The 144,179-nt window shown below is 44.0% G+C and overlaps 1 protein-coding gene across 2 annotated transcripts; it reads left to right on the forward strand.

Moving 5' to 3' along the window:
* Positions 1-31,722: 31,722 nt before the first annotated feature.
* On the forward strand, positions 31,723-117,078 carry CIST1 (colon, intestine and stomach enriched 1). 2 transcript variants are annotated; one of them, XM_073600680.1, is made up of 8 exons: positions 31,723-31,899; positions 86,791-86,856; positions 90,731-90,811; positions 99,682-99,801; positions 102,945-103,031; positions 108,836-108,853; positions 108,948-109,102; positions 116,794-117,078. In XM_073600680.1, exons 1-8 carry the CDS (start codon positions 31,833-31,835, stop codon positions 116,839-116,841), a joined length of 642 nt encoding a protein of 213 aa, XP_073456781.1. In that variant the 5' UTR covers positions 31,723-31,832; the 3' UTR covers positions 116,842-117,078. The 2 variants fall into 2 exon arrangements, with proteins under 2 accessions (XP_073456781.1, XP_073456863.1); XM_073600762.1 differs by lacking the exon at positions 31,723-31,899 and adding an exon at positions 59,870-59,989.
* The last annotated feature ends 27,101 nt before the right edge of the window (positions 117,079-144,179 follow it).

A 144,179-nucleotide genomic window follows, 5' to 3' on the forward strand; every position in this document is an offset into this window, starting at 1 on the left:
ACCTACAACTCTGTCTCCTCCTCTCCATTGCCCCTTTCTGTGGGGGTCCCCCAAGGCTCAGTTCTTGGACCCCTTCTCTTCTCTATCTACACCACCTCCCTTGGTCACCTAATAACTGCCCACGGCTTCCAATACCACTTATACGCTGATGACACCCAAATCTATCTGTCTACTCCTCACCTCACTCCTTCAGTCTCCTCTCGCATTACTAACTTACTAACTGACATATCAGCATGGATGTCGCACCACTTCCTTCAACTAAATCTCTCTAAAACTGAGCTATTAATATTCCCCCCTGCCCGTGCCCCCCTCCATGACTTTTCCATCAAAATCAACAATGCAACCATCAGTCCCTCCCCTCACGCCAGGGTACTAGGTGTAATCCTAGACTCCGACTTGTCATTTCAGCCTCAAATCCAATCATTGTCAAAAGTTTGTAGAATTCACCTCCATAACATCTCTAAAATTCGCCCTTTTTTAACAAATGAAACCACCAAGCTCCTCATTCACTCCCTTGTTATCTCTCGCCTTGACTATTGCAACTCCCTTCTCATTGGCCTACCGCTCCATAGGCTATCCCCTCTTCAGTCTATCATGAATGCTGCTGCCAGACTTATCCACCTTACCAACCGCTCAGTGTCTGCCAACCCTCTACTTCAATCCCTACACTGGCTCCCAATCACCCAGCGAATTAAATTCAAAATTCTAACCACAACATACAAAGCCATTCACAACTCTGCCCCAAGCTACATCACTAATCTTGTCTCCAAATATCACCCAAATCGTCCTCTCCGCTCTTCTCAAGACCTCCTGCTTTCAAGCTCTCTCATCTCCTCCTCCCATGCTCGTCTCCAGGATTTCTCCAGAGCCTCTCCCATCCTCTGGAACTCGCTACCTCCATCTATCCGGCTATCCCCTACTCTTGCTACCTTCAGGCAATCCCTGAAAACTCATCTCTTCAGGAAAGCCTATCACGTCTCCAACTAATCTCCTACCACTTCCACAAGCTCATTCCCCACAGTTACAACCTTTTGTACCACCTGCCCCACCCTATTAGATTGTAAGCTCTTCTGAGCAGGGCCCTCTTAATCCTATTGTATTGTATTGTATTATATTATAACTGTATTGTCTCCCTTTTATATTGTAAACCGCTGCGTAAACTGTTGGCGCTATATAAATCCTGAATAATAATAATAATAATAAGGAGCTCTATGTGAGTACAGAGCTGAGGGAGACAGAGCACTGACACCAGCACTGAGAGAGACAGAGCACTGACACCAGCACTGAGAGAGACAGAGCACTGACACCAGCACTGAGAGAGACAGAGCACTGACACCAGCACTGAGAGAGACAGAGCACTGACACCAGCACTAAGAGAGACAGAGCACTGACACCAGCACTGAGAGAGACAGAGCACTGACACCAGCACTGAGAGAGACAGAGCACTGACACCAGCGTTGAGAGAGACATAGCACTGACACCAGCGTTGAGAGAGACTATACTGACAACAGCACAGAGAGAGTGTATACTGACACCAGCACAGAGAGACATAGCGCTGACACCAGCACAGAGAGAGACTATACTGACAACAGCACAGAGAGACAGAGCACTGACACCAGCACTGAGAGAGTGTATACTGACACCAGCACAGAGAGACATAGCGCTGACACCAGCACTGAGAGAGACAGAGCAATGACACCAGCACTGAGAGTATACTGACACAGCACAGAGAGACAGAGCACTGACACCAGCACTGAGAGAGTGTATACTGACACCAGCACAGGGAGACAGAGCACTGACAGCAGCACTGAGAGGGTGTATACTGACACCAGCACAGAGAGAGACAGAGCACTGTCACCAGCACTGAGAGAGACAGAGCACTGACACCAGCACTGAGAGAGACAGAGCACTGACACCAGCACTGAGAGAGACAGAGAACTGACACCAGCGTTGAGAGAGACATAGCACTGACACCAGCGTTGAGAGAGACTATACTGACAACAGCACAGAGAGACAGAGCACTGACAACAGCACAGAGAGAGTGTATACTGACACCAGCACAGAGAGACATAGCGCTGACACCAGCACAGAGAGAGACTATACTGACAACAGCACAGAGAGACAGAGCACTGACACCAGCACTGAGAGAGTGTATGCTGACACCAGCACATAGAGACATAGCGCTGACACCAGCACTGAGAGAGACAGAGCAATGACACCAGCACTGAGAGTATACTGACACAGCACAGAGAGACAGAGCACTGACACCAGCACTGAGAGAGTGTATACTGACACCAGCACAGAGAGACAGAGCACTGACAGCAGCACTGAGAGGGTGTATACTGACACCAGCACAGAGAGAGACAGAGCACTGACACCAGCACTGAGAGAGACAGAGCACTGACACCAGCACAGAGAGAGACAGAGCACTGACACCAGCACTGAGAGAGACAGAGCACTGACACCAGCACTGAGAGAGACAGAGCACTGACACCAGCACTGAGAGAGACAGAGCACAGAGAGAGTGTACAATGACACCAGCACAGAGAGACAGAGCACTGACACCAGCACTGAGAGAGACAGCACTGACACCAACACAGAGAAAGTGTACAATGACACCAGCACAGAGAGACAGAGCACTGATGCCAGCACTGAGAGAGAGAGAGGTTACTGAGAGCAACAATGAGATAGAGCACACTGACACCAGCTTCGAGACACACTGCACTGAGATAGAGTACCCTGACACCAGCACTGAGAGCATGCCAGCACTGACACCAGCTTTGAACTAGAGGACACTGACACAGTACTCTTATACATGCATTTCATTTTTATTGCTTTAATTATTTTTTCCCATATGGACGTGAGTGGGGCCTCATGTCTAAGTTATGCCTAAGGCCTCACAAAGCCTAGAACCGCTTCTGCCCTGTGGTGCCCTATTATGTGAGCCACCTGTAGGTCTATCCCTTCCCTGCATCCCCCTTCCCCTATCACCCCTGCCTCCACTATTCTGGCGCTGGGGGGTTGGGTAACAAGTGGGAATGCATGGTGTAGACTGTGCCTCCAGATTCTCCTGTCTCATCCTAATCTGTGGGGTAGTGGAAGGATCAGGACTAATATTAGTAACCGGCAGCGAGAAATTTATTTTGCCATGAATAAATCAAATCATTTTTAAAATCACCCATATCCCTATGGAACTTTAGCTTTTTCTTTTATGTATCCTTATCCACATTATCTATTTTGTTTATTTATATTATTATTAAAATCTCATTATTGTTGGGTATCTTTAATGGGATCTAATTTGACATATAATTCATTAATTTTATTCTCTAATTTTATTATATTATTATTATTATTATTATTATTATACGCAATTTATATAGTGCCAACAGTTTAATTCAATCGTTTTCTTTTGTTTCCGTTTAAGTATCAACTCTTGTAATTTAAAACCCATTCCATCAAAAAAGTTTTGGTGGGTAGACCATATACATCCGAACTGGAAAGGATTGAATCTAGTACGTGAGATACCTAAGAGACTCGATGGATATTTCTTATGAACACGTTGACACCTAGTGGACTGTTTTATTAGTGATTTTTAACTCAAACGAGTGTCATTTCATAATGCTTGTAGGGTAGATGAACTAATACAGAGCCCAGGATAAATATAACTCAATTAGTGATTTAATTGTGATTAGTTTCAATATATCATATTGTAATGCAGATCACATATTTTTAGGGGTAGTTAGGTTACAGGATAGTGAGGGAGTCCAGCCTTGATGAAAGCCTAGTCTTTTATATGTAATATTGCACCATTAATAACTTTATTAGTTTATGCATATATACATTTTTTTAAATATAAATGTTAAATTTGATGTTTTTTATGAACAATTTATTCATAATTAAGCCATTGTCGAATTAATTGTTGTATAAACGTATCAGTTTATCGATGGATTTTTAGTGAATGCTGTTTTATTTGTATGTATTTCATCAGATTAAGCTGAATGATGCACCGTGCATAAATATGAAGAACATCATAGCTGAAGGGGCATCGGCAAGTTTGCGGTCTTGGTCTTCTGTCCTATGTTCCGGACAAGCACTGTGTTGGACCCGATGAGCCGGCCTCTTTGGCTTTTTGATACTGACAGCTATGCTATGTTAGCCAGATGGTGGAAGTTCAGGTGGTGTTGGCTACCGGGGTATACATGGGGTTAATAGCTTGCATTAGGTCAGTATATAAGATTGGCACGTTGCGTTGTTAGGCCACACCCTCAGATGATATTGACGACAAAACGTGTCAGCGTTGGGCCAAACGACTGCCAGTTGTGACGTCAGCACGCAGATCGGACACGGCTTTTGCCATTGCAAGAAAGCAGAGCAGCGTGCCGTAGGTTGGTTTTTACCCATCTGGATGTATGCTGATTTCATTTGTTGAATGCGGATATGAAATTTGTTTAGAGTAAATGCAAGTTCTAAAATGGGGGGGGTGGTTTAATTTGATAAAGTTGTTAACTGGAATTACGCTATGGATCTTTTTTCTTTTGCTTTGGAATGAGATCCATCCCCTGGTCTGCAATTGAGTATGAGGTGAAATCCATTCAGAGTGAATATCCATGATTGGCGTTGATGCTTAATTCCCAGCATTGTCTGGTAAGAGTTTAATCACAAGGGGGTCTATCCATTCCCCCCTTCATCTCACGTGTGGAGCTGTTGGTGGCATGTCATCACTGCAAATGTGTTGAACGAGATCTACTTTATATCTGGCTGGACTTTCACTATATATACAGTTGGGATTAATCATAAAATTGCAAATTACAACAGACTTTTTTGCACTTTATATGATAGAGCACATCTGTACTAAGCATATTGTGTTAATTCATATGTAGCGCTGCCTTGTTTGTTTCGTTTTATGTATGCATCACTACCCCTGTAGCAGCCACTATAAAGATACCCAGGGTTCCTTTTTCCAACAGTTGCCCCGCAGCCAGGCACATGGTCACAGTCACTCTTCAGCTCAATGAACAGTCCATGGGTTTTCTTTTTGGTGTTTTTATTTTTGGGCAACTTGGATGGGGTTATGGAATTGAGTGGGATACTCCAAAAACTATGTACGAATAGGACACTTATCTTCTAGAGAACTATGAGCCTGTAGCAAACTTGAGGAGATTACTCTTCCTGTGGTGAACAGTCCAAGTTAAGTCCTTTCACAGGGAATTAAATAGACTAAGCTGTTCACTAAGTGTCTACTGACACTATGCCCCCTTTACACACACATTAACAGAGCGGCCTCTGACCCACGACAGAAATGACCTTAGCCCAAAGTCCTTAGGATCTCTCTTTCTAGTCTGTACTAACAAAAGGTCCTTGGAAAATTGGTTGCCTCCTTTCAATATGCGTAGGTCTGCGGGTGCACGTAGGACTGCGGGTGCACGTAGGTCTGGGGGTGCCTGTGTATTGTCTTGTTGAGTACCTGTGTATTGTCTTGTTGAATATTAGCGTCAAGAAGCTAGTTGTTATTGCTAGGTAATTGTTAGGTAATTGGGACAGGGTATTAGTAGTAGTATTAGTGTCAGGAAGATAGTTGTTGTTAGGTAATTGTTAGGTAATTGGGACAGGGTATAATCCCCATCCTCATTAAATTTAATAGGTACGATGCCCGGCGGGTGTGGAGAGGCGACTCGTTTTACATCTTGCGGCATGTTCCTTGATCATCCGATCGAGGGTGGATATTGCTGTGCAAAATGTAAGCGCATTGTTTTACTGGAAGCTCAGGTTCTGAATCTGGGGAAGCAACTGTCAGCACTGAGAAGTCCCTCCATACTAAAGGAGAGCCAGGAACGTACATGGCAGGTGTCGGCAGGGGCCAGCACAGAGGCGGGTGGAGACAAAGAGGTGCAGGCACCAGGAAAGAGTAGATGGGTGGCAGTCAGGAAGGGTAGAGGGTAGAGTGACAGGGAGGCCGATCCAGGGCTGGAGCATCCCAATAAGTACGCTCCATTGAGTGACATTGGAGAAACTAGTCAGGGACCAGCACTGCTGGAGCTGAGGGACTCTCCTAGCTGCCGGGGGAAGAGTGGGGGGGGGAGCGAAGGGAAAGGAAAGACAGATTCTGGTGGTAGGGGACTCAATTCTTAGGCAGACAGAGAGGGCAATCTGTAACAAAAACCTGAAGCATCAAACTCTATGTTGTCTACCGGGCGCTCGGGTTCGGCACATCTCGGATCTGGTAGACAGATTACTGGGAGGGGCTGGGAAAGATCCAGCTGTCATGGTGCACGTTGGCACCAATGACAAAGTCAGAGGCAGATGGAGTGTCCTAAAGAACGATTTTAGGGACTTGGGAGCTAAATTGAGGAAAAGGACGTCCAAGGTAGTATTCTCAGGAATACTACTGGTACATCGAGCCACACCAGAAAGGCAGAGGGAGATTAGGGAAGTGAACAAGTGGCTGAAGAGCTGGTGTAGTACAGAGGGGTTTGGGTTCCTGGAGGACTGGGCCGACTTCTCAGTCGATAACCAGTACTATAGAAGGGATGGACTGCACCTAAATGAGGAGGGTGCAGATCAGATGGGAATGAAGATGTCCAAAAAGTTAGAGAGGTTTTTAAACTAGGCAATGGGGGGGGGGGGGGGGGTCCAGAGGTAGAGATAGTCAGCGTGGAACATATTCGAGAGGGTAGTATTGGGGGCATTAGTAGTAGGTTGACCAAAGCACATAAACCCAAGGTAAGTATAGTAGCAAGTCCTAGTTGCAGTCTCGGAACATCCAATAAGAGGATAATATGCGACCGGTCTAAACTACGTGGCATGTTCACCAATGCCAGGAGCCTGGCGGACAAGATGGGTGAACTAGAGATACTGTTGTACGAGGGGGATTTGGATTTTGTGGGAATTTCAGAGACCTGGTTCAACAGCTCTCATGATTGGCTGGCAACCATTCAAGGGTATACCCTTTATCGCAAGGATAGAGAGGGTAAAAAAGGGGGAGGGGTATGCCTATATATTAAGAATAATGTACAAGTTAATGTGAGAGATGACATCACTAAGGGAGCTAGGGAGGAGTTGGAATCCTTATGGGTAGAGCTCCAAAGGGATGAAGCTAAGGGGAAAATAATACTGGGAGAATTTGGATTAGCAGCAAGAATGGGAAGTGTTATCATAATGGGGGAATTTAATTATCCAGACATAGGCTGGGCAGAGGGAACCACAAATTCTTCTAAGGCCCGCCAGTTCCTAAATGTCTTGCAGGACAATTTTATGGGTCAGATGGTAGACGCACCAGAGCGTTACTGGATCTACTGATTACCAACAATACAGACTTGATCACGGATGTGGAAATACAGGGCAATTTAGGTAACAGTGATCACAGGTCAATTGGCTTCAGTATAAATCACACAAATAGGCGACATAAGGGGAATACAAAGACGCTGAATTTCAAAAGAGCCACCTTCCCTAAACTACAAACTTTTCTAGAAGGCATAAATTGGGATAAAATCTTAGGAACAAAGAACACGGAGGAGAGATGGGTTTGCTTTAAGAGCATATTAAATAAGGGCATTAGCCAATGCATCCCATTGGGTAATAAATTTAAAAGATCGAACAAAACTCCTGGATGGCTTAACTCCAATGTAAAAATGCATATAAAAGCAAAGGAGAAGGCCTTCAAAAAATACAAGGTTGAGGAATCATCATCAGCATTCAGACTTGAAAGACACATAGCGGAGGAGAGCAAAAAAAATCCCAAGAAACTATTTAAGTATGTAAACAGTAAAAAAGGGAGGACAGACCATATTGGCCCCATAAAGAATGAGGAAGGACATCTGGTTACAAAGGATGGGGAGATGGCGAAGGTATTGAATTTATTGAATTCAAGAAGAAGAATTGCCACTAGTCATGTGTTTAGCCACCTTTTTTGTGCTAGTTGCTCATACTATTTATGCACTTTAGTTAGCACCACATATTTCTTATAACTATTGAATTTATTCTTCTCCTCAGTCTTCACGAGGGAATCAGGGGGTGCTTCAGTAACCAAAACTGCAGTGTTTATCCTCATGACACATCACAGGAAGCACCTCCATGGTTAAAAAAGGACAAAATTAAAATTAGACTTGGGAAACCTAACATTAATAAGTCACCGGGACCAGATGGCTTGCACCCGAGGGTACTTGGGGAACTCAATCAAGTAATTGCCAGACCAGATTGTTCCTAATGTTCCTAATTTTTACTGACAGCCTACTGACTGGAATGGTACCAGCTGATTGGAGAAAAGACAATGTAGCACCAATATTTAAAAAGGGCCCAAAATACATCCCTGGGAATTACAGACCAGTTAGCCTAACATCAATACTATGTAAACTATTGGAGGGAATGATAAGGGACTATATACAAGATTTTAGTAATGAGAACGGTATAATTGGCAGTAATCAGCATGGATTCATGAAGAATCATTCTTGCCAATCCAATCTATTAATCTATGGAGGAGGTGAGTTGCCATCTAGAAAAAGGAATGCCCATAGACCTGGTGTATCTGGATTTTGCGAAAGCATTTGACACAGTTCCCAATAAACATTTACTGTACAAAATAAGGTCCGTTGGCATGGACCATAGGGTGAGTACATGGATTGAAAACTGGCTACAAGGGCTAGTTCAGAAGGTGGTGATAAATGGGGAGTACTCGGAATGGTCAGGGGTAGGTAGTGGGGTCCCCCAGGGTTCTGTGCTGGGACCAATCCTGTTTAATTTGTTCATAAACGACCTGGAGGATGGGGTAAACGGTTCAATCTCTGTATTTGCGGATGATACTAAGCTAAGCAGGGCAATAACTTCTCCGCAGGATGTGGAAACCTTGCAAAAAGATCTAAACAAATTAATGGGGTGGGCAACTACATGGCAAATGAGGTTAAATGTAGAAAAATGTAAAATAATGTATTTGGGTAGCAAAAATATGAATGCAATCTATACACTGGGGGGAGAACCTCTGAGGGAATCTAGGATGGAAAAGGACCTGGGGGTCCTAGTAGATGATAGGCTCACAATGGCATGCAATGCCAAGCTGTTGCTAACAAAGCAAACAGAATATTGGCATGCATTAAAAGGGGGATTAATTCCAGAGATAAAACGATAATTCTCCCGCTCTACAAGACTCTGATCTTGACCGGCTGCACCTAGAGTATGCTGTCCAGTTCTGGGCACCAGTCCTCAGGAAGGATGTACTGGAAATGGAGCGAGTACAAAGAATGGCAACAAAGCTAAAGAAGGGTCTGGAGGATATTAGTTATGAGGAAAGGTTGCGAGCACTGAACTTATTCTCTCTGGAGAAGAGACGCTTGAGAGGGGATATGATTTCAATATACAAATACCATACTGGTGACTCCACAATAGAGATAAAACTTTTGCAGAAGGGAGTTTAACAAAACTACTTACATTTAGAAGAAAAGAGGTTTAACCTTAAACTACAGTGGGGCAAAAAAGTATTTAGTCAGCCACCAATTGTGCAAGTTCTCCCACTTAAAAAGATGAGAGAGGCCTGTAATTGTCATCATAGGTATACCTCAACTATGAGAGACAAAATGTGGAAACAAATCCAGACAATCACATTGTCTGATTTTTTAAATAATTTTTTTGCAAATTATGGTGGAAAATAAGTATTTGGTCACCTACAAACAAGCAAGATTTCTGGCTGTCACAGACCTGTATCTTCTTCTTTAAGAGGCTCCTCTGTCCTCCACTCATTACCTGTATTAATGGCACCTGTTTGAACTTGTTATCAGTATAAAAGACACCTGTCCACAACCTCAAACAGTCACACTCCAAACTCCTCTATGGTGAAGACCAAAGAGCTGTTAACGGACACCAGAAACAAAATTGTAGACCTGCACCAGGCTGGGAAGACTAAATCTGCAACAGGCAAGCAGCTTGGTGTGAAGAAATCAACAGTGGGAGCAATAATTAGAAAATGGAAGACATACAAGACCACTGATAATCTCCCTCGATCTGGGGCTCCATGCAAGATCTCACCCCGTGGGGTCAAAATGATCATAAGAAGGGTGAGCAAAAATCCCAGAACCACACCGGGGGAACCTAGTGAATGACCTGCAGAGAGCTGGGACCAACGTAACAAACGCTACCATCAGTAACACAGTACGCCGCCAGGGACTCAGATCCTGCAGTGCCAGAGGTGTCCCCCTGCTTAAGCCAGTACATGTCCGGGCCCATCTGAGGTTTGCTAGAGAGCATTTGGATGATCCAGAAGAGGATTGGAAGAATGTCATATGGTCATATGAAACCAAAGTAGAACTGTTTGGTAGAAACACAACTCGTCCTGTTTGGAGGAGAGAGAATGCTGAGTTGCAAGCCAAGAATACCATACCTACTGTGAAGCATGGGGGTGGCAACATCATGCTTTGGAGCTGTTTCTCTGCAAAGGGAACAGGACGACTGATCCGTGTACATGAAAGAATGAATGGGGCCATGTATCGTGAGATTTTGAGTGCAAACCTCCTCCCATCAGCAAGGGCATTGAAGATGAAACGTGGCTGGGTCTTTCAGCATGACAATGATCCCAAACACACCGCCCGGGCAACGAAGGAGTGGCTTCGTAAGAAGCATTTCAAGGTCCTGGAGTGGCCTAGCCAGTCTCTGGATCTCAACCCCATAGAAAACCTTTGGAGGGAGTTGAAAGCCTGTGCTGCCCAGCGACAGCCCCAAAACATCACTGCTCTAGAGGAGATCTGCATGGAGGAATGGGCCAACATACCAGCAACAGTGTGTGACAACCTTCTGAAGACTTACAGAAAACGTTTGACCTCTGTCATTGCCAACAAAGGATATATAACAAAGTATTGAGATGAACTTTTGATATTGACAAAATACTTATTTTCCACCATAATTTGCAAATAAATTCTTTCAAAACTCAGACAATGTGATTGTCTGGATTTGTTTCCACATTTTGTCTCTCATAGTTGAGGTATACCTATGATGACAATTACAGGCCTCTCATCTTTTTAAGTGGCAGAACTTGCACAATTGGTGGCTGACTAAATACTCTTTTGCCCCACTGTACGTAGAGGGTTCTTTACTGTAAGAGCGGCAAGGATATGGAATTCCCTTCCACAGGCGGTGGTCTCAGCGGGGGGCATCTATAGTTTCAAGAAACTATTAGATAAGCACCTCAACGACCGCAACATACAGGGATATACAATGTAATACTGACATATAATCACACACATAGGTTGGACTTGATGGACTTGTGTCTTTTTTCGACCTCACCTATTATGTAACTATGTAATATCCATGCGACACTTTCACCCTGTGATACCAGACTAGATCCTCAGATGACAATCCCTCAGTCAGCTTTCTACAGCTTCCAGTGAAGCAGGCTGTGTTAATTGTAACAGCAGATTTAAATACACCTAACAAATCCAAGTCAAACTCCAGCTCATGCTTTGTAATAAGTTAAAAGAACTTGTTTTTTTCCCCCTTTTAGGATAGAAGGTTTTACATGAATAAATAAAAGTTAATCTTTGTAAGCATCTTTGTAAGCACCCCTGCCAGTGTTAAATGGTTTGTCTCTTCCCTGTAAACTGATAGATCTGGAAGAAAGCTTGTTCATGTGCAAAACAGACTTACTGGCTGGATCACCAGATGAAAATAGAAGTAAGCAAGTCTTGGAAAAAAGAAAACGAATGCAGCCATCGCATCATCTAATAAGCAGCATATATAATAAGTATTTTCTTTTAAGTTTCATTCTTCTTTAAAGTGTTATGGTACCTGCAGTGTGATTCACTAAAGAAAATCAGACCCCTGTACTGAATTGCATGGAGGAGCATTTGAGGGTGCAGGTCTCTGAGCCACAAAAAGGACCATGTACATGTGGGTACACTGGGTAAAAAACAAGCCTATTCCGTCCCTACGCGTGATGTCACCGATCATGTGACATCCCCTGAAGAAGTCACGTGATCGGTGACATCACGCGTAGGGACGGAATAGGCTTGTTCATACTGCTGGAAGCATTACGAGCTTGCTGCTCATAGGAGATAGGCATTTGATCTGTATACTGCTTAATGTGAGTACTTTTTACCTATGTTTTTGAATAAAGCGACCCCCCTGTTCAAAACATACTTCACTATATGGTATCTTTGTCCTGCATATCCACTTTCTTATATACATCTGAGTTGTGGAGGAGGAGCTAGGACCCGCACTGGTCTTGGACCCCAGCTAGGACCATAGCTATATACATCCAGCTGCCATAAGGATCTTGGAACGCTGGCAAGCGTGGACATAGGGACGTGATTGAGGCTCAAGATCCTGCGCTTTTAGCGACTATCTCTGCGGTTGACCTAGCACCGCTAGGTAAGGGGCCATTACCCACACTAGTGTATGTTCCACGAAGAGGACACAGAGTGTATTGCATCCCAAAACACCTCACTGCTGTTTTTTTGAGCACTGTTGTCTGTGCACTTCTATAAGACTTTTTTTTTTTTTTTGCACATTTTTTTGCTGGATTACTGGCATGTCATTTATTACCTTTGGACATCTAGCACTCTTAATCACTGTATTGAGGCATTTTAATACCAATTTTGGCCACTATTCACTGCAATATTGATTTATAATATTTATTTATTCACTTTATGCTTTGTTCGAATTTGTCTGAATAATTACACTCAGGTCACCTGAGCACTAGCACTTTATTATATGGTTTTTTGCACTATTGATTATATATATGCATTGTATGATTTTTAGATATATTTACGTTGTACTGTTCACAACCAGTTTATTTACATCACTTCCCTGGATTATTATTACATTTTAGCATTTTTACACTTCACAAGGTTTTTAGCAACCAACACCAACCAATGCGATTTTTCTCTGCGACTTTGTTATTTTTATTTATTTATGCGATTCTATGTGTAGATATATTTACGTTGTACTGTTCACAACCAGTTTATTTACATCACTTCCCTGGATTATTAATAAATTTTAGCATTTTTACACTTCACAAGGTTTTTAGCAACCAACACCAACCTTTGCGATTTTTTTTTTTCTGCGACCTTGTTATTTTAATTTATTTATGCGATTCTATGTACTGTTGGGTATTAGCACATAGGAAATGACCACATACGGAGATCTATAGCACTCTTTTCTGATTAGCGCAGCACCCCTCCCTCTTCTACTAGTCCCTTGGAGAGTGATGCACCAACATGGTAGACATCTTGACCACAAAGTACTGCAATGCTTTGATCCTTCCTGGAGATGACAGTCCTGATACTGCTCCCATAAGGTCCCACCACAGCTCCTGGTACCACCTGCAGAAAGATAAAAAGTTCCATGGCTGACCTCAGACAAGCTCCTAAAGGCACATCAGGAATTTATTCCCATTGATGGGGCATTGTTTACTTCAACTGACACCGGGGCATTTTCTATCCCCACTGGCCATTGTCTGGTTCCCCTAAAGCATTGGTTCTGTCCTCAGGAACCACTAACAGGACAGGTTTGCAAGATAACTTAAATACATCACAGGTTATATAATTTGCTGCTCAGTGTGATTGGAGTATTCTAGTCTGCATCTCCTCAAGGTAATACTTAAAATCTGGCCTGTTAGTGGGTCCTGAGGACAAGGGTTGAGAACCACTGCTCTAAAGCCTGAAGGACAGTAAACTGGCCCTTTGTTTAGAAAGTTTGGAGACCCATGCTATATTTACACATACACACATTCCCCGTGTAGTATGATATTTATGTCTAAATTATTGTTGTGACAGTAGGGGGAGCTCAAACATTACTTCTAGGAAGTCTTCAGAACTTTGTATTTTTAGTAAGAACGCTTGTTTCTCATTCAGCTATGAGGCTAGGTTCACACTTGCCCACAGTTTGTGGGCTGGTTGTGGGTGCAGGAATCGCACCTGTTTCCGCAAACGCAGCCAAATCACGATGCTCTTACGAGGCACTTGGGGGCTGCCATTCATTCTTAGCCCCACACATCTCAGCCCACAGCACATTTGCGGGTGTGGGAACCACAGGGAAATCGCATAGTCAAAAAGACCATGAGGTTTCCCTGCAGCCACGTTTTTTAACTAGTTTCCTACTGGGTCAATTATGTGAAGATCATCATTTACACCAATTACTAAGAACCTCCATACGTTATATATATTTTTTAAGCAAAGGCCCTAGAGAATAAAATTGTGGGAGTTGCAATTTATGCCATACGGTATTTGCTCAGCAATTTTTCAATTGCAGTTTTAAAAAGAAAAAAGAACAATTTAATGTATTTTAATGCAAAAAAATCCCACAATATATAACTACATTTTTTTGTTAAAATATAAAAGATGATGTTATGCTGAGTAAATGGATACCTAATAGGGATGAGGTTCGAGTTCGAGTCGAACTCATGTTCGACTCGAACATCGGCTGTTCGCCAGTGCGCCGAACAGCGAACAATTTGGGGTGTTCGCGGCAAATTCGAAAGCCGCGGAACACCCTTTAAAAGTCTATGGGAGAAATCAAAAGTGCTAATTTTAAAGGCTTATATGCATGGTATTGTCATAAAAAGTGTTTAGGGACCTGGGTCCTGCCCCAGGGGACATGGATCAATGCAAAAAAAGTTTTAAAAACGGCCGTTTTTTCAGGAGCAGTGATTTTAATAATGCTTAAAGTGAAACAATAAAAGTATAATATTCCTTTAAATTTTGTACCTGGGGGGTGTCTATAGTATGCCTGTAAAGGGGCGCATGTTTCCTGTGTTTAGAACAGTCTGACAGCAAAATGACATTTCAAAGGAAAAAAAGTAATTTAAAACTACTCGCAGCTATCAATGAATTGTCGGTCCGACAATACACATAAAAGTTCATTGATAAAAACGGCATGGGATTTCCCCACAGGGGAACCCCGAACCAAAATTTAACAAAAAAATGGCCTGGGGGGTCCCCCTAAATTCCATACCAGGCCCTTCAGGTCTGGTATGGATATTAAGGGAACCCCGCGCCAAAATTAAAAAAAAAAATGGCGTGGGGGTCCCCCTCAAAATCCATACCAGACCCTTCAGGTCTGGTATGGATTTTAAGGGAACCCTGTGCCAAAATTTTTTAAAAAATGGTGTGGGGTCAGCCCAAAAATCCATACCAGACCCTTATCCGAGCACGCAACCTGGCAGGCCGCAGGAAAAGAGGGGGGGACAAGAGCGCGGCCCCCCCTCCTGAACCATACCAGGCCACATGCCCTCAACATTGGGAGGGTGCTTTGGGGTCCAGTGCCTCATCCCCACAACCCTTGCCAGGTGGTTGTGGGGGTCTGTGGGCGGGGGGGCTTATCGGAATCTGGAAGCCCGCTTTAATAAGGGGACCCCCAGATCCCACCCTCCCCGTGTGAAATGGTAATGGGGTACAAAAGTACCCCTACCATTTCACAAAAAAAGTGTAAAAAATGTTAGAAATGACAAGAGACAGTTTTTGACAATTCCTTTATCTACAGCCTTCTTCTTTGCATCTTCTTTCTTCTATCTTATTTCTTCTATCTTCCTTCGGTTTCTTCCTCCATCTTTTTCTTCCTCCGATCCTCTGCTTCTTGCTCCGGTGTTCTCGTCCGGCATCTTCCTCCGCAGGGTCTTCTTCCCTTCTTCGTTCTCGGGCCGCTCCGCATCCATGATGGGAGGCTCCCGCTGTGTGACGCTTCTCGTCTTCTGACACTTCTTAAATAACGGAGGGCGGGGTCACCCCCTCTGACACACGGGGACTTGATGGGGACTTCCCTGTGGCATTACCCGTGATGTCATTAATAGCCGCGAGTAGTTTTAAATTACTTTTTTCCTTTGAAATGTCATTTTGCTGTCAGACTAAACATGGGAAACATGCGCCCCTTTACAGGCATACTATAGACACCCCCCAGGTACGAAATTGAAAGGAATATTACACTTTTATTGTTTCACTTTAAGCATTATTAAAATCACCGCTCCCGAAAAAACAGCCGTTTTTAAAACTTTTTTTTGCATTGATCCATGTCCCCTGGGGCAGGACCCAGGTCCCCAAACACTTTTTATGACAATAACTTGCATATAAGCTTTTAAAATTAGCACTTTTGATTATTCATGTTCGAGTCCCATAGACTTTAACGGTGTTCGCGAGTTCGAACAAATTTTTTGCCTGTTCGCATGTTCTAGTGCGAACCGAACAGGGGGGTGTTCGGCTCATCCCTAATACCTAACATGTCATGTTTTAAAATTGCGCTCGCTTGTGGAATGGCGCCATACGAAGGTACTTCAAAATATCTATAGGCAACGCTTGAAATTTTTTTACTGGTTACCAGGCTAGAGAGGTCTAGAGCTAAAATTATTGCTCTCGCTATAACATTTGCGGCGATACCTCACATGTGAGCCGAATTACAGCTACAGCGAGGGCATCTATTGATGGGGGGGCGCCCAATTTTAGTCTTGCCTAGGGCAGCACAAAACCAAAATACATCACTGATGACAGGTCCTCTTTATGGAGACATCTGGGGGCTATAAGATCCCAAATCTCTTCTCTACCTTGGAATGCATGAGCTCAAAAAAAAAAAAAAATCATCGGATCCCGGGCTCTCTTGTGTGAGAGGCGCTGGGGGGCAGACTGAGAGGTAGGGACGTCCCCTCCCACTGCCTGTAAAAGTAATCCAGCGGCTAATCAGCCACTTTTACAAAAAAGAAAATCGCTGGCTGGAAAAAAAGATAACAGGATGATGCCTGTAGTTGCATCATCCCGTTATAACCACTTCAACCCAAGTACTTCCATTGACGTCCTACTGGTGGGAAGTGGTTAAAAAGGTGCATGATCTTTTTCCTGCAGGAAACGCAAGCACAGCAGCTCATTTCACACATATGTGTTTACTACGTTTGCGGTGCGTTTTTAATATGACACGTGGCTCAAAAAATGCACCAAAAACACACCATGGGTGCATTTTTGATGGGTTTTTGCTGCGTTTTCCATTGATTTTAATGGGGGGTGCGTTTTTTGTGCAAATTATTTACCGTACCAAAAATGCAGCAAGCAGGATTTTTAAAAACGCACCTGTCCCTTGACAGATCAGTGTGAGGCGTTCCATTGGAATACATGGTCGCCCGTTTTTTGTCTTCCCCTTTTATTAACACAAAAGTGGGAGCTCACGGAGGATGATACAAGGAGGCACAAAAACACAGTAAGAAACTATTTAATGAAAAAAGATTACAGAGCACTATGACCCCTTTCACACTGAGGTGCTTTGCAGGCGCTACAGCACTAAAAATAACACCTGCAAAGCGCCCTGAAAGAGCCGCTGGTGTGTCTCCAATGTGAAAGCCCCGAGGGCTTTCACACTGGAGCAGTGCGCTGGCAGGACGCTAAAAAAAGTCCTTCTAGCAGCATCTTTGGAGCGTTGAAGGAGCGATGTATACACCGCTTCTTCACCGCTCCTACCTATTGAAATCAATGGGGCAGTGCGGCTATACCGCCAGCAAAGCGCTACTGCAGCAGGGCTTTGAGGTGGATTTAACCCTTTCCCGGCCGCTAGCAGGGAGGTAAAACCGCCCCGCGAGTGGCCGAATACCGCCGCTAAAACGACGGTAAAGCACCGCTAAAAATAGCGCCGTTTTCTAGGCTTAGATCCCTTTCACACAGAGGTGTGAAACCTATTTCCATTAAAATCAATGAATGCTTTCACACTGGCACAGTGAGCTGGTAGGGCAGTGAAAAAAACACCCCTCTTCATTGAAATGAATGATAAGCTCTTCAGAAACGCCTGAAAAGTTCTTAAAAAACGCCTGAAAAGCTCTTCAAAAGCGCTCAGTGTTTTACTGACAGTTTAGAAGTGCCTCAGTGTGAAAGGGGTCTTAGGCCCTTTTCACACTGGGGCGGTGTCAGCGGTAAAGCGCCGCTATTGTTAGCGGCGCTTTACCGTCGGTATTCGGCCGCTAGCGGGGCGGTTTTACCCCCCGCTAGCGGCCGAGAAAGAGTTAAAAACCACCGCAAAGCGCCTCTGCAGAGGCGCTTTGCCGGTGGTATAGCCGCGCTGTCCCATTGATTTCAATGGGCAGGATCGGTGAAGGAGCGGTATACACTCCGCTCCTTCACCGCTCCGAAGATGCTGCTAGCATGACTTTTTTTACCGCCCTGCTAGCGCACCGCTCCAGTGTGAAAGCCCTCGGGGCTTTCACACTGGAGAGACAACAGCGGCTGTTTCAGGTCAGTTTGCTGGCGCTATTATTAGCGCAATAGCGCCTGCAAACCGCCCCAGTGTGAAAGGGGCCTTAAGGCCCCTTTCACACTTGTGCGGGGGCGGTGGCGACGGTAAAGCACCTCTATTTTTAGGGGTGCTTTACCGTCGTATTTGCAGGGGTATTCAGCCGCTAGCGGGGCGCTTTTAACCCAAGCTAGCGGCCGCAAAAGGGTTAAAACCACTCGGGGCTTTCACACTGAAGAGACAGGAGCGGCTCTTTCAGGGCGCTTTGCAGGCGCTATTTTTAGCGATGTAGCGCCTGCAAAGCGCCCCACTGTGAAAGGGGTCTCAGAAGGAGCTCCATTCGGCCGCTAGCAAGGCGCTTTACCCCCCCCCGCTAGCGGCTGAGAAAGGGTTAAAGCCACCGCAAAGCGCTGCTGCAGCAGCGCTATGCCAGCGGTATAGCAGCGCTGCCCCATTGATTTCAATGGGCAGGAGCAGTTTAGGAGTGGTGTCCTTCACCGCTCCAAAGATGCTGCTAGCAGGACTTTTTTTAGCGTCCTGCCAGCGCACCGCTCCAGTGTGAAAGCCCTCTGGGATTTCACATTGGAGAGACAGCAGCAGCTCTTTCAGGGCGCTTTGCAGGCGCTATTTTTAGCGCTGTAGACCCCTTTCACACTGGGGCGGTGGGTGCGTTGGCGGTAAAACGCCGCTATTTTTAGTGGCACTTTATCCTCAATTTTGCGGCGCTATTCGGCCACTAGTGGGGCACTTTTACCCCCCCCGCTAGCAGGCGTGAAAGGGATAAAACCACCGCAAAGTGCTGCTGCAGCAGAGCTATGCCGGCAGTATAGCCACGCTGCCGAAGCGTTGTATACACCGCTCCTTCACCGCTCCAAAAATGCTGCTAGCAGGACTTTTTTTAGCGTTCTGCCAGCACACTGCTCTAGTGTGAATGCCCTCGGGGCTTTCACATTGGAGAGACAGCAGCGGCTCTTTCAGGGCGCTTTGCAGGTGCTATTTTTAGCTGTATAGCGCCTGCAAAGCACGTCAGTGTGAAAGGGGTCTTAGAGCCCCTTTCACACTGAGCCGCCCCGGGCGTCGGTGGTAAAACGCAGCTATTTTTTTACCGTCGTTTTTGCGGCGCTAATCGGTCACTTTTAACCCCCACTAGAGGCCGAAAAAGGGTTAAAACCGCCCGCAAAGCGCTGCTACAGTAGCGCTTTGCCAGACGTTCGGTGGCGCTGCCCATTGATTTCAATAGGCAGGGGCGCTTTAGGAGCAGTAAGTTCACCGCTCCTAATGCGCTCCAAAGAAGCTGCTGGCAGGACTTTTTCTGACGCCCTGCCAGTGCACTGCTCCAGTGTGAAAGCCCTCGGGCTTTCACGCTGGAGTGAATGGAGCTGCTGTTTCAGGGCGCTTTGCAGGCGCTATTTTTAACGCTATAGCGCCTGCAAAGCGCCTCAGTGTGAAAGGGGTCTAAGGCTACTTTCACACTGAGGCGCTTCACAGGTTCTATAGCGCTAAAAAAAGCGCCTGTAAAGCGCCTCTCCTGTCACTCCGGTGTGAAAGCCTGAGTGCTTTCACGCTGGAGCAGGGTGCTTGCAGGACAATAAAAAAAAGTCCTGGAAGCAGCATCTTTGCAGCGCTTTAGGAATGGAGTATACACTTTTAACCCTTTTTCGGCCGATAGCGGGGGTTAAAAGTGCCCCGCTGGTGGCCGAAAAGTGCTGCTAAAACGACGGTAAAGCTAAAAAAGCGCCGACGCCCCCAACGCCCCAGTGTGAAAGTGCCCTAAAAGTCAGCAGCTACAAATTCTGTAGCTGCTGACTTTTAATATTAGGACACCTACCTATCCAGGGATTCAGCATTGTCCTCACCCAAGCCTATTTTTCAATCAGCTACTAGGTGCTGGCGCCACCATTTTGACTAAGGGAAACTGGCAGTGAAGCCTTGCGGCTTCAAAACCAGTCAGCGCCCATCAGTGCCAACTAGCAGTGCCCATCAGTGCCACCTCATCAGTGCCCATCAGTGCAGCTTATCAGTGCCGCCTCATCAGTGCCCATCAGTGCAGCCTCATCACTACACATCAGTGCAGCCACATCAGTACACATCAGTACAGCCTCATCAGTGCCCATCAGTGCAGCCTCGTCAGCGCACATCAGTTAGGAAGGAAAACGACTTAAAATGTTATAACAGAAACTAGGAAAAATGTTTTGTTTTTCAAAATGTTTGGTCTTTTTTAGTTTATTTAGCAAACAATAAAATGTACACATTTATATTTATAAGGAGGTTTTGAGAATTTTTTTTTTACTTTATTGGTTTATGTATTTTGTATTATGCCACATTTTTTCACATATAATTGTTATATATGGTTTAGTATCTGATTTATATTAGATAAGCGCTGCACATTATTTTAATTTTATTTTGTCATTTTATGAAGTGCAGCAGTAATAAAGCAGCTAGGAGTGAGGGGGAATAGACATCAGCTGTGTGGACACAATATCATTTTTAAAATTTTTACTTCCATTGAACCCAAAGTGTGTCTTATGATGATGCCAGCTGTCATAATCGAAATTCTCTTTCCTTTGCCCCCCTCTCATACCCTGCAGCTGTAATCTATTGGTGTTCTGGTGGTTAATAGAGCAAAAGGACCTGCCACAGGCACTTGTCAAGCGTGCTGCCTATACCCGCCCTTTGTGCCCCATCTTCCATTCATAGAAGCTGTACTATAAATTCCATTAATGAAAAGCCATGTATGAATGGAGAACTGACGAATGAAAGAAAGGTCCACCTCCTCCAATCTTAGCAGACTTTTTATTGATGCAACCTATAGTACAACATCTATGAATGGAGGCGTTTGGCCGAAAGCACAGGCATAGTCGTCGCTCTTGACGAGTGTCTGTCACAGGTCCCTTGGTTCTATTACCACTGTGGCATTAGAGGACTACGGCTGTGAGGTATGGCAGAAGGCAGAGGGTTTCAACTTTGACAGCTGGCACCAGAACAAGGGACATTGTTCATTTTCATTTCTTAACTGCAAGAAGCAGGAAGAAATTTAAGGGGAGGGATTTTCCTGAATGAAAAAGGTGAATTTATACCATTTGAGATGCTTAGACGATACCTAAGAATTACAAATCTTTTTAATTTTTTGACAGATAATTGACTATATAGATACGATAGAAGAGGAGTGTCTTAATAGTCAGGCCAGGTTAAAGTGAGACTAAACTTTGGTTTAAAGAAATATAATTCTATTCAAGTATGTATTCATAAATACAATAAAAAGTACCATTCTTTTTTTTCTTTTGGCTGCATTCATTCTCCACAGTCCCACTGTATGTAGGAACATAGCCACCCTCTCTTGCTCACTTATGGGGTGGACTATGGGATGTGTAGTGTGCATAGAGTAGGGTACATGACCACAACTAACATGCACTGCTCGATCCAGGCAAATGGAGGACATTGCAAGATGGCAGAAAAACACAAGAAACAATTTCATGAAAAATTGATTACAGGGCCATTAAGTAGTGGATATGTATGGATTATTTTTGAAGAAGAAGGATATTGTTTGGTGAAGGGGTCTTTAATTAAAATTTACAAAGGTCCAGTTGGTAACCTTTTCTCCCGACGGAGGTCCAAATCTCAAGATGGTGCTGTAACACTACACAGCCCCCTTTAACATCACAGTTTCCCCTGTTCATCGGTGTCTTCAGCCTACTCTTCATAGCATCCTCTTTACATCACTGTCTTCAGTCCCCTTCACCTTACAACCCCCCCTTTAACATCACAGCTTCCCCCCTTTTCATCAGTATCCACAGCCCCCCTTTACATCACAGACCCCCTTCACATCACAGTCCCACTCCCCTTTACATCAGAGTCCCGCCTTTAAAGCAGTCAAACAGTGTCCTGTGTTCCCCTTCACATCACAGTGTCCCCCTTTACACATCACCGTGCCCCCTTTACATATCACAATGCCCTCTTTAATCATCACTGTGCCCCTTTACACATCACAATGCCCATATTACACATCACCATGCCCCCTTTACACATCACAATGCCCATATTACACATCACCGTGCCCCCATTACACAGCACCATGCTTTTTGCAGTCATAGTCCCCCTCTCCTCATTTACATCACAGTCCTCCTTTCATTTACACTCTCTCCTGCACAGTCCTACCAGGGCAGAGGCACATAGCAGCTGGGTGTTCTCTCTGGAGTCTCCTGTCTGGGTGCCACTATCATACTCACAGCAGGTGGGGGCAGAAGGGCCTGCAGATCGGGACAGAGAGCTGCCCAACTTATTATGCTACAAAGTACTACGTTTTGATAGGAGAAATGTATCCACGCTGTTTGATAGGATGGTCCAAATCGAAAGCGCTGGTTGGCTGTCTGCAAGCGCTGATCAGTAAAATTCTGGCGAGGTTGGAGGGAGTTCTTCCAGTCATTATAGAAAGACATAGCAGGGGAGATCCCTGCATCCACAGTGAATGTATTGATGCAGGGATCTTTGAGGTTTTTTTGTTCAACCTGTTGGTTGAGCAACAAAACAAAAAAAACTGTTTGTACTCCGCTTAAATCACTTGTTTCATTGTAGAAGAGTCAAAAAGATGTGGAAAAGAAGTGTGGAATGGGTAAGAGATCTGTCGAAGAGATGTGTCAAGTTGACATTTTGAATGATCATTTTTTGCCACGTCGCAGGGAAATAGATGGTAACTTGTTATTCTTGATCATATATTGTGTCATGCAGGAAGAGATTCAATGGGAGATAAGAACTTGAAATGCTTTTAAAACTTTTCTAACCACCCTACGAAATACTTAAAAGAGAAGTATGGGCAAAGCTTTTTTTGGCCACACTTCCCTTTCGGATCACAGGAGTGCACTTACTTTTGCTCTCCTGTGACCCAGAATCAGCTATTGCTCCTTGTGAGCAGACGTGGCATAGCTACTCCAGGCTCTGGAAGGATCCTGACAATATTGTCAAGATCCACCAAGCTGCCTGATTGACAGCTGACTCCAGCTCTCAGCATGTGGCTGATGGCCAGGGCCAGCTGCGGCCTCCCCTTCTCCAGCCCAGTGCTCCAGTGAGTGCTGGAGGAGCGAAGTGGAGAGCGGTGACTGACAGCCACTGCTCTGCACTCCAAGCTGACTGAGAACTGAGCAGTCTTGGTGCCACAGTGGGACAGCTGCAGCATCACTCCGCAGCTGCAGCATAGAGATGAGTATGGGTGTTTATTTTTTTTAGACCCCATACTTCTCCTTTAACTGCTTCAATTATTTTGAATAGGAGTGAGTCACAAGCAGTTAGTCAGTTACGAGTTTCGGACATCCACCAAATGCTGCAACATGAAAACCATTGGCATTTGTACTGGCAAAATTATGCACTATTGTGTGTACCGAGGCTATGCGTGAGTTGGAATTAAACTCTTTTTATTACAAGTTACAAATCCTTTAAATTACAGGTTTTGAAAATGCCTAAGGCCTTGTTTACATTCACATTGCTACCTACTCTCCAGATGGGAATGGATTGCAGGTGGTACTTCCCATTGAACGCAACAGTGGGCAGTGGCAGCTAGTGCTCAAAATGTTTTGGGGGGGGGGGGGCGCAAACAAACTGAAAAATTCTGAAAAATACTTTTAGAAAAAACATCAATTGCAGCCTCACTGTGCCTATTAAATGAAGCCACTGTGCCCAGCAAATACAGCCACTGTGCCCAGCAAATGCAGCCACTGCGTCCAGCAAATGCAGCCACTGTGTCCAGCAAATGCAGCCACTGTGTCCATCAAATGCAGCCACTGTGCCCATCAAATGCAGTCGTCTGTGCCCATCAAAGGCAGCCGTCTGTGCCCATCAAATGCAGCAACTGTGTCTATCAAATGCAGCAACTGTGCCCATCAAATGCAGCAACTGTGCCCATCAAATACAGCCACTTTGCCATCAAATGCAGCCCCTGTGCCCATCATATGCAGCCACTGTGCCCAGCATATGCAGCTACTGTGCCCACCAAATACAGCCACTGTGCCCACCAAATACAGTCACTGTGCCCATCATATGCAGCCACTGTGCCCACCAAATACAGTTACTGTGCCCACCATATGCAGCCACTGTGCCCATCAAATGCAGCCAATGTGCCCAGCATATGCAGCCACTGTGCCCAGCATATGCAGCCATTGTGCCCAGCATATGCAGCCACTGTGCCCACCAAATGCAGCCACTGTGCCCACCAAATACAGTCACTGTGCCCATCATGTGCAGCTACTGTGCCCACCAAATACAGCCACTGTGCCCATCATGTGCAGCCACTGTGCCCACCAAATACAGTCAGTGTGCCCATCATATGCAGCCACTGTGCACAGCATATGTAGCCACTGTGCCCAGCAAATACAGTCACTGTGCCCAGCATATGCAGCCACTGTGCCCACCGCCCCCCCCCCCCCCCCCCACTCGCGGGGCTCATCCCTCTGGCAGCACCCCCAAACCCCCCCCCCCCGCACGGCTTTGACAGACCTCCTGGCACTTACCGCTAGGCAGCATCTCCTCTCCAAGTGCACCAGAGCGGCGACCTCCACTCCAGCGCGTGTCTCCTCCACTCCTCTTTCTAAGCGCCGGGCATCCAATAGGGTGGCTTGGTGCTTTGGCCAATCAGGAAGCAGGTCTAATGCCCTGCCTCCTGATTGGCAGGGAGGAAGGTTACTGTGAAAATAGCAAAAATGTATTTGCTATTGTCACACAATTGGGTGGGATCAGGGTGCACTCTCTGCGCCCCGAGCCCACCCTATTTTGAAACCTATTAGAGCATCTGCTCTAATCAGGTGCTTCAAAAAGTTCCACCCCCTCCCACCCCCGCAATAGGAATCCATGCGTCTGGCGTCCTGAAAGGGGTTGGGCGCATGAAACACAATGCACGGGCCACCACTGACAGTGAGGATAATTTTTGCCACACCCCGATGCACAACATTGCAGCCACAGAATATTTACACTCTCCCTTTGCCACCTTTGCAGCTTAAGACACAGCTGTAGTTAGGAAAAGAACATTTATTCATGTTATACATGTTCTGCTGAATTTTAAGTAAAAGTTATTTCAGCCGCTTTGAGCCTGGTCAGAAATTATTCGAGTGGTGCATGTTGGCTTTTGGTGTATTCCTAAAGAACCTGGGTCTGTTAAAGCACTATGGGGTTTGCGTAACACCACTACATAATATGAACTCTCAAGGCAAAGAAGAGGGGGTAGTTGCTATGGGTAACCGAAAAGGAAGAACAGCTACAGCAACCAGTTTTTTTGGCGTGGTACCTAGATATGTGACAGGTTCTTCCAGTGGCGGCTAATGGGAATTTTTTTGGGGGGGCGGCAAACAGTATGCCACCCCATACTGTTTGCCTCCCCCCCAAAAAATTTTCCCACTGGAAGAACCTGAATCTATCCATTACCATATAGGGGGTGGCCTGGAGAGAGGGGGCGGCACCCGGGCGCCCCTAATGGATTGGATTCTTCGGTAGTGAGGGAGTCGGTGCCCTGACTCCCTCCCTAGCTGTCCGTCTCCTCCGGACAACGGGAGCAGACTAGTGTTACGTTGATCTAAGGCCTGATTACTAGGTACGGGAAGGAAAGCGTTAACTTAGGTCATGCATGGGACCCGCACTATTTGTCCGGCTCTATTCTGTTACTGGGAGTGAGGTGGCGGCGGTACGCTGGACTGGTGGAGGAGGCATTGGCTCTGCATGTCCCTCCAAATGCAACACATACATCAGTTACAAGTAGGGCTGCGGAAATTAACGATTAATTCTTTGATTAATCGTTAATTTTTTTGATCGATAGGCTGCCTGCCCTGGGGCCACTTTGGGCCAAGCTGTGGCTGCAGCACAGCGCTCCGCTCCCTCCTCCTCCTCCTCCACTATATGTCATACACAGTCTGCGGGCATCTCCCGCTGTGTGTCTAAGAGCTGAGTGTGAAAACTTTGGCCGCGCTGTGAGAAAAGTCCCGTTCTTCTAGATCAGCTCGTGTGATAGACGCAGTGTTCTGTCTATCACACAATCTGATCTAGGAGGAGGGCGGGACTTTTCTCACAGCGCGGCCAAAGTTTTCACACTCAGCTCCGAGACACAGCGGGAGATGCCCGCAGACTGTGTAATCCAGGCACAGGCACTGACTACAGTGAGGCTGCGATTATGGGCACGGTGAGACTGCATTATGGGCACAGTGAGGCTGCCATTATAGGCACGGTGAGGCTGCGATTATGGGCACGGTGAGACAGCATTATGGGCACGGTGAGGCTGCGATTATAGGCACGGTGAGGCTGCAATTATGGGCACGGTGAGACAGCATTATGGGCAGGGTGAGGCTGCGATTATAGGCACGGTGAGGCTGCAATTATGGGCACGGTGAGACAGCATTATGGGCATGGTGAGGCTGCGATTATGGGCACGGTAAGGCTGAGATTATGGGTACGGTGAGACAGCATTATGGGCATGGTGAGGCTGCGATTATGGGCACAGTAAGGCTGAGATTATGGGTATGGTGAGGCTGAGTTTATGACGTGTGACGTCCTAGCCATGCCCCGCTATGTTCGGCTTCGGCCGTTGCCATAACAACGGTGCTAAATCTTAATCAGTAACAGCCCTAGTTACAAGTGTATAGTTACAGGGAAGAAACATCTTATGGAGGAACTCCAGGCATTGGTGGGCATGCCTTTGGGCGAGGTGTTACCCCATGTACAGGGGTGCAGCTAGACCCCGCCCACAGGCCTGTTGGTGCTAAAATGAAATTGTAGTGCAACTAGCTAATTATTACTCAACATCAAGTGAGGACCTTAACAATTTTTTTAGGCAACTTTCTTCTGCTTCTGACTGCTTTTAGCCCTGTTGGCATTTTATGCAAAAAAAAGTCCTTCTCCAGTCAAATGTACCTGTTTTTTTTCCCTAGCAAAGGTTCCTGCTGTGGTGGCTTCCCATGTCGTGTGGGCAACAATAGCTTGTCTAGCAGCCTTTCAAAGGACCAATTCGAAGTGATTGAGTTCAAACTTTGGAATTGAGACATGAATCTGAGTTCAACCCAAATTTGTATATCAGCACTATTCATAAACAAAAATCTTCTCCCATTGACTTCAGTGCAAAATTAAAAAGTATAGAATATAAAAAATGTAAGTCAATTTTAATTTTGTCACATTCGCTTATACGGTGGGTATAGAAAAGAGTCACCCCCTTTAAAATAATCACATTTTGTTGCTTTGCAGCTTTTAATGAAGACAAGCACAGTTTTTGTTTTATCCAGCCGTATTTACCTAGTGCAACTTATAACATTCAAGTGAAAGATTAAACACCAGCATGTCAGAATTTTTTTTTTTTTTTCTTAATTCAAAAACACAATAACTGAGTTGGAAAAAAGGATCGCCTCTTGTGTCAGCATTTTGTTGAACCACCTTTTGCTTTAAAGGGGTTGTAAATCCTCAAGGTTTTTCACCTTTTTGCATTCCATGCATTAAGGTGGAAAAGCTCCTGTGATGCAGCAGCCCCCCAGAGCCCCCCTTTTATTTACCTAAACCCGGTCTTTCCAGTGACGGGGATGAGCACATCAGCTCCAGCCAGTGTATCTGGTCCTGATTGGATAGATTGATAGCGGCGCAGCCATTGGGTCCCACTTCTGTCAATCAAATCCAATGACGCGGGAGCGGGGCCGAGTCCTGCTGTCTGTGTCAATGGACGCAGCGGCAGGACTCAGGAGCGCGCCTGCACAAGTGCCCCCGAGGGAGAGCGTCTCTCCAATGGGGCACTCGAGAATAGGAGAAGCCAGAAGCGCTGCTGAGGGACTCTAGAAGAGGAGGATCGGAGCCACTCTGTGCAAAACCAACTACACAGAGGAGGTAAGTATGACATTTTTTTTTTTTTAAACACGAACATTTACATATCCTTTAATTACATCCTTTAGTCTCTTGGTTAAGAGTTAAGTGCAGGAGAAGAGAAAGTGATAGTCTGCAAGCAAGTGTTGTGCAGGAGGAGTTTGAAGAAGTGTCATGTATAAAGAGCATAGGCGTGCACACAGGGTGTGCCAGATGTGCCTGGGCACACCCTAATCACCCTGTGCAATGCAGATTTCCCCTGCTTAACCCCCATGGAAGCTGAGGCTACAGAGAAAGGGACTGGGAAATTTCTGTCCTCAGTCCCTTTCTCTGCTATTTCACCAATACCCCTCAATGGGGCTCCTAACACATTGTAAAAAAAAGAATATTTTTTGTTTTTAATATTTTATTTTGTTATTTTGTTACAATTTTTTTAAAATAGATTTTTCATAATTCTTTTTTTATGAAAAAAATATTTAAAAAAAAATAACAAAATAAAATAATCAAAACAAAAAACTGACACCAACACCACCCACTGCTCTACTGCGCATGTGTGTTTGAACTTTGGGGTGCACACCCTAATGCAATCGGCTGCGCACACCTATGATAAAGAGTGTACATAGTTCTGTCCCAAATTGACTGTTCTGTAATTCTACTGGGCATCCCATATATTCCCATCCCTATCCAATTTCAAATCCCTCAATAAAAATACAAAAACCAAGCATGTGGACTGTTCATTGATGCAAGGTGATTGGGAAGTGAATACTGGGCTGGGCAGGGTGACAGGTGGACCACAACTTTCAGCAGCCCCTACTGGTGATTCTGTTTTTGTTTTTTTTACATGGTGTTATAGCTTTCACTTGGATGTTATAGGTTGCGTAAATACAGTTGGATAAAATAAAAACTGACAACAAAATGTGATAATTTTATCACATGAGATTATTTTCCACACCCACTGTAAATATATGTTACCACAAGCTGCATGGGCTTATATACTGAAGTCCCATATCTTCAGACACTGGCAATGTTGCCTGCAATGAATTAATATTTCACTAACTGATTTAGTTGCCTGGAATGTCTCATACAGTGGGGACGGAAAGTATTCAGACCCCCTTAAATTTTTCACTCTTTGTTATGCCCCGTACACACGGTCGGACTTTGTTCGGAAATTCCGACAACAAAATCCTAGGATTTTTTCCGACGGATGTTGGCTCAAACTTGTCTTGCATACACACGGTCACACAAAGTTGTCGGAAAATCCGATCGTTCTGAACGCGGTGACGTAAAACACGTACGTCGGGACTATAAACGGGGCAGTGGCCAATAGCTTTCATCTCTTTATTTATTCTGAGCATGCGTGGCACTTTGTCCGTCGGATTTGTGTACACACGATCGGAATTTCCGACAACGGATTTTGTTGTCGGAAAATTTTATCTCCTGCTCTCCAACTTTGTGTGTCGGAAAATCCGATGGAAAATGTCCGATGGAGCCCACACGGTCGGAATTTCCGACAACACGCTCCGATCGGACATTTTCCATCGGAAAATCCGACCGTGTGTACGGGGCATTATACTGCAGCCATTTGCTAAAATCATTTAAGTTCATTTTTTTCCCTGATTAATATACACACAGCACCCCATATTGACAGAAAAACACAGAATTGTTGACATTTTTGCAGATTTATTAAAAAAGAAAAACTGAAATATCACATGGTCCTAAGTATTCAGACTATTTGCTCAGTATTTAGTAGAAGCACTCTTTTGATCTAATACAGCCATGAGTCTTTTTGGGAAAGATGCAACAAGTTTTTCACACCTGGATTTGGGGATCCTCTGCCATTCCTCCTTGCAGATCCTCTCCAGTTCTGTCAGGTTGGATGGTAAACGTTGGTGGACAGCCATTTTTAGGTCTCTCCAGAGATGCTCAATTGGGTTTAAGTCAGGGCTCTGGCTGGGCCATTCAAGAACAGTCACAGAGTTGTTGTGAAGCCACTTCTTCCTTATTTTAGCTGTGTGCTTAGGGTCATTGTCTTGTTGGAAGGTAAACCTCTCATTTGCTCTGACATGCACTGTGAGCTGTAAGGTCTTATATAGACAGGTGTGTGGCTTTCCTAATCAAGTCCAATCAGTATAATCAAACACAGCTGGACTCAAATGAAGGTGATGGCGATCCTTGGCACCCCAGATGTTTTGGAACTACATTTCCCATGATGCTCATGCACTCTGCAGTGTAGTTGAGCATCATGGGAAATGTAGTTCCAAAACATCTGGGGTGCCAAGGTTCGCCGTCACTGGTGTAGAACCATCTCAAGGATGATCAGAAGAAATGGACAGCACCTGAGTTAAATATATGAATGTCACAGCAAAGGGTCTGAATACTTAGGACCATGTGATATTTCAGTTTTTCTTTTTTTAACCGCTTCAGATCCACGCTATTGCCAAATGACGGCAACAGCGTGGACCTACATTGCCGGGACTACGTCTATTGATGTTGTCCCATGCACGAGCGATCATCTGCCCCCTGCCAGTGACACCTGGCAATAGGCAGCAGTGCCGCCTACCAGTGCCCACCAGCGTCACCCATCAGTGCCCACAGTGCCACCCATCAGTGCCACCCATAAGCACCCACAGTGCCACCCATCAGTGCCCACATCAGTGCCACAACAACAGTGCTGCACATCAGTGCCACCTATCAGTGCCCATCAGTGTCACCTACCAGTGCCCATAAGTGCCCATCAGTGCCACCCATCAGTGCCCCCCATCAGTGCCACCCATCAGTGCCCCCCATCAGTGGTACCTATCAGTGCCCATCAGTGCCACCTATCCGTGCCACCCATCAGCGCCCATCAGTGGCCATCAGTGCTGCCTTATCTGTGCCCTTCAGTACCGCCTTATCTGTCCCCTTCAGTGCTGCCTTAACTGTGCCTATCAGTGCCGCCTTAACCGTGCCTATCAGTGCCGCCTTAACTGTGCCTATCAGTGCCGCCTTAACTGTGCCTATCCGTGCCCATCAGTGCAGCCTATCAGTGCCCACCAGTGCCGCCTCATCAGCACATATCAATAAAGGAGAAAAATTACCTGTTTGCAAAATTTTATAACAAACTATGAAACGTGATTTTTTTTTTTGTCAAAATGTTCCATCTTTTTTAGTTTGTTTAGCAAAAAATAAAAATCCCAGCTGTGATTAAATACCACCAAAAGAAAGCTCTATTTGTGGGAAAAAAATGATAAAAATTTCATTTGGGTACAGTGTTGTATGACCGCGCAATTGTCATTCAAAGTGCGTCAGCGCTGAAAGCTGAAAATTGGTCTGGGCAGGAGGGGGGTTTAAGTGCCCAGTAAGCAAATGGTTAATAAATCTGCAAAAATGTCAACAATTCTGTGTTTTCTTGTCAATATGGGGTGCTGTGTGTACATTGAGGAAAAAAATGAACTTAAACGATTTTAGCAAATGGCTGCAATATAACAAAGAGTGAAAAATTTAAGGGGGTCTGAATACTTTCCGTCCCCACTGTATATACTATATCTGCTAAAGATACACATAAAGTCCTAGAGATTTTTTCAGCATTTTGTTGATTTTTTAAGCAGAGCAAAGTCAATAAAAAGTTAAACTAATGTAAACGAATTTCCACAGTAAAAAAAAAAAAAAACAGCTGTCTTCATATTTACATGGACATTTCTATTCTTTTTTTTTTTTTTCCTCGCATGATGCAACTACTGTGTACTTTACAAAGAGTTAAGAGTAGGTTTTACCTATTCTCAGATTACACCTGTTCATATCCTTGCCACTAGGATACACAGACGTGGTGAGAAGGTATTTGTCAAGCAGGTTTTGGACTAAACCTTTCTACCATGGCGGAACCCCACTATCTCTACTCGTTATTACTTCTAGTTCTGCTGAGTGTCCCATTTGTTCGAGGTAACAAGTGTGTGTGTGTGTGTGTGTTGTACAATCTGTGATACAGATTGCATCAAGTATATAGAATATGTAGCACTTCGCAGAATATGGATTCGCACAGTTATTTGTACACATTAGATGACATTTGCTAGAAAAAAAAAAAAAGGAACTCTTGCCTAGCTGTACCTGGGTTTGGAAAGAATGTAGCATAGATGTATATCTGTACTAGAAACAGAATGTAGAATAAAGTAGGTCTATAAAAAAAATGTTGCTTCTACAGGAGTTTTGTGTTTTGCCTGTAGAAGCAGTTCAATGTTATCCTATGTGTCCATGTACTGTACATTAGAACAATTAAAGGCATATTTTATGTTCAGCGTTTAGAGGCAGAAAATAACAGTGAATGCTCCTAGGCTCCTCTAAAAGCTTCTAAGATCTACTAAATTCCTTTACAAAAATGGTCTATATGCACGTTTTTTTTTTCTGCCATGGGAACTGGCGTTTTTTTTTTAACCCAGTGTGCATGGACCTACGAGTACAAGTACAAGTAATCAATTGTGCATTGTTTCCTGCTCGGTTTTTCAATGCCTTGACATTTGTTATCAATTAGCTAACCATAAAGTTATCATGTGGGGTGTTTGGCCAAAACCTCAACTCATGATTTTTGAATGGGTCCACACTATCCTAATATTTCAGCCAGGAGCACAAGCAACACCCAAAAAAATTACATACATAGTAGTTACATACGTAGGTCATAAGGTTTAATAAAGACAACCATCCATCCAGTTCAACCTGAGTATGTCTGTGTGTGTTTATGTCAGTACCATTTTCTATATTCTTGTATAGGTGCATCTCATAAAATTAGAATATCATCAAGAAGTTAATTTATTTCAGTAATTCAATTCAAAAAGTGAAACTCATATATTATATTGATTGATTTATTATACACAAAGTGATATATTTTAATCACTTGCCGACCGCCGCACGCAGATATACATCCCTACTTTGGGGACGGATATCGTTGTTATGGCAGCAGCTAGCTGTCATAACCCTGGTATCCCCGTGTTCGGCCGGCGGTCAGCTATGAGATGAAAGTGGTCTCTGTGGTGGATTTGCTGCAAGATCACTTTTATCGGTGGCGGGAGAGGGCCCCTCCCTCCGGCCTCGATCCGGTGCCCTCCGCCGCTTACCGGAGCCGTCAGCAGCGGCGGAGGTGATCGCATCCTCTCACTTGCTGTGCATGGAGATGAGTGAGGTTAAGATGGGTCCCACCTGTCTCCATGACACTGCAGGGCGGAAGCGACGTCAAAATGTCACTTCCGCCCATAAGTCTTAAGGGCACATTTTTTCAATGTTATTTTTTCAAATGACAATTTTTTTTTTTTTTTTAATTATTGCATTTAAGTCCAAATATGAGATCTGAGGACTTTTTGACCCCAGATCTCATATTTAAGAGGACCTGTCATGCTTTTTTCTATTACAAGGGATGTTTACATTCCTTGTAATAGGAATAAAAGTGACCCAATTTTTTTTTAAAAAAACAGTGTAAAAATAAATAAAATCAAGCATAATAAATAAGAAATTTTTTTTTTTGATAATAAATAAGAAAGTTTGAGCGGGCGCAATTTTGAGGCGTGACATGTTGGGTATCAATTTACTCAGCGTAACATTATCTTTCACAATATAAAAAAAAATTGGGCTAACTTTACTGTTGTCTTATTTGTTTATTCAAAAAAGTTAATTTTTTCCCAAAAAAGTGCGCTTGCAAGACCGCTGCGCAAATATGGTGTGAAAAAAAGTATCGCAATAGCGGCCATTTTATTTTCTAGGGTGTTGGAAAAAAATATATAATGTTTGGGGGTTCTAAATAATTTTCTAGCAAAAAAAAAACTGTTTTAAACATGTAAACACCAAAATCTCAAAACGAGGCTGGTCTTTAAGTGGTTAAGCATTTCTTTCTTTTATTTTGATGATTATGGCTTACAGCTAGTGAAAACCCAAAATTTTGTATCTCAGAAAAATAGAATATTACACCATGGAAAAAAATAATTTTTAATACAGAGATGCTGGCTTACTGAAAAGTATGTTCATGTACAGTATTGTATGCACTAAATACTTGGTTGGGGTTCCTTTTGCATGAATTACTGCATCATAACTGAATTGAATTACTGCATGCGGCGTGGCATGGAGGCGATCAGCCTGTGGCACTGCTGAGGTGTTATGGAAGCCCAGGTTTCTTTGATAGTGGCTTTCAGCTCATCTGCATTATTGGTTCTGGTGTCTATAATCTTCCTCTTGACAATACCCCACAGATTCTCTATGGGGTATTGTCAGGCCAGTTAGCTGGCCAATCAAGCACAGTGATACCATGGCCATTAAACCAGGTATTGGTACTTTTGGCAGGTGCCAAGTCCTGCTGGAAATTTTTTTGATAAAAACACAGCGGACCAACACCAGCAGATGACATGGCTCCCCAAATCATCACTTACTATGGAAACTTTACACTGGACCTCATGCAACTTGGATTCTGTGCCTCTCCACTCTTCCACCAGACTCTGGGACTTTAATTTCCAAATAAAATTCAAAATTGTCCACAGTCCGTGATGACTTGGGGGGCAATATCATCTGCTGGTGTTGGTCTATGCTGTTTTATCAAGTTCAAGGTCAGCTCAGCCCTCTCCCAGGAAATTCTAGAGTACTTCATGCTTCCCTCTGCTGACCAGCTTTATGAAGATACTGATTTCACTTTCCAGCAAGACTTGGCATCTGCCCACACTGCCAAAAATAACAATACCTGGTTTAATGATCATGGTATCACTGTGCTTGATTGGCCAGCAAACTCGCCTGACCTAAACCCCATAGGGAATCTGTGGGGTATTGTGAAGAGGAAGATGAGACACCAGACCCACCAATGCAGACAAGCTGAAGGCTGCTATCAAAGAAACCTGGGCTTCCATAACACCTGGAGAAGAGACGCTTGAGAGGGGATATGATTTCAATTTACAAATACTGTACTGGTGACCCCACAATAGGGATAAAACTTTTTCGCAGAAGAGAGTTTAATAAGACTCGTGGCCACTCATTACAATTAGAAGAAAAGAGGTTTAACCTTAAACTACGTAGAGGGTTCTTTACTGTAAGAGCGGCAAGGATGTGGAATTCCCTTCCACAGGCGGTGGTCTCAGCAGGGAGCATTGATAGCTTCAAGAAACTATTAGATAATCACCTGAATGACCGCAATATACGGGGATATGTAATGTAATACATAATCACACACATAGGTTGGACTTGATGGACTTGTGTCTTTTTTCAACCTCACCTACTATGTAACTATGTAACTATGTAACCTCAGCAGTGCCATAGGCTTATCGTCTCCATGCCACACTGCATTTATGCAGTTATTCATGCAAAAGGAGCCCTGACCAAGTATTGAGTGCATACTATACTGTACATGGACATACTTTTCAGTAAGCTAACATTTCTGTATTAATAGTCCTTTCTTTATTGACCTTATGTAATATTCTAGTTTTTGGAGATACTGAATTTTGGGTTTTCACTAGCTGTAAGTCATAATCATCAAAATTAAAAGAAATAAATGCTTGAAATATATTACTCTATGTGTAAAGCATCTATATACAGTAAAATATATGAGTTTCACTTTTTAAATTGAATTACTGAAATAAATGTACTTTTTGATGATATTCTAATTTTATGAGATGCACCTGTATATTAAATTCGCCATGAAACACATCTAAAAGTTTTTTTAAATTTATCTACATTCCCAGCTGACACCACCAACCGTGGAAGAGAGTTCCACATCCTTACTGCTCTAACAGTAACACATTGGGGTTAATTTACTAAAGCTGGACAGTGTAAAATCAGGCTCACTTCTGCATAGAAACTAATCAGCGTCCAGGTTTTATTGCCAAAGCTTAGCTGAACACAGGGCCGGTGCTACCACTAGGTGAACTAGGCAGCCGCCTAGGGTGCACTGCTGTCTAGGGCGCAGCCACGGTTGCTGGTTCATACTGTTTGACCTTGACCTACAGTAGTCCCTGTCGTATTTTAATTTTTTTTATGCCTGGGTCTTTGAGGTCATGCAGACAGGTTGCCCCACACACCCTGTTGGCTCCAATGTCTGGAGCTCAGTATGCCACCACACTGCCCTCTTTAAGATGGCAACAACAGTCATTGGTTCTGTAACAAAATGTCCCACACTCCGCTTGAGGGCTTTCGTCATATACCGCTTCCTCCCAGTCTGAATATAGATATCAGATTATCCAACCACTGACAACAGCAAACAAGGCAATACTCGTTTAGTTGCTGAACATGAACTTTTTTATTTGAGATGACACACAAATATATACAGCATGCTGACAATACAAACTGTAACCAGAAACCTAATTAACATAAGCTAGTTTACTAATCATTTACCCAGATTTGGTGACTCAGAGATATGACCTTTCAGGGTAGACTTGCCATCTTCTAGCTCACTGACTATACAATACACATTATCATAAATATCAACACAAAACTCTTTTACACAATAGCAGGGTTAATTAGCACAAACAACAATGGGTGAAAGACTCTTAGAAGCCATACTAGACTAAAGCCTCATACACACGATCGGATTTTCCGACGGGAAATGTGCGATGACAGGCTGTTGGCGGAAAATCCGACCGTTTGTATGCTCCATCAGACAATTGTTGTCAGATTTTCTGCGGACAAATGTTGGATAGCAGGTTTTAAAATTTTCCACGGACAAATGTCCGTTGTCGGATTTTCCGAGCGTGTGTAAAGTACAAAGTCCAAACTACAAACACGCATGCTCGGGGGGCGTGTCCAAGATGGCAACCTAGGAGGACATGTGAATCGGAGCTCTGCTGGCTGTTGAATAATTATCCTGATTCCTGGCTAACTTTACACTTGGCTACTAACCCAAATACTCCAGATGCCATACAAAACGCGGTGGAAGGCGGAAAAACTTAGTTTCCCACAGTTACCGGACGATACAGGTCTAAATACAGACCTCCACGTGGCGGACTTTCCCAGGCTGCTCTCCAACATGGCGTCGCAGACTGAAGTTGACGATCCGGCGGAGATGCCACAGCTTGGGTTCCCGGAGGTAATGGCTGCGATTGCCTCCTGTCAAGCTGCCTTGACGAACAAGATCGAAGCAGTGCAGCTAGATGTGGGCTTGATCCGACAAGACCTGGACAAGCTTCGCTCACGAGTGACGGAGGTGGAACAGCGAGTGGGTCTGATGGAGGATGCTGTTACAGACCATACAGCATCCATCCGCATGTTACAAACAAAAGTCCGGGCCTTGGAATATAAAGTGGACGACACGGAAAACAGAAACAGGAGGAACAATCTCCGGATTGTGGGTATGCCGGAGGGGGCAGAAGGGAAGAACCCCACGGTCTTTGTGGAAGAATTATTGAGGTCACTACTACTGCTCAGTTTTCCCCCTTCTTTACTGTGGAGCGTGCCCATCGAATCCCTCCTGCTCTCGGACCACCAGGATCCAACCCCCGCACCCTGATCTTCCGGATGCTAAATTTCAGAGATCGGGATGAGATTCTCTGGGAAGCTGGTGAGCCTAAGTTCCAGAATACAAACCTGCTATTCTTTCCGGATTACTCTGTCGAGACTCAAAAATTGCGCAGATCTTTTGACCAGTTTAAAGTGTCGCTGCGGGCGCGGAATATCAAATATAGTATTCTAATCCCGACCCGGCTGAGAGTCCAGGATGGCGAGACGGTGCGTTTTTTCACCTCCCCTCGGGAAGCTGCCACCTGGCTGGAAGCTCTACCGGCCCGCCGTTAAATGGATCGCTACCTGAACTCCCCCCCTCAGCGGCATGCAGGGCTTGCTCCTGACTCTGGAGGTACTCTTTTGTTACTACAGCTCTCCGGCCACGGCCTTGTGGGGTCCCTGCGGAAACTTTTATCAGGTAAACCCATATTTATACTGGAGATACAGCTGTCTTAGTGTTTGATTGTACGTGTGACAAGTGGAATCCTGTTATTGATTGCTGGACTATGTTGTGTGGGATGGCTGCTGTCTGCTCTTGCCTGCCATGAGGTTCCTGCAACCATGGGCTTCGACGCTGTAAGCAGTCTGGATGGGATCTGCAGGGAACTAAACAAGGCGGAAACACTAGCTTATATTTCACCCTGTGCGGTGCAATGGACTGCCATTGCAATGGTTTGATAGCAAGGTTCAATAGTTGAATGGCCATCCTGGATACACTGCTTGCTGCCGCTTATGTGGTGACAATGATGCCTGCCTGAATGGGTGATAATGTCAGAGGTAAATCTTATAGGCTGATTCATATATACATTTTTTCAAATCGCTTTGCTCTGCTGACTGCCAGTGGCTCCAGGAGGTATGGATACTAAAAGAATGGATATGCAGTCTCCTCAGACGGAGAGGGCTCCTAGATTGCTTTGATGGACTTCTGCCACATACTTCCGATATAGAACAGCAACCATTATGAGGCATGAATGAGACTAAATCTGGTAATGGAGCACTGACCGGTACTGTTCTTAAGGAAAGGTTCAGGAGCTTTGATCACAAGCCGAGGGGGAAGTAAAGGTTTAATGTTGTTTGCAATTAAGTTTTGTGCCCCTGAATTGCCCAGGAGAAAGATATATGCTTATGCCATTACACCAGCATCTCTGTTGTCATGCTGGACAACACCTCTTGCTAAAAGTTCACGCCCCCTACTAAGTTGTGACAGTTGGGGTTTTAGGGTTTATATGCATCACCAGTTTTAGTGGAGATGTGGGAGGGGGGGTATGTTATCTGCCATTGCAGATATTGGGGAAATGTATATGTTCTGTTTAGGTTTGGAGTCGCTTTGCAAATGATGGGGGCCTGTTGCCTCTTATGTACACAATTTTTTCCTGCAGATGTACCTTCTTGCTTGATAAATCTCACATTAAGTACTGTTCAGTTGGTGGATGGAGTGGAGGAAATGTATTGTGAGGATCTCTTTTCTGTGTGGTCAAACTGGGCGGTGGTTGGGACTTGTGGATCGGGATCACTTCTCTCTTGCCAATTGCCATATGGCTAATATATCCATTATCTCATGGAATGTCAGAGGGCTGAATTCAGCCATTAAAAGGTCTCTTGTTTTTAAATTTTTACAGAAGTCCATACCACATATATGCATTCTATAGGAGACACACTTAATTGGCTCAAAAATCCTTGGTCTCAAGAAGGCCTGGGTAGGAGCACATTACCACTCTACATACTTAAATTATGCCAGGGGCGTGAGTGTGTTGATCCGCAGGTCCCTCCCATTTCAGGTTCTTGATGTACGAACAGATCCTGAGGGACGATATGTGATTATCCATATGACAGTGTATGCAAAGCAACTGGTGCTAGTGGGCCTGTACCTTCCACCTCCTGCGAGGGCACAACTTCTCTATGATATTATGCAAATTGTCATGGGGTACTATACTCAGGAGGTTTTTCTTTTTGGAGACTTTAATTTGGTGCCCTCTCAGGAGATGGACAGACTGCTTTCTGGGGTCCGCATCTCGTCGGAGTTACAAAATTGGGCGACCACGTTTGTGCTGACTGATGCCTGGAGGCATTTCCACCCACATGATAGAGAATGCACATGTCACTCTGCCTCTTATAGAGCCCTTTCCCGAATAGATCTGATATACGTATCCACAGGAGCACTATGCTGGACAAGGGAAGTTAGGCACATGCCAAGGGGAATATCAGATCATGCTCCCCTCAGCCTTACCATTTCCCTGGATAGATCCCCTAGCCCAAGGTTATGGCAGCTTTCCAGGTTTTGGGCAATGGACGACAGGATTCAGGAGGCAATGTCGGAAGCCATTTGTAATTTTTGGTTAAGAAACAGAGAATCTGCCCATCCCTCAACCTTATGGGACACATTTAAGGCCTGGATCAGGGGGCAATATATCTCTCGTATATCCTCATTACAGAGAGAGGCTTCTCAGTCCTTGGAGTTGTTGGAGGGGGAGGCTGGGAGATGCGAGGCGGCATACATTGAGTCCCCAACTGTCCCTAACCATCAAGACTGGCAAAGGGCCCTAAGGGAACTTTCCTTATATAATGTAGATCAAACCAAAAAATCTATGCTTTACTCTACACAAAGGATATTCGAATATGGCAATAAAAATGGGAGGCTGTTGGCCTGGCTAACACGGGGTCCGGTGGGGTCCACACATATTGCAAGTGTTCGCAATGACCAGGGCGAATTACTGACCTCTCTGGAGGATGTTAACGATAGATTTTGCTCTTTTTTTAAAGAGTTATACACTTCTAGGGTCAATAATACCCCATCTGAACTGCTGGAATACCTTAATAATATCCCCTTCCCCACTCTATCTGAAGCACATAGAACGATGCTGGATGGGGACATCTCCCTAGAGGAGGTACAAACTGCTATAGGGGGCCTCCAGAGTGGAAAGACCCCGGGAGTGGATGGACTGCCTACGGAGTTTTACTCCCAGAATGCTGAGCTCCTTGCACCGAGACTGGCATCCCTCTTCTCTCGACTTGCTGGCGAGGATAATTTGCCCGAGTCTATGGAGTCATGGAGTCTATGGTCATTGTTCTGATCCCTAAACCCGGTAAGGATCTCTAGGAGTGTGCGTCGTATAGGCCCATTTCATTACTCAATGTGGACGCAAAAATTTTGGCCAAGATCCTAGCCACACGTCTATCGTCGGTTATATCGACAGTGGTCCATGTTGACCAAACTGGGTTCATGCCAGGAAAGGGCACGGATATCAATATACGACATCTTTTTCTCAACTTGTCCATAACACATGACAATACTGGAAATAGGGTGATCGCCTCTCTTGACGCTGAGAAGGCGTTTGAGTCTGTGGAGTGGGAATATCTCATGGGTGTGCTGCAACAATTTGGTTTCGGACCTGGATTTCTCCATTGGCTCCAGTTGCTATATCAGGCACCAAGGGCTAGGGTGAGGACGAATGATAGGATCTCTGATCCCTTCCCACTCCACAGGGGCACTCGTCAAGGTTATCCATTGTCACCTAGTTTATTTGCCCTCACTGTAGAACCCCTGGCGATATTGGTAAGGGAATCTGTGGAGGTTAAGGGATTGCAGTTGGGTAAACTTGAAGAGAAAATATCCCTTTATGCGGACGACGCACTGCTCTATTTAAATGATGCAGGGCCTTCCTTGACAGCCACCTTGGACCTTTTTGACAAATTCGGTACCCTGTCAGGGATCCGTATAAATTGGTCAAAATTGGTCCTCTTTCCCCTGGATAATCGGGCTTCTGATACAGCTGGTAATCTACCTCTGACATGGGTATCGGAATTCAAATATATTGGGATTAGGGTGGCCAGGGATGTTGCACAGTATTAAAGTCTTAACATACTCCCTCTACTCCGCCTTTTTAAAGAGAGATGTCAGTCCTGGTCTGGTCTTCCCCTAAATCTCCTTGGGTGAATAAACATTTTGAAAATGATGCTATTACCCAAGTTTAACTACCTCTTCCGAAACTCTGGATACCGGTATTCTTCTTTCGGGAGGTGGACAAATGTGTCATATCCTTTATCTGAAACGGCTCTGTTCCACGCTTGGCCAAATCCACATTGCAATTGCCCATACAGTTGGAAGGGCTTGCTCTTCCCAATTTAAGGACCTATTATTGGGCTGCAATGCTCGTAACAACCTACTGGTGGTTAGTAGGGAGCCGTTCTAATGCTGCGGTGTGTGTAGAGGCGGCTCGATTTGGATCTATGCAGGCACTACAAAATTTAGTATACAGAGGGATAAAAGCCTATGAGGACATACCTGCCCCAACAAAGGCAATGGTTCTAGTGTGGAACGCGGCTAGACGTGGTTTTTCTCTTGAGGGGAGATGGGCACCGGTCCAGCCTCTTTGGGGAAATCCTAATCTACCTCATTTTCGGACAATCCCTGATCCCCAGTTATGGGCAGGATTTGGCATAAAAACACTGAAAGATATCATACCCAATGGTTCATTGATGTCCTTTGCTCAAATGTCCAGGACATATGAGCTTCCGGGATGGATGTACTTCCGGTATGCCCAGTTAAGACATGCGGTCAGGGCACAGTTCCCTGTGCCCCCACTCCTTCAGCTAGAACCATTAGAGGAGCTATTATCCTGTTGCGACTTAGAGAAGCCTCTCTCTACCTTATATTATACCCTACTACCCAAGGATACACCCAAAATGGATAGGTTGTGGAATACATGGAGGTCAGATATCCCCGCCCTGGACAGGGAGGATTGGGAGAACTGCTTGGAGCAAGGCCCCAAATTGGTAATCTCGGCCGGAGACAAATTGACACAAATAAAATTCCTACATAGAATTTATTTTACTCCGGTGAGACTCTCCAGGATGTATCCTGATAGGGACCCATTGTCGGACGCAGATGGGTACCTATCTACATATGTTTTGGGACTGCCCCGTGCTATGGACCTTTTGGATGGGGGTGTTTGACCATCTAAATGTCCGGATGGACTTGTCTGTCCCCAGAACACCGGAGCTGGCCCTGTTGTGAATACATGAGGATGAGCAAAAATCACATCATAGCAAGATTCTAATATCGTTACTCCTCTACTATGCCAAAAAAGAAATTCTCTGTAAGTGGACTTCTGCCAGCCCTCCCTCTATCTCATCCTGGAAAAATAAAATTAATGCTGCATTGCCTCTGTATAAGTTGACGTACATTAGTCGGGGTTGTCCCTGAAAGTTATATAAGGTCTGGCTGCCATGGACTACTTAACAGGGAGGTGGTTGTACTAGATATCGGTTGTTCTTTAAGGAATTCTGTGACCATTGCAGGGACCGAATAATCTTCCCCTCGCTATTTGTCTCTTCCTTCCCTCCTCATGTGCGTCTCCCCCCCCACCCTCTTAGGCTTCTCCTCCTACCCTAACTGGTCTGATACATTAATGTGACATTCCCTTATTGCATCCAGTTTATTTTATTTTCTCTCTCAAGTCAATGTGAGATAGATAACAAGTATAATAAGACTGTGTTTGAAGATTCATTTGTAAAATACTGACACTGTACCAATTGTATACTTTTGTATTTTTGTACTGTGAATTTCTCTTTAATAAAGCACTCCTGATTGTTAAAAAACAAACACGCATGCTCAGAAGTGGTCGGTCTTGTAAACTAGCGTTTGTAATGGAGAATTAACATTCGAGAAGTGGCAAATTATGAAATCTCGAAATGCAGTGCACATTCTCTTCTTCTTTAATGGGATAATAATGAAGCTGCTTTGCTAGTGATACTGATAGAGTTATTGCAAACACATTTTCAAAGGCTTTTTTTTTTCTAGTGATATCAAGAATAATATTATTACTTTTTTTTTTTTTTATTTGGGCAAGTTACCACAACACTATTATCTCGTAGTTTTTAAGATCAAAGGTACAACTATGTTAGTGTCCCTTGTCAATTTTACATTGTATTTTTTTAAATGTAACTACCAATAAGTATTATTGTACACAATTTTTTTATTGTGCATTAAAGAAAGAAAACAAATAAAATTAGACATGCTATCTGCCAATAGAACTTAACCAAAAAGTGCATTCTATACATCCAAAAATATTGAAAATATACCAAATCAAATCATTATTATTCAAACAAAAAATAAAATAAAAGCGTTATGCATGTGTCCTGCTTCTTATTATAGGGGGTCAACAATGCCAAGAGTTGGTGAAAGCAGGGGTCCGTCATCCGGAGATAATTCCGAAAAACATCCGGATTATTCTCCTGGAGCTCCCGTGGCAATTGCATATGACATAATTGGTCACGATTAATAAAGCAACCAATTTTTGTGGTTGGTACAACCCTTTGTTCCTTTCCCTGGATGGTGCAGTTGGACTGGTAAACCTATTACAGCCTTGTGTTCATTCAGGGGACTTTATTTAATCTCCTATATTTCTTGACAGGTATAACATTGCTGACGGGGGGCTGGGGGGTGCAAGTACTTAGCTGGTCTTGCCTAGGGTGCAAAACAGTCTAGCACCGGTCCTGGCTAAAGAAGCTAAGGTTAGAAGCTGATTGGTTTCCATGCAGAAGTGAGCCTGATTTTGCATTTTCCAACTTTAGTAAATAAACCCAATTGACTCTGTGGGGTTTATTTACTAAAGCTAAATAGGCTGTTTTTTTTGCAAGGGAAATTGTACTTTGCAAGGAAATTTGCCCCAGAGCTTAGTGGATGAGGTGAACTTCTGCTGGCTTCCAGTTTCCAGCCATGTGCAAGGAAAAATGCTCTTTTTTTTTATTTCCTTGCACATGACTAGAGCTCTGGAGAAAATTCCTTTGCAAAGTGCAACCTCCCTTACTTTTAGTAAATCAACCGCTGTGTACTTAAAACATGCACAATCCTTACTTGCATAAAGCTAGAATGTGTGCAAAACACTAGATGGGCCTCATATTAATCACACAAATGAAAGTGACAAACCCTTATTTAACCATCTAATTTGCACCATACAGAACAACTATACTGGCACCCGATGACTTGTTTAAAAAGCAACTCCACTTTTGTTGAGAAAAAAAAACATTCCTCTCTGGGTGACCTGTGTACATTGCAGGGATTTTAATAAACTTTGCTCCAGATTCCTACCTCCTTATCAGCTGCTGCACCTGCAGGGCTCTAATGAGGAAAATTGCAGGGTGTGCATCCCTTTAGATGTGATTTCCTATTGGGAGTATCTCACCAAAAATTAAATTTTTGTTGCAGGAGTTGCCTGAAATCTGACTTGTATCTTAGTGCAGTCTTCTGGGAAAATCAGTGAGCCAATCACATAAGCAGGAAATTATGTTTCTGGGGGGCGTTCTGTACACATTCTGTGTACAGAACACCTCCAGGTGGCCTTATTTTATTGCATTTTACAGAAAATTACAGAGCTGCAGTTTGAAAAGGAAAGGTACTTTTTTAAAAAACATTCAATTACAATATGACTTGTGTCACAACTGTATATGCTATACTATTATTTTTTTTTATTTGTTCTTTTTTCCCACGAATTTGGAGTTACCCATTAAGCAGAAAGTAGTGTAGCATTGTGTGCTGCATTTACAGTAGTAAAAAGTTGTTACAGCTTCTAGTGCTAATAATATTACCTAAAACTAGCTTTACGGGAGTAACTACTGGGTGAGTCAGGGTTGGAACCTGATATAATCACGATTTCATACAGATAAAACATGCAACTGTTGTTTGTTTTATTAAAAACTTTCCTATACAGCCAAGAACATTTTAAAGCACTACCAAACCATCAAAGCTTTGAAATATTAAACCATTGAACTTTCAGTTCAAATGAACTAAAAACATTCCAGACATGACACTGACATTCAGACATTTTTAAAATGTTTTGATAGTTCCAATTTTAAAACGTATTCCCAGTAATCTGTTAGGATCTAGAAATATAGCTGTTTTACATGTTGTACGTGTTGATGTAGTTCATGTGAATGTTGAGGGACAACTTCTGTACCACCTACAGCAGTACTATATATGTAAAAGTTTTAGGAGGTTATAACCACACACACGTAGTTTTAGGTTTAGGGCTCATTCGACGGGCCGCCACTGGGCAACAGGGTTCAGGGATCAGGCGTGAGAAGGATTGTTTTACATGTGGTAGAGATTTCATGTTGTATGTTTGTTTTTGTACTCAAAGAGCTTGTAAGCGTAAAGCGTGTCCTCATTCTGTGTTCTGGATCCTGCTGTTTGTTTATCTACAGCTTGACTTCTGTCATTGTGTGGCTCAGCATAGCATGAATTACAGCTCATTTACAGACTACAGATTTGCTTGTGGTCTCAATATTTCACTTCAGTTACCTATCTGCATGTCAGCTGACACCACCAATAAGATCCCATTCACACCTAAGCGTTTTTTTTGTTTTTTTTTTTTAGTTTAAAGCTCCAATATGCTTACCTTTCAAAATCCTGTGCTTTTCAATTGCCACCCTGACCTGCGCATTGTATCGCTTAAGCTTGTAGCTCTAAAAAAGTTGAGTGACAAGCTTCTGTTTATCTTTTTTTCCCCCAAATGATGACTACAATAGGAATGGCTGAGATATGAGTAAAAAGCATAAAAAAAACATGTGTTTTCCCCCCTAGTAAACAGCTTTCCATTGGCCAAAATTAATTAAAAAAAGTAAGGAAAGCAAAAATGCCTGCAAAAACTCTCAAAAAACGCTTTTACAAAAGTTTAGAAAAAGCCTGTAAAAATGACCAGAGTGAACCCAGCCTCAGGTATGAGCTGGTATGAGACACAACTGTCATCCTATTTTGCCCTGCAACATCAGTCCTACATCGGTCCTACTTCGGTCCTACTTCCATCCGATTTGAATGAAAAAGATAAGATTTTGCTTCCGACTTTGAGATAGTACGACTTGTCTTTTGGCGAGTCAAAACAATCCCAGTGTGACATAAATTCCTTTTAGGCCCCTTTCACACTTGTACGACTTGTCCCACGATTTGGGACTACAAAGTAGCATGACAAGTCATTCCCCATGATTTCAAATGACAGCCATTCATATTAGTATGACTTCAAGTTGTACCGACTTCAAAGTAGTCCCTGTACTACTTTGGTCCGACTTTGACCCTACTTCATCCCATTGAGTATCACTGAAGTCAGATCAAAGTCTGATCGCTATATTAACGGAACCCGACTTTGGCATGCGACTTGTGCTCTGATGATCTTGAAGGGAAACTCCACAGCAAATGAAAAAAAAAACACCTTGGGTTCCCCCTCCAAGAGCATTCCAGGCCCTCTGAAAGACTTTTTACAATTTTTGACGAGTCAGTTACATGTCTTTTTTTGCCCATTTTGCCTGAGGAAAAGACTCTGCCTAATAATTATGCACACCTTGACCTCCTTAGGCAACACTCTCCCTCATTACACAAATAAACATTACCTGTTATGCTTAAATCCGATAAGCATTCAAGTATATAAAGCTTGGAGTTGGACAATATGCATAAAAAATAAGATTTAGTCAAAATACTTACTTGCCTAATAATTGTGCACACAGTGTAGGTAAAGACTTTAATTCTTTCTAAATATAGTTATGTATAATATATATACATTGACTTTGTGCTAATCTAGTGGTATGCCAGTAATTAAAGAGTTTCTAAAATTTAGAAACAATGGTTTTGAAATAACAGAGCCAAGCTTACAGAGTATGGCAGTCATGGGTATGTAATATAGACTACAGCAGTGTTTCCCTTTTTTTTTTTTGTCAAGGTACCCTTTAACATTGTGCACAATCTTGAGGCACCCCATTCTGAAATGTAAAAAATGAAACTAATCATTTTTTATAATGCAGCAACATCAATACATCGAGGGCATCCAACCTAAGAGGTAATTTATTCTTATGCAGCGTACACACGACCGGACTTTCTGGGAAACTAGGTCCGACGGTCTTCCCGACGGACTTCCGGCGGACTTCTGACGGACTTTCTGAACGGACGGACTTGCCTACACACGACCGGACTTTCCGGCAGGCTAGGTCTTCCTGACGGACTTCCGACGGAGTTACGGCGGACTTTCCGAATGAACGGACTTACCCACACACGGACAAGTTCGTTCATTTTGAACTTGACTCGATTACGACGGGACTAAAAAAGGAAGTCAATCTCGCTGCTTTTATCGGCGAGATTAACACCTTGCAAGCCCCGTCGCGGGGCATACCAGGCCCTTAGGTCTGGTATGGATTTTAAGGGGAACCCCCTACGCCGAAAAAATGGCGTGGGGTCCCCCCAAAATCCATACCAGACCCCTATCCGAACACGCAACCCGGCCGGTCAGGAAAGGGGGTGGAGACAAGCGAGCGCCCCCCCCCTCCTGAACCGTACCAGGCCGCATGCCCTCAACATAGGGGGTGTGGGTGCTTTGGGGGGCCCTGCGGCCCCCCCTCCCCCAAAGCACCTTGTCCCCATGTTGATGAGGATAAGGGCCTCTTCCCGACAACCCTGGCCGTTGGTTGTCGGGGTCTGCGGGCGGGGGGATTATCGGAATCCGGGAGCCCCCTTTAATAAGGGGGCCCCCAGATCCCGGCCCCCCACCCTATGTGAATGAGTATGGGGTACATCGTACCCATACCCATTCACCTAGGGAAAAAGTGTCACTAAAAAAACACACTACACAGGTTTTTAAAGTGATTTATTAGACAGCTCCGGGGGTCTTCTTCCGACTTCGTGGGTCTTCTACCGACTTCGGGGGTCCCTCCAGCCTCTTCTCCTGGCATCCGGTTCTTTGCCGCTCTCTCCGGCCTCTTCTCCTGGTGTTTGACCTCTTCTCCCGGTGTCCGGTTCTTCTGCCGGCTCCTCCGCTATCTTCTGCCACTCTTTTGCTAGCGGTGGTCCGGACTTCTGCGTCACCTTCTTCCCTCTTCTCTTCTTCCGATGTTGACACGATGCTCTATCCGGCTGTAATGCTGTCTGAGCGCCATTCAGTGTGGTGCAGAGAAATGCGGACATGCTGCATTTTTCTGCACTGCAACACTCTGTACTGGGCACAAAGAAAACAATTGTGCCCAACAGAGACCTGCGTTTATGCTTTTCAGAAAAATGCAGGTCACCACACAATCTCTTACATGAGTTCTGTTAAGTCCTGAGCCGTCCTGCCCCTCAATTTCTTCCTCCTGTATCTGCTGGTTCTGGGGTGTCATAAGGGGGGGGTCACCACGTGATGTTGACCCTGCCCCCTTATGCCGTCACAGTCCCAGCATGCCCAAGGACTGTGACGGCATAAGGGGGCGGGGTCACCGCCTATATAAGTCATAGCGGAGCACTCAGACAGCATTACAGTTGGAGAGAGCGTCGTGTCAACATCGGAAGAGAGAAGAGGGAAGAAGACGACGCAGAAGTCCGGACCACAACTAGCAAAAGAGCGGCAGAAGATAGCGGAGGAGCCGTCAGAAGATCCGGACAACGAAGAAGGTCAAGAAGAGGTCAAGAAGAGGTCAAACACCGGGAGAAGAGGCCGGAGAGAGCCCCCCGCCTGCAGACCCCGACAACCAACGGCCAGGGTTGTCGGGAAGAGGCCCTTGTCCTCATCAACATGGGGACAAGGTGCTTTGGGGGGGCGCTGGGCGCCCCCTCCCCTAAAGCACCCGCACCCCCCATGTTGAGGGCATGCGGCCTGGTATGGTTCATGAGGGGGGGGTGCTCGCTCGTCCCCACCCCCTTTCCTGACCGGCCGCGCTGCGTGCTCGGATAGGGGTCTGGTATGTATTTTGGGGGGATCCCACGCCTTTTTTTCGGCGTAGGGGGTTCCCCTTAAAATCCATACCAGACCTAAGGGACATCGTCGCCTCATGCTCGCTGCAATAGGAAAATGTATTTTTCCTATTGCAGCGAGCGCGAGATGTAGTACCCTGCCCTTGCGTCGTATCTGGACCATCGGACAAACATACAGACGAACGGGCTTTCTGTCAGAAACTGAGTCCGGCGGAGTTACGACGTAAAGATTTGGAGCAAGTTTCAAATCTAAAGTCCGTCGGATTTCTGACCGAAATGGTCCGTCGGAAGTCCGATGCAGCCCACACACGGTCGGATTGTCCGGCGGATTCGGTCCGTCAGACCAGTCCGCTTGGAAAGTCCACCCGTGTGTACGCGGCATTACAAAGCAAATACACCTTTGTACTATACTGGTACTGACCTTAAATATTGCAATGTTTCTTTCCCTCATTCAGCTATTGTGACCCCAGTGCTGATGGAGAGGGGCAAACAAGGATGCTGTGCAGGCGCCTGGCATCCTCCTTATCAACCGATGATGTCATTGGTTGTTAGGATGCCGGTGGCTGGAAGGTTGGTGCACATTGAAAACCTGTTGCTTTGTGGAACTAAATGGTAGGCTTGATCCACCCACTGACTTGTATACAATTTTTTGGCAAATTTTAGGCATTTTTCTAAAGCACCCCTGAAGAAACCCAAAGGCACCCTGGTTGAAAAAGGCTGCACTACAGCATACAGAGTATGCTGGTCAGGAGTATTTAATATAAATTACATAATTCTGACAGCTTCACTGAGCTCAGATCCAGAGGGGGGCTGGGATAGGCAGCGCCCTCCTTACAGATTTCAGTAGTGCCCCCGAGGCTTGTGTGGATGCTGTGCACAGGGTGGATTCTTCCAACAATCAAAACAGCTGCAGCAGCCCTCCCAAGTTCTCTCCTACTCCGCTCACGCAATGCACAGGACTCAGTAGGGCTTCACAAGCTGTTCTGACATCTGTCAGTATTACTGAAAGAATCCACCTTGTGTTCTCCGCTGTGCAGCCATGGAGAGAGTGAGTGTCCTGCCAGCAGTGTGCCAGTGCCTGATATGGACACCCCAGAACCAGCAGATACAGGAGGAAGAAATTGAGGGGCAGGACGGCTGAGGACATAACAGAACTCATGTAAGAGATTGCGTGGTGACCTGTATTTTTCTGAAAAGGATAAATGCAGATCTCTGTTGGGCACAATTGTTTTCTTTGTACCCAGTGCAGTGTGTTGTAGTGCAGAAAAAGAAGCATGTCCGCATTTCTCTGCACCACACTGAATGGCACCACAAGTCACTGCACTACTCTACAGTCGCATACCCATGGTCTCTAGATTATAAAAGAAGATAAGTACAACTCTGTGTCACTTGGATATTTGCTGAGAGAGAACCTCAATTGCCCCTACTTCTTAATCTTGTTCCATGGCAGTCTCCATATTTTGGAGTCATTGCTAACTAGCAAAATATTAAACTATGTAATAAAATGCTCTAATGTAAGCCTACATGTTAGGCCCCTTTCACGCGAGGCGAAATCCGACCAAGCGGATCCACCTGCTCAGAGGGGGATCTTTCCACCTATCCCCTCTGAGCAGGCAAATGACAGGTCCACGTCCGTTCCGCTATACAGATCAGACACGGACACAGCCCGCTGTTCTCTATTGGGAGGTCGGATGGAAACGGACTGCATGTCGGTTTCCATCTGATTGTCATCCGATCTGCCGGACTGATGGCGAAACTATCCCCATCCATCTGTTTTTAGCGGATTTCATCAGATCGAATACTGGCAGGTGTGAGTGGACACATGTCCGCTGACATCCGCTGCCCCATAGAGAACAATGGGTACTGTAGATATCCTCTGTTCAATATATCCTCTACATGAAATGGATGTTAATTTGAAAAATAGGATGTATCACAGAAAAAAATTGTTAACATTATAAATAGTATCCTGTGTTCTCTTTATGCATTTATACTTTTACATACTCAAGCACTCATTTGTGAATAGTTGTACTAGTTTGTTATTTGTAACAATCTGTATTGGGCTTTGCAGCCCTGTTTTAGGTTTAGGGCTCATTTGACGGACCGCCACTGGGTAACAGGGTTCAGGGATCAGGCGTGAGAAGGATTGTTTTACGCGTGGTAGAGATTTCATGTTGTAAGTTTGTTTTTGTACTCAAAGAGCTTGTAAGCGTAAAGCGTGTCCTCATTCTGTGTTCTGGATCCTGCTGTTTGTTTATCTACAGCTTGACTTCTGTCATTGTGTAGCTCAGCATAGCATGAATTACAGCTAATTTACAGACTACAGACTCGCTTGTGGTCTCAATATTTCACTTCAGTTGCCTATCTGCATGTCACCTGTCAGCACCAATAAGTTCCCATTCACACCTAAGCGTTTTTTTTTTTTATTTTTTTAGTTTAAAGCTCCAATATGCTTAACTTTCAAAATCCTGTGCTTTTCAATTGCCACTCTGACCTGTGCATTGTGTCGCTTGAAGCTTGTAGCTCTAAATAAGTTGAATGACGAGCTTCTGTTGAGCTTTTTGCCCCAATAGATCACTACAATAGGAATCCCTGAAATATGAGTAAAAAACATGAAAAAACGTTTTTTCCCCCCTAGTAAACAGCTTTCCATTGGCCAAAATTAATTAAAAAAAGAAAGGAAAGCAAAAATGCCCGCAAAATCTCTCAAAAAACGCCTGTACAAAAGTTTAGAAAAACCCTGTAAAAATGACCAGTGTGAACCCAGCCTCAGGTTGGAATCACACTGGTACAACACGACTGTCATTCTACTTTGCCCTGCAACATCGGTCCTACTTCCATCCGATTTGAATGAACAAGATAAGATTTTGCTCTGACTTTGAGATAGTATGACTTGTCTTTTGACCAATCAAAACAATCCCAGTGCGACATAAATTCCTTTTAGGCCCCTTTCACACTTGTATGACTTGTCCCACGATTTGGGACTGCAAAGTAACATGACAAGTCATTCCCCATGATTTCCAATGACAACCATTCATATTAGTACGACTTCAAAGTAGTCCCTGCACTACTTTGGTCCGACTTTGATCCTACTTCAGCCCACTGAATATCACTGAAGTCGGATCAAAGTCTGATCACCGTATTAACAGAACCCGACTTTGGCATGTGACTTGTGCTCTGATGATCTTGAAGGGAAACTCTACGCCAAATTAAAAAAAAAAACGGCATGGTTTCCCCCTCCAAGAGCGTATCAGGCCCTTCGGTCTGGTATGGATTTTAAGGGGAACCCCCACGACGAAAAAACGGCGTGGCCCCCCCCCAAAATCCATACCAGACCCTTATCCGAGCACACAGCCTGGCAGGTCAAGAAAGGGGGTGGGGACGAGCAAGTGCCCCCCCCCGAACCGTACCAGACCGCATGCCCTCAACATGGGGGGTGGGTGATTTGGGGGGCTGCCAGATTCTGGCCCCCCACCCTATGTGAATGAGTATGGGGTACATTGTACATCTACCCATTCACCTAAAAAAGTGTTAAAAATAAAACAGTACACATGTTTTTAAAGTAATTTATTAGGCAACTTCGGGGGTCTCATCCGACTTTTTCTCCCCTCTCCAGCTCTTCTGCCTCCTCCACTGATTTCTTCTAGCCCTCTCCAGTTCTTCTCCCTCTGTTCACTGTCTTCTGCCAAGTCTTCTCCGCTTTCTTCTCGCTCTTTTGCTCGCTCTTTTGCTGGGTCTTCTCCGCTGTCTTCTCCATCTGTTCTTCTTCTGATGTTGACTCAACGCTCTCTCCTGCTCTAATGCTGGGTGCACGGTGTGCCACTACTTATATTGGCATGGGACAGGATCACCGGAGGCCCGTCCCTTATGATGTCACCACCCGGGGCATGATGGGCATGACGTCGTCGCCCAGGGCATGATGGGCGGTGATGTCATAAGGTGTGGGCCTCCGGTGACCCCGCCCCATGCCAATATAAGTATATCCTCACTTTCACCTCATCAGTCCAAAAACCTTTGAAAAACCTGTCTTCAGAGTCTTGACATTTCAACTTATGTGTCTTGTTTAGTGGTGGTCGGGTTTCAGCCTACCTTACCTTGGCCATGTCTCTGAGTACTGAACACCTTGTACTTCTGAGCACTCCAAGTAGGTTGCAGCTCTGAAATATGACAGCACTGGAGAGTAATGGGTTCCTGGTAGCTTCACGTTTGATTTTTCTCAAATGTTTAGCGGTTAATTTGTGTCTTTTTTTCTCAACACATTTCTTGCGACCCTGTTGGCTATTTGCAACACAACATTTGATGGTTCTGTGATTACGCCCCAATAATTTAGAAATGTCAATAGTGCTGCATCCCTCTGAAAGACTTTTTACAATTTTTGACGAGTCAGTTACATGTCTTTTTTAGCCCATTTTGCCTGAGGAAAAGACGCTGCCTACTAATTATGCACACCTTGACCTCCTTAGGCAACACCCTCCCTCATTACATAAATACACATCACCTGTTATGCCTAAATCCAATAAACATTCAAGTATATAAAGCTTGGATTGGACAATATGCATAAAAATTAAGCTTTAGTCAAAATACTTACTTGCCTAGTAATTGTGCACACAGTGTAGGTAAAGACTTTAATTCTTTCTAAATATAGGCACCACATTGACTTTGTGCTAATCTAGTGGTATGCCAGTAATTAAAGAGTCTCTAAAATTTAGAAACAATGGCTTTGAAATAACAGAGCCAAGCTTACAGAGTATGGCAGTCAGGGGTTTCCCAATTTTTTATTTTTTTTTTGTCAAGGCACCCTTTAACATTCTGCACCCCATTCTGAAATGTAAAAAATTAAACTAGGCTTGATCCACCCACTGACTTGTATACAATTTAAGGGCAAATTTTAGGCATTTTTCTAAAGCACCCCTGAAGAAACCCAAAGGCACCCTGGTTGAAAACGGCTACACTACAGAATACAGAGTATGGTGGTCAGGAGTATTTAATATAAATTACATAATTCTGACAGCTTCACCGAGCTCAGATCCAGAGGGGGGCTGGGATAGGCAGCGCCCTCCTTCCAGATTTCAAGAGTGCCCCCGAGGCTTGTGTGGATGCTGTGCACAGGGTGGATTATTCCAACAATCAGAACAGCTGCAGCAGCCCTCCCAAGTTCTCTCCTACTCCGCTCACGCAATGCACAGGACTCAGGAAGGCTTCACAAGCTGTTCTGACATCTGTCAGTATTACTGAAAGAATCCACCTTGTGTTCTCCGCTGTGCAGCCATGGAGAAAGAGTCAGTGTCCTGCCAGCAGTGTGCCAGTGCCTGATATGGACACCCCAGAACCAGCAGATACAGGAGAAAGAAATTGAGGGGCAGGACAGCTGAGGACATAACAGAACTCATGCAAGAGATTGTGTGGTGACCTGTATATTTCTGAAAAGGATAAATGCAGATCTCTGTTGGGCACAATTGTTTTCTTTGTTCCCAGTGCAGTGTGTTGCAGTGCAGAAAAATGCAGCATGTCCGCATTTCTCTGCACCACACTGAATGGCACCACAAGTCACTGCACTACTCTACAGTCGCATACCCATGGTCTCTAGATTATAAAAGAAGATAAGTACAATTCTGTGCCACTTGGATATTTGCTGAGAGAGAACCTCAATTGCCCCTACTTCTTAATCTTGTTCCATGGCAGTCTCCATATTTTGGAGTCATTGCTAACTAGCAAAATATTAAACTATGTAATAAAATGCTCTAATGTAAGCCTATATGTTAGGCCCCTTTCACACGAGGCAAAATCCATCCAAGCGGATCCACCTGCTCAGAGGGGGTTCTTTCCGCTGATCCCCTCAGAGCAGGCAAATGACAGGTCCACGTCCGTTCCGCTATACAGATCGGACACGGACACAGTCCGCTGTTCTCTATGGGGAGGTCAGATGGAAAGGGACTGCATGTCGGTTTCCATCTGATTGTCGATCTGCCGGACTGATGGCGAAAGTATCCCCATCCATCTGTTTTTAGCGGATTTCCATCAGATCGAATGCTGGCAGGTGTGAGTGGACACATGTCCGCTGACATCCGCTGCCCCATAGAGAACAATGGGTGGTTCTGCTGGTGTGAAAGGGGCCTTAGTGATAGAGAAATCTATCAGGAGGTTCTTTGTCTGAGTATTAATAGTGGCGTCAAGGCGAAGAACTTGTTTTTCATCTCTTTACAGTTACAGGTATACAAGCGTGAAATTTACATTTCCATTGTGTGCATAAGTTGTCGTTTAAGTAGGTACAGAATAAGACTGAAAATTAAAGACTGTCAAGTGATGAAAAGTACCTGGTTTAATATATAAATTCTCTCTTTACCACTTCAGCCCCGGAAGGATTTACCCTTCCTGACCAAGCCCTTTTTTGCGATACGGCACTGCGTCACTTTAACTGACAATTGCGCGGTCGTGTGACGTTGTACCCTAATAAAATTGACGCCCTTTTAATCCCACAAATAGAGCTTTCTTTTGGTGGTATTTAATCGCCTCTGCGTTTTTTATTTTTTGCGCTATAAACAAAAAAAGAGCAAACATTTTGAAAAAAAAGCAATATTTTTTACTTTTTGCTATAATAAATATCCCAAAAAAATATATAAAAAAACAAATTTCTTCCTCAGTTTAGGCCAATATGTATTCTCCTACATATTTTTGGTTAAAAAAATAAAATAAGCTTATATTGATTGGTTTGTGCAAAAGTTATTGCGTCTACAAATTAGGGGATAGATTTATGGCATTTTTATTATTCGTTTTTTTTATTAGTAATGGCGGTGATCGTGACTGCAACATTGCAGCGGACAGATCGGACACTTTTGACACTGTTTTGGGACCATTAGCATTTATACAGCAATCAGTGCTATAAAAATGCACTGATTATTGTGTAAATGTCACTGGCAGAGAAGGGGTTAAACACTAGGGGGCAATCAAGGGGTTAAGTGTATTCCCTGGACGTGTTCTCACTGTGGGGGGGATGGGCTCACTAGAACATGACAGAGATCACTGCTCCCGATCACTGGGAGCAGTAGATCCCTGTCATGTTGCTAGGCAGAACAGGGAAATGCCTTGTTTACATAGGCATCTCCCTGTTCTGCCTCTCCTTGCCATGATCGTGGGCCACCGGCGGACATCGAGTCTGTGGGACCCGCTTGCAAGCTCCCACAGCGCACGGCACGCATAAACCCACTAGCCGCCAATGACGCAGCAACGTACAGGTACGTGATTTTGCGCACCCATGCCACTTTGCAGACGTATATCGGCGTGTGCCGGTGGATAAGTGGTTAAAGTTGAACTGAAACTTTTCTTTTTCAGAGGGAGTTATAACCTTGGTAGTTTTTCTCTCTTTTTTTTTGCCACTAGTTTTCCCATTGGGGAGATTTCCATTCACCCCCTGTCCCATAGCCACAACAGGAGGTAAGAAGAAATCTCTTGATGGAAACCCCCAGTAGTCACAGTGACACACAGACAGCAATACAAACCTGACATGTCAGGTGATATAATCCCTCTTTACTCTATCCAACATTAAAAAAAAAGAATATTTGCCTTCACCTATACTTCAAGCCCTTTTGTGTTGTAATAGCAGTGTACTGGTTCTTACAGCGTGTATTAGTCCTGTAATCTGTGAATGTCACTGTTAACCACTTAAGGACAGAGCCTTGTTTTGAGATTTGGTGTTTACAAGTTAAAAATAAGTTTTTTTTTGCTAGAAAATTACTTAGAACCCCCAAACATTATATATATATTTTTTCTAACATGCTAGAGAATAAAATGGCGGTCGTTGAACACCGTATTTGCACACCGTACAGCTCCATACCACAGCCTGAGAAGGATCTGATCGCCTCCGCCGCTACTGACGGCTCCGGTAAACGGCGAGGGCACCAGAGCACAGCGGGGGGGTGGCCCTCTCCTGCCACTGATAAAAGTGATCTTGCGGCGAATCCGCCCCAAAGACTACTTTTATTGGAAAGCCGACCGCCCGCTGAAGAAGAGGATACCGGGGTTATGGCAGCTAGCTGCTCCTATAACAACAATAATCCTCTTCAAACAGCAGACGTATAACGACAGCGGGGGGGCGGTCGGTAAGTGGTTAATGTATTTTATTAACCGCATGTAGTTAATATAAAAACATATTTATTTTTTTATTTCACATGCCCTTATATTTTCTGCACATTTATATGCAGACCAAGATGTCCAAAAAAAAGTGACAGAGACAGGGTTGTGACAAACTTTAACACTGCCATGGCATGAAATGTGTCATATTACTATGCTACCACCGGCCAGTACTTTATCTATGCATACCCAAGGACTGTAGCTCGAATTTTTTGTGAATAGAGACACCTCCCTGTGGCTAGTGTCTCCTCATTTAAACCTCTTGAAACTGCCATCAAAATACCCAAGGACCAAGAACAGACGCCTTCCTCAGACTAGTGTCTACAAATTTAGGACTCTTGGTGCTGCAATCAAAATACCAGAGGGCTGCCGCTCTAAAACAATGGGAGGACAATGGCCTCCTTGTATCTAGTGTTTCTGAATTTAGGTTTCTTGGCACTGCTGTCCCTCTGGTTAATGTCGCCATGTTTGGGCCTCCTGGTTCTATCATCAAAATATGTGGGGGTTGTAGCTCTACTTTAATTAAGTTGCTGTCTGTAAGCAAAGCTTTTTGTAAAAGAACAAAATATAAATTCCACAGCCAAATATTTGCTGCCAAAGTATGCAATTATGGAAAAGCAAATGCTTGCTCCTTAACGCCATATTCAGCTTAACCACCTTTGCTTGGCCACTGCACGTAAGTGGCCAGGTGGGAGCAGCTTTGTTCTGGGAGGACGTACATCCTTGGAGTATTTGCTTTCCAAAATGGGGTCATTTTGTTGGCATTTCTACTGTCCTGGTGCTCAAGGGCCTCTAAAAATGTGATAGGTAGTCAGGAAATTATGTGCATAATTTATGCTTCTTAAAAGCCCAAAGATGCTCCTTGGATTTTGGACCCCTCTATGCATCTAGGCTGTGAAAAAGTCTCACATATGTGGTATCCCCATACTCAAGAAGCATAGCAGAGTGTGTTTTGGGGTGTAGTTATATGTATGCCTATGCAGTGCGTGAGAAATAACTTAAAATGACAACTTTGTAAAAAAAATAAAAATTAAAAAAAATGTTTAATTTCTTCATTTTACAAAACATTGTGACAAACAAAATTATAACTTCAAAAAACTGACAATGCCTCTTACTAAATACCTTGAATTGTCTACTTTCCAAAAGGGGTCATCCGGGGGGTGTTTGTCCTGTCCTGGCGTTTTAGGGCCTCAAGAAATTAGGCCGTCAGTACATCAGGATTGATCAATTTTCAGATTATATATACATATATAGTTTGTGGAACTTTCCTACAGACTAAATAATATACACTGATTTTAGTTATTTTCACCATAGAAATGTAGCAGAATACATGTTGGCCTACATTTATGAAGAGCAGTTACATTTTTTTTTCAAAATGCTCAATCTTTTTTTCATTTTCATTTAGCAAAAAATAAATCCAGTGCTGATTAAACACCACCAAAAGAAAGCTCTATCTGTCCCCAAAAAAAGATAAAAATTTAATTTGGGTACAGTGTTGCATGATTATGCCATTGTCATTCAAAGTGTGTCATTCAAATTGGGAAATGGCTGGGGCAGGAAGGGGGTGAAGGTGTGCGGTCTTTAGGTCATTGAAGAATCCTCCAAACCTATATTGATTTCCATTATGCTTTGCTCGTTTGGCTGTACTTCTGTGAATCACAGGAGTGCAGTTCACTCTGCACTCCTGTGACTCATTTTCAGCAGACAGAGGGCTGACAGAGGCGGTCCAGGCTCGGGAAGTATCGCAATCATATATTAGGGATCAGCCCACATGCCTGGACCGAGGCACTGAGAACCTAAGCTGGCCGCTCCCGTCCCCACCACAGCCCAGTGCTCCAGTGATCATGGGGGGGGGGGGCAGAGCCGAGAACCGGTGACTGACAGTTTGCAGCTCTCTGCTCAGGGAGCCCTAAGAGCCAAGCAATCAGCGGTGATTGATCGCTCAGTTCTCAGTCCTAGAGGCGCTGGGGGACAGATGCAGCATCAGAGCGATGCTGCATCCACTTAGGTAAGTATGATTCTACAAGAAAAACTAAACCCATACTTCTCTTTTAAGCCTAACTGCTATTTTGGGTATATATGCCAGAATGGCCCTAGATAATATTGGTTACCACAAGGATATGGGGCTGCAGGGAATGTGTGTTTTGGGTGCACACATTTACTTACTGATCACAAACTGTGCTGATGTCAGTATATTACCCATCCTTACCTGTGGTTTGTAGAGCTCTAATTTTATGGGAAGACAGACACCTCCCTGTGACTACTATCTCTGCATTTAGGCCTATTGGTGCTGCCATCCAGGGCCTTCTTTAACACAAGGCAAAAGGGGCAGTTGCCCAGGCCCAGTCATTGTTGTGGGGCCCAAAGCAGCTGCCCCTTGAGCTCGCAAACAGTTGATAAGTGGATTTGGGAGGGCCTGAGAAAAGGTTTGCCCAGGGTCCAATCAATATTAAAGATGGCCCTGCTGCCATCATAATACCTATGTTCTGTAGCATTAATTTTTTTGTGAAGACATCCCCTTGTGGTATGTGTCTCTGTATTTATCAAAATACCATCAAAATACTTGGTATTGACAACAGGTTTTTTTGTTTTTTTTTAACAGAAGACAACAGGCTTTTTACTAGAAGACACGCACCCTGTGGCTTCCCACTCTGCATGTAGACCTGTTGGCATTTCATACAAACACACCAGTTTCTGGTTAAATGACAAGACAAAAGTATTTGGTGGCTACTACTTCTGAGAGTCAAAGTAAGCCTAGTATCCCATAGTGAAAACATATATTATAGCTGCTATTACTACCAGTAAAAAGCCTCAACTAATAAAAGTAGACTGTAATGCTGCTGTTGCGTGCAAGCAAAACTAACTGTAAAAAAAAGAAAAGAAGACTTCCGCAGTCTAATATGCACAGCCAATGTACACTGTTGCTGAGGCTATCTCTGGAAACTGTGGTTCCATTGCACTCCATACAGTTTTAGGGGTCCAATAAACCTGCAATTAAAAAGATTTGTGTATTTTCTATTTCACTATTGAAGCCACATGAAAATGCCTCTCCCCTACTGTACATTTTTATACATTTTTCCCCCCTGCCATTTAAGTGACATTAACTTGCTTAGTAGTCCTTCAAAGGACCACGAGTTACCATCAAAATTCACCTAATATTGACTTTAACTTGATTTTAAAGACATTGTAAACATTCCTACCTGCAGCTCGTTTTTTTCACCTGCATAAGATGTGCTTTCATCATGTAGTTTCATGGTGTCATTTGTTGCCATGTAGGCATACCTCCCAACTTTCTGAAATGATTTTAGCACACAGTTTGTAGACAAATGTCCATGCCACTGACCCGGTTACACAGACCTCAGAGATCTAATATGCAGAAAATTATTGGCTAAACTACACAAGTGCTTTTTAAATTCTATTTTTCCTTTATATTGGCTTTTCAAAATAAAAAAATGCAGTAAAACAGAGGTTGGATAAAAAGTTTAGTGCAGCATAACACTTTTGGTAATAAAATAGTACAATAGTAAAATAGTACAATGGTAATAGTGAGGCTGCACTAGGGACCAAGAGATTTGGTCTCAAAAGAGGGACAGTCCCTCTAAATGAGGGACAGTTTTGAGCTTTGCTGTAGGAACAGCCTATAGTAGAGTAAAACGTCACATAACTGTGTCTGCCGTTTCTGTTTGAGTAGAAATGAGTATGAGCTCTTCGAATAGGACTGCACGGGTTCTTGCATGACCTCTGTCTGTAGTGTGAGAACCAATACTTCCTGTGAAGAAACTACCTACTGTATGTACCTACTGTATGTGACAATCATTGAGTCTTTCTGGGTCCCTAGTCTCTCTAGTGGTCTGTCTAGTGATCAGATGGGGACTAAACAGTAATTAGATCTGACACAGACAAAAGCAGGCAAAGGAATTGCAGACACAGAGTTCAAAATGCAACTTGAAGATTTTTTCTGTTTACATTAACACTTCCGCATTTGAGATGTCACAAGTAATGAAAGGCAAGGCATGCACCGGACACCGTGTGACCATGAACAGGAAGTTGTCTTGTCCCTTTGCAATAGAAAAAGAATAACATGGAAATAAGGAAATTGATCAGCCATGACACTACAAACTGCAGCCACAACATATGAGCTCATTATTAAAAGTTAAAGGGTTACTAAGAGCAATTTAAAAAAAAAATGAAAATAATATGCTCACCTGCTCCATGCAATGGTGGTGGACAGAGCGGCTCCAAAATTCCTTTTGTAGCAATCTTGGCTCCTCCTGTTTTCCATGTGCCAACCTAGCAAGCCGATTCCTATGGGGGCACACGTGTGTAGCACCCACCAGTGTGTGCTAGTGTGTAGAGTTGTAGCATAAAATTTGGCCTGGCTAAGAGCCAGACCTGGGTTAAATGTGGGTCAGGACTGAGTGACTCAGAGAGGCTGGATGACTCAGCAAGCAGCATCTCTGGTAACTTCACCTGCTCTCTAGAACTTTGGAGAAACTTCCAGAAGTAGAGAGTGGAGTCTAAGAAAAGCTGCTTGGAGTATTGATGAGGGCCCCAACCAATCCCCAGAAAAATGGGCTGGCAGGGGGCAGGCACCTCATAAATACTCATGGATGATGCCAGCAGGGGCAGTCGGGTGGAAGATAGAGAAGGTGTGCTGAGGAGACTGACGGTGGCCCTTTAGGGTGCCCCCTAGTCTGGGAGGGGGGGTAACCTCAGGCCTAGGGCTTGGGTGCTGGAGGGAGAAGGTCAGCACGTCCAGGAGTTTTCCAGAGAAGGCTAGTGAGTGAGCAGTCTGGGAGGACTGTGGAGAGAGAGAGAGTGTCAGTCTGGGAGGACTATGGAGAAGTAGCCAGGAGGGCTAGTGAAAGGGACAGCTGCAGCCAGACAGGCTGGCAGTGCCAAAGAGGTGGTTCTGGGATCAGTAGCCACAGGGATTTAAGCTGGACACTGGACTTTGCTACACAACTAAGGGGCCCGGGTCCCTGCCTGTAAAGGGCTTTTGCTTTGATCTGGCTGAGTGTTCGGTCAGGTCCTCTAAAGTGTCCCAGCTGAGTTCTTCTGCAAGCAAGTGTGCTGGAGGAAGTGAGGAGTGTATCTAGACTGTACATGGGAGACGTCTCTGAAGTTGTTTAAAGTCAAGTGGGCATCTCATAATACCCCTATTTCCTATCCAAGTTCAAATCCCTTTGTGATTGTGATTGTAAAGGTTCTTTTTTTTTTTTAAATAACAAATATGTCCTACTTACCTGCTCTGTGTAAGGGCTTTGCACAGAGCGGCCTCCTTTTCTGGGGTCCCCCGACAGGGCTCCTGGCTCCTCCTCTTCATCGGGTGCTGCACCTGCAGCTCCTTAGGAGGTGCGCTACACGCGCATGCTCATTCCCGAGCTGTGTTACGGTTAAAAAAAAGTTTGGGATTTAGAAACACTTTAACCAGTACAGGAAATGTAACTATGCTAGTACATAATTTTAACAACAAAAATATTTGAAAGAGTACATACCCTGTAAGTGGTTTAAACCTCAGACATGAAATCTGAACAAAGCACATATTTTTATATTTACTTGCCTTTTTCCAAAGCACTAAGAGCCCTTTCACACCGGACCGCCCATAGCGTCGGCGGTAAAACGCCGCTATTTTTAGCGGTGTTTTACCGTCGGATTAGCGGTGCATTTCGGACGCTAGCGGGGCGCTTTTACCCCCTGATAGCGGCCGAGAAAGGGTTAAAACCGCCCGCAATGCGCCGCAATGCGCCGCAATAGCTGCGTTTTGCCAGTGGTATCCCAACGCTGCTCCATTGATTTCAATGGGGAGCAGCGGTGGTGGAGCGGTAAACACACTGCACCTTCACCGCTCCAAAGAAGCTGTTGGCAGGACTTTTTTTCCCGTCCTGCCAGCGCAGCGCTCCGGTGTGAAAGCCCTCGGGCTTTCTCACTGGAGACAATGCTGCAGCTGTTTGAGGGCGGATTGCAGGCGCTATTTTTAACGCTATAGCGCCTGCAAAACGCCCTCGCTGTGAAAGGGGTCTTAATGTCATTTCTCTCTGCTGCCTCATTCCTCTGCTATCATCATGAGTTACTTCTGACAAGTCTTTCTGACACCAAGTGAAAAAAGGTGACAGGGGAGGGATCTCCAGTTGATTGACAGCCTCAGCTCTGTTCCTGTGTGCTGTATGAAGGATGGTGTGTCCCTTCCCTTCAGTCAGCTCTTTGCCTCCTGCTTTGTGGGTCTGTGAAAAATCATCTCTGAGTTTTACAAGGATATACAGGGCAAAGACACAGTTTACTAAGCCCCAGCTATGAACAAAAAAAAAAAAACATATTGATCACTGACTCTATTAATTGAAACAAGCCTCCTTATCCGCTGTCTGTCCTGACAGTAACCCCCGCAGCAGCTGGTGGGAGGGAGAAACCTGGGGGGGGGGCAGAGAAGAACACAGGAGCCCCAGGGTAGAAGGGCAGGCGCAGGGAGGCAGCGGGGGTATCATGTGGAGGAGCCGATGCTCTCCATTCTCCGGTCCGGGGCCGGGTTGCAACGGTGACCTCTGTGATCCCTGTATGTACACCCCTGAGATAAACTATTTGTTGCAGGAAAAGGAGGGTTTCTTTGCTTTATCTGTAAGGGGTCATTCAAACAGGCGCTGGCATCTGACTTGCATGCAGGCTGCCTATGTTTTTTGCACCTGCATCTGCCTCTAGCTGCATGCAGGTAATCTATAGAGGTTGATGCAGACACTGCCACATGTAAAAATTTGACAGACACACAGAAGCATCTGCAAGGTCCCGAGCACATGTGCATTCCAGACTGCACAGCTGCTTCTTTTCCACACCTCCAAATTCAAAACCAAAAAAATAAATTGGGTGAAGTTTGGCTTTAAACAGACCTGGAATGACAATCCAGTATATTTATTGTACGTATTTGCCTTCCTTACAATCCCTGTAAGTATGTGTACATGCTTACACTACCTGGGCTGTTATCAAGTTCATATTTAAAAAGAGGGTGTGCATGCTTGTTTAGAGCAATGGGTGTAACCAGAGGTTTTGCTTGCAGAAATAAAACTGAAAACGACTCCTTGCAATTAAACGCATAAGAACTACTCTTCTATTATTGTGCTCTGAGGTACAACCAATATGTGTCAACACTTTTATTAGCCAAATAGCCACTTTGTCTAGACTTTGGGGTTGATTTACTAAAGCTGGAGAGTGCAAAATCAGGCTCACTTCTGCAGAGAAACCAATCAGCTTCCAGGTTTTATTGCCAAAGTTTAATTGAACAAGCTGAGGTTAAAAGGTGATTGGCTACCCTGCACAGCTGCACCAGATTCTGAGTGCTCCAGTATTAGTAAATTTACCCCTTTGTGTAATTCAAGCTCAGATTGTCAAAGCTTTAAAGAGACCCAATATTTTTTGAAAACAATTGTGTAAGAAAAGTAAGTAAATATACTTGTCTTTTATTAAACATCTCAAACATTTAATTAGCAGCCTATATGTGTAGGCTAGAAGATATCATCTGGCTAAGAATAATTCATATAGCACATAAAAGGTCATTTTAAATAAATATTATCTAAATAAAGAGTCATGGGTTTTCTTACTTCTGCAATGAGTGCTGGGCAGCTCCGTATCCCTCTGCGCAGGCTATGCACAGCACAATGATGATGCCACTGCTACTTTTACAAGTTAATATCTGGATTTGCAAAGGCATTTGGTGCACAAAAAAAGGGATTTCCTGACAGACTCCATGGCAGCCTACTTGTGGGTTAACCCCGCCTCCTCTCCAATGCTATAGGACCCCCTACCCTATAAGATTGAGCTCACCTGTATAGACTGTGTTCCTTTTTTGTCCTCCTCCAATGGAACTGCACACTGTTCGCGTCCGGTCGGATGGTTTCAAGATGTGGCATACCATTTACGCGGTGTACCTCAGAGCCCAGCCATGGGCAGGCGAGTAGCTTTTTCAGTCACTACATACCCCAGCGGTAGAGGGGAGACTGCCTCTGTATGCCTGAAGGACCAACGCATCAACGGCTGGCAAGGTCTGCTCTTCTTTATCTACCTTCCATGGCAGTCACCTCTGTGTTTATTCGTTTTGCCTGTAGCCCACAGCTATGTTACAATCCGGCTATCTGTATCCCCAATTCCCCTCATGGCGGCTGGAGCGCTTTGCGTTCCAGCTCACCACGGTGATTCCGGAGCGCGGCCACCGCCGTCATTTGCGCATGCACGGAGGCCTCTGTGAGAGCGAGGCTTGGCTCGTGCGTGCGCGGATCAGCGGATTTTCCAGCGGCCGTGCAGACGCTGTTCGGCTACCTTCCCCACAGCGCAGGCGCAAGGTGGGGGGGGGACGGTGATGTCACAGTGCGGATTTCAAAAGCGGCTTCTAGTTCAGCGAGCAGAGACAGCAGCTTTTCCCAGCCCTGGTCTGCCTTGGTAAGTTTTTAATGCCTGGTGCCTTTTTGCTCTGAATTAAAATGCATTAAGATCTTTGATGTTTAAAAATATTGAAGGTTAATGTTATATGCATTTATATATAAATATATACGTTATCCAACTTTACCTGAAAAGTGTGGGAATGTTTATACAATTAATTCTGTTGTAAAAAAAAAAGAGAGAGGCAGATAAGATCTTTTTCCTGTTCCTCGCTGGCTCCGGTTTATTTGGCATTATCAGGCCTTTGCAGACCATCTGTTTAGTGACGTTTTCGTCCAGAGGTCATGGACAAGTCACCGCCTTCATGTGGCCAGCCCTTACGCACAAGGTATGTGCAGGTGAGGGGAGGGGTTGAGGTACAGTCGCAAGTGTTGGCACTTTTGATGTCATATCTTGCCTCCCCCGCCCCCCCAATTCCTTTTTCTTTTTCAGTCCTTTCAGGTTGGATTCTCAGGTCGTGGTCCAGAACGACAGAGACCTTGCCAGGCCACAACATTACGCAATAGCCGAGGAGATGTTCCCATTCCTCCTCCAACAAGGAGATGTTTCCATTCCTCGTTTCAACAGAGGAGACGTTCACATTCCTCCTCCAACAGAGAAGATGTTCTCATTCCACCTCCAACAAGGAGATGTTTCCATACCTCCTTTAAACAGAGGAGACGTTCCCATTCCTCCTCCAACAAGGAGATGTTTCCATTCCTCCTTTAAATAGAGGAGATGTTCCCATTCCTCCTCCAGTCACCGCACACACCGCCATGATAGCCGCTCTGGTTGCAGAGCCTGCTGGGGATGTGGGACACGAGTTCCGGAGGGCAAGTCACCGTGTGACCCATGTTTTGCCCGGGCGGTTGGAGAGAAAGAGACACAAAACAACAGATGGAGTCTCTTATCAAGCATGCGGTTCAACAATCCCTAAAGGAGTGGGATACAACCAACACGCGGAGCCAGTCCACTACCCTATCTGGCTCCCTGGCTGACGAGGCCCAGGAAGATCCAGGCCCATTCCAGCCCTACGATGCCTCACCAGGTTCTTCGGTCAGTGATTTGGAAGAAGATTAATTCATTGAAGGATTTGACTTCTCTCTTGTTTCCTCACTAGTCAAAGCGGTCAATGAGGCCCTGAAGTGGGAAGAGCCTTCCACTCCGCCGGGTAAGCAAAGGAAAATCACCTGGGGAAGGGACGCTCTAACTTTCCACTCCTGGTGGAATTGAAAGATATTATTAATGAAGAATGGAGCAAAATAGACAAGAAAACTTCTATGGCAGGTAGAACCTCTAGACTTTATCCCTTCAAAGCAGAGGAGGTGAAACATCTGGAAAAATGCTCCCCTCGTGGACGGAGCATTGCTGGGTTTGGCTAAACATGCCACCTTTCCCCTAGAATATGCCGTATCCTTTAAGGATGGACTCGAGAGGAGATTAGATCAAGGTCTTAAAACTACGGGTTAGCCGGTATGGCTTGCAAACCCGTCCTGGCCCTATCAGCCTTGTCCAAGGCGATGGAAGCTTGGACAGAAAACGTGGACTCCGTATTAAGAGGTGTCTTGGAAGAGCTGGCCATAGGCTTGGCTGTCCAGGAACTGAGGCAGGCAACGGCCTTCCTGGGGGGGCTTCGATCGGTCTTGTCCGCATGTTGGCTCGGGCTATGCTGTCCTTGCTCACGGCTGAGCGGGCCTTAGGGTTACGTCCTTGGCCTGATCCAGGATAGGCGTCTGTTTGGTCAGAAGAGACCCAAGACCAGAAGACGCAGCATTAGGTATTTATGGGATGCACGCTCGTACAGGCCCAGCCGGGACTTCAAGAGTAATTGAAGCAGAGGGCAGGCGCCCTTCCAAAAGCCCGCAAAGAGCCAGGTGTCCAGTGGATGCAAGCCCGCTAAGTCATTTTGAGATTAGGCATGCCCAGGCGGGTCGGAAAAGGTCATATGGACCATCAAGACGGTCTCATCGGGTCACACACGGTCCTTCATCAGCACTCCTTTCCCCAGATTCATCTCTACCCTCAGCTAGAAGAGATAAGCAAGTGTTGCTGTCCTACATGGATTCGCTGAAAACACAGGGAGCGACGACGACGAGGTATACTCCCCTCTCTTCCTAGTTCAGGAAAAGAATGGTTCTTGGTGTCCAGTGATAGACCTGACTTATCTATCCAAAATGGAGACTCTGGCTACCATTCAGCAAGTTACACAACCAGGAAATTGGTTAATCTCAATAGACTTAAAGGTTGCTTATTTCCACGTTCCTGTGCAGAGGATTTCCGCATATACCTTTGGTTCCAAGCCAGCTAAGAACATCTGCAGTTCACCTGCTTCCCCTTTAGGCTGACAACCTCACCCCGAGTATTCTCGAAAGTCCTTCGGGCTTTGGTGGCCCTCATCTGAACAAAAGGGATATGCTTGTACCACTACCTAGGCGATCTCTTGGTGCTGTCCCTAGACAAAGAAGCAACTGCTGGTCCACAAGGAGCAAGTTACCTACATATTGATAGAATTCCAGCGGCTCCTAAACCAAGAGAAAAGCCAGCTAGAACCAGTCCAGTGCTCGGTATACTTAGGGGCTCAGTTCAACACAAGGGAGAACACCATCTCTCTTCCAGTAGAGAAGTTTCCAGTCATCCGCGAGAGAATCTCTCTGGCTTCGAGCTCCGTACGCCTGAAGGCCTTACAGTGCTTGAAAATTATCGGCACAATGGTCTCTACGACCCCCATGGTTGAGTGGGCCCTATGGAGGGTATGCCCTTTTCATTCAGGGTCTCTTCAACAATGGAATTCAGGGGACGTCAATCAGTCGATTCATATAACATAATTGATGAGGAACAGCCTCTCCATCGCTCCCGTCTCCTGAGTCACGGTCACAGCTGATGCCAGCAGTGCTGGTTGGGGGCCCTCTGCAGGGCGGAACTTGCACAAGTCAAGTGGGATGCCCGTCTTTACAATCCGGGCTCGAAAGTCCTGGACCTTCAGGCAGCCTGGTGTGCCCTTCAGTCCTTTTCCTGGATGGAGAGTCAGTATTATTGAGAATGGACAACTCCACAGAAGTCTCCTACAGGAAGGGACAAGGGGGTACTTGGAGCTCCAGCCTTCTCCTAGAAGTCTAGCCCATCATGTCTTGGGCCCAGAAATATCTGACCGTTTCAGCAGTTTTCATGCCCGATGTCTAGAACGTCCAGGCGAACTTCCTGTCATGCACCCAGTTAGACAACAATGAATGGTCTCTTCGTGTACAGACATTCGAGCGGTTTCTGTCACTGGGAGTCAATCCCAAGGCAGAGCTATTCGCTTTCTCCTGCAATTTAAAAAAAAAAAAAAAAAAAAAAAGAGAATTATTACACTCTGGGCCGTTGTAGCCAGGCCTTTGGAATAGATGCCCTGACAGATCAATGGAGATTCAGGAAGGCTTACCCCATTATCCTCAGGATCTTGCAGAGACTCCATGCGGAAGCAGTTGAAGTGGTGACGAAAGCTCCTTATTGGCCGAACAAACCTTGGTTTCCCCTCCTGAGCCAGCTGTGCTTGCAGGTCCGGGTGCCTCTTCCTCCCGGGCCGGACCTTCTTTTTCAGGGGGGGCAGTCCTGCACCCTTGTTCGACATTATTAAGACTACTGTCTGGTGCGTGAGAGGGAAGGACTGGAATCTTTTGAGTATGCCTCGAGAATGATTTAACTATTTTTCCTTCATGAGCTCAAGGAAGAAGGGCTTGAATAAAGTTTATAGCTGAATATGGGCCAAGTCGGTCAGGTTCTCATCTTCTATGGACAGATCAGGTAGAAATCCAAAAGCTCCTTCATTCCGGTCTAGGTCTATCTCTATTCATCGGTTCTCCTAGAGTCCGAGCCTCAGCCTTGTCAGCTTTCTCTGGTACATCATGGGCTGTTCACCCTTCAATCCAGCAGTTCTTCCGTGGGGCGTCAAGACTCAGACCACAAAGGAGACCAAGATTTCCCAAATGGGATCTTCCCCTTGTTCTCAACTCACTGTCTCAACTCAGTATCACGGGGTCCTTTCTGCTAAAGTCACTTTCCTAGTAGCCATTACCTCGGCTAAAAGGGTCCTGGAAGATCGGGTAACTAGGTCACGAAGAACCTTTTCTGACATTCTTTCCGAACTGGTTGGTCCTTATTCCTAGACTCGGCTCAAATACAAAAGTTACCTCAGGGTTCCTTAGGTTTCCAGAAATCGTCCTGCCTATATTCAGGACCACTAAATTTCATCCTCCAAACATAGGCAAAATTTCTGAAAGTTTACCTGCAAGTTACTTCCTCCTTCACACGCTCTAACTACCTGTCTGTCCAGCACTCTGGCAGTAACAGAGCAACTACGACCTGGATTGTCCAGTTCATCCAACAGGCTTATAGAGCTAGGGGCCTGGCTCCTCTGGAAGCAGTAGCGGCACACTCTACCAGGGGTATAGCAGCTTCATGGGCGGCAGCCCAGCACGTGGCTCCAGACATCATCTGCAAGCGGCATCATGGGCCTCTTTTAAAACTTTAACGTCACATTATTATACTGAGCCTGCTCCGCTATCTTCTGTGAACTTTGGTTTATAAATCCTGTCGGTTGATGGGTCAAATTAAATTTATTTCTGTTCAGCATACCCACCCGTGTGGATTGGCTAGTTATTTTCCACATGTAGGCTGCCATGGAGTCTGTCAGGAAAACAGAAAATTCATTATCAAATACTTACCGTAATTTTCCTTTCCTGATGAACTCCATGGCAGACGGAGTTCCCACCCATCGGTCAAGAGTAGGCTAGTTACGGAACACAGTCTATACAGGTGAGCTCAATCTTATAGGGTAGGGGGTCCTATAGCATTGGAGAGGAGGCAGGGTTAACCCACACGTAGGCTGCCATGGAGTCTATCAGGAAAGGAAAATTACAGTAAGTATATGATAATAAATTTTCCATTTTATATATAACAAGGCTAATAAAAAAGATCTTCACTGCATCTGAGCGCCACACACAAAAAGCACTATTTAATTGATTTTTTACCACCTCCTGCCCGTCGTATAGACAAATGATGGCGGTGGGTGGTTTACATATTCTGGGATGACATCGTATGACATCGCCTCAGTCTCACCACACTTGCGCAGCACGGTGATCGACGGCGGGCTTTGTCCCTGGGACACGCCGCAAAGCAGATCTCAGTAAACGCCGGTGACGAGGCTCTTTGCACATGTGATCAGCCGAGTCCAATCACAGCTGATCACATGTAAACAAGGAAATGCCGGTTATCAGCTCTCCTCGGCTCACACTGACAGCGTGTGAGGAGTAGGGTTGCCACCTGGATTCACCCGGACAGTTCGGGTTTGGAATCAGACCTCCTGAAACCCGGACACATTATTTAGACCACACTATGGGGTTGCAGTTGTGTAAGCTGAGAGTGTCTGTAAGACTCTCTTTCACACCGCCCAAAGCCAGCACTAACAATCACCCCTCCCCCCCACACAGATGGGAGAGGAGAAAGGGCTTGATGTGCTCCTCTTCCTCCCGCCCCTACCGCTTTGTGTTTACCCACACTCCAGCAGCCTCAGCTACATCTGGATGGGAGGTGCTGACTGCCAAGGGGTGAGTGAGCTCACCATCCATCCCTGTCTGTGACTGAAGTCTCCCCCTTCTCTCTCCTGCCTCTGAGTGAGTACACTTACACTTACACTTACCCCTTACAGCAGAATCCTCAACGTACATCAGAGTTCTCAGTGTTCCCCCTTAGATCAGGGTTCCCTGAGCATCCCTTATGTTAGAGTCCCCCTTACATCAGAGTCTGCAGAGTCCCCCCCCCCCCCCCTTACAGTGTAAGGGAACTCAGAAGTTCAGAAGTAAAAGGGGAACTCTGTGGAACTCTGATGTAAAGGGGGACTCTTGTGATTAACTTTATTTGATTAGAAATGTTATTTATTGCAAAATATATGTATAGTTCAAACTATAAAAAATATTGTATTGGTATTGTATTGGTATTGGTTGGATGCTTCATGGTGTTCCAGGAAAAGTCCGCTGAGAAACAACCTGAGGATTACAGTATGACCAACCAAGAACTATTCCTTGTTGTAGTGAGATTATTGAAATTTGAAAGTCGTTCATTTAGTTAGTGGGATCCATCTAACCAATACCATCCCAACCCAAAGCAATCCAGGGAGATAACTAGCATTGCTGTATACAACTATTTGGGAATTCCTTTTATTTCTCCTGGGGGCTATCCACAGAAAACTTGCATGATAATATGTGACTGTTCCAGGAACATTGGGAAGACAACTGTTCTATTCTTTATGCGGTTGTTTCCGTGCAGCATTTTTTCTGTGGATATAAGCAAACTGGTGACCGGACCTTCTGTGTATCATAGTTGGGGGGTGGGGGGGGGGGTTGTTTTACTTGTTTTTTGTAGTGCTGTTCATGTGTTGTCCTGTCTTTCTATGTATTCAATACATCAACTTTTGCCATCCCTCCAATGGATAGAATCCGGAAAAAATGATGTGTAGTGTTGTGTGCACCGTTGTCAATTTTTGCACTTAGGTAAATTTGGGAGGCTTGGCCTCCATAAGTACAAGTGTATTTAATAAACTTTAAATAACTTTTATGGAACCAATTTGATTCAGATTTTCTGTATTGGTACCACAGGCAAACAGCTGCAGTATTACAGTTAGTGTAGTGCGTCCTCTGCATAGTGTGCACCTAAAGCTACCTGAAGACAATTGCTGTTGTTCTGATCCTATTAATACCACAGGCAGGCAGCTGCAGTATTAACAGTTAGTGTAGTGCGTCCTCTGCACAGTGTGCACATAAAGCTACCTGAAGACAATTGCTGTTGTTCTGATCCTATTAATACCACAGGCAGGCAGCTGCAGTATTTACAGTTAGTGTACTGTGTCCTCTGCACAGTGTGCACCTAAAGCTACCTGAAGAAAATTGGTGGTGTTCTTCTGATCCTATTAGTACCACAGGCAGGCAGCTGCAATATTTACAGTTAGTGTACTGCGTCTTCTGCACAGTGTACACCTAAAGCTACCTGAAGACAATTGCTGTTGTTCTGATCCTATAAATACCACAGGCAGGCAGCTACAGTATTTACAGTTATTGTACTGTGTCCTCTGCACAGTGTGCACCTAAAGCTACCTGAAGACAATTGCTGGTATTGTCATACTAATAATACTACAGGCAGGCAGTTGATTCTGCTAGCTGCAGTATCAGTATATATATATACATCACAGCTTTGTGCAGCTACATCTCACTGCAGGCCATTAATATGTCTGGAAGGCCAACAAGGAGAGGCAGACAGTCACAAGCCAATAAAAGAGGGCAAGCAGGCTCTGTGTCTAGAGGCAACAGTGCTGGTCGTGGAGATGGTGCATCCTTATCAGCACGTGGCCGTGGGACACGCTTGTCTTTTTTTTCGGCAGCTGGCCATGTTGAGCCAAAACATGCGGAAGACTTGGTAGAGTGGATAACCAAGCCGTCCTCATCCTCCTCATCCTCTCTCACCCAGGCTCAGGGTTGTTTGGCAAAGCAGCTGCCAACGCGGCCTCTTCCCTCGGCTTAATGGCAACAGTCACTCCTGAGGAGTCCCCGAACTGTTTGACCACAGTGTTGGGTACATGCTCCAGGAGGATGCCCAGCATTTTGAAGGCTCCGGTGATGGTACCCAGCTAGAGGAAGGCAGTAACGTGAGCCCAGAGAGAGGGGGTGAACAAGAAGGACAGCAATCTGGCAGTCATGTTCCCCCAGCTGCAGCATACTGCCAGCTTTGCTCCAGTGATGAGGAGGGAGGGGATGATGAGGTCACTGACTCCACGTGGGTGCCTAAGAGGAGAGAGGAGGAGGAGGAGGCACATCTCCAACGAGACAGGATGCCCTCCAGGGGCCAGCTTAAGGGCAGCACTGCATCACACTGCAGAGCTCCACATGTGCAGGGTACTGCTGTCTCTGTGCGTTATTCCAAAAGTTCTTTGGTGTGGGCCTTTTTTGAGACAAGTGCATCAGATCCCACCGTTGCTATTTGCAACATATGTCTCAAGCGTATCTTGCGTGGCCAAAACATGACCCGCTTGGGCACCACATGCTTGACCAGACATATGTCGACCTGCCATGCAGTTCGTTGGCAAGCGTACCTAAAAGACCCACACCAAAGAACAAAGCGGACCTCTCCTTGCTCCTCATCAACTGGGATCTCCAACCCCACTATACCTTCAGTCCTCTCTGAAACCTGCACTGAGAGGAATGAAGGTGTAGAATTAGGTGTGTCACACCCAAGTACTTGGGAGCAATCTGCTATCGGTACGCCAACGTCAGGTTGTACCAGGCAAATTTCCCTGCCCCAGCTGCTTCACCGCTGAAAGAAGTTCGCTCCCAACCATCCACATGCCCAGCGGTTGAATGCTAGCTTGGATAAATTGCTAGCACTTCAACTGCTGCCTTTTCAGTTGGTAGACTCTGCCCCCTTCCGTGAGTTTGTGGAATGTGTGGTTCCTCAGTGGCAGGATCCCAAACGCCACTTTTTCTCACGGAAAGCGATTCTAGCTCTCTACCGGCATGTGGAAGGCAATGTCTTAGCCTCGCTGGACAGGGCGGTCAGCGGTAAGGTACATGTTACTGCTGACTCATGGTCCAGTAGGCATGAACAGGGATGTTACCTATCTTTCACCGCGCACTGGGTGACTTTTCTGGCAGCTGGGAAGGATGCAGGACAGGGTGCAGTAGTGTTGGAGGTTGTTCCGCCACCACGCCTCCAAAATTCTACTAGTGGTGATTCTGCCACACCTTTCTCCTCCACCCCCTTCCCCTTCTTCTTCCTCCATGGCCTCTTCCTGTGCTGATTTTTCCTCGGAACCAGCGGTGCTCCGTAGTCGTTCAAAGGGGCTACGCAAGCATGCAAGCAAAAAGATGCCATGCAGTGCTTGAGCTGGTGTGCTTGGGGGACAGGAGCCACACTGGGGCAGAGATTCTGTCAGCTCTGCAGGGGCAACTTCAGAGGTGGTTGAAGCCAAACCAGCTTAAGGCAGGTATGGTGGTTTGCGACAATGACACCAACCTCCTCTCCGCCCTCCGACAGGGACAACTGATCCATGTGCCCTGTTTGGCTCACGTCCTTAACTTGGTGGTGCAGCGGTTCTTGGGCAGGTACCCGGGCTTACAGGATGTCCTGAGGTAGGCCAGGAAAGTCTGTGTGCATTTCCGCAGGTCATATAATGCCAGTGCTCAGTTGGCTGACCTCCAAAAGGAATTTAACCTGCCCAAGAACCGCCTAATCTGTGACATGCCCACCAGGTGGAACTCAACGTTGGCCATGCTGCAGTAGCTGCACATGCAGCAGAGGGCCATCAATGAGTACCTATGCGGCTATGGCACCAGGACAGGGTCAGGGGAGCTTGTTTTTTTTTCCCCACGCCAGTGGGCTATGATCAGGGATGCATGCACTGTCCTGTCACCATTTGAGGAGGCCATGAGGATGGTGAGCAGTGACAGTGCATGCATCAGTGACACTGTCCCTCTTGTCCACCTGTTGGAGCACATGCTGCATGGAATAATGGACAGGGCACTTGAGACAGAACAGAGGGAGGAAGAGGAGGACTTCCTTACCTCTCAAGGCCCCCTTTATCCAGACAGTATTCCCGCGTGCCCGCCGATCACACTGGAAGAGGATGAGGAGGAGGAGGAAGAGGATTGTGTCAGCAAGGAGGTGGAGCCTGGCACTCAGCATCAGCAGCAGTCTTCAAGGGATCATTTAGCCCGGTTTCACACATGTGCGGTGCGAATTGAAGCTCAGGTTTCACTGGGGAGATAAAAATCTCCTGTTCAAAGGAATCACTGCGTTTTAGCTCAGGATCAGTGAGCAGGGAGAGGGGGAGGGAGAGGGGGGGGAGAGGGGGATGTGTAGTGAGGAGAAGTAGAAAATCCATGTTCAGAACGCAATGCATCTGCGAAGCAGATGCGTTCCCATAGAAGATAAGGGGCTTGTAATTTGCACCGCAATGCCCAGAAAACGCACACATTTTTTGTACAATGCACAGTGCGAATGCAACGCACATATGTGAACCAGATGCATTCATATGAATGTATTTTAAAATGTCCTGCAAATTAGATGCGGTGTAAGCCGCATCTAATTCGCATAGGTGTGAACCCGGGCTTACAGTCTGAAGAAACCCATGGACTTGTACGTGGCTGGGAGAAGGTGGCTGCGGATCATGTCGTCCTTAGTGACCCAGAGGACTCTGGACCAAATGCCTCAGCAAACCTACCCTGCATGGCCTCCCTGATCCTGCAAAGCCTAAGGAAGGATCCTCATATTCGTGGTATCAAGGGGAGGGATGATTACTGGCTGGCAACCCTCCTTGATCCTCGTTACAAGGGTAAGGTTGCGGACCTTATCTTTCCGTCGCAGAGGGAACTGAGCATGAAACATCTTCGGGAGGCCTTGCAGAAAGGTTTGTGCAACGCGTTTCCAGAGCCTGGGAGGTTACAATTTCCTGGTCATTGGACAACGTGTTGCTGTGGCTTCGGTCAGTCACAGAAAGAGCGGTGGAGAAGGTGGTCATCTGACCGATACGTTCAGACAATTTTTTAGTCTGCAGCCCCAAGGTCTGATCGGTTCCAGCAACCATCGCCAGCGTCTGATTCACATGGTGCAGGATTACCTAGGGGCAAGATCAGACTTGGACACCTTTCCCACAGAAAATCCTCCGGGTTACTGGGTCTTGAGGATGGATCACTGGCCAGAGCTTGCACAGTATGTAATTGAGCTACTGGCCTGTCCTGCATCCAGCGTTCTTTCGGAACGCACATTCAGTGCTGCTGGAGGCTTTATAACCGATCACAGGGTGCAACTGTCCACCGAATCGGTCGATCGGCTGACCTTCATAAAAATGAATCAGTCTTGGATCACCAGCTACCAAGCACCTGTGAGATCCCTTCAAGACTGCCTATGCTGATGCTGAGTGACTATCCTGTTATGCTGAGTGACAATCCTCTTCCTCCTCAATTTTCATGCTGATAACTTGTATGATCATTTTTGGTTCTGGGCACTGCCACCAGTGGCCAAGGCCCAATTTTTCTGCCCCTGTTTAACAGGGGCATGTAATTACAATTTTTGATGCAATACTTTGCAGCAGGGCTCATTCTTGCGCTCCAACTATAGTATCTGTGAGGGGTTGCAGTGTTGTGGCACCAGCACCAGTGCCCAAGGCCCAATTTTTCAGCCCCTGTTTAACAGGGGCGTATAATTACAATTTGTGATGCAATACTTTGCAGCAGGGCTCATTCCTGTGCTCCAACTATAGCATCTGTGAGGGGTTGCAGTGTTGTGGCAATTTTTTTGCCCCTGTTTAACAGGGGCGTGTAATTACAATTTTTGATGGAATACTTTGCAGCAGGGCTCATTCCTGCGCTCCAACTATAGTATCTGTGAGGGGTTGCAGTGTTGTGGCACCAGCACCAGTGCCCAAGGCCCAATTTTTCTGCCCCTGTTTAACAGGGGCATTTAATTACAATTTTTGATGCAATACTTTGCAGCAGGGCTCATTCCTGTGCTCCAACTAGAGTATCTGTGAGGAGTTGCAGTGTTGTGGCATCAGTGCCTAAGGCCCAATTTTTCTGCCCCTGTTCAACAGGGACATGTAATTACAATTCTTGATCTAATGTTTCACAGCAGGGCCCATTCCTGCGCCCACCAAGAGTAACTGTGAGGGCTTACAGTGTTGTGGCAACACCACCACCACCACCACCACCAAAGGCCCATTTTTTCTGCCCCTGTTCAACAGGTGCATGTAATTACAATTCTTGATATAATATTTCACAGCAGGGCCGGTTCCGGCGCCCCCCAAGAGTAACTGTGAGGACTTACAGTGTTGTGGCACCACCACCACCACCAAAGGCCCAATTTTTCTGCCCCTGTTCAACAATGGCATGTAATTACACTTCTTGATCTAATATTTCACAGCCAGGCCCGTTCCTGCGCCCACCAAGAGTAACTGTGAGGGCTTACAGTGTTGTGGCAACACCAACACCTAAGGCCCCAATTTCTGCAGAGTATATAGGGCAGGCCCCTACTTTCAAACATCCAACTTACAAACGACTCCTACTTGCCAATGGAAGGAGACAACAGGAAGTGAGATGAAATCTACCCCTAGGAAGGGGAATTCTGTCCTGTAAGAGTTGATATGCGAAAAACGTGTCTCCTCTTCACTGATGCTTTATCACCAATCCTTGTTTCACTAAAAAAAAATTTTCAAAAAACATTTGTCATTGGGACAGAAAGTGAGGTGAAATCTTCTGAAGAGGAGCACAGACAGCAAAACAAATGTTACAGGGGTGATAACCCTTCCCTATGTTTTCCAAAAAGCTTAAAAACAGATTTTTTGGCTGGAGCTACACTTTAAAAATGTACCAGTTCAAAATTACAAACAGATTCTACTTAACAACAAACCTACAGTCCCTGCCTTGTTTGTACCGCCTGTATACTGCTGTTCAGAGTATATAGGGCCTGGGGGCCCCACGCCTTTCCTTTTTTTAATTTGGGTGCGGGGTTCCCCTTAATATCCATACAAGACCCAAAGGGCCTGGTAATGGTCTGGGGAGTACCCATGCCGTTTGTCTCACTGATTTTCATCCATATATGCCAGGTAAAGATCTCCAACAGAAGACTGCCGTCATCTCTCTCTATTGGGCCGGTCAGAGTCCCGACTATCATCTCACTTTGGGCCGGATAGAGTCCCGTCTTCCACCTCACTTTTGGGCCGGGCAGAGCCCCTCCAACTTCCACTTGTTGGGCCGGACAGAGCCCCTTTCTCTCTAGTAGGCAGAGACTCTCCTCTGCCCTACCCACAGTCTACTTACTTTGCCCGAAGAAAACCTTACCTGTTCCTTTCCACTGGAGACCAGTACATCTCTCAAGAAGCCACTGGGTGACCCCATCTCCAGGAATCGACTCACTGCAAGTATCTTTATGTTTCCTATAAACGTTATCCCCGTGTAGTGCTACTAAGGTTAAGTTGCCTCTGAAGCTCCCTGTCGTGGATGTGTATTACCACTCTAAATAAAACCGATTGTATTTCCAAACTTATCTGAGTCTTCCTACCTGATAGCTGTTAAGGTTAAAGTTAACTGTTAAGAATATAGTATTCATAGACTTCCAAAGCTGTGATCCACACAATCCAACATAGTTCACTGCCTGAAGCATTACACAGTATTGCTGCACAGTGCTCTGGACAGTGGTCTGAGGAGGCCTGTAATGCTGTGCACAGTGCTCTGGACAGGGGCTGTAATTCTACACAGTTCTCTGGGCGGTGGTCTGAGGAGGTCTGTAAGGCTAAACAGTGCTCTGGACGGTGGTCTAAGGAGATCTGTAATGCTGCACAGTGCTCTGGACGGTGGTCTGAGGAGGTCTGTAATGCTGTACAGTGATCTGGACAGTGGCTGAAATGCTACACACAGTGCTCTGGATGGTGGTCTGAGCTAAGGAGCCCTGTAATGCTGCACAGTGCTCTAGACAGTAGTCTGAGGAGGCCTGTAATGGTCTGCACAGTGCTCTGGATGGTGGCTGTAATGCTACACAGTGCTCTGGACGGTGGTCTGAGGAGGTCTGTAATGCTGCACAGTGCTCTGGACAGTGGTCTGAGGAGGTTTGTAATGCTGCACAGTGCTCTGTACAGTGGCTGCAATGCTACACACAGTGCTCTGGATGGTGGTCTGAGCTGAGGAGGCCTGTAATGCTGCACAGAGCTCTGGATGGTGGTCTGTTGAGGCCTGTAATGCTGCACACAGTGCGCTAGACGGTGGTCTGAGGAGGCTTATAATGCTGCACAGTGCTCTGGACGGTGGCTGTAATGCTACACAGTGCTCTGGACGGTGGTCTGAGAAGGCCTGTAATGCTGCACATTGCTCTGGATGGTGGTATGAGGAGGCCTGTAATGCTGCACATTGCTCTGGATGGTGGTATGAGGAGGCCTGTAATGCTGCACAGTGCTCTGGATGGTGGTCTGAGGGGAGGACTGTAATGCTGCACAGTGCTCTGGGATGGTGGTCTCACTCTGAAAGGCCTGTAATGCTGCACAGTGCTGGTTGTTATTCTCAGGTTTGAGGGGAGGCCTATAATGCACAGTGCTCTAGATGCCGGTGGTCAGAGGAGGCTTGTAATGCACACACATAGTGCTTTGGACAGACGTTAATCACTCTGAGGGGAGGCCTGTAATGCACAGTGCTCTGGATGCCAGTGTTCAATGGAGGCTTATAATGTACACACATAGTGCTCTGGATGGATGGTGGTCACTCGGAGGGGAGGCCTTTAATGCCCAGTGCTCTGGATGCCAATGGTCAGAAACTAAAGAAATGTAAGGAAAAATTTTAAAACAAGTACAGTAAATGTGATATACTTTTCTATCTATTTACTAATGATAGCAGCATGAGGACTAACCACTTGCCGACCGCTGCATGTACATATACGTCAGCAGAATAGCACGGCTGGGCAAATGGGCGTAACTGTACGTCCCTTTGAATTTGCTGCCATGTGGTCGCGTGCGCGGCGGCGCGTGCGACCTTGCCGGGAGCTTCATGAGTAATATCGCGGGTCCCATAGACTCGATCTCCGCGGGGATACCCGCGATCGTCTCACGGAGAGGAAGAACGGGGTGATGCTAATGTAAACATGCATCTCCCCGTTCTGCCTAGTGACATTGTCACTGATCATAGCTCCCTGTGATCGGAAGCTATGATCAGTGAAGTGTCACTCGTAGCCACGCCCTCTAACAGTTAGAATCACTCCCTAAGACACACTTAACCCCTTCCTAGCCAGCTAGTGGTTAACCCCTTCACTGCCAGCAGGGGCGGACTGACCATTGAGCCACTCGGGCAGTGCCCGAGGGCCCTGGGCCACTAGGGGGCCCCATCAGGGTTGCCAGCCTCAGTAAAACCAGGGACAGTATGTATAAATCTGTGTGTGGGTTTTTTTTGTTTTTTTTTTTTTTTTTTACATCTGTCTGTGTATACTGTGTGTATATGTATTTTTATACCGTGTGTGTGTGTATACTGTGTGGCTCCATAATCTCTGATTGCCTGGGGGCCCCATAATCTCCTATTGCCTGGGGGCCCCATGAGTTATCAGTCCGCCCCTGTCGTTTTTACAGTAATCAATGCAATTTTTTAGCATTGATCGCTGTAAAAATGACAATGGTCCCAAAAATGTGTCAAAATTGTCCGATGTGTCCATCATAATGTCGCAGTCACGATAAAAATTGCAGATCGCCGCCATTACTAGTAAAAAAAAAATTAATAATAAAAATGCCATAAAACGAACCCCTATTTTGTAGATGCTATAACCTTTGTGTAAACCAATCAATAAACGCTTATTGCGATTTTTTTTTAACCAAAAATATGTAGAAGAACACGTATCGGGCTAAACTGAGGGAAAAAAATTGTTTTTTTATATATTTTTGGGGGATATTTATTATAGCAAAAAGTAAAAAATAATGCGTTTTTTTCAAGATTGTCGCTCTATTTTTGTTTATAGCGCAAAAAATAAAAACCGCAGAGGTGATCAAATACCACCAAAAAAAGCTCTATTTGTGGGAAAAAAAGGACGTCATTTTTGTTTGGGAGCCACATCACACGACCATGCAATTGTCAGTTAAAGCAGCGCAGTGCCGAATTGCAAAAAGTGCTCTGGTCTTTGGCCAGCCAAATGTTTCCGGGGCTTAAGTGGTTAAAAATAATCAATATTGATTGGGAGAGTGAAGTTCCACTTTAAGGAATAGATTTATAGAAAAGTGTTTTGTGCCTGGAGTTCAGGTTAAGTAAAATTGAGACCCGTTTATGTGGTAACAGAGGTATCCTTTCTTGTTTTACATAGACCAGGAACCCTTTTTCCTAATATCATCTAAAACATCATATGCCGGTAATGTAGTATTGTGTCATCACAATACAGTCCACTTTGTTCACTACTTATTCCACCAATCTTTGACAACAAGTGTAAAACAGTGTCCCACAGTGGGCTCTAGGAATGTGATGTACCTGGAATGAAGGATGCCAGCTACAAGGAGATGTATTTTTTTGAACAGTGGAGGCCTGTCCATTAGTGGTGCAGGGGCACTGCCCCCCCAATCCCAGCGCCCGGCCCTAATCTACATGCAGGGCACCGGACGCATGGATTCCAATGGGGTTTTTTATTAAGCGCATGATTAAAGTGGTTGTAAACCCTAGGACAAAAAAAAACAACCTGCAAGACAAAGGCATAATGAGCTAGTATGCATAGTATACTAGCTCATTATGAATTACTTACTTGAGATCGAAGACCCTGCAGCCGTCCCCGTACATCGCTCGGCTGACATCGCTCCCGGAGTTACTTCCGGGTATCGCAGGCTCCGGCGCTGTGATTGGCCGGAGCAGCGATGGCGTCACTCCCGCGCATGCTCACGGGAGCCGTCGGTGACGGCACACTCACTGTTTGCTTCAGTGCGCATGTGCCGATGATTTTGGCACATGCAAATACAGGGGATATCTCCTAAACCGTGCAGGTTTAGGAGATATCCAGGGTAGCTACACGTAAGCCTTATTATAGGCTTACCTTTAGAAAAAGTGTGTTGTAAGGGTTTACAACCACTTTAACGCCTAATGCCGCGTACACACGAGCGGACTTTACGGCAGACTTTGCCCGGCGGACGGGATTTTGTCGGACAATTCGGTCGTGGTGTGGGCTCCAGCAGACTTTGTTTGCTCAAAAGTTGGACGGACTTAGATTTGAAACATGTTTTAAATCTATCTGTCGAACTCGAGTCCGGTCGAAAAGTCCGCTCGTCTGTATGCTAGTTAGACGGACATAAAGCCACGCTAGGGCAGCTATTGGTTACTGGCTATCAACTTCCTTGTTTTAGTCCGGTCGTACGTCATCACGTACGAATTCAACGGACTTTGGTGGATTGTGTGTAGGCAAGTCCGTTCATTCAGAAAGTCCGTCGTAAAGTACGTTGAAAAGTCCGCCGGGCAAAGTCTGCTGTAAAGTCCGCTCGTGTGTACGCGGCATTAGGCTCTAACTGGCTTCAAAAAAGGGTGGGCTCGGGGTGCAGAGCACTGCGCTCCGAGCCCACCCACTTGTGTGACAATAGTGAATTAATATTTGCTATTGTCTTCCTGATTCTCCTCCCGGCCAGTCAAGAAGCTGGTTCTGAGACTTGATTGGCCAGGGAGTCTCAGGACTCGCTTCCTGTTCTGCCGGGAGGAGAAGACCCGGCTCTTCCCTCGTCAAGCTCATCCTTTCATCTCGGCTCGGCTCCCATCTGCCTCCCGTGCGGAGGAGGGGTTATGGTGGCGGCGGTGCGAGTGAGGGGGGAGGTTTGTTGCCCCCCCCCCAAAAAAAAATAAATATTGAGCACCTGCCACCATTGCTTTTGAATAGCAAAGAAAGGGAAAAAGATGGTTAAGAAAACTGAAATGTATCATTTCTTTGTGGTGTTGTCAGTTTACCCTTTAAAGCGGTTGTATAGTCTATTTTTTAACTTTTACCTACAGGTAAGCCTATAATAGCTCATTATGCCTTTTGCCTTACAGGGTTAAAAAAAAAAAAAAAGTGTCAGCGGGTATACAACCGCTTTAATGACGATGGTCCAAACAAATCTGAGTAGAAATAAAGGCAAAACTTTTTTGTTTCATTTTACATAGAGTTGGGATATAGTAAAGGGGAGATTCCCCTTCACTTCCTGTCCTCTAGCCAAAACAGGAAATGAGAGGAAATCCTTCCAAAGTAAGGCAATCCCTAGTTGTCACCAGGGTCACCAGAACCAAGTGTCCTCATTGAAGGATTTCCCCTTTATTACTGTTTTGGGGACAACCTAAAATGTGGGCTTTTCTTTCACTTTCAGTGGTAATAGTAAACAGAACAAATAGAGAGGACAAGTCTCCCTAACAGGGACAGCAATAAAAAAAAAAAAAAACCCTCACAGATGTTCTTATCCCTTTCCACTCTATACAAAACTAAAAATAGAATTTTTCCTTTAGTTATACTTTAATACCTGAAACCAGTTTTGCAACTTTGGCTTGAGTTAGTAAAGGGAATAGCAATGGATATCTTCTGATTTTTTTTTGTATTATCAGAGGAAACCTGACCCACAATTGTTAAAAACTATTTTCTTTATTAAACTTTAACTGTATATTTCTTTCCATTTACCACCACCACCAAAGAACAATGCAAAATAAATTCTTCTACTACTGATTGCAGTGATAGCACATATGTGTATGTGATTTGTTGTTTAAACTCCTAGTAGGACCCAGAAACAATAGTGCACTTTTTTTTTATCCTACCTAAAATGCATTGACACTAAATCCAACTGACACAAAGCCCTCGTTCACAAATGTGTGTTGTAAAATCGCAGCATTTTGAGGTGCGATTATGCCCTGCGGTTGTGGGTGAACACCAGTGCGTTTTTGATGCGGATTAACAGCAGCTGTGTTTCTCTTTCTCTATCTATCTCTGCAAAAGCCATTGGAACCTGATCTCTATGAAAAATGCATTGGATTTTCACAGTTCCCATTGATCTCTATGGGATCCGAATCCAAACCGCACAGTCCAAAAATGCACTGTGATCCTCCCGCATATATCTGAACAACAGCCATAATCAGTGTCACACATGAACCAGGGCTAAATGAAAAAGACTTTTTAGCTTTAATTCCTCCTAAAAAAAACACTGATCATGACTGTGATCTTTGACCCTAAACTTGACACTAACCCTGATAATGACCTATATCAGACCCTGATCTAGCCATTTTATTTAATTTGATTTATTTATTTTTTTCAGGTACTTTATATAGCACCGTCAATTTACACAGCGCTTTACACATATACAGTATATTGTACAGTCACATCGGTCCCTGCCCTCAAGGAGCTTATAATCTAGGGTCCCTAACTCACATTCAAGCGCATGCTAGGGCCAATTTAGACAGGATTTTCCTTAACACAGACTTGTTGTTGATGTTTTTCTCCTCTAGCAAGGAAAGGTACAGTGAGAGATGGTCAAACACAATAATTTTGAGGTTGGTGAAAAGGTTTGGTAGATAATTACAGCTTTAAAGTGTTTGTAAACCTCAGACATAAAATATGAACAAAGCATATGCTTCTATAGTGTGTACTTGTCTCAATAAAGAACACTACCTGTAATTTCTGTCTGCTGCCTCATTCTTCTGCTATCAGCGTGAATCACTTCTGACATTTTTTTTCTGACACCAAGAGAAAAACGGTGACGGGGGAGGGATCTCTAGCTGATTGAAAGTGCTGTGTGAAAGGGGGGGGGGGTAGTCCCTTTCCTCCACCGCTCTGCAGTGTGTAATTTCAGCTCTCCACCCCTTTTTTTCTGAAAGCTCAGACAAGCTTTATAAACTGTGGACTTTGAACAGATGTAGAGAAGACTGCAGATAAACAGGTATAGCTTATTTAGGAGGATATGTTTCATAACTGTGTATCACCTGTGGTTAATCACTTTACTGGGTATATGGAGGGGTTTACAACCACTTTAACCGCTTGTTGTCCACAACATTTGCAAATGCCTTGGAACTGAAATGGTTAAAACAGCTTACAGCTTCAGCAGCAATCATGAGCTTGCATAGGATATCATATTAAAAAAGTATCTGAGTATTCTATCTCAACTGCTGTCATTGCCCATAGCAACCGGTCAGCTTCTAGCTTTCATTTTTTTTTTCAAACGGTTTAGAAAATAAAAATGTTAGCAGCTGATTGACTGTGCTTGAGTTGAATCATAGTTGAGACCAAGTTTGTCTCAAGCTGGTTATAGATCAGTGTTTTTCAATCAAGGCACCCTTTAAAATTTGGCATAATTTTGGGGCACCCCATTCTAAAATGGAAAAAACGAAACTAATAGTTTAATATCCACATACGTAGCACACCCAACATTAGGGGTCATTTTTTCTTCCAAAGCAGTATACCTTTGCACATTGATACTGACTAGTATTCCATTGCGGCTGGGAAGGGGCAAATAAGGACGCCTGACTTCCTCCTTATTAACCAATGCCATTATCAGATATTAGGATGCCAGTGGCTGGCCTGAACAAATGTTGCAACAAAGGTTGCAATGCTGCACAAAAAAAACCTGTGACTTTGTAGAACAAAAATGCAGGCTTGATCCATTTGCTGGCTTGTTAATCATTTTTAGCCAATTTGGGGCAATTTTTAGGCATTTTGCCAGGGCACTGCCGAAGAACCCAGAAGGCACCCCATGGTTAAAAAAAGGCTGCTATAGATACAGAGATAATCAAATGAAAAATCAGCTTGGTAGACCAATCGATCTTTGAATGCTTAGTGTGCTTACTGCGACAATCAATTCCCGTTTCAAGATCAGAAATGAACAAAAATTGGAAAATTGTTTTTAAATTAATGATTTTCTAACTGTTTGTAGAACATTTGTTAAAAAAAGAAAGTGAAATGCGCTAGCCAGTAGGGACAGTAGTAGAAATCGAACAAATTTTTTTATTTTTTTTTTATGCTGATAACAAAACGTTGATGACGTTCACTGGAGAGGTTCCGATACAGTTATTGGGCCACTGAATGTTAGATCAAAAGAACGTTTCAGTTTTTGTTCAAATTTTTGTTCATTTTTCTACTCATCTAAGGCCAGCATCAGACACTTTTTTATTAATTCTCCCATTGTCAATTATCACTGCAGCTGGCTGTTACAGTGATTATCAAAGTGAACTACTGGATATTTTATACAGATCATGACATTGGCTGTCAAAATGATATGAGCAGTTGTGGTCGTGGTAGTCTAGGACTGACATAATAGGTATATGGACTTCACTAAAGTTTTGCTGGGTCTACCTGGTACTCCCTTAATCCCCAACTGGCTAAAAACTCAAATTCAGTGGATAGAAGATTCATTTAAAGGGCTCACATAAAAAAACTGACATTACTCAACATTTCTCCTTTTGGGGAGGGTTATTGGCATGTTTTTTATTTTTACATTTTTGTGATATTTGCCACCTATACTATAGCCCCAAACATCCTTTACATGCCAAATATAACATAAGGGGGTGATCCGAACACTACTGTGCTTCAACAACGACTTTATTGATATTTAACAATGCATTATTTTTTTATATTCCTATGCTAGATCCATTTTAGTTATTGTTCTTTTTGTATTTGTCTCCGTGCAGGTCAAACCAGCATTTCTGAAACCATCACTCCACAAGTATCCATGACTACGACCTCAACAAATACAAGTAATGGACACTTACAATAAGTGAAACCTGTAGAAACACCAATATTTCAGACAGTTATATTTGATGGACTTTCCCAATAAAACATGTTTTTTGCTTGTTAAACTGTATTCAGTATACTTATAGACATATAGGGGTCGATTTACTAAGGCAAATAGGCCGTTTTGCAAAGGAAGTTGCACTGTGCAAAGAAAATTGTCCCCAGAATTTAGTAAATGTGGTGTAATTTCAATTTGCAAAAAATACCCACATGCACATGATTGGATGATGGCAGCCAGCAGAGCTTCACCTCTTTGACTATCTAATTGCCCTCCAGAAGGTTTACCCCCCCCCTTCATGACCAGGCCATTTTTTGCGATACAGCACTGCGCTACTTTAACTGATAATTGCATGGTTGTGTACCCAAATAAAATGTATGTCTTTTTTTCCACACAAATAGAACTTTCTTTTGGTGCTATTTGATCACCTCTGCAAGTTTTCTTTTTTGCGCTATGAACAAAAAAAAAATATATTTCTTACTTTCTGCTATAAAACAAATCCAATAAAAAAATTGGAAAAAAATCTATTTTCTTCATGAATTTGGGCCAATATGTATTCTGCTACATATTTTTGGTAAAAAAAATCCCAGTAAGCGTGTATTGATTGGTTTGCGCAAAAGTTATTAACTATGGGATAGATTTACAGAATTTTTATTTAACTTTTACTAGTAATGGCGGCGGTCAGCGACTTATATCGGGACTGCGACAATGCGGCGGACAAATTGGACACTAAGTGACACTTTTTGGGGACCAGAGACACTAATACAGTGATCAGTGCTAAAAATATGCACTGTCACTGTACTAATAACATTGGCTGGGAAGGGGTTAACATCAGGGGCGATCAAAGGGTTAAATGTGTGCCTATGGAGTGCTCACAAACTGTGGGGGAAGTGCTTGTACTATGGGAGGGCAGAGGTCTGTGTTTCTGCTTTGTAGGAACACAGGATCACAGCCTTCCCTTTTCACAGAACAACGAATTTGCCTTGTTCACATGGGCAGACCGCCATTCTGCCTGTGTCCCAAACGATTGGCGGACATCGCATCTGCCAGACCCACTCATTGGTTCTTGCTGTGTCCAATCACAGCGGAAGAGGGTCGCCTGTGGCTTGCTGTGCGCCCCAGATCCAGAAGTGCAGTATCATGTACAGGTTTGTGATTTTGCACAGGATAGCCGCCTTCCTGCCGTATGTATACAGTATATGGTCGGCAAGAGGTTAAACTCTGGGGATATTCTCTTCCAAAGTGCAAATTTCCTTTTAAAGAGAACATTCTATTTGCCTTTAGTAAATCAACCCCATGAAGTGCATAATAATACCAGGTGCATTGTATACTGATACAACAGTTAAACCTCGTTTACATGTTAGTACGTCTGTGAGAGGGTGCTGTGTGCCCACAAAGGTATGCACAGATGTTCCGTGAATCCCTGTGCAGGCAAGTCCCTTTCATTTGGGGCACATATTTATGCAAGTAGTAAAATGAATCTTGTATATTATTGAATTTGACCTCATCACACAGTGGGGGGGAGATTTACTAAAACTGGTGCACACAAAATCTGGTGCAGCTGTGCATAGTAGCCAATTTGCTTCCAGGCTTTATTGTCAATGTTTATTTGCACAAGCTGAAGTTAGAAGCTGATTGATTACTATGCACAGCTGCACCAGATTCTGTGTGAACCAGTTTTAGTAAATCCCCCCCCCCCCCCCCCAGTGATTTTTTTTTTTTTACTTCCTAATGTCTGTTGTCCAGCCCTGTTATTATAAGTAAAATATCAACTATAGTTGAATGAAATTGAAATTGTAGATACACAAGTAGGCAAGGTCATTTTCAGAAAAATAAACAATAAAGATGAGGTGCAGGAAAATATCTGCCTGTACCTTCTGCCTCTTGTACATTTTGGGCAATTCTCTTTTAATAAAAAAAAAATTCCTGTTGCTGGCCAATTTTTACACTATTGTTTTACCTGTGATCTAATTATTTGGCATTGGTACATGTCCCCATGGCAGTGCCCAGCGTCCTATGTTTTATTTACAAGTTACCTATTAGCTCTTAAAAAGCCCAGTCAGTGTTGATGGGGGAATCCCTCCTGCGGAGCTATTGTGTTCTCCGGGAGAACACACAGTTGATCATTGCTAGCAGCTATAACCGATGGCAATAATCGCATAAAAAATCCAATCAATTTGGGTACAATCAGCCCTGCCCATACATGGTTCAAATCGGAGCCGGTCCTTGCTGAACCGGCAGAAATTTAAATCGTCTATGACCGACTATAACTGCATTGGCAGTATTTTGGCAAAGGTGAATTATGCTTTTAAGTAATGTGCTGGAGTTACATTATTCTAAATTCTGCTGCCTTCCTACTAGGCCCCACCTTATGTACATCAATATGTTCTGGATGGTACAGAAAATGACACCTCTAATTCACGCAAGTGCATAGCTCCCAACTGTCCCTGATTTCAAGGGACTGTCCCTGATTTGGAGCAATGTCCCTCTTTCCTCCTCATTTGTCCCTCATTTTGGTTTGATCTATATAGTTGTATATCAAATTCACTTTTTATCTTTCAAAAGTGTTTCCCAAACTTTTATGCAAATTCTAAATTGCTGCATTTGTCAATTTTAAAAGCCAATATAAGGAATAGTAGTGGTAAAAAAAGCACTTGTGAATTTAATTAACCTTTTTTTAAAAAATGATTTCCCCTTAAGGGGTGTGGCGGGGGGGCGTGTCCTATGGCTACATACGTTTGCTAGTAGGTGTCCCTCATTCCCATCTCAAAATGTTGGGAGGTATGCAAGTGGGGAAAATGTATGAACTGTTGTTCCAGCTCTTAGGAAGGAGGAACTGGAGTTCATACATAAGTTTGTGGGTCTACTTGGTTCCATCTGTCGATGTTTTGCTGCTTCCTCTCGTCCGCCTCACATCAATAATTAGCTGGTAATACCTCCCTTCTCCATCCTCTTGCCACTTTTTGATCCTGCTGACAATTTTTTTCCCTGCTGTCTGATTTTTTTCCTGATTTTTTTTCCTTCTCTCTCTACTTCCACGATCTAGTCCCACCTGCTGCTATCTTATATCCACTCTTAGAGCCGGTTCACACAGAGGCAGCACGACTTGCAGCGCGACTCACAGAGGCGACCTGCATACGAATTCAGTGGCGACTTGCAAAATTACTTCTGTATAGAAGTCAATGCAAGTCGCCTGAAGTTGCCCCAAAAGTAGTACAGGAACCTTTTTCTAAGTCGGAGCGACTTGAGTCCCTCCCATTAGAACGGTTCCATTGTACAGAACGGAACGCGACTTGTCAGGTGGCTAAGTCGCCTGACCAGTCACCCCTGTGTGAACCGGGTCTTAGGCTTCATGTACACGGGACGTTTTAAACCTCCCCTGAACAATGGAATAATTGACAGCTAAGTTTAAAAACTTCTGTTGTGCCGCGTTTAGCCGCGTTTGCGCTTAGAAGCATTTTTTTTGCATTGCAAATGGTCAGAAATGTATCTCCATTAATAACGCCTGTAAACAAAATGCGGCTAAACGCGAGTTACTGTATTTACAAGTTGTTACAAGCATTTGGTGTTTCAAATGCCTCTGAACATCTGTCCTGAAAGCATTTTTTTGATTTCCAAAAAATGCTTCTAACCTCAACTGCCTGGAAACGACTATAAATGACCCTGTGTACATGTGCTGATAGGATAACAGAGGAGAGTACAGGGGCAGCTGAAAAAAACACCCAACTGCTCCTAAACGTCCGTTTACCAGCAGCAGTGTACATGAGGCCTTATTTTGCTAATTCATGGTGCCAAAAGTGTTGGAAAGAAGTATGAACATATTTTTTTTTTCTTGCCAGATAAAGCAACAACATCAGCATCCTCTTCTACCACAAGAACAGACACCACAACGCTTGCTTCCAGTACTTTAACAAGTAGAGGTAAGATCTTTAAGTAACTTTGCAGGCTTGCATGATAACTTTTCCTGACAAACCAAAATAGTGTTATTGTTCAAGCAAGCTCTACCTTTTATCATTAACAGCTTCCCTTCCAGCCATAGTACGAAAAAATGTTAGTTGTAATTTTTTTACACACGATATTTGCACAGCAGTATTTCAAACGCAATAACCCCCCCCCCCCCAAAAAGACACTTTATTGAATTTTAGTGCACACAAGCACTAGTGTTTAGTAAAATATAAGATGATGTTATGCTGAGTAAATAGATACCTAACATGTCACACTTTAAAATTGCGTGCACCCAAAGAATGGCAAAAAACGACGGTACTTAAAAATCTCCTTAGTCGATGCTTTAACCACTTCAGCCCTGGAAGATTTGGCTGCTCAATGACCGGGCCATTTACGGCGCTGCGTCGCTTTAACTGACAATTGCGCGGTTGTGTGGCGCTGTACCCAAAACATAATTGGCGTTTTTATTTCCCACAAATAGAGCTTTCTTTTGGTGGTATTTGATCATCTCTGCGGTTTTTATTTTTTGCGCTATAAGCAAAAAAAGAGCGTCAATTTGGAAAAAAACACAATATTTTGTACTTTTTGCTATAATAAATATCGCCAATTTTTTTTTCTTAGTTTAGACCGATATGTATTCTTCTACATATTTTTTGGTAATAAAAATCACAATAAGCGTATATTGATTGGTTTGTGCAAAATTTATAGCGTCTGCAAAATAGGGGATAGATTTATGGCATTTTTATTATTAGCTTTCTTTTTTTACTAGTAATGGCGGTGATTTGCGATTTTTATCAGGACTGAGACATTATGGTGGACAGATCAGACACTTTTGACAATTATACAGCCATCAGTGCTATAAAGATGCACTGATTACTGTGTAAATGTCACTGGCAGGGAAGGGGTTAACACTAGGGGGTGATCTAGGGGTTTACTGTGTTCCCTAGGTGTGCTCTAACTGTAGGGGGAGGGGACTGACTAGAGGAGATGACAGATCGTTGTTCCTAGTTAGTAGGAACTCTCCTCACAGAACAGGGATTTGTCATCGCGACCACCAGCCCCCACAGTGCAGCTGGCACGCGCCTGCTATCCGACGTACAGCTATGATGGTTCACGGGATTGTGCCGACCTGCCGCCGTATACAGGCATACCCCACTTTTAAGTACACAATGGGGTTTATTTACTAAAGCTGGAAAGTGCAAAATCAAGCTCACTTCTGCATAGAAACCAATGAGCTTCCAGGTTTTTTTACCAAAGCTTAATTGAACAAGCCGAGGTTAGAAGCTCATTGGTTTCTATGCAGAAGTGAGCCTGATTTTGCACGTTCCAGCTTTAGTAAATAAATCCCATTGTGTACTTAAAAGTGGGGTATGCCTGTAATGATGGCGGCTGGTCGGCAAGTGGTAAAAACCTTTACAGGTTATCAGTTTAGAGTTACACAGGAGACTGGTGCTAAAAGTATTGTTCTCATGCTGACATGGCCATTAGCTCACATGTGTGGTGTGATCTCCATTTACAGATGCATGCTGTGGAGCCGTCGTACATATTTGCATTTGCGCATGAGCACAGGGAGACAGGGGAGCTTTAACTTTTGTTTTTTCATTTACATTTATTTTTTTACACTGTCCCCAGTGACAGAGAGACCCCAGGGTTCTCCTCTGCCCTCAAAATCATCTGATCAAACCGTGATCTGTTTATTTTAAAAAATATTGTTACAAAAAATTACAACTTCAAAAAACTCACTATGGCTCTTATTAAATGCCTTGGACCGTCTACTTTCCTAAATTGGGTCATTTAGGGGGCATTTGTACTGTCCTGGCATTTTAAGGCCTCAAGAAATGAGATAGGCCATCAGTACAGTACATCAGGACTGATCAATTTTCATATATATATATATATATATATATATATATATATATATATATATATATATATATATACACACACACACACACACAGTGCCTTCACACACCTTGACATTTTCCACATTTTGTCATGTTACAACCAAAAACATAAATGTATTTTATTGGGATTTTATATGATAGACCAACACAAATTGGCACATAATTGTGAAGTTGAAGGAAAATAATAAATAAGTTTCAATTTTTTTTACAAATAAATATTTGAAAAGCGTGGCGTGCATTTGTATTCAGCCCCCTTTTGATACCCCTAACTAAAATCTAGTGGAACCAATTGCCTTCAAAAGTTACCTAATTAGTAAATAGAGTCCACCTGTGTGTAATTTAATCTCAGTATAAATGCAGTTGTTCTGTGAATCCCTCAGAGGTTGGTCAGAGAACCTTAGTGAACAAACAGCATCATGAAGGTCAAGGAACAAACCAGATAGGTCAGGGATAAAGTTGTGGAGAAGTTTAATGCAGGCTTAGGTTATAAAAAAAAATCCCAAGTTTTGAACATCTCACAGAGCACTGTTCAATCTATCATCCAAAAATGGGAAGAGTATGGCAAAACTGCAAACCTACCAAGACATGGCTGTCCACCTAACCTGACAGGCCGGGCAAGGAGAGCATTAATCAGAGAAGCAGCCAAGAGGCCTATGAGAACTCTAAAGGAGCTGCAGAGATCCACAGCTCAGGTGGGAGAATCTGTCCACAGTACAACTATTAGTTGTGCGCTCCACAAATCTGGCCTTTATGGAAGAGTGGCAAGAAGAAAGCCATTGTTGAAAGAAATCCATAAGAAGTCCAGTTTGCAGTTGGTGAGAAGCCATGTAGGGGACACAGCATACATGTGGAAAAAGGTGCTCTGGTCAGATGAGACCAAAATTATACTTTTTTGGCCTAAAAGCAAAATGTTACGTGTGGTGGAAAACGAACACTGCACATCACCCTGAACACACCATCCCCACCGTGAAACATGTTGTGGGGATGCTTTTCTTCAGCAGGGACAGGGAAGCTGGTGAGAGTTGATGGGAAGGTGAATGGAGCCAAATACAGGGCAATCTTAGAAGAAAACCTGTTAAGAGGCACTCCGCTGGGGGCACTGATTTAAGAGGCACTCCGCTGGGGCACTGATTTAAGAGGCACTCCGCTGGGGACACTGACCGCTGGGGACACCTGATGTAAGAGGCACTCCGCTGGGGACACTGACCGCTGGGGACACCTGATGTAAGAGGCACTCTGCTGAGGACACCTGATGTAAGGACAGACTCTGCTGGGGGCACCTGATGCAAGGATGAACTCTGCTGGGGGCATCTGATGGCATCTGGTGGCAGGCGACGTGGCAGGTGACATGCTCAGGGGTCCCACTGACTGTGGATTATGGTGAGTTGAATGATTTCATTCTATATTACAATGTAATAATAATAATAATGCGCTCCAATCATCCTGACACCACAACAACCATGGTGCTGGGATGATTGAAGCGCTAACACCAGGTGTTTGGAGTATCTTTATCTGCTGGAATACACATTTCTGTTGTGGTGTAGGATCTGGGCCTGCTGTCCCTACACCCTTCTTTCCTTCCTTCTCTCTCCTTCCCTCCTTCTTTCCTTCTTTCTCTCTCCCTCCCTCCCTCTTTTGCCCTTTCTTTCTCCATCTCTCATTCATCTCAGACTCTAACCACACCCCCATTTGAACCACGCCCGTATAAGCCACGCCCACTATTCACATAAACCACGCTCATTTGTCGGAGAGGCGCGCTGCGCATACCGCATTTTTCTTGTTTTGCTATGTCACGACTACAAATGCATGCCCCGCCCCCTAATTAGAATAAGACTCCACCTACAGCCAAAAAAGTGTCCCGATAATTTTTTTTACAATGTTGGCAACTATGGGACAGAGAGGGGAGGAGAGAAGCTGGCTGCCCATTACCAGGCTACATATGTATGTATGTATCTCACAGTATGTTGTGGTTGTGTCTAGTGAATTTATACCTGTTTGTGTGTATCTGAGTGCATGTATGTATCTGTATATATCTGAGTGTGTATGCATGTATCTGTATATATCTGAGTGTGTATGCATGTATCTGTATATAGCTGAGTGTATATGCATGTATCTGATTGTATATATCTAAGTGTTTATGCATGTATCTGATTGTATATATCTAAGTGTGTGTATGCATGTATCTGTATATATCCAAGTGTGTATGCATGTATCTGATTGTGTATATATCTGAGTGTATATGCATGTATCTGATTGTGTATATATCTGAGTGTGTTATGCATGTATCTGAGTGTGTATATACAGTATCTCACATAAGTGAGTACACCCCTCACATTTTTGTAAATATTTTATTATATCTTTTCATGTGACAACACTGAAGAAATGACACTTTGCTACAATGTAAAGTAGTGAGTGTACAGCTTGTACAACCTGTCCTATTAAACCGCTGTATGGTCTTGGCCACCGTGCTGTAGCTCCGTTTCAGGTTCTTGGCAATCTTCTTATAGCCTAGGCCATCTTTATGTAGTACAACAATTCTTTTTTCCAGATCCTCAGAGAGTTCTTTGCCTTGAGGTGCCATGTTGAACTTCCAGTGACCAGTATGAGAGAGTGAGAGCGATAACACTAAATTGAACACACCTGCTCCCCATTTCACACCTGAGACCTTGTAACACTAATGTGTCACATAACACCGGGGAGGGAAAATGGCTAATTGGGCCCAATTTGGACATTTTCACTTAGGGATGTACTCACTTTTGTTGCCAGCGGTTTAGACATTAATGGTTGTGTGTTGAGTTATTTTGAGGAGACAGCAAATTTACACTGTTATACAAGCTGTACACTCACTACTTTACATTGGAGTAAAATGTCATTTCTTCAGTGTTGTCACATGAAAAGATAGAATAAAATATTTACAAAAATGTGAGGGGTGTAATTGCAGCAAAAGGTGGTTCTACAAAGTATTGACTCAGGGGGGCTGAATACATGCACACACTTTTCACATATTTATTTGTCTTCCACTTCACAATTTTGTGCCACTTTGTGTTGGTCTCTCACATAAAATCCCAATAAAATACATTTACGTTTTTGGTTATAAAGTGACAAAAGGTGGAAAATTTCAAGGTGTATGAATACTTTTTAAGGCACTGTATAAATGCTATATGTCAAAATTGTGTTGCTGCTGAGATCTATGAGTGCACCATTCACTCCATATGCTACTGAAACTTCCAGGACTCCTTGTTCTATTTTACACTGAGGATAGTTTTTTTTTTTTTCAAATAACAGTTTATATTATTATTCATGTTAGCGATACAGAATAAAGGAATATAGAAAATCACAAGTATTAACTAGCATATACATCCATGATATCAAACGCATACTCTAGAGAGAAAAGATATTGAAGTTATGCTAAATTCCAGTAGTATTTTAACATTTAACTTTTAGCAGTTCCCTTGGTAGATAAGAAACGTTAATGCTGTTACACAGTTGTAAATCAATGTCTGTGACTGAGAAAGTCATAAGAGCATGTAGTATAGGGGGATATAGGGGGGTAAGGAGAAGGAAAAGAAAGAGGGTAAAAGAGGAAATAAGCCATCTGGGTAGAGTTATTACCTGGTCATGGTGGGTCCTCCCGGAGATGCCACAGCTCCCAAACCCTATTATGTGCCTCCAATCTGTCTTGTATTCTAGCTGTCATTTTCTCCATCAGTTCAACATCTTTAATACTAGAGTAAAGATCTTCAGCAGAGGGTGGAGTACGGCGTTTCCAGTTTAGGGCTATGAGGCAGCGTGCTGCTGTGAGTACATGCCGTACTAATTTCTTATACGGTGTAGGGAGCTTTAGTGGTGATAAGCCTAATAGGAAGAACTTTGGGGACGCTTGAACCTGCATTTCCAGAAGGTGGGAAAGTAGGCGTTGGACCATATCCCAATATGGGGTAAGTAATGGGCAATTCCAGTAGATATGTCTGAAGGTGCCTTTTGCTCCCTGGCATCGACAGCACTTATCTGAGCTAGTAGGGAAAATTGTATGGAGCACATCTGGGGTCACGTACCAGAATAGAAGAATTTTATATGAATTTTCTTTATAAAGTGTACACATAGAACTCTTTGCTGTCTGGGTCCATATCACCTGCCATTGTGCTAAAGGGATTTCTTCATTGAGGATTTTCTCCCATTTAATCATATAGGGATGTTTGCCCTGCTCCTCTAGGGAAACAGCATTTAGAATCTTAAAGATTCCTGATATGAGACCTTTCTGTGCATTACCTGCTAAGATTATAGTTTCAAATGGGGACGGGGGGGGAGAATTGCAAGTTCGGGGCTATAGTTAATGCATAATGTCGAATTTGTAGGTACCCGTAGAATGCCTGTCTCGGCAATTCATGTTTAGTCTGTAAATCAGAAAAAGACAGTAGTTTACGTGTTCTAGGGTCCACTATGTTCCCAAAATGGAATAAATTCCTAGAGGACCAAGGGTGTGACATCTGGTATGTGAGGCTATCTGGCACTGACATTGGCTGTATGTTTGGGGTCATTGTTCTTCTGCAGAATAAATTTGGGGCCGCATTTATTACAGGTATTTATATAGCCTGAACATTTGCTCAACGCTTTACATTATATATATTGTACATTCACATCAGCCCCTTCCCTCAAGGAGCTTACAATCTAAGGTCCCTAACTCACATTCATACATACACATACTGGGGTCAATTTAGACATGAGCCAATTAACATACCAGTCCAGCATGTTAACCGGGGACCAACGCACAAAAAAAAAAAGTGTGGGGTTCCTTCTAAAATATATACCCCTCCCTTATTCCTAATGAGGGTCTGGTGTAGATGTTAAGGGGACCCCATGCAAGAATCCCCCAGAAAACGGTGGTGTCCACCCAAATTCCATAAAAGGCCTTTTGTTTTTGGCATGAATTTTACGTGGGGAATCCGACACAGAAAAACTATTTTAAAAAAAGCATGGGGTCACCCCAGAAATCCGTACCAGACCCTTATCTGAGCATGCAGCCTCGCAGGCCAGGGAAGGGCTTCATTTTACATGGGTTGCCATTGCAAAAGTCAAGTTTGAAACCTTGTGCTCCTCTTCCCTCATTGTCTACTCTACACAATAGCAAGGGTAAACCAGAAGAGAGGTACAGTGCAAAGGAGCAGTTCTTTAGATCTATGTACATTTCTTGTTCCCACAGCTGCTGGGCTGCTAGGTTGTGGGAACAGAACCAAAAAGCATCAGAGATGAGAAAAGCATTTTTCCTCTCATGTTTATCTTCTTTCCGTTTTAAGCCAGATGCTTCTGAGATGATGTGTTGCCACATAGACAGCTACTGTTATCTACATAACTCGTACTCTGAAAGGCTTCTCTCTACTCTTAACATGAAAACATGACACGTACATATCATAAAAATATTAATACATATTTTGGGAATACAAATCTTTCATCAGCTCCCATTTCCACTCGGATCGCCTAGACGACCCAAGATGAAGTTTGCCCCCCAGCCCTCAGGGACACATCACAGGTCCCAGAGGGCTGTGAGATCATTCACAAAGCACAGCGCAGCTCGTGCATGCGCAGTGGAAAGCTGGCTGGCAAGGAGTGGCTTCCCTTGGTAAACATGCCGGTGCTGAGGAGTCAAAGATTGGTGAAGAACCAGCCCCGATGAGGGCGGCGATAGATGCTTGGCCAGGTAGGTGTCCTTTTTTTAAAAGTCAGCAGCTACAGTTCTTGTAGCTGCTGACTTTTTTTTTCATACAGCCTGAAGATCTTCTTTAAAGGCCCTGTCGGACTTGTTGGCTGTGCGAACGCACAAAAGGCCCGTACACACGATCAGACTTTTTGACAACAAACATGCAAATTAGCTGTTTTGGAGCAACATCCGACCGTGTGTACGCTCCATCGGACAAACTTTTTCTGTTTCCATCGGACTTTTGTTGGCTGTGCGAACGCACAAACTTTCCGGCAACAAAAGTCCGATGGAGCAAAGTCCGATCGTGTGTACACAATAGCATCGGACTTTTGTACAAACTACAGTATGAAGCCGCGAGTATGTTTCCAGCGCGAACCCATCGCGCTGGCTCTCGGCGACAGGGTACTGTACATCTTGCGCTGGCTGCAATAGGAAAAACACATTTTCCTATTGCGGCCAGCACGAGAGGGAATTCCCCTCTGGGGGCATACCAGGCCCTTAGGTCTGGTATGGATTTTAAGGGGAACCCCTATGCCTAAAAAACGGTGTGGGGGTCCCCCCAAATCCATACCAGACCCTTATCCAAGCACGCAGCCTGGCCGGTCAGGAAAGGGGGTGGGGACAAGCGAGTGCCCCCCCCCCCCTCCTGAGCCGTACCAGGCCACATGCCCTCAACATGGGGGGGGTGGGTGCTTTGGGGGAGGGGGGTGAATATCAGACAACAATACAGAAGTTGACCAAAGGGTGATGGTAAAGAGTTGAAAAACCACGTGATTTGGTGAAAGTTGGCTGGAAAAGTCCTGCCGTCTGTATGCAATACAAACTTATGGCCAACGCCCTTTGTACAAAAATCCACAGGAAAGTTTGTACAAAGTCCTATCGCGTGTATGGGGCTTAACTGATCATCCAGAATATGCGGCGGATCAAGTATACAGGTGATATCCTGTATCCAGTTAGTGATGATGTAAGCAGCCACCATTTTGGTTGGTAAACACAAGGCAAAATCTTACTTTATGTGGAAAAAGGGTATACCATTTATACTACTGATTTAATAAGTGGGCAAGGCTCATTGCAATATTGATTTGGTAAACAAAGGTGCAGTTGTCCTTCAATCACTTGTCCTATAAACAAATATCAATTTTGAAATCCATTTTGCAACATCTATACCAATCGTCAAAACGTTCAAGCAATATTTTATTCAGGGCCTGGCAAGTTTATTAATGTATTTACATGTGCTTTTTTTCAGCTACCAGCAGTATATTCACTGAAATATCCAAAGAGACACACACAGAACACAGCACTAGTTTAATTAATGCAACAAGTCCACGTGCATCTGAATCTACCACTAATGACACCAGCAGTACGGGTAAGGAATATTGCATAGACTTTTCCCTTATTGACAGTAAATAATAGGAGGGCACAACATCAATCATACTGTTATTTGTAAGAAAATCCCTCCTGGCATTAGCTGTTAAATATAGTAATAAGGAAACATTTATTAGACTGTTATATGGACCAGCTCATAAAAGTCTGCTGTTCAGTTAGTTGTAGCAACAGTAAACTTGTAATAACATATACTGCATCAAAATGTCATAGGTACACTTAGTGGTTACTTTTTTTTAGGAATCCCTCTTTGGTAATACAACCATTGAATTACACCTGAATACATATATAGGGATGGGAGAACAGTTCGGCCCGAGCATAAGTTCAGGCTGAACTTTCGTTGTTCGGGTGTTAGGCGAACAGCCGAACAAACGGGTTGTTTGACTGTTTGTTTGCCCCCCAAACCGACCACAATGCATTGCGGCGCTAAACTGTGCATTACAAGCCCTGATTGGCTGAAGCAGTGAAAGCTTCAGCCAAACAGGGCACAGAGCACTGTCAGAGTCATGATTGGACACTGTCATCATGACTTTATCCAATCATGGCTCATTCCCACCCCACAGTATAAAAGTATTCTTTCAATGGCCATTTTCAGTGCGATTTCGGTGTGGAGAGAGATAGAACAGGGCTCTGTTCAGTGCTATTAGTTAGTGTGCTATACTGTGCTATTTTGCTTCAATTTTCAGTGTAGAATATTAGTTTAGTGTCAGTCTAGGGATACAAATTAAAGTTTACAAATTAGTGGAAAAAAAAATTCAAGCTTATTAATGGTCAAAATGTAAAATCATATAATAATGTCAACATTGTATTTCAACTATTTCTAGCTTCTTCCTCTTAATCTGTTCAATCCTGAGGTTTGTAAAGTTGTGAATATTTAATCCCATGATGCCTGAGACACGTATTCACTATGCCCTATCAGTGGGACTGCAAAGTGGCATGACAAGTCGTACCCCATGATTTCCAATGGGTACCGTTCAAATCTGTGCGACTTCAAGTCGCAGCGACTTCAAAGTAGTCCCTGCACTACTTTGGTCCGACTTTGATGCGACTTAAGATCCATGGACCTCAAGATCACACAGGCAATCCCTTAAGTCGCAACAAAGTTGCGTCAAAGTCGCACGATTTTCAGGTTGCACTTGTGAGAAAGGGGCTTGAGAGGAGGAGTTTCAGGAGGCAGAGTTGGTACAGAAATAACTGCTTGCAGGCAGCAAGGCACCGCCACCATGGGATATGTAGTCCTTACAAACTGAAAGTAAACAAAGGAGGAGAAGCTGCAAAGCATGCTGGGAATCCAGGAAGTTGTGTAAAAGAGATGGCCAGCACTCACGACATTAAAAAAAGAGATTTTTCAAGTTATTAATAAAAATGGCACTAAAAGCAAAACTTTTTTTTCTTTTTTTTTTGGATAGAGTAAGGGAGAGTTATAACCCCTGTCAGATTTTTTTTTTTTGCTATCTGTGTCCAAATGTGGATCTTACCATTCACTTCCTGTCCCATAGCCAAAACAGGAAGTGAAAGGAAATCCCTCCAAAGTGAGAGAACTAGTGCCCCCCATTGGAAGATGTTCCCTCTATTCCTGTTCTGATGTCAACCCAAAATCTGAGATTTTTTTTTTTACTTTCACTTTCGATGATAACGGTAAGGGCGAATCTCCCTAACGGGCACACAGGCAGCTAGAAAACCTGACAAGAGTTATTACCTCGCCGTTATATCCAAGAATAAAAAAAAAAATTGTCTTTAGTGACACTTTTAAGTGTTAGGTTCTTTTCCAATCATGTCTGCCTGTCAGTTTTTCAGGCGGACCTGATCCTAAGGTCCATGCATTCCTATGGACAGGTGGGTGTAAACAGACTTGTGTCCGTTTACACCCCCCTACCTACTGGTCCGATGAGGCCCGCTAAAAAAAATGGGAGAGGACTCTGTCCATCTAATGCCGCAAACACACGGTGGGACTTTTCGACCGGACTGGTCCGACACGCCGACGGACCAAAGCTGGCGGACAATCCGATCGTGTGTGGGCTTCACCGGACCTTCAGCGGACTTTTCCAGTCGCAAATCTGACGAACTTTATATTTGGAACATGCTTCAAATCTTTACGTCGTAACTCAGCCAGACCCAGAAATCCGCTCATCTGTATGCTAGTCCGACGGACAAAAACCAACGCTAGGGCAGCTATTGGCTACTGGCTATCAACTTCCTTATTTTAGTCCGGTCGGACGTCATCACGTACGAATCCGTCAGACTTTTGTGTGATTGTATGTAGTTAAGTCCGTTCGTTAGAAAGTCCGCCGCAAGTCCACCAAAAGTCCATCGAAAGTCTGTCGGATGGGCTGTCGGACTTTTGTATCCGAAAAGTCCGACCGTGTGTACGCGGCATTACACTCCTCTCCACCCAGACTGACATTGCTGCTGACCAAGGGCGGCCCTTGTGCTCCTTCATCCAGAGTGGGGGCATTCTAATAAATGAGGTGTGTTACTGGCCAGATCACCAGGTGAAAACAGAGGGGGGGAAAGCCTAAAAAAAAAGAAAACTAATGCATCCACCACATCTAATGATTGATAAGCTGCAATATATTATATATTTTTTTTAATATTGCTCTAAGTGACAGTTTTGCTTAACATCCTAAAAAGATTTTCAAATGTAATAGAATATTTAATCAACACATGCAGTGATTCCCTGCCCTTGCCTCTAGCGCAGGGATATGGGGGGGGGGGGGCCTTCAAAGATGATTCTGAGTGCAGGGTGATTTACTAACTATTACATGAGAAAGTGTGCACCAACTTTAACTAATCACACCAACACTCCAACTGACTCCAAATCAGGGCACATCTGCGGGTCATAAGTTGTTTGTTGTTACAGTATGAGCATATGGATGGAAGGGGAAGAGGAAATGAGAGAAAAAGGAGCATGTTTCCACTATAACAAGGGATTTCCCTTTACATTAGCAATTCTCCTCATTATGCAACAAGGGTAGGAAACATTTCTTTAAGTTTGTTGACTAGCTAAAATGTGGGAATTCAAAAATGTTTTTTTTTTTTTTTTTTTATCTGAAGCTTCCCAAACAGTCAGTTATATATGGATACAGATAATGATTGGATTCTAACATGTAAATAAATAATTCACAGGCTCTACATATACAACTAATAAGACCATTACCACCACATCCTTCTTCAGCACCCTGCATCCGGGCAATGCCACAGAAACAATAAATGGTGAGTGATCAGGAGGGGTGTCATCTTTAAGTTACACACCCTGCCTTCTGTTACGCTAATAACTTAACAAGCTTCTACAGTGTTTATTTTACAAAGATAACATCCAAGAATAGAAAAATGCATTAAAAAACACAGGTCCCACAATGTATGATTTTTTTTTTCTATAAACAAAAAAGACACACTGTAGAAAACTGCACATACTAATTATATATATCTTTTTTTTTTTATTTTGTTTTATTATTTTTTTTACAGCCAGGTTCACACTGTAGCATTTGAATGGGCTGTTCTACCTGTGGGAAATGCAGGGAAAAAGTCCCTGGCCCTTTTTAAAAAAATGCAGCCGCACAGAACCACATGGAGCCACGGCAATATGCAGTTTCATGCACCTTAACACATGCTGCAGTTTCTGATGCATGGGGGTGCCATTTAAGAATTAATCGCACCCTCACAAATCTCTAAAGAGCATTTTGCCTGCAGGTCAGGGAATGATTGCAATTTGCACGTGGACCCGCTACAGTGTGAACTTAGCCTACATGGGATTTCCCTGATCAAACCATTATCTATTTATACAGAACTGTAGAACTAAGATAACTATTACATACAATTTGTATTTTTTACTTTTTAGCCTTGTTTGCCGCTTTTTGGAGGATTCATTTGTTTTGACAATAAAAATGACCATATATCTGGACTGATTCCTACAACTTGCCACTCTCCTCTTTTCTCTTAACACAAATAAGCTATCCTAGAGGTTTGGGTCAGGCTACCCTAATGCCCTGTACACACGATCAGAATTTTCGTCGGAAAAATCTTGGATGGTTTTTTTTGATGGAATTCCGCTTAAGCTTGGCTTGCATACACACGGTCACACAAAAGTTCTCTGAACTTTTGACCATCAAGAATGCGGTGACGTACAAAACTACGACGAGCTGAGAAAATGAAGTTCACTGCTTCCGAGCACGCGTCGAATTGTTTCTGAGCATGCATAGGAATTTTGCGTGTCGGAATTGCTACAGACGATTGGAATTTCCAATAAGAACTTTTTTCGTCGGAAAAATAGAGAACCTGCTCTCAATCTTTTGCTGGCGGGAATTCCGCCAGCAAAATTAGATGGAGCATACACACGGTCGGAATTTCCGACCAAATGCTCACATCCGACTTTTGCTGTCGGAATTTCCGATCGTGTGTATGGGCATAAGGCACCAAAGAGCAGCCTCAAGACAATAAGTATTCAATCGAATGAAATCCTCAACAAATTTGCAAACCAGTGTTTGACCACCCCAATCTCCTTACGTTGGCAGTCAATGGAGAAGTGACCTCTTACAATGGTATTTAGTGAAAAGGTCCTTTTTAACATTTGTAAGATAAGCACGTTCACAAATGGAAGAAGTGCCAAACCAAAAGATAAAAGTCTAATTTTATTTATTAGTTTGTACTAAAAACGAAAAACAGAAAATGACTTTCAGGCAGTGGCAGCTGCTGTTTTTTTTTTTTTATTTGGGGGGGGGGGGGGGGGCGGGGCAGCAAACAAATTTGCTTTTGTAACACACCTGGGTGGGCTTGGAGCACACTCTCTGCGACCCGAGCCCACCCTGTTTTGAAGCCTATTAGAGCATCTGGCTCTAATCGGTGCTTCAAAAATAAAACAGCCCCTCCGCATTGGAATCCATGCGCCAGTGTCCTGAAAGGAGACAGACACATTGATAGGGGAGGGGGCGATGGACGGGGGGCGGCGCCCGGGCGCCCTTAATGTTCCGCCTCTGGTTTCAGGGGTCAGAGAAATCTCCCCCTTCACCAGGACTTCAGTTAAAATAGAATGGAGTGAAAATAGAGCTTTCCTGTGTGGATCTGTGCAGGGAAGCTAATAACTGCATCTCCTTTGTGAGTATTTTTAATCTTACCTTCATTTTGAAATAAAGTACAGTGAGCACTATGTTTGCCTATTTGTGCTTCATATTTCTATGCACATCATGAGGATTGTCCTATTGAAGCCTGTGGTCTGAGAGGGGAATCAGGAAGGAGAGCATAATGTGTTTTTTTACCGTTTTCGGGGTCTCCGGGTGTCAGAAATTGGCTGGTCTTTATCAGGGCTTTTTTTCTTGGAGAATAGGTGCAGGTACTCCCCCACCTCCTTCTGAGTCACTGATTTTCTTTGCTCCCTACCCACCTCCGAGCACTGTCCCTTGGTTGTACCCCTTACCAACCTCAGAGCACCATTCCTTGGTTCCACCCCCTACCCACTTTACTAACAATATTAACCCATCTTAGTTGAAATAGTTCCCTGAAGAATTCAAGTTGAAACGTGTTGTAGTCTACTTTGCCATATCATTTTTTTGACTGATGAGGTTTATTATAATACCTGCTACAGGAATCTCTATGCACATGGATATAAAACTTTTGTATGCGTTTTAACATAGTGTTTAGATTTTAAATGATTGCACAATAAACTTTTTGTATTTTAATATAACTTTGTCTCATGGTGCTTACAAAGTCCCATCCATAATACAATTTTCTCTGTCATTTCATTTGGGGATGTGGTACCATCTAGTTGGCATGGAGGGTCACTGACACAATTTATTCTTGCCTCTTTCTTGTCATCCTTATATGCCGAGTATGTGTTGCTTTATTGCATTTTTGATAGACTGGAAGATTTTTTGTGATGACTTGGCTTGCTGTATTTGAGAAGCTTTGACATAATAACAGAATACAAAAAGAAAAAAATTGTTGAAACTTGCAATCATCATTCTTTTTTTCCACGGAGCAAACACATTGCTTTTGCTTTATACCTTAACTGACAAATGAAAGTGACATGGAAATAATTATTGTAATTACAGTATTAGCACCCCTTAGAAGTTAAAACATGTTTTTGGATTTTGGTGATCTTCCAAGAAGACTATTCACTGTAATTAGTATCAGAGGTGATTTCACAAATTAGTCAATTAGCCCACTTTAGTGAAGAAACTCACCACCGTGCGCAGCACAATGAATAGAAAAAAAAAGAAAGAAAAGCAGAGAGATGTTTGAGGAGAAAAGGAAGAAAGTAATAGAAAGGTACATTAAAGGTAAAGCTTACAAATCTATCTCTAAAGGACTCCTGTGATCATAGTTGCCAACTTATTCAAGAAGTTTGTGCAGTAATTTTTTCACCGCAGGGCAACTTGATACGCTGCATCGTAACCCACTGTGGTGAACAGATTTCAATAAGCTGTCATTTTGACAGTTAAGAAAAAAAAAGTAAACAATGCAACAAGATGATCACAGCACATCACATTGTCCTGCACACAGTGCACACCAGTGGCTGTGCGGTATGGTTCTGGTATGAATAATCCCTTCATTTGAATGGTGGAAAAAAGAATCAAGGAAAACTTCAAAACATATCATGGCTGACCTCCAAGATTAAAGGACAATATCAAGACATAACATGCGTCATTGTCTGAATAATAATGCCCTTCATGGTAGAAGGCCTAAATTCTGAAAGCTAGACACAGAAAAGCTAGACTGGAGTTTTGTAAAATGCACATTGACAAGCCACGGCCTTTCTTGGAGAATGCCCTTTGGAAAGATAAAACAAAATAAGAGCATTTTGGTAAGTCACACAAGCTCTGTATTCACAAAAGAAAAAACTATGCTTCTAAAGAACCATATGTGGCCTCACTGGACCAGGCTTTTTTCCCTGGGGCTGCATATATGTGTATCTGTCTTTGTGCTGGAAGCAGAACAGAGGCCGTGGTTTCACCGAAACCCCGGGTCCCATACTAACGATCAGGACCCGGAACTCCTGGTTCCGGGTCACCTGATCGCTTTGATATCTTCTGTTTGGCTATCACAGTGATCAGTCACTGTGAAGCCAGCCCCTGTGTTTTCTCTCTCTCTCTGAATAAAGGGAAGAGATAAAGTACATTGTATCTCTCTCCCTCTTTCCTTTCAGAGAGAAAAATAAACAAAACTGTGTGTAAAAAATAACACAAAACAACAAAAAAAAAAAACTTAACTCAAGGTTTGATCTAGGTCAGTGCCAGGGTTAATGTTTGGGTCAAGGTCAGGGTCAGAGTCAAAGGTCAGGGTCAGTATAATTTGGGTAGCAGTAAAAAAAAAAAAAAAAAAAAGCATTTTTCAATTAGTATCAGTGTCAATTACTATCACTGTCGGTGTGTTTTAACCTCCCTGGCGGTATGATTATTTCGGATTTTAGGTGCTGAAAGCGGTACCATTATTTTGCATGGAAATTTGGCGTTTTATATTGTAGGTCTGTAAATCTTAACAATAACACACTTAAATCTGTCCAAACCAGAGTCTAGTAGATATCCCGGGTATGATAAAGTTTGAAACACAAAAACATAAATTATAATATAATAAATAAAAATAAATAATTAAAAAAAATTTAAAAAAATAGTAATAAAATAAATTTCCCCACAATTCACTATCGCTCAATTCTGCAAGTGTTCTAATTTACTATCGCTGTTTTCTAGCTGGTCTAAAGCCACTTTTGACGTAAAGGGACACTTTTTGGTTGCTATGGACAATCTCCAGTTTCCAGGCAGAAAGAACAGTGTATATCATGTAAAACTGCATGCAGGGCATGGGCCAGAGCACTGGGGACAAAAGGGATGTGAAATCATTTCATACAGTACTGTAATCTGTAAGATTACAGTACTGTATGTGTTATGATTTTGACAGTTTTTTGAATTTGCCGCCAGGCTCCGCCCCCGTGCGTCGCGCCGCTCGCAGGGAACGGAGCCTGGCACGGAGAGGCTTCGGAGGAGGACGGAGCCCTCGGACACTGCGGGGGACATCGCAGGATCCCGGGGACAAGGTAAGTAACGCCGCCCCAGGATCCTGCAATGCGATCCCGAGTGTGGCTCGGGGTTACCGCTAATGGTACTGAATTTTAACCCCGAGCCACACTCGGGAAAACCGCCAGGGAGGCTACGTAGGATAAAAAAGAAAAATGCACACTTTTGTTTCTGGGCTGTACTGTGGGTACATACAACAACTAACATACAAATATGTGATATCGATGTGATCGTGAGGAGCAGGAGAATTTATTTTGGGTTGTTTTTTGGTGGTAGGTTACGGTAGTAGTGGAAATGTACAGCTCAATAAAAAAAATAAATACTATTTTGGGCCAGTTTTCCTTTGATAATAAAAAATAAATAAATAAATAAATAAATAAATAAATAAATCAGGAGCGATCTATTACCATTTACCACCAAATATAAGGCCAATTTGTGCTGAATAAAAAAGGTATAATTCACCTGGATGCACAAAGTAGTTGTGATGATATGTACGGTTTTACTAACGCATGTCAATGTTGCAAAATTGTGCTTAGGCATTAGCATTTGTTTTACCCTTAGATGCGAAGGGGTTAAAAATATGCTGAACACTCCTTCCAAAATTTAAACAAACAAGGATGGCTATGTAGTAAAAGAATAGACAATTATTAATTCTGGTTAATGGTAAATTAAGGCAGAATGGTACCTTAGGAAACGCAGCAACTTTGGATCCACCCGATCTCTTCGAAAGACACTGATAATGATTACATTGATCAAAGAGAAGCCACCCTATTTGCAGTGTGTTTCTGGTATGGCACCAATAAACTACAGGTTGTAGTAGTGCCCCTGGACATCCACAGGGTCCTACGCTCCTTCTTAGGTTGCTTTGTTGGATCCAACTTTCTTCAGTGCATTTTTCATGCTTAAATATTGTAGTGTGTGTTGCTGACACTAGGTGGCAGCAATGTAGTACAAAATAATAAAAGCAAAACTAAAAATGTACTAATATCTCTGCTTTTCTTTATTTATTCCTAGGGACATCCATTCCAGCAGGTATGATTTTTAAATGCTAAAATATGCATGCTATTTGTTGGTTCTGTAGTTCTGATCAAATATATGGAAATAATGTACTTTTTTATAATTACAGGTATTCCAGCAAACAAAGGCCTGTCAGATAATCCCGGCCTAATAGCTGTACTTTGTATATTTTTTTCGATCCTTGCCATTGTTATTGTTGTGTCTGCTGTGAAGTTCTTCCGGAAACCTGGGCCAGGATTCGAAAAACTGGATGAGGTTCCTATGGTAAGGAGACAAACTGTAAATTATAATTCCAAGTATTGATTTTAGGCAACCTTTAATTAAAGAGGAGTTCCACCCAGGGGGTCAGGTAAAAAAAAAAAAAATTAAAAGTCAGCAGCTACAAATACTGCAGCTGCTGATTTTTAATCGGACACTTACCTGTCCCAGGGTCCAGCGATGCGGGGGATCGAAGCCCCGCTCATCTCCCCCTCCGTTCAGTGGCGCCGGCATTGCAACTGTGGGCGCCGGGCTGTGGCTTCACAGCCTGGCACCCACTGCGCATGCGCGAGCGGCATCGCGCGCCGTGATTGGCCGCTCAGTCATCTGGGACCTGTAATGGGTCCCAGATGATTGACAGCGGCGAGGGAGCAGAGCGGAGCTCTTCCTGTGCCGAGGGGGAAGTGATGTCACCAGCCCAGGCACTGGAAGGAGCAAACTACGAGGGACCCCCTAGCAACAGGCATTTAGAGGTAAGTTAAAAAAAAAATATCCAAATTTTTTTTGTTTTGTTTTTTAGGATTTTTCAAGTATTTTTGTTTTTTTGGGTGGAACCCCACTTTAACCTGACCGGACCGGACTGACCTCCTCTTGTCCGGTCCCTCGCCGGCCTTTCTGGACCCTCTCCCCTGCTGAGTGCCCCCACAGCAAGCAGCTTGCTATGGGGTCAACCGAGCAGAGCCCCTGCTCTGTGTGTCCATTCAGACATGGAGCCGCGGTTCGCCCCCACCCCCTCTCTCCCTTGGCTCACTGACTTTGATTGACAGCAGCGGGAGCCAATGGGGCCGCGCTGCCGTCTCAGCCAATGAGGTGGGAGAGTTCGAGACACTCCTGCAACATCGTTGGATTGACAGGCTCAGGTAAGTATTAGGGGGGCTGCTGCACCCAGAAGGTTTTTTTATTTTTTATCTTGAAGTATAACTAAAGGCAAAACTTTTTTTTGTTTTGTTTTGGACAGAGTGGAGAGGGATTAGAGCCCCTGTCAGTTTTTATTGCTGTCTGTGCCCCTGTTTAGAAGATTCACCCTCTCTATTTGTCCTGTTTACCATTGGAAGTAAAAGCAAACCCCACATTTTGGGTTGTCCCCAGAAAAGTAATAGATGGGAAATCTTCCAATGGGGACACTAGTTCTGGTGAGCTGGGGGTTCCCAAAAAAAATCCTTTAATTTGCAGAGATATCCTCTCACTTCCTGTTTGGCTATGGGACAGGAAGTGAAGGGAAATCTCCGCAATGGGACAGAGATGATGAAAAAAAAAATCTGAGAGGTTATTACCCTCCCTTACCCTATTCGTAATGAAAAAAAAAGTTCTGCTCATAGTTCTACTTTGGAAAAGAAGAAAGGTAACAGTGCTCTCTGCAGGGACAACTCAGTCCATACACCAGGCCCACTCACAGGTGCTGAGGCTCGATGTGTCCCAACACACTTCAATGCAACAGTAATAAGGAGAGCCGGCAAAACTGTAATCCTTGAAGTGTTGTTTATTGGTACATCAGAGTGACAATAAAACAATAAAACTGACGCGTTTCAGCAATAGCCTTAGTCGTAGCTAGTCATAGTTCTACTCTAATGCATAGAATGCATTAAGATTAAAAAAAAAAACGTTTGCCTTTAGAACCAGTTTAAACCCATATCTCTAGGTAGTTTGGGTCCCCTCGTAGCTCAGAAATCCACAGTTTTGTCACTGCTCTTTATTGCAATTTATGCCTATGGGTTCATTCACGAGGGCATATGCGTTTTCTGTGCACAGAGCATAGGTTCTTGCTAGAGAGGGATTCTGCATAAAATATATACCAAAAGTATCCATGTTTACGACTCATTCTCATGGGCGCTCACAGGCGCTGAGTCTGGATGCATGCACCCATCCATACATTACTGTCAAATATGGCTGTGCATGTAACTATGTACAGCTGATGGGCTCCTGTTCCCTTTCAATAGGCTGCTTGCACATAGCTCAATGGTGAAGAAAAAAATAAACAAATGACTCTGGCCGCTGCACAGGGCTGAGCCATACCTCTCAACTTTTTGAGATGGGAATGAGGGACACCTATCAGCAAAAGTATACAGGCATAGGACACACCCCTTGCCACACCCCCTTAAAGGAGAATTGTACAAAAAAACAAGATTGGTTAAACTCACAAGTGCTTTTTTTACCACTAATATTCCCTTATATTGGCTTTTGGAATTTACAAATGCAGCAATTTAGAAATCAGATGAAAGGTTTAGAACTGGGAAACACTTTTTGATAGATAAAAAGTGCATTTTATATACATCTATATAGATCAGACCAAAATCAGGGACAAATGAGGAGGAAAGAGGGACATTGCTCCAAATCAGGGACAGTCCCTCGAAATCAGGGACAGTTAGGAGCTGTGGCTGAGCACCCATGTGGATGAGCCCTTAGATGTTACATGCTTTAAAACACCTTTACATGCATAAAAACTGCAAATATGTACGGCCCCTGACGCAGCTGTGTCCTACGCTTTTGCACACTGACAAGCAAAGCTCACATTTTCATTTTTAAATGCAGCTGTGTGTATGGTGCTATTGGTTCCTGTAGTGCTGCGTACAGATGAGTACAAAACTATTCACTGTATGCATTTAAATGTGTCCTTTTAGACATCCATGTGACTGGGCCCTAAAGCAGAACTCCAGGCAAACAGCTAAATATGCAATTAAAATACACAAAAGGTGAACTGATCTGACAAAAGATTTCTAATTCTGTACAGCCACATATAGAATCCTATATGTACTGCTCTATCAAAAGCACAGCCAAAGTGAAAGCATTTTCTTTGAAAGTATACAGTTGGTGTTATGTCCCCAACACACTGATAAGTAATCTGCTCTGCTCTCTCTTTTATCTCATCCTCTCAGCATATTCCCTGATAGCACATATGCATTCAGCAGAACTTGATTTGCCAAGAGTGCCCCCCCCTTCCTGTCTGAGTGATAATATGCAAGGGATGACAAAGGCTGAGATAAAACAGATATTTACACTGGGTGTAAGTAAAAATACTTATATTTTTAACCACTTTCCGACCGGGCCAAAGCCGAAAGACGGCAACAGCGCGGTCGGCTTATTCTGGGTGGACGTCCGTGGGACGTCATTCCAGAATGTTGCTCCCGCGTGCCCCCTGGGGCGCGCACCCGGCAACATCCGTAACCGGCGGGTCCGGAGCACCCGGCGCATCATGGATCACGGTAAATAGCCGCTGATCGCGGCCATTTGCCACGTGATCGTTCCGTCAAATGACGGAGCGATCACTTGTAAACAAACCGGCGTCACGTCATGATGCCGGTTCCTCCCTCCCCTCTCTGTCCTGATCGGTACAGTGCGAGGGGAGAGGGGGAGAGATGGCAGCAGCGCTGTGGGCTGGATGTTTAGTGCCCACAGCGCTGCTAAATGTCAATCTGCAATACTCTGCAACACTGCAATACCCTGCAAAACTGCAATACCCTGCAAAACTGCAATACTCTGCAACACTGCAAAACTCTGCCAATACTCGCCAATACTCTGCCAATGCTTGCCAATACTCTACCAATACTCGCCAATACTCTGCCAATACTCGCCAATAGTCTGCCAATACTTGCCAATACTCTGCAATAAATTTTAACAGAAACAAAGAATTTTTTATTTTTTTTTAAATCGAATTTTCAGTCTATAGCACAAAAAATAAAAAACCCAGCGGTGATTAAGTACCACCAAAAGAAAGCTCTATTTGTGTGAAAAAAAAAATTTCATATGGGTACAATGTTGCAAGACTGAGTAATTGTCATTCAAAGTGTGAGAGCACCGAAAGCTGAAAATTGGTCTGGTTAGGAAGGGGGTTTAAGTGCCCAGTTGTCAAGTGGTTAAAGAAATATGCAGCCACAATCAATGGTGCTTTTTACATTTAGCTCAGCTTTAAAAAGGAAGCATGGCCAAAGCTTTTTTGGCCATACTTCTCTTGTGGGTCACAGCAGTGCACTTACTTTTTTTCTCCTGTTAACCTGACACAGCTGATAGCGGGCTATCAGCTGACAAGGAGGAGGCGCTCCAGGCTATGAAAGGACCCCAACAATATTGTCGGGATCCACCTGGCTGCCTTTTTGACAGATATTTCCACCTTTCGGCACGCAGCTGTGCACGCCCCCTCCCCAACTCAGTGACATACCTCCCAACTTTTTCAGATGGAAATGAGGGACACCTATTAGCAAAAGTTTGTAGGCTTAAGGCACACCCCTTGACACGCCCCCTTAAAGAAGACTTGTACAAAAAAAAAGATTAGTTAAACCCACAAGCAGGGCCAGACTTACCATTGGGCTTGACTGGGCTCAAGCCCGTAGGCCCCGCACAATAGGGGGCCCCACGGGCCCCGCCCGTTTTAAATATCTGCATATATCTTCAGCTAGATCGGATGAAACAGCAGTGACTCACACTGGTCCTCACTTGACTGCAGCGTTGCTCTGCCCGAGTCTCTCTCTCTCTGCGCCGCTGATCGGCTGATGAGACAGAGAGAGAGAGAGAATGCAATGCCACGTACACACGAGCGGACTTTCCGGCATACTTGGTCCGGCGGACCAGAGTCCGCCAAACAATCCGATCGTGTGTAGGCTCCAGCGGACTTTTTTTTCCCAAAAGTCCGCCGTATTTACCTAGATTTGAAACATGTTTCAAATCTTAGTCCGCCGGACTCCGTTCCTGACGGAAAGTCCATTCGTCTGTATGCTGGTCCGACGGACAGGGTATTGCATCTCGCGCTCGCTGCAATAGAAAAAACAAATTTTCCTATTGCAGCAAGCGCGGGGCATCCCAGGCCCTTAGGTCTGGTATGGATTTTAAGGGGAATCCCCAACGCCGAAAAAACGGCATAGGGTCCCCCCTAAAATCCATACCAGACCCCGTTCAGAGCACGCAGCTCGGCCGGTCAGGAAAGGGGGTGGGGATGAGCGAGCCCCCCCCCTCCTGAACCGTACCAGGCCGCATGCCCTCAACATGGGGGGTAGGTGCTTCGGGGGAGAGGTGGCGCCCTGCGGGGCCCCCCCAACCCAAAGCACCTTGTACCCATGTTGATGAGGACAAGGGCCTCTTCCCGACAACCCTGGCCGTTGGTTGTCGGGGTCTGCGGGCAGGCGGAGACCCCGCACCCTTATGCCGTCACAGTCCCTGGGCATGCTGGGACTGTGACGTTTTAGGGGGCATGGTCACTGGGTGAGGTTAAAATCCATACCAGACCTAAGGGCCTGGTATGCCCCGCGACGGGGCTCACAAGGTGTCAATCTCGCCGATAAAATCGGCGAGATTCACTTCTTTTTCTAGTCCGGTCGTACCCGAGTCACGCTCAAAATGAACGGACTTGGCCGTGTGTGTGCAAGTCCGTTCATTATGAAAGTCCGCCGTAACTCCGGCGAAAGTCCGTCGGAAAGACGGGCGGACCTAGCCTGCCGGAAAGTCCGGTCGTGTGTAGGCAAGTCCGTCCGTTCAGGTAGTCCGGCGGAAAGTCCGGCGGAAAGACCGTCGGACCAAGTCTGCTGGAAAGTCCGATCATGTGTACGAGGCATAACAGTCACTCAGCTCCGAGCAGTCTGAGAACTGAGTGATAAGAGGTTATGTGATCACACAGTTCTCGGTCTTAGAGCCAACATAGGACAAATGCAGCATGAAAGTATGAATTTTTTTTTTTTCATAACTCCATAAGTTAAAGTATAACTAAAATCAAACTTTTTTTTAGTTTTGATAGAGTGGAGATGGATTAGAACTGATGTCAGTCTCTATTGCTGTCTGTGCCCCCATTAAGGAGATTCACCCTCTCTATTTGTCCTGTTTACCATTATCATTAAAAGTGAAAGTAAAAGAAAATCCCAAATTTTGGGTTGTCCCCAGAAATGTAATAGAGGGAAAATCTTCCAATGGGGACGCTAGTTCTGGTGACCTGGGGGTCCCCAAAGAATTAGGTTAATTTGCAGGGATTTCCCCTCACTTTTTGTTTGGCTTTGGGACAGGAAGCGAAGGGAAATCTCCGCAATGGGACGCAGATGGCGGGGGAAAATAAATCTTACAGGGGTTATAACCCTCCCTTACTCTATCCAAAATAAAAATAATTAAATAAAAAGTTTTTCCTATAGTTCTACTTTATTAAGATCTGATTTAAACCTGGAACAAGTAGGAAAACCATGAGTTCTGACTTTGCTGACTGGACATTTATTCCAGGTCAGTGATTCAGACTGTGTTGAAACTAGAGGGTCCTAATGACAGCCTGAAAACTTGTAAGGCATCCCAAAATTCAAATTGCTTCTGGTCTTTTTTATCTCTAGTTATGAACATTATTTTGTTTGGAAAAAAGTACTCTTTTACCGTAGAAAACTTAAAAGACTTTGAAAAACATTTCCGACACAGATAATTAACTGTCACCTGCCTGTACCCATATACATATTGTACGTGCTTAGCTTTATGTGCCAGGAGATAGGTGCTTGTATTTTTTGGTGAAGACCTCCAAGCGTAGAAAGAGTTGGTTTCTTCACACTAAACCTGTGTTTATCCCTAATATTAGACCTTACACTATCCCTCCTTGGAACCCTAATGCTAACACTAGTCTTCCCCTCAACCCTAATGCCCTGTACACACAGTCGGATTTTCCGACGGAAAATGTGTGATAGGACCTTGTTGTCGGAAATTCCGACCGTGTTGTAGGCTCCATCACACATTTCCGACACACAAAGTTTGAGAGCTTGCTATAAAATTTTCCGACAACAAAATCCGTTGTCGGAAATTCCGAGTGTACACAAATCCGACGCACAAAGTGCCATACATGCTCAGAATAAATTAAGAGACAAAAGCTATTGGCTACTGCCCCGTTTATAGTCCCGACGTACGTGTTTTACGTCACCCCCGTTTAGAACGATCGGATTTTCCGACAACTTTGTGTGACCATGTGTATGCAAGATAAGTCTGAGCCAACATCCGTCGGAAAAAATCCATGGATTTTGTTGTCGAAATGTCCGATCAATGTCCGACCGTGTGTACAGGGCATAACACTACTTTTCCATGCGACCTTAACCCTTAGGCCTCATGCACTCTGGACGTTTTTGGAGCTGCTGTTTTTGGCTTCAGATGTTTTTTTCTACAGTCAATAAACTCCCCATCATGTTATCCTATGTGTCCATGCACACATAGGCTATAGGTTATCAACTTTTTTTGGCAGGGGCGTTTATTTGCTGGAAAAAAAACCCAAAACTAGTGGGTTCTGAGAGGAGTTTTTCAGCTGTAAAAACGCGCTAACGTCTAAAAACGCAGATAAACGTGGCTCACCAGTGTTTTCTAATGCTTTTGATCCCATTGAAAAAAAAATTAAACTGCTAAAAATGCTGAAAAAAGCTAAAAAACGCTGTTGCAAAAACCATGAAAAACGTTGAAAACTCACTGCAAAGCTACTGGCATTTTTATAACGTTATTATAATGTCCAGTGTACATGAAGCCTTCTCTCTCAGTAACCATAGCTGTATTGACAACAGTAACCCCAACCCTAAATCTCCCTAATGTGAACTTAAACCTCAGCTTACATTCTTCTTCTTCCGGTATCCTGTTTGCCAAAGACCTTTTTGTTCTGTGCTGAAAAATACCAGTGCCAAAGTCCCAGTATCAGAATCTACTGCAACAACATACTGTATGTGTGCTATTTATGTAATTTAATTTTTTTAATTCTTCTATATTTCCTACAGAATGGCATTAATGAAGAAGCTCCTTTTGCACGTTATCCTCCGAAATAGTGCATCAAATGTAAAGCATTCTAAAGTTTTTCCTGTAAAGTATGTAGATTGAATTCACAATTGTTATTGGTAACAAAAAGCTGATTATGTTTTTTGTTTTTGTTTTATTGAGAGTATGCTATGCTGTTTTTTTTTTTTTTTTTTTAATTGTACATTACATTTACAGAACAATAATCAATAAGAATACTGTTTTTATTTATTTTCATCTGTAATTTAATAAATTTATAGATAGCCAAATTTGTCATGTCTTCTGACTAACATAAGCACGTATCTGATTACATTGGTATTGGAAAAAAAACAACCTGGCACAAGAAGAAACCTAAATTGAGTATATGTGGTAAAAGGCTGTAGCAACGAAAATGATATTTTAGCCATATTTCACAGTTCTGAATGCTAACAACTGAAGTTGAAGATCGATTGCCTATGTTGCTCACAGGCAATAGGGAGCCTGCTGATGCCACATGCATGCAAAGTGAAACTCATTTCAGGCAGCATATTGTGCACTAGATACACTCCCTGTTGATTTAAAAGTACAATATGGAGCTTTTTTTGGTGTATTTTAATTATATTGAAATATTATGCGGACCCTATTTCTTTACCCTTGTCTTTAAAATCTAAAAATATACAAAATACATAAAAAATATAAGGAAAAGCCCTCAAATGATTTTTGTATGTTTTTACACTTTTGTGGTGAGGATGTCATTTTTTTCATCACAGTATGCGTGATCCTGGTCACTAAAACAATAACACAATAAGGCCTCATGCACACTGGACGTTTTTACAGCTGCTGTTTTTGGCTTTAGATGTTTTTTTCTACAGTCAATAAACTCCCCAGCATGTTATTCTATGTGTCCATACATAGGCTGTTATCAGCAGTTTTTTGCATGGGCGTTTTCTAGCTGGAAAAAACCCCCAGAACTAGTGGATTTTGAGAGGAGTTTTTCAGCTGTAAAAACGCTCTAACTCTGAAAAAAGCTGAAAACAGTTTAAAAAAGGCCAGAAAAACGCAGCTATTCTGCATTTATCAGCATTGTTGAGCCATAAGCTTTTATGAGAGTATAGTTTTGCTAAAAAAAGCTAAAAAAGGCTACAGCTAAAAACGACAAAAAAAAAACACTATCACAAAAACGCTGAAAAACTCACTCTACAGCTACAGCTTTCTACAGCTAACGTTACTGGCTTTTTTTATAACGTCCAGTGTGCCTGAGGCTTAATAAATACCCTAAATATAGGTAAAAACTTTTTTTTTACTTTTTTTATTCTTTGTGTGTTTTAGTGTGTTTTGTTATTTGAGCTTTTTTAGACAACAGGGAAAAACCTTGTCAAAACAGCAACTTTTATTACTGGGTGAAAGCCTGTGTTACTGAGTGATTTTGGAAGTAGACCCCTTTCACACTGAGTCGTCAGCGGTAAAGCGGCGCTATTTTTAGCGCCACTTTACCGTTGTTTTAGCAGCGCTATTTGGCCGCTAGTGGGGTGGTTTTAACCCCCCACTAGCGGCCGAAAAGGGGTTAAATCTGCCCGCAAAACGCCACTGCATCGGCGCTTTGCCGGCGGTATGGTGCCACTGCAGCACTGTTTTTAATGGGCAGGAGCGGTGGAGGAGCGGTGTATTCACCACTGCAAAGAAGCTGTTGGCAGGACTTTTTGTGACGCCCTGCCAGCGCAGTGCCCCAGTATGAAAGCACTCGGGGCTTTCAGACTGGGTTTGCAGCTCAGGCTTTTTTCAGGCGCTATGCAGGCGCTATTTTTAGCACTGTAGCGCCTGAAAAATGTCTCAGTGTGAAAGGGGTCTTACTGTTTGCACCCTGTGGGGTTTATTTACTAAAACTGGAGAGTGCAAAGTTTGGTGCAGCTCTGCATAGAAATCAGCTTCTAACTTCAGCTTTGACAATAAAACATGGAAGCTAATTGGTTTCTATGCACAGCTGCACCAGATTTTGCACTCTCCAGTTTTAGCAAATCAACCCCACTGTTATATTTTTATAGTCTAAAACCCTTCAAACAACATATCATACTGGGAAAAAAAGGAAGAAGCATACCTTATGTATTACTTATATTTTTTATTTTTACTTTTAGTTAACTGAATGAATGGATTTGACTGTTTATCAACAAATACATTCATTGTACTTGTGACTGATGAGGCAACATGTCCTCATTTTACCTACACAGAGTGTATTCAAGGAGCTATGCTTACATTTAAAGGGGTTGTAAAACCTCATTTTTTTTCAAACAACAAACAGAATGCATTAAGGTGAAAAAACATGAGGGCTATTAAGGCTATTGATAAAGAAGCCCCATTAGTAAAAATCATTTTATGAAGAGATTTCTTCATCAGTGACCTGGAATATAAACACAGGTCATTGATGAGGCACCTTGTCCGTCTTTTACCTTCTCAGAGTATATAATCAATCAGAAGCACAATGGGTTGATGCTAAATAGTAAATCCAGCCAGAACCCCCTAGAGAGTTAGAGATAGGGGCTAGAACCCCTTCCAGATTTTTTTTCCTGTCTGTCTGGTTAAACTGTTGTCAGAAGAAGTGAAGGCAGGGCTTTTTGTCAGTGGGAACGCGGGGGAACGCAGTTCCGGCACCTCCTGGACTGACTGTATGTAATGGCAAGGGGTGCTTGGGTGTGCTGCAGGGTATTGATGCTCACTGCTGGGGGATCTATTCTAGCTAGAGAGGATCTATTTTTGCAGGGGGGTCTATTGTTGTTGAGGAGGTCTATTGTTGCTGGTGGGGGACCTATTGTTGCTAGGGGTGGGTCTTATGTTGCTGGGGGGTCAGTTTTTGCTGAAGGAGATCTACTGCTGGGGGAGGGGTCTATTGTTGATGGCTGCCAGAGAGTCTATTAATGCTGGCTGTGTGGAGATCTGTTGATGCTGCCGGGAGTCTATTGTTGCTGGGGGGGGGATATTGTTGAGGGTGGTACATTGCTATTCGGGGGATCTATTGTTGCTGGCTGAAGGGGATCTATTTTACTGCTTTTCTTGATATCATTACCAAATTCCATACAAATTACTTAGCATCACAAAATTATACTTGGTTCTGTATTGTCTAAAAGGGGTGGCACTGGGAGGTGGGTAGGGGATTGAACCAAGGGACAGTGCTCGGAGGTGGGTAGGGGCAGGTAAAAGGGGTGCCTCGGTGAAAGGGGAGTTCCTGCACCTATTGTCTGAGAAAAAAAGCCCTGAGTGAGGGTATTATCCTTTGACTTCAAGTTGTAACTCCTCTTCACTCTATCCAAAACTAGGAAAATTGGCTTGACATACATATACTGTGTATATATAAACTGTTTTAGGTAGGCATGAAAAAATACTGTAAATTAAGAATGCTTCCAGAAATATCAGAAATAGAAGTGTTAATAGTTCATTTTTAGCAAGTAACAAAATGGAAAGTAAATGAACAAAATAGATATCCAAATCAATATTTGCTGTGACCACCCTTTGCTTTCAAAACAGCACCAATCCTTCTAGGTACATTTGCACACAGTTTTTCAAGGAACTCGGCAGGTAGGTTGTTCCAGACAACTTGTAGAACTAACCACAGATCTTCTGTGGATGTAGGCTGCCTCAGATCCTTCTGTCTCTTCATGTAATCCCAGACAGAATGGATAATGTTGAGATCGGGGCTCTGTGGAGGCCAAACCATCACTTCCAGGACTCCTTGTTCTTCTTTACACTGAAGATAGTTCTTATTGGCTGTATATTTGTGGGTTGTTGTCCTGCTGCAGAATAAATTTGGGACCAATCACACGCCTCCCTGATGATATGGCATGATGATTAAGTATCTGCCTGTATTTCTCAGCATTGAGGACAGCATTGATCCTTACCAAATCTCTGACTACATTTGCAGAAATGCAGCCCCAAACTTGCAAGGAACCTCCACCATGCTTCACTGTTGCCTGCAGATGCTTATTATTGTATCTCTGTCCATCACTTCAGCAAACAAACTGCCTCCCGCTACAGCAAAATATTTAATATTTTGACTCATCAGTCCAGATACACATGATCGCTAAATCCTATGGAACTCTTCACATTGGTCAATTGCAGGTCTGCTGTATTTTTTAAAGTCCTGCTAGGTGCATGGTGGTGGTGTGTTAGAAAAACATACTAAAAACGAACCTCCCTTTGAAATGAATAGAAACCTCATGAAAAACATGTGTTGCGTTTTTGATGTGGTTTTTGAGTCATATGTCCTTTTTTCACAGGTTCAAAATGCACCGAAAAAAGTGGCGAAAATGTGGCAAAAACACAAAAATGTGTTTTTCCTGCATTTTTGCAACAGAGTGGTGTGAAGGTAGCCTCACGTAGTTTTACTCAAAAAATCCAAGTGTGTGCCCTCAGGCAAAACCTGGCAGCTGTTTGTAGTTCTGTGGAAAAAAACAAAAAAAAACAAACTGCAGTTAAAAAGAATTTGTATTAGGGTTAGGCCCCTTTCATACTGATGGACCGATTGGGTCCACCTGTCAGTTTTTCAGGCGGGCCCGATCGGACCATACATTGCTCTTTATGGAGTGGTGGATGTCAACAGATGTGTGTCCATTGACACCCGCTGTCATCTGATCTGATCCTGTCCACTAAAAACAGATAGATGGGGATGCTTTCCCCATCTGTCTGGCGGATTGGATCGGATAACAATCAGATGGAAATGGACAGGCAGTCTGTTTCCAACCGACAGCCCATAGAGAAGAACAGGCTGTGTCCCTGTCCTCTCTGCATCAGCGGGGGCGAACACGGATCTGTCATCCTCCTGCTAAGCGGGGATCAGGATAGAGATCTCCTGCTGAGCAGGCAGATCCGCTGCAGGGTTGCCAACCGCCAGTAAATTTACTGACAGTTTGTAAAAAATCTGCAATTTTTTTTTACAACTGCCAGTAAATATCAGGGGCTGATAATTTCATGTGGTGTTGACTTTAAGTGTAAATCAAGCAAATTACTTTGTTATAGGTATTGTCAGTGTTTCCATATCATGTTTATACTGTTCAAATATTCACTGTGTTAGTTTTCAATAGGAGTTCTGTAATTTCTCAGGTTGCCAGTAAAAAATGTGCTTAGCCAGTAATTGTTCCATGTTTTGTCAGTAAAAAATGCTGTGGGAGGTTGGCAACCCTGATCTGCTGACAAACAGGAGGAGTACTAACAATTATGTTATAATAAAGATAATGTTTTCAATCTTTTTACTGATTGCTATATCCCCTCTTTCTGTAACAATGTTAAATGTTCATTCCCTGCACTGCGGCCTCTCTCTTCTCTGACAAATTTTTGTCCACAGCTCTGTTCCTTACTAGTTTAATGACTACGCTGACAGCTATTCTGCTATTTGTCCTTGATACTTTAAGATCAATAACAGTAGGGAGATTCCTACGGGGGGTGTTAATCAAATTTTTGCTATGGGGCCCCATGATTCCTAGGTATGCCCCAGCATGCAATTAAACAATAATAATAAACAATAAATATTTAACTATGTTATTACCTCTGTATAATAGAAACAATTATTGTGCAATACAATACATATTTCTAGGGAAACTATAATGGTTTTGTGTCAGTTTATTGTTTTACTATTTTTAAACTACTATAGGGCTTGTGTACGTGGGTGTTGTTTTTCCTGTGGTTGACATGCATTTGGAATGCATATCAAACGCAGGTCAGAAGATTTCTATTAATTGTAGTGGAGTAGTGTAGATGACAGTTTAAGCGGGCTTGTTCAGATGGGCGCTCAGACCTGTGTAGCAATAATAGACATTTGTTTTGTTTTTTGTCACTGCTGAGCTGTGTGCAGGCATCCCTTAGAAAGTGAATGGTAGTGTATCAGCTGTACAGTCTCACCTGCACAGCCAAGTTTGACAGATAAGCCAAGGCAGGTGCACAGACCTGGACATAGAGCGTGTGTATCCAGGTCTATGCACCCTTCCCTGTATGCCTGTCTGACCTGGCCGTGCGGGTGAGGCCATACAGCTGATTCGCTTTCCATGGGCTGCCTGCACGCAGCTCAACGGTGAAAACAATTTTAATTATATTTAATAATATATTTTATAGGATATGTAAGTAGAGGAGAATAGCCCTTTCAGTGCAAACATGCAAAGAAATCCTTCATGATCCACATGATCAAAGCTTTGAGTTCTGGTACATTGGATGGACACTTTGCCTCCTTTGAACAGACTGGAAGAGATGGAGTACAGTAGCTGATCCTGACAGCCCAAGATAGAATCTCATCATTTACCACAACTTGGATGCAAGATAAAACCACGGATGCATACAAATGAATTATGTCTTTGATTTAACCCCTTGACGCTGATATAAAACATATATACGGCCTTACTGGACTGGGCTTTTTGCATTGGGCCACATATATGCGTAACTGTCTTTGTGCTGGGAGCGCACCGCACAGCGCGCTCCCAGCACAGGGAGCCCTGGGTCCCGTACTAATGATCCGAGCCCAGAACACCCATTGCTGGGTCACCTGATCGCTGTGGTAGCCTCTGATTGTCTATCACAGTGATCAATCACTGTAAAGCCCGCCTCTGTGTTTCTCTCTCTCTGTGAATGAAGAAGAAAAATATATTGTATATTTCTCTCTCCTTGCAGAGAAAAAAAAAAAAAAAAAAACAACTGTACGTAAAAATAAATAAATAAAATAAATAAAGACTAAATACCTAGACCAAGGTTTAATTTAAGTCGGTGCCATGGTTAGTGTTTGGGTCAAGTAAGGGTCAAATGTCAAGGTCAGGGTCATGATATTTTAGGCAGTTTGTTTTTTTCTCTAAAATTGTTTTAAAAATTAGCATGTGTCAATTAGGGTCAGTATCAGTGAGTTTTAGGTAGGACAAAAAAGCAAAATGCGCACTATTGATTCTGGGCTGTACTGTGGGTACAAATAACAACTAACATACACATATGTGGTATCGCTGCGATTGTCAGGAGCAGGGTAATTTATTTTGGGTTGTTCTTTGGTGGTAGGTTATGGCAGTAACAAGAAATAATACAGCCAGTTTTTCTTTTATAATAAAAAAAAGAAATCTGGAGATATCAATTACCATTTACCACCAAATGAAAGCCCAATTTTTCCTGAGAAAATATAAGGTATAATCCACCTGTATACACAAAGTAGTTGTGATGATATGTACAGTTTTACTAACACATTTCAAAGTTGCACAATCGTGCTTAGGCATTATTATTTGTTTTACCCTTAGACGTGAAGGGGTTAAGAAGTTTATGAAGCTGAGGTTCCGACTGGGGTTGCCCATGATCTCAATACTAGGTTTTTCTTTGCACACCTGTCATCATTGCTCCACCTTTGCAAACGGTTGATGGATTGAAGTCATATTGATTGATGGGCCTGGCAGATGGGGCTTTCGTCTTTTAATGTTACCCGCGCCCTGACGGAACACGACGGCCACTTTTCCTCATCTTCCTTTCCTACTTTTAGCTTCTTACTTTACCCTTCTCTCTCCCCTACCCCCCTCATGCCAGCCCCCATCTTTTTTTTCTCTTTTTATTTTATTTTTTTACTTTTGTTTAGTTATTTTGGTTTTGAAACGCTTGTACGCACTGTGACTTGGACCCTACATTTATGGTTGGTCTTACTAGGCTGGGGACAACCCATTGATTGTCTTGAGGACTCTTATGTGCTAGTACCTTGAAGGGGTCCTGCTTTGATATAATGTTCTGTTTTTGTTTTTCTTTTGGTATTATGTTAGCCTTTTTTTTGTTTTTCTTTTGCTACTATGTTATGTTTTTCTTTTTCTTTTTCTTTAGGTATTATGTTATGTTTTTCTTTTTCTTTTGGTATTATGTTATGTTTTTATTTTTGTAGTTACTTTCTAATAAAAATATCATGGAACAAAAAACATAGAGGAGAAAAGTTCATGGAGGGTATTATAAAGACAGGTAGACTATTTTTTTTATATATAACACTGATTCATATAACTATGATTTTCTTCAAATACAAAAATTCTTAGTATCAGAAAGATACAAGTTGGTGACTTGGTTCCCTCCCTGTCTCTTTCTCTTATTGTGTTTTGATTTTTAATCTAGCTATAAAAGCAGAATCCCACACAATAAAAGTAAACAGTTCCTTGAATGGCTTCCTGTCAGGCAGATGTTAATGATGCAAATAGTGTGCTAATAAAATATTGACATTATGTTCAGTGGTTCAAGAACTGATTTTACAGACCTGGCTGACTTAGTAATGTTCCAATTGTCTCCGTAAGCTGCTTAGTGCAGCAAGCTAAAAGTGTAGGAATTTACCAAATTCATTAGCAGCTTAAAATAAGAAGCGTATTAACATAACAAGCTGTACACAGATTTGATTACCGATACCATTTTCTGTAATCAACGTGTTTTTTTTTTCAGGAATTTTTCCATTAATGAGACTTTGGGGGTCATTTACGAAAGGCAAATCCACTTTGTACTGCAAGTGCACTTGAAAGTCCACTGAAAGTGCACTTGGAAGTGCAGTCGCTCTAAATCTAAGGGGTAGATCTGAAATGAGTGGAAGCTCTGCTGATTTTATCATCCAATCATGTGCAAGCTAAAATGCAGTTTTTTTATTTTCCTTGCATGTCCCCCTCAGATCTACAGCGACTTTACTTCCAAGTGCACTTTCAGTGCACTTTCAAGTGCACTTGCAGTGCAAAGTGGATTTTCCTTTAGTAAATAACCCCCTTTATTTATTTATTTTAGTCATTTACAAAGTGCTGACCTATTGAACATCACTAGAGAGTACATTGAACCATTCATAGCAGTTCTTGTCCCCAAAGAAACTTACAACCTAATATGGTTAGAACAGTTATAATGCTGCGTACACACGATCGGACATTCCGACAACTAAATCCTGGGATTTATTTCCGACGGATGTTGGCTCAAGCTTGTCTTGCATACACATGGTCGCACAAATGTTGTCGGAAATTCCAATTGTCAAGAACGCGCTGACGTACAACACGTACAACGGCACTATAAAGAGGAAGTTCAATAGCCAGTGCGCCACCCTTTGGGCTCCTTCTGCTAATCTCGTGTTAGTAGAAGTTTGGTGAGAGACGTGCTTTTCAGATCGTTAATGCTCTTCAGTTTGTGCTTGTGGGTTTGTATCTGGTTTTCAGTGCGTGTAGTCAGTTCACATCTGTTTTTTAGTGCATGCTATTTATGGTACGTATTTGATTTACAGTGCGTTCTTGTCCGCACGTTTCTAAATTTCACCTTGCTCTTCTCAGGCCTTTCTGATTTTCAGTGCGTTCTGTTAGTTCGTACTGACCAGCCGACCATTTTGAAGCCATGTGGCGGGTACGTACTCATCGTAGAGTTCGTGCTATGCGGGGGCTTGGTGTTGGGGTTCTTACTTTGGCCCAAGCCCAGTCCATGAACATGGCGAGGAGGAGTTCATGGACGAAGAATTGGTTGCTCCAGCGTGACCAATTCTCGCACATGCCTTTGTTGCGTGAGATCCCTGAGAATAAACCTGATGATTTCAGGAATTATCTCAGGATGACAGATCCCGTTTTTCACCGTCTGTTGGCTTTGCTGTCCCCTTATATTACCAAGCAGGACACCTGCATGCAGCAAGCCATCACTCCCGAGCAGAGGCTCGTCACCATGTTGCGGTACTTGGCGACAGGGAGAAGTCTGCAGGACATCAAGTTCTCGACAGGCATCTCCCCCCGGGCTCTGGGGATCATTATTCCAGAGACCTGTTCTGCCATCATTCAGGTCCTGCAGAAGGACTATATTAAGGTAAGTTGTATCCTTTAACATCACATTCTATGTACCATATTTAATGTTTGCTAATGTATTGTATTTCTTTCATCATTCCCAATCCATGATTGTGATATGCTGTGAAGGTCCTCTTTGTCCTCATGCATGCTGGGAGTTTTTAATGCTCCATTTTTGTTCTTCATGCATATTTGCCTTCACTAACCTCCCCAGCATGCTATCCTGGGCCCATACACATCTAGCCTAGTCACTTAACAATGTATTTTGTCAGCTCCATAGTAGTGCTTTACTCTAAACACCCCCTAAAATATGTACAAATGTTATTTGTGTCCTTAAATTCAGGCAGATTGCCAGTGGATTTTTTTGGGGGTCACAAAATCATTTGGAACCCCCCCTCCCTCCAACCACTAAGTCAACCGATACCAATACTCTATCTGCTGAGTTTGCCAAACCCATACACACTATGCCTACCTTGTTTGTGGTCATATTTATGGATGAATTCACCAAAGCATGTAGTGAAAGGGCCTGCCTGAATACTTTCAAATGGTGCTGTTTAAAGTTTTGTTCTCCTATTATCTTTATAGGTAATTGCAGAATGTAAAAATGTGCTTCAGTTTGGACAGTATGTATTCATATTTTTGGATTATGACACTTCTTACCTGTCCAGTGGGCTGCCAATAGTGTAAGTAAGGAGGGGCTGGCCAAAGTAACACGCATTATGTATGCATTCAGCTCTCAATGAGCTGAATTTTTTATTTAAATACTCCTTCAAATAAATGTTATACTGATGTTGGCCAAGAATGTTTGCGTCTAATCTGCTTGCAATGTTATGTGCAAAAGTCCTAATTAATTTTTTTCTTGTTTCACTCCACAGTTTCCTTCAACGCCACAGGAATTGCAGACTGTGGCTTCCCAATTTGCCCAGCGGTGGGACTTTCCCAACTGCGGAGGGGCAATAGATGGAAAACACGTCCACATAGTCCCACCCCCCAACTCAGGGTCATACTATTACAACTGCAAGGGGTTTAATAGCATTGTGATGTTGGTGGTGGTATCGGCAACATATGATTTTTCTCTATGTGAACGTAGGGAAGAATGGGTGGATGTCGGATGGTGGAGTCATCGCCCAGACCGAGTTCTACGGACGGCTCCAGAGTGGTGGCTTGGGATTGCCACCTCCGGAAGACAACGTGGCTGGTCTGTCGTTCATCTTTGTCACTGATGAAGCGTTTGGGCTGGGTGATCACCTGATGCAGCCGTTCCCCATGAGAACCCTCACCCCGGTCCAGAGGGTTTTTAACTACCGGCTGGCCAGAGCCAGAAGAGTGGTGGAGAATGCTTTCGGGATAATGACCAGCGGGTTTCGCCTATTCTTTATGCCAATCAACATGGCAGAATATAAACTTAACCATATAATCCTTGCATGCTGCATTCTCCACAACTTTTTAAGAAGAAATTCGATGAACTATGTGGCCTCAGTTGGGCCTGAGGCCAGATTTCCCTTCTGATCCCATGCCTAATGTCAACATGTGGTAGCTAACATCATGGGGGATCAATGGACGTGTTTCGGGGGTGCAACCCCTTCCTCTCATCTACTTGAGTTGCGAGCCAGGGGTTACACCCACAAAACGTGTACCTTGATATCCCATGATGGCAGATAGCACATGTTGACACACTGTGTGCATCTTCAAAATTTGGCTTTCAACAATTTTTAGAAAAGTTATAATAAAAATAAAAAAATGCTAAAATGTTGGTGTGTTTTATATTCTGCCTAAAACATCAATGATGTTCTTTATTTTTTGTTGAACATCATTGATGTTTTCTTTGATCTTTTCTAAATCACGTTTGCACACCATGATTTCCCCGATGAGGATGTGTGCACTTGCACTGGTGAAATGAGTTTCTTTTTCCACAACATCCACATCACCTAAAATAAAAAAACACACCATGTATTATAAATATGCAGACATCCATCTATTACCTGAAGCTGTGGTCTCAGACACTCACTTGTTGTGGTCACTATTTCGCCCACTTCATAAACCTCTCCTTCCTCCACATCCTGAGGTTGTGGTGTGGTGACTTCCCCTTCTTTAGGAGGTTGGGGGTCCCTGGTGTCCTCTGACGTCCCGATTCGTTTCTCCCCTATGTGAATAACATAAAGGTATACATCTTGCGGATCGGAATGGTTGCTGGAAGCTTACATTTCTGTGATCCCCAAAGAAGGGAAGGATCCCACGAATGTTACCAGCTACCTCCCGATCTCGCTTCTTAATGTGGACGTTAAGCTCTTTGCTAAAATTCTAGCAACCCGTGTGTCCCTTCATGTACCTTCCTGGGTTGGCCTGGGGTTTGTCCCTGGCAGAGAGGCTAGGGACAATACCATTAAAGCACTGAACTTACACCATTGGCTTACGTCTACCCGGCAGGAGGGCTTCTTCCTGGCAATGGACATGGAGAAGGCGTTCGACAGGATGGCTTGGGACTATCTTGGACTCCCTAGGGCTCAGGCCACGCATGCGAAACTTCATTATGTCCCTGTACGCTAACCCTAACGCGAAAGTGAAGGTAAATGGATGTCTGTCGAGCGCCTTCTCCATCCATAACGAGACCAGACAGGGTTGCCCTCTTTCCCCTCTGCTGTTTATTCTCACACTTGAACCCCTCTTACGGTACATCCAAGCAAATAAAGATATTCGAGGCATTCAGGTGCGAGGTCAGGAATACAAGATTGCAGAATTTGCGGACGATGCACTTCTTTTTCTTTCTTCGCCATTGTCGACCCTACCCAACCTCCTTCAAGTCCTAGAATATTTCACAATTCTGTCCAATCTAAAAATTAATTATTCTAAGTCTTTTACTTTAAATATCGCTCTACCCGTAGACCTGGCACATCAGTGCCAACAGCACTTTCCCCTTAAATGGAAAACTGATGCTATTACATATCTAGGTATACAACTCCCCGCCAAACTATCAGAGCTGTATAGTGGAAATTTTCTGGCTGAATTGCAAAATATACATCAGGATCTCCAGAGATGGGACAAAGATACTATCTCTTGGTTTGGACGTGCGTCCATCATCAAGATGACAATTCTTCCACGCTTGCTGTACAAAATCCAAACATTATCGATCCGCCTACCACCGGCATTCTTTACCCTATATAAGTCCATCTGCCGAACATTCCTTTGGAGCAACAAACCTGCTCGGATACGCTGGGAAAAGCTGGTTCTGCCGAAAGTAAGTGGCGGTATTGGTCTCCCCGACATTCAGCGTTACTATTGGGCTGTCCACCTTGCTCAAATCGTTGACTGGAATGTACATGCATGATGCAAAGGGTGGGTGATTCTTGAGAACAAGCTCTCGAACTCCACTTTACGACATACCCCATGGTTGGCCAAAAACCATGTGTCTCCACACGCTTTGGGGCATCCCCTCGTTAGTGCCACTCTCCATGCATTTGACAGAGCCTGTGCTATACATTCGGTCTCAGACAAATTGTGTTCCATCACTCCGGTTAGAGGTAACCCGGATTTCCCCCGGGCTTATCTGGAGCCTTTGCGCGTGCAGAGTGGCCGTATGAGGAGATGTTGGCGAAACATTTTTTCCACAGAGGCTGCTTTATGCGACAAGCGGAACTCGCAGAGATTTCAAAATCGGGTGCTTTCCTATTTTGGTCCTATATGCAACTCAAACATTTTCTTGATGCCCCGTCCCGCAGAGAGAAGTTCACCAAATCTGCTACGACACTGGAAACACTCTGCTCCCGCACAGCTCTCCAGAGCCATGTCATCTCGTACATCTATGCTTCCCTGTTCGGGAATCCCTCTGCACTTTTACACAAAGATCACACTTACTGGGATTCCACTTTGGGAGCAGGGATAGATGAAGATGAATGGGACCGTATAAACCTCTATATCCATAAGGGGTCTCTGAATGTTTCCGTGCAAGAAAATGGCTTCAAAATACAAACACACTGGTATAGAACCCCAGACTTGATACACAAATACTCTCCCTCAGTCTCTGATCAGTGCTGGCGATGCGGAAAGGGAAAGGGCACGTTCCTCCATATTTGGTGGAACTGCCCGATACTTCAGCCTTTTTGGTTTAAGGTGCATGATGTAATAACAAAAGTATCATCTCTCCCGCTGGATTTCTCACCAGCGCAATATCTACTACACCTGTCCAAAATACCTAAAAAAAGTTATTACAAATCGATTGCAATGCATATGGTCAACGCTGAAGGATGTGCGTGCCAATGCACTGGCAATCGGCATCCCCGCCCTCTATACCAGAAGAGCTTCAGCGAATCAATCGCGTAGCAGAGATGGAGGAGCTGATCTACATCTCCTTAGATAGGATATCGAAATTCACTAATACCTGCTATCCCTGGATGTCTTTTAAAGGCTCTCAACTTTTCAAGGAGCTCCTACCTGACGCAACTTGACTTATTCAATAATCACTTAACTTCGGTTTCAGGGGGCCACCCCTGTGTTACAATGATGGTGCTACACTCTCTGTTTGACTTTCAGACAAAGGAGAGGGCAGTTGGTGATGTCCTCACCCCCTCTCCTCTACCAGCTCCTGTACTAGCGTTAGTTTACCCCATTTGCCCATCTATCCCCCCCCCCCTTTTTTTTCCTTCTTTTTCTTCTTCTTCTTTCTCCTCCTCCTCTTTCTGCCCGCTCAGATTGACTGACCAAGGCCCATGAGGGCGGTACAAAACCTGCCACTTCATATGGAGGGACACGCTATTTCTGCTTAGAAATGGTTCGCTTACGTTGATAAGTTCATAAAACTTATGTTATCTTTCCATGCTAACTTTATGTCTTTTATATTTTCTGGGTTTATATTGTTTTGGTCTCCTTCACGGGGCTTACTCGCTCCCTGGGTTTTCCCAGGTAGAGCTCTTTTGTTATTACATGTGATTGTGACTTTGTAAACCATGTTTATACCCATATCCCGTCTTTTTCTCTTCTGTATCCCCGTGAAATTTCAATAAAACGTTTGTTAAAAAAAAAAAAGGTATACTTAGCACACAGATATATGAGGCAAGAAATAGGAATATGAAACATTGCTTGGAAGTGTCATACAATTGTCTGTTTTGGCAGAGTTCCAAGCTGAAGACATGATTTTTTCCCTTTCTTCAAGCTGGAATACTTACCATTTTGGGTAGTTTCACACATGGAGACACCCCTAGTATCCACTGGAGCACCTGTGTGGGACACCCTAAAAAGTTTCTTCTGGTGTCGCACACTAGTGCTCCTGCGTCCAGATGTGTAAACAGCTGCTGAGTGTCCTCTCCTTACACTGAATCAAGTTTGCATTTCATTCTAGTTACAAACCCATCTAGACAACAATGTACTAAACTTATTTTAATACAAATAGGCCTGAACAAATGTAGTTAACCTGCATCTGCCAAAAATTTCGTATTAGTGGACGAACGAACGATGTTTACTACGAACGATTACCGTGCCCATGAACCTGAAAGTTGCCATTTTAAACTGTACAACAGTAAAGAAAAGCACATGGAGCAGCACGAACTTAATAAGAAGAATAGGAACACACGACAAAATACTTACTTTTTTGCAGCACTCTCTTGATTCTTCTTTACTGATCATGCTCCCTCAATTTGAGGTCTGACCATCATTTCCTCAGTTGAACCTTGGATCGCCGTACCCCAAAATTCTTCTGCAGACTTTTCACAACTTAATTCATGATCTTGGCCTTTCTGACATTTGGGTTTGGGTAAGGTCCATGCTTCCCGTCATAGTCGGCCCTCTTCAAGATGTCCACTATCTCCACCATCTCTACAAAGGACATATTAGAGGTCTTAAATCTCCTCTCGGATTGGGACATTCGTGGCTCCTGGCTTTCGTTGTTGCTGTCTTCAAGCACCTGTTGGCTCTCCGCCATGTGCTCTCCCACTGCACTGAAAGACAAGGGGCGGGGAATATACTATAAAGAAGGTTAGGGGCGGACAGAGTTTCACGCATGCACAGTGTATATAAAGCGTAACACGCGTGCGTCGTACGTACGATCTGTGAGTGGAGGACGGAGTAGCGGAAGCACCAATCGTTCTAATGAAGGTACGATTTTAACTTGGGGCATCAGTGGCCTATACTACTTAGAGATTGAGGCCTATATTGGGACAAGATTATGCGAGTTTAGCCTGACATTAGGGTCTGTCTTGTGTTGTGTCTTGCAGAGAAAATGGATTGATTGAACGATCATGATTTCCTCCCCCAATTCATTGATTTGTACAGAGAGCTGCCCTGTCTGTGGCAGACAAAACACCCCTTTTATACAAATTGACCTAAGAGGAAGGCAGCACTGGGTAAATTGCCGGAATTTGTGAAGCCGCAGATCCCCACGGCAGACATCAACTATATGAAGTGCAAAATTGGTGGCCTGAGGAGCATATATAATAGGGAGCGCAAGAAGGTCCAGGATTCCCAGAGATCAGGAGCAGCAACAGATGACATTTATTTACCCAGGCTGAGGCACTACGACAGGCTGCGGTTTCTATCAGACCAGACTGAAATCAGGCCATCACTCTCAACCCTTCCTTCCACACTTCCTTCCACTCTTCCTTCCACCCCAGCTGAGGCTTCCGACGTCCAACCTGACGGCCTTCCACCCAGGAAGAAGATGTGGAGGAGCCCAGCTTGAGTCAGGTATAGCATTGTTCAACATATTTCTCAAAATTGTGTGTGATTGATGATCAATAAACTAAAACTATGTCCCTTTTTCATACACAGGAAATCCTCAGCCAGGAGGAGGCTGTAGAAAGTGGCAGCCAGGAGGTGGCAGGGAAAAGTGTCAGCCAGGAGGTGGCGTGGGTAAGTGGCAGTCAGGAGGTGGCCAGGCCCAGTAGCCTGACCAAATCCCAGGTCCCTCCCCTCCGCCTTCAACAAAAAAGGCCCAGAAAGGGGAGGAGCGTGGAGGAGTCAGCACAGTCTTCTTGAGGCCTATGCCTGCATGGCTGCCAACAAAATGCAGGAAATGGAGAAGAGCCAACGCCTCTTTTGTGAGGAAGTGATATATATGGCCCTAAATAAGGGGTAAATAAATCTTCACTTCCCCTTCCTGTCCTTGCCCTAGTGTAGGTTCCTGTATTGTGCTAGTTTGGTGGATGCTATTTGTTTCCGGTTGCTGACTTTGCTTGTTCCTGACTCTGATTCTTGGATTACCCCTTGGATTTACGCTGTTCTCGTAGGACCTGGTGTTCGCAGACAGTTTTCTATTGCCTGAACCACCAGGGAACTTCCTATTTGGTAGAATCCTTGTTAGGTTCTATTCCAATAGTTTGGATGTTGGCTCCACTCTGGGACCAGCTGTTGGAAGTCACCTGATCAGTGACTCTATAAATCTTCACTTCCCCTTCCTGTCCTTGCCCTAGTATAGGTTCCTGTTTGTGCTAGTTTGGTGGATGCTATTTGTTTCTGGTTGCTGACATTGCTTGTTCCTGACTCTGATTCTTGGATTACCCCTTGGATTTACGCTGTTCTTGTTGTCAACCCTGCCTTTTTCCGACACTGCCTTCTGGTTGACCCATGTGTACTTCTGCCTTGGTCCGCTGTCTTGGATTGTCCTTTCACCTACCAGGTTCCTGTCTTCGGCCTCTACTAACCGTGAGTTATTTGCTGGTGGTTCCTTGTTAGGCTGTTTGCACCATCTATTGCGGTTCCTTTATACTGGCTGCAGGAACGCAACCGTCCCTCCACCTGATACTGGGATAACAAGACTACCGGTCAGGAAACCGGAGTGACGGTTGGAATCTCCTGGCAGACCTGACACACAGTGGCTGCATTTGATGGGCACAGTGAGGCTGCAATTGATGATTTTTTTTTTTTTTTTTTTTAGTATTTTTCAAAAAAATTCAGTTTGTTTGCGCCTCCCCTCCAAAAATTTTGAGTACCAGCAGCCACTGCATATTGTACTTATTTGTAGCCTAAATACTAAAATTTGCACTTAAAACTGTAATTTTGTAACTTTTGGAAGTGCCAGTAAATTGTTGGTGTTGTGTCAGTAAATTTCAATCTGGTAGGTTGGCAACACGGTGCTGAAGTCAGGGAGGTGACCTGCCATCGATCCTTACTGCAGAAGAGAAAAGGCAGGTGACTATTCTAGTTTTACCAACTTACCAACCCATGTAAGTTTTAGGACTATAAAGATTGTAATACAGATCTTTTAGCAAATAAAACTGTTCCCCAATATAGATGTCAATGGCGTCTTTAGCTGTTTTCTTAGAGTTCAACTTTAAAGACCCACCAAAAATGATCTTAGTACTAGACCATACTGTATATAACCATTTTGAACCATCTTTTATTGGGAACTGTAGCAATCCCAGCTCAACTTACAGCACAGTCATTACCATGTTGTCATACTTTCCTTGATTTATTATTATGTTCTCTAATAAAATTTGAGCTTAGAGAGAGGAAGAGAGGTGCAATTTCAGGGTCATGGGTTGATGAATTCTTGATGCTGGAGTTCTCCAACAGTTATAACTAACCAAAAGAATGAATAGGCCCAATAAAATGCACCTGCCAGTGAAATATCAGTTTTGACAGGACTAACCTTTAACAGGTCGTACGTTTGCCTTTGATTAAGGTATACAATAATCAGTGAACATCTCAATGGCCCTTTTATGACATGTGGTCTTAATCCATATTGCTAGCAGCTAACAAGTGAAATTGCCTAGAAATAGCCTATTGTCTAATGTACCATGTTCATTTCCTGGTATCCGGAGCCCATTTCCCTGTATATTGCCACCTTCTCTGACTGTGTTTTGTATACTTCCACCTCCCTGAATCTAGAGATTACAGAGAAGTTATACAGTACTAACTCCCTGGTGCTAATATGGGTCCGTGTATACTTTGCCATTCTGGTGTGTTGTGTTAATGCGAATAATATAATATGTAATGGTAAGCATGCATATATCGCGCTGGTAGATCTAAAAAGAAGCAGCTGGCAAAAAAAAACAAAAACAATCAGATACATTGTAAAACACGAATAAACCAATATTTGCCATTCTAAAAAGTGACACACAAATATCAAACGGCAAAAAAAAAAAAAAAATTAACCAAACCTAAACCCCATCATGTAATATATTTAAAAATAAGTCCAATATAAAATTTGATGAATAAACCTTCATATGTGAAAACAGTCCAACTGAAGAAAGTGTCAAAGTCCCAAATCCATCCAAAATAGAGAAGAAACCAAATATGTGGTATAGACTTCAATCCAGACTGTGAATCACCCAGGTGTGCCATCACCATAGAGTAAAATGGAATCTTACCAGAGCACGTGGACCCTTTAGTTACAAAGAGTCAAACAAGCTTTAGCTGTTAATGTGTTCTCTATGGTAGGAGCCTTTCTTTCCTCCTCATCAGTAATGGCTACTGCAGTCTCTCAAATATGTATATCAATTTATTAGCACTTGTGATGAATATTGCCAGTCCCGGGATCACATCCGTCAATCTCCTGAATCTGGCATGCGTGGTAACCTCACAAATGTGTGTTTGGTTTTTTGTTTTTTTGTTTTTTTTGTTTTTTTTAGAGTGATTATATTTTGAAAACCGGGGTAGGGTTGAGCCCATATCCATTTTTCTTTAGGCTTGTAGAATATTGAATTGTGTAGAGGGCTCCCCTGGCTAAAGTTTATTTGTGCAGACCTGGTAGGATTGGGTTGGGTTTTTATACATTGCGGATATCTCTTTTATGATCAAGGAAATGTTCCATTACTGTTACTGTGTTTGTTTTTATCATTGTATTAGCCACCTTCATGTTTTAACCCACTTACCTATTTAATGGACTGTTACTGTAATAAAGATTTGTATTTTTATATGATTACATTTTGGAGCTTATTTGTCTGTGGTGCCAACAAATAGTCCCTTGTTTCCTCTGGAGGGTATTTCATGCTCTTATTCAACATTGGGATGAAGGCGCTCCCACCATTTCACAATGATCCTAGATTTAGATGTTCCCGAAGGTGAACATATCCTTTAACCCTTTCGCTGCCAGGGCCGTTTTAGCAATTTTTTTTGCACACATGTTTAAAAAATAATCTTAGGCCTGAAGATTACATAAAACCTCCAAAATATATATTATCTGAAAGCAGACACCCTAGAGAATAAAACAGTGGTAGTTTAAATTTTTTATGTCACATGATATTACCACAAAGGTCTAGGAAACTCAATGTCAGTAAAAAACACACTAATGTTAATTTTAGGTGGCACAAAAACACAATAAATTACCAAATTTTTTAGGTAAAATCTAAAAGCCAAGGTTGCACCGAGTACATAGATACCCAAGTCAAACCTTAACTTTGCGTGAGCCTGTGAAATGGCAAAAAGGTTCAGAATGCTATATTTTCTATAGGCAACATTTTAAAAGCCCCCTATAGGTCATCAATTAAGCATTACAGAGGAGGTCTGGTACTAGAATTAGTGCTCTCATTTCAGTGTGTGGCAATATGTCCCAATCGACAGTTTCATGCATAGGCGCCTGATGCACGGGTTTATGTTTGTACATACGTATATGTGGGGGTAGGGGGGCTTCAGCATTTTTGGGGGAGGGATTAAATGTGCTTGGGTGTAACTTAAATGTTTTACAATTAAAAAAAATGATTTTTAACTTTTTTTTTTTTTTTCAATCACGTAGGGGACAAAAAGTCCCCTAGATGATGATTTAATGATTTATTGGTGACAGGTTCTCTTTAATGAGACATACAGGGGTTGATTTACTAAAACTGGAGAGTGTAAAATCTGGTGCAGCTCTGCATAGAAACCAATCAGCTTCCAGGTTTTATTGGCAAAGCTTAATTGAACAAGCTGAAGTTAGAAGCTGATTGGCATCCAGGCACAGCTGCACCAGATTCTGAGTGCACCAGTTTTAGTAAATCTTCCCCACGGGGTCTAAAAGACCATGCATGTCTTCTCTGTGCTCCACTGAATGTAATGCAGTGCAGATCAGACTGCATTACATTCTTTCCTGGCCTTGATGGAAACGGGACTTAGAAGTGACCTTACACACATCGCTTCTGGGTCAAAAACAAGATGGACCTTGACTCTCTCCTCCCTCCCCTCTACCCAACGGCACCCTCTGCCTCCATCATAGGCCTGCAGATTGGCAAGTGGAGCCTGGAATGCATAGTGGGGGCACGCGCGGGGGAGGGGGGGACTTTACCGGGGTGTGTGCAAGCATTCAAGCAACAGAAGAAGTGCTTCAACTGGGTCGGTGGGGAGATCGCAGTTAATAAGTACCATCAGCATATTGTAATCTGTCCACTAAAAATTTGTCGCCACACGGCATGACCACCTCCTCGTAAGTACCATCCATCACATCATCAAAAGCAAAGTAGTGGGGAGTTTGTGGTGAATTTGGCTACTCTGGTGGAAACCAGGTAGCAGTGAGAGATTAGTTTTAAAAATTGTTTCTAGGCCAACATATTTGTGGAATATAACTTATGCTGGCCATAGATGGGTCAAAATTTGGCTAGTTCAGCGGGGACTGGCCACGTTTTTACCCATCTATGGCTGTTCCTACTCACGGGAAACCCAACAAATACAGAAAAAAATAATTAAAGCTCAGGCTGACTACAGCCCAGCTTCCCACTAAATTTGGAATACAAACACTCTAGTTTAAGACAGGATCCCTACACTTCCATGCATTGTCACTACAGGAGGAGAGTGTGGTTGTAGTATTTAAACAAAACCACTGTGCAGTCAGCTAATGCAACTAACATAAGGTATATTCTGCTGCCCCTTTTTGTACCCTAGGGGAGCAACTTGAATGGTTTGCCTAGTTTGTGTCATGGCAGAAATAGTTACCACTTATGTTTCTTTCTTTTTTTATGATGTTTACATTAACACATCTTTTTGTATTTCTATTAGGCAATAAGCATATGTGAACTTACGTACATTTTAGCTGGAGTAGGAGATATTTTAGATTAAAAAAAAACTTTGTCAGTTATCACCACAGGGAGGTGAACATTGATCTTGTGAAGCATAAAAATGACTTCTTATGCCCCGTACGGACATTCCGACAGCAAAACCATGGATTTTTTTCCGACGGATGTTGGCTCAAACTTATCTTGCATACACACGGTCACACAAATGTTGACGGAAATTCAGACAGTAAATGTCCCATGGAGCATACACATGGTCGGACTTTCCGCCAACAAGCTCACATCGAACATTTCCCGTCAGAAATTCCGACCTCGTGTATGCGGCATTAGAGAGGTTTTATTGTTGCAGAAGATTTGCTAGCGCTTGATGCCATCCCCACACACAAGATTTATGGGAGTGATGGTATGTGAAAAATCTCATTCAAATGAAAATTTAGGTTTACATTCTTACTTTCAAAGTTAGATTATTTATATGTTAATAACTGGTTATTTATCTCTGTAATGTGTAAACTATAAAACCACATTATCCCTTCCTCCTTCTATTTTTTTAGTATTGCATGTCTAACCAAGTATGCAAACAATTTAGAGTTGTTGAACCAATGCATTATTGGACTTAATGTCAGATTTGCTCATTTATAAAAAGCCAGAGGGAACATGGCATGTAACAATGAGAATAGAGGCAGCAGGGTTTTGAAAACTATTTGAATCGTATGAAGCTGATTTAGTAAGACTGAAAAGTGTGTTTACAGAAAATATGGTGATAAGTGGTCTTTTTCTCTATAAATGGAAAGTATGGTTTAAATTCAGGTTAGCATGTAGGAGATAATCTTAGATATTTGTAGACTGGCCATTAGAGGTAGCTCTGCTTTTGACTGTGCTGCATATTAACTATTGAGATATTAGCCATATAGGGCATGCATTGATTTCAGTGGTCTTTCAGACCAACAGACATACATTTTGAGACAGAGCAGTAAAACAATCAATATGCACCACTGCAAAGCAGAAAGCCACCTTGCAAATGAAAAGAGCAATATTTGGGTGTACTATATGTAGCACCCTCTAGTATACTACTAGTGTGAGTGTAGGCTGATTTATGTTTTGGCTCATGGTTAGCTTGTAAATCCTAATTGGGTCATGGGTTTACTGCAGGTCAAGCTGGATGACTCATACAGGCAGGTCTCTGGTGCTATGTAAGCGAAAGATCTCCCGAGCAAAAATGGAAGCCAGTTCCTTAGAAGTGGGCAATTTAAGTGGAATACAATGAGACATTTTTGAGAACCGGTTAACCATCATAAGGATAACTGTGTTGCCCTGGAAGTTGGGTAAATCCACAATGAAATTCAGAATCAGGTGGGTCCAGGGCCTCTCTCTATTGGGTATGGGTTGTAGGAGCCCCACTGGAAGATGTCGTGGAGTCTTACTCTGAGCACACACGGAACAGGCAGCTACGAAGGCGGTTACATCAGCACGTAGACTAGGCCACCAGAGTTGTTGGGAAATGGCCCAAAAGAGTTGATTCCTCCCAGGGTGGCCAGCAGCCTTGGGAGAATGGTAAGTCGAGCACAGCAGTACAGAGACTCTCTGGGACAAAGCAACAGTTACAAGGTTTCTCAGGAGGAGCATGGACCTGAGCAGCAAGAATTTTGTCACCCAAAGGAGAAGTGAGACTGGTGTGAACCGTAGCCAGAATACGATAAGAAGGAATGACAGGAACCGGAACCGACTCCGATTTAGAAGTGGAGGAAAATTGTCGTGACACGGCGTTAGCCCTTACATTCTTAGTACCGGGTAAGAATGAGACAATGTAATTGAAACTTGACAAGAAAAGAGCCCATCGCGCCCTTCTGGGAGAGAGGCTTTTAGCCTTAGACAAGGATGTGAGATTCTTATAGTCAGTAAGAATGAGAACTGGCACAGTGGTACTCCTTTTTGAGGAGATGTCTCCACTCTTTCAGGGCTAAAATGATCACCAACAGCTCTCTGTCACCAATCTCGTAATTGCACTCTACAGGTGACAATTTCTTGGAAAAGTAGCCACAAGGATGCAAAGCGCTTTCAGAGGTAGGACATTGAGACAGAAGGGCGCCAACTCCAGTCTCAGAAGCATCAACCTCAGGGATAAAAGGTAACGTAGGATCAGGATGTGCCAACACAGGATTAGAAACAAAGGCAGCCTTGAGACTCTCAAAGGCCTTAACGGGCTCTGGAGACCAACTCTGTGGGTTACCGTCCTTTCTGGTCATATCAGTCAAGGGCTTGACCAGAGATGAAAAGTTATGAATAAACTTCTGATCAGGGGCGATGCTAGGTCTGAAAAAGATCAGGGGCTAGAGCCCATAGCAGTGGTCACCAACGCTGGTGGTAAACCATAATGCAGCATCAGAGGGAGCCCTGGGCATGTCCCACTTGCCCCTTTCTCCTGCCACCAGATGCAGCGTGTCACTTGCCACAGTCGCCTGTCACCAGATGTGGATTGTCCCTTGCCACTTTCCCCTGGCTCCAGATGTGGATTGTCACTTGCCACGTCACATGCCACCATTTGCAGATTGTCACTTGCCACATCTCCTGCCACCATTTGCAGATTGTCACTTGCCTCGTCATCGGCCACCAGATGTGGGTTGTCACTTGCCAACTGATGTGGATTGTCACTTGCCATGCCAGCCAATGCCACTAAATGTGCATTGACACTGCATTGGTGGCAGCACTGGTCTATTTAGTGAGGGCAGGAGAGCGGTGATGCAGGGTGGGCAGTGAGAGATGTCATCTTGCTGTTCCCCATCGTACCTTCAACATTGAAGCAAGGGCGTCTGGCTGCAAAGTGGAGCTCCACCGATGACAGGAAGGACGTGACCTCCACTCCACAGGGCTGTGAGGCCGGAAGAGCGCTGATGTATGTCGGGCAGTGAGAGATGATGTCATTTCTCTGCTCCCTGCCGCACCTTGCTCCCATATTGAAGAGGCCCAGCTGTGAAGAGCGATAATGTAGAGCGGGCGGAGAGATGTCATCTCTGCTTGTCCACCCGCTCGCTTCTCTCCTCCGCCTGTCTCATGCAGTCAGCCCACCCGCTGCAGCGGCCGCGACCCGCTGGTTAGGCAGGGACCCTGTGGCAAGAGACTCTGGGCTATGGGCCCCAGATTCGGGGCTATAGCCCCAATAGCCACCCCCTAGCGACGCCCCTGCTTCCGATAATAGTTAGCTAAGCCCAGGAAACACTGCATAAGACGTAAACACATGGGTCGGGGCCATTGTAGGACTGCTGAAAGTTTCTCTTGGTCCTTCGAAAAACCAGCAGTGGAAATTTACATAACCCAGGAATTTAACCTGTTCAAGATGGAACTCGCACTTCTCCAATTTACAATAGAGATTGTTCTCTCTTAGTTTCTGAAGCACACAACAGATATCTGTGTGGTGGCTCTCCAGGGACTTGGAAAATATGAGGATATATCGAGATAAACCACCACACATAACTGCAACAAATCTCGGAGGACATCGTTAATGAATTCCTGGAAAGGCCAAAAGGCATTACGAGATACTCATAATGGCCTGTTCTGGTATTAAATGCAGTTTTTCACTCGTCGCCCTCTTTAATCCTCACGAGATTGTATGCCCATCTTAAATCAAGCTTCATGAAAACCGTTTCTCCCTTGAGGCGGTCAAATAACTCCGTAATCAACGGAATCGGATAGACATTCTTAATCGTAAAATGACTGAGACCCCTATAATCAATACAAGGTCTCAATTCACCACTCTTCTTCTTCACAAAGAAGAAACCAGCACCAGCAGGGGACGAGGATTTGCGGATGACTCCTCGAGGCTGCGTCTGCAACATACTCCTCCGTGGCCTTATCCTCCAAGACCGACCAAAGGGTAAACCCGTCCACAAGGGGGTATGGCACCAGGTTAAAGGTCAATTGCGCAATCATACTGCCGGTGTGACGACAAACTACCGGCTTGACCCTTGTCAAAGACATCGCTAAAATCCTCAGGCAGGGAGGAGAGGGAAGAGGTGCACAGGACCTTGGCTACCTCCTGGAAACATGTCTTACTGCATTGTGGCGACCAGGAGAGAATCTCAGCATGGAGCCAATCAAAAGAGGGGTTGTGCCTCTGTAACCAAGGATAACCAATAACCAGCGGAAACTTAGGTGAGGAAATAACTTGGAATTGGATTATCCCATGGTGAAGAGCCCCTACGGCCATGGACAATGGAACCGTCACATGGGCAGGCTGTAGGGGTCTCCTGTCAAGAGCCTCAATGGCAAGTGGAGTGTCACGCAGCTGCAATGGAATCAAGTGGTTTGATACAAAGGCAACATCAATGAACAGGCCTGTAGCCCCAGAGTCGATTAGAGCCTGTATCTCGACGGGCGACTCAGCCCAAGAAAGGGTGACCGAAACCAGGGGCTTATCCTTCTGGATAACTGGGGACGAAACAACGCCACCTAAGGTCTGTCCATGACAAGACCTCAAGGTTCGGGCATTCCCTGGACGGGTAGGGCAAGACTTTAAAAAGTGACCTGCCTGGCCACAAAGGCATAATCTCTCCCTCCTCCTAAAGGTTCTCTCATCCGCAGAGATGCATGAAGCCCAAGTGCATGGGTTCATCTTCACTGACTGACTCGGAACCAGGAGGCATGGGAGGTGAGGGAGGCATGGGTGGGACTGCAAAGCTCGGAGGAAAACATACAGAAGGCTTCCGCAAGCTCTCCTTAAAAGATTCTTTCTCTGAGTCTGGAGTCAATGAGGATGGCAAACGTGATCAACTTCTCCAGCTCAGTGGGTATATCTCGGGCTGCTATCTCATCCTTGATGGTATCCGAGAGACCATTAGAAAAAGCAGCCACGAGGGCCTCATTGTTCCAAGCAACCTCTGCTGCCAGAGTACGGAATTCAATGGCGTAGTCGGCAACAGTTCTCATACTCTGTTTGATGGACATGAGGCACTTGGCAGCAGAAGGTCAAATACTCTTTTAAAGGAGGCCACAAACTCAGGGTAACTCAAGACAACAGGTTTTTGCATCTCCCATAGAGGGTTTGCCCAGGCCAAGGCTCTCTCAGAAAGCAAAGATATCACGAAACCTACTTTGCTTCTGTCCGGGAGATTCCATGTGAGCCGTGCAACTCAGGAGCATTTGTAAAGCCATGGCAAATTGATCCATGTGGTGATCTTGCTCATCCAATCTGGAAAAAATATTACCAACAAGTGGATTGAATGTATCTTCTGAATTCATGGCCTTCGCTCACTGTCAGAAACCATGAAATCAGACCGAGACAAAAGTACAGTTAAATCACAATTGTTTAATAATAAAAGTAAATAGAAGAGAACGTAGTCAAAAGATAGCCAGAGTTCAGGAACCGGAATGGATGGTCAGAAAAGCCAAACGTCAGGGAGCCGGAGTTGAGCGTAGTAAAACGGCAAGCAGGATCTGGAGCCAGAAGGGATGTCAGCCAAGCAAGTCTTTTAACAGGAATGCAGGAGAGCGTCTCTGTGATGTTGACTAAGGCGAAGGCAGAGATCCTCTGGGCTGGACGGCTTAAGTAGGCAGAACTGACAAGCAGGATATCATCAACAGCTTAATAACTGTGGAGAGATAGGAGCTGTTATTATTAATTAGCCGACAGCTGAGCGACCAGCTCAGAGAAGGAAGGGCTGAGCCCAGCCTTGACACCATCAAACCATCTCTCTGGCAATGGCATGGGTTCAAATGGCGGGAGCAATATTA

This window comes from Aquarana catesbeiana, linkage group LG01 (assembly GCF_042186555.1).
Source record: "Aquarana catesbeiana isolate 2022-GZ linkage group LG01, ASM4218655v1, whole genome shotgun sequence".
NCBI classification, from domain to species: Eukaryota; Metazoa; Chordata; class Amphibia; order Anura; family Ranidae; genus Aquarana; species Aquarana catesbeiana.

Coding starts and splice junctions, on each gene's coding strand:
- CIST1 (XM_073600680.1), top strand. CDS start 31,833: ATGGCGGAACCCCACTATCTCTACTCGTTATTACTTCTAGTTCTGCTG. Junction 86,857..90,730: donor TACGACCTCAACAAATACAA/GTAATGGACACT, acceptor TTTTCTTGCCAG/ATAAAGCAACAACATCAGCA. Junction 90,812..99,681: donor CAGTACTTTAACAAGTAGAG/GTAAGATCTTTA, acceptor GCTTTTTTTCAG/CTACCAGCAGTATATTCACT.